Source organism: Trichosurus vulpecula, chromosome 5 (assembly GCF_011100635.1).
Source record: "Trichosurus vulpecula isolate mTriVul1 chromosome 5, mTriVul1.pri, whole genome shotgun sequence".
Taxonomy (NCBI): domain Eukaryota; kingdom Metazoa; phylum Chordata; class Mammalia; order Diprotodontia; family Phalangeridae; genus Trichosurus; species Trichosurus vulpecula.
This window is the reverse complement of record NC_050577.1, coordinates 27747928-27869823: the sequence shown is the minus strand read 5'-3', so window position 1 is coordinate 27869823 and position 121896 is coordinate 27747928. Positions and strand designations below refer to the sequence as shown.

At 38.7% G+C, this 121896-nt stretch overlaps 1 protein-coding gene across 2 annotated transcripts; it reads right to left on the bottom strand.

The window, feature by feature from the left end:
- Positions 1 to 526: 526 nt before the first annotated feature.
- Positions 527 to 78661, bottom strand: SLC4A7 (solute carrier family 4 member 7). Of its 2 annotated transcripts, XM_036759028.1 has the most exons (25): positions 78585 to 78661; positions 68245 to 68391; positions 64965 to 65103; positions 64271 to 64431; positions 60879 to 61067; positions 53445 to 53560; positions 51424 to 51581; positions 48999 to 49086; positions 47576 to 47722; positions 46427 to 46533; positions 43628 to 43802; positions 38691 to 38824; positions 38056 to 38301; positions 30916 to 31021; positions 28784 to 28945; positions 28289 to 28402; positions 25459 to 25620; positions 25040 to 25291; positions 22457 to 22525; positions 20406 to 20579; positions 16445 to 16576; positions 14496 to 14596; positions 6541 to 6648; positions 5593 to 5673; positions 527 to 4505 (listed from the first exon to the last, which is right to left on the bottom strand). In XM_036759028.1, exons 3-25 carry the CDS (start codon positions 65018 to 65020, stop codon positions 4424 to 4426), a joined length of 3120 nt encoding a protein of 1039 aa, XP_036614923.1. In that variant the 5' UTR covers positions 65021 to 65103; positions 68245 to 68391; positions 78585 to 78661; the 3' UTR covers positions 527 to 4423. The 2 variants fall into 2 exon arrangements, with proteins under 2 accessions (XP_036614923.1, XP_036614924.1); XM_036759029.1 differs by lacking the exon at positions 5593 to 5673.
- Between the last annotated feature and the right edge of the window lie 43235 nt (positions 78662 to 121896).

Sequence of the window (121896 nt, the reverse complement as noted above, 5' to 3'; positions counted from 1 at the left end):
AAAATCCAAATTCATTTTCCTTTACCAGCATTTTTCCTCAACCTCCAAATCCCATGCTCATAATGATTTCCTAAAGCCAGAATTAAAATACAAATTATGTAAAAACAACATTCAACAAAATAGTTCAGTAGATTTTTATTGCTTTTGTCAAATTCAGTAACATTTCAAAAATAGTTTTCTTCTAATAATTATAAAACAAATTTGAAAGGCAGGATCTTTCACATTATAGACATGTTGGAGAGACGTGTACTTCATACAAACAAATATCAGTCCTACATTTAGAGTAAGATTTACCTTGCATTGGATTTTATTACAAAAGAAAAAATGCTATTGTAATTATAAAAGTCATAAAAAAATTGGAACCATACTGTGTAATTACACTTTACCAAATAGTATATAAATGAACACTAAAATTCAATTTCTGTTCACTTAAATGTGCTGAACATTAGAAAACACACCACACACACACACACACACACACGCCCACCCCATATACAATGTATCAACAAAAGAAAACAGGTACAAATACCAAGTGAATCACTGTTTTAATAAATTTGATTTTAAAAAAAGGAAACAACTAGGTGTTTAACACATTACTCCAAGTCAGCTTAGAATGTCAGAATGCGCTAATTTAATAAAAGAATCTTTATTCCATTTAAACTAATGGTTTTCCTATAATTGACACTTATTTTAAAGGTTATCAAATAAAAGCACTTTATATTAAAATATCACTAGACAATTTTTGCATTTAGAACACTATTCCAGACTCCAAATGTCCCTGAAGTCTTAAATTTGCTTTCTAGAAAATAAATTATTGTTGGTATAAAACAAAAAATATCTTTCACATTTGTCCTGCATAAGATGTGATCTACATGACTAATTTAAAATGTTAAATTAACATAAAAAGAAAATTAGAATCATCCTGGTATTAATGGCCTAAATACGTGAAGTCTGTGCATTTAAAAACTTTCACCATTTAAATTGCTTAGCACATTTACAGAACTTATGTACACAATACAACCCCCTTTATAGAAGCAAGCTCTCGTATTACACCCTCAATTTCAGATAGATTTTTAAGAGAACTTTGAACCTGCCTCATGAAAGGGCAAATGCGTTTTGGAGCTTGAAGAAAGGTTTGGCTTATTGAATTGGCCGATATTTTTGACTGGTACAGAAATATACTTTTTAAAATACCTGCATTAGTGTATTTAAATGAAGTCTTACAAGTTTTGCAAAGACTTGGCAACTATGAACATCTTGAATGCCACTGCTTTTTTCTTCCTTAAAAACATACCAAAAAAAAAAAAACCCCAATAGTTTAGAAGATCACAACTATCTCACACCCCCCTCAAAAATTAGAGGGCAGGGCGGGGGGAGGGAAATGAATGTTTGACTTCAGCATATCTACTAAAACTAAAATACAGAATCATCCTTTTATTATGAGGAAGTTCGTATGGTTAATTAAGAATGAAAGACTGTTCAGAAGATAGCTAAACCTCAGTTGTTCAAAATCTGGTCTCAGCATATACTACATCCATAAATAAACAATCTAGGGAAGTGAGAGGAATGTCCTGAGGTGGCTAGAGCAGCCAAGTATATTCAGTGGCACAAAGCTCCAACCCTGGCAACTAATGGCATCAAGAAAGTGCTGCATTATTTCTTTGCATTTATTTTCAAAATGGACCATAGATTGGCTTGTTTTGCACCCTGAGGTAAATCAGTGCATAGTAATTACTACTGCTCCTTTACACCAATTAAGGCAACATTTTTATCTATACAAAGCAAGTCATGTCCTTCACTGTCTTATAATGCACATTCTTCTATCCATGATTTTTCTTTTTCAAACAGTGGAGGAAATAACATTTAAAATAAAGTAAATTAAGCAGTAAATTACTTAAACATGAGTTACCACTGGTCTTTTATGGAGTACTCCTATCAGGTCATATGATTTGTCAAAATAGTTTAGATGAAGCAGAAAATATCAACTACAAAGAACACAGAAAAATGATTTTGAATGTAAAGTGTTTTGAAATTCATGGTTTTTCTGGCACAAGGTAATTACTTTACATAATTAAACAAAATCACTAAAACACTATGATCCCAGGGTACTTTTCCCTTTAAATTTAAAAATTACCTCCAGTACAATGGCCTGGATTATGAACCCTTTAGTGTGCCATATCCAAGTTCAGAAGGCTATGAGGAAATCCTAGCACCCAACACAAGATGTTTAAAAAGTTTAAGATGAATAGCAAATATTTGGGTCTGTAAATGACTATACTGTTGAAAATAAAGAAGAATTAAATGGAAGCACAGTGAGTTACAAGCACCATGGATAATGTTCTGTAAATCAATTGCTGGTAGAGTAACAAACACTCTTCCCTTATTCAGGAGGAACAAAAAAGATATGAACTAATGCTGGCAATCCGGCTTTCTAAAAAAAAAAAAGAAGCTACATTCTTAACTTTTCATTTGACGTGGAAATTATCCTTCTTATGATTTTTCTGTATTAACTAAAAACAGCACAGAGAAGAAAATGCCTAAATCATGAAAGAGAAGCATTTTCGTTTGTGCATTAAACAGTAGTCAACCAATAAGCTTTGGATAGTCTGAAACATGCTTTTACTCTTGGTTCCAAAAATCATCTTGGGTTCCAATTCCTACAGCATGATTTCTGATGTGCTGCAAGTTCTAGCCTCCATACTACTCACTCCACCTTGCTTACAAAGAAATCTCAGATTATCTGATCGAGCTGATTTTTGTGTCACTGCCACCATTTTATATCTTTCACTGCTAACTTAAAAGATGTTTGGTTTTTGTGAATTATCCTCTTGCCAAATCAGTTGCGCAACCCCATTCATCCAGTCCTACAGGTTTAGTAACAACAATATTTATTCATTTCATGTTAGGAGTTAACTCCAAGAAAAGATTATATAAAAGATGACCAAGAAGATTTGCTAGCTTGGGTAAAAAGGAACTTAAAAGAAAAAGACAAACTTCAAAAAAAAAGAGTAGCAATCCAAATCATAAGTAGGCATATCATCAATAGTCTGAGCTTTACATAAAATGTTTAATTTCCTTGAAAAACACTAACATGGCAGTGTTTAATATAAAATCTGTGAAATTTGTCAACTGTATTCTTTCAGGGAATTAATCATAAATGTAAGAGAGCCCCAACTATTTACATTAACACATTTACTCTACTGTATATGCATTATGTTAAATTTTTGTACAGAATTTAATCTTTACACCAATTAAAATAAATAAAATGTTTAGAAACAAAACCAAGGTTAGCATTGCATTAAATATGTTCTGTACAGCGGAAAGAATGAGAATGTAAACAGAAAATCCAAGATAATTCTTAAGAGCCCATAAAGTAATACTGATCATAAACCCATTCCAGAATTCTGACTCCTGATTATTTAATCACACTTCTTTTTAAATGAAAAATAATCAAGAACTGAACCTGATACTAAACTAAAACATTCTAAGAAAATGAGAGCAAAAAACGCTTTATGGGATGAGATAACATGTCCTTTACACATGTTTTCCTAACTTTAACATATATGGAAGAAAACAGCTAACAGGCAGATAATGCTCTACTGTAATCACAAGGATTCATGAAAAAAAATAAAGACGGCAGGAAAGCCTAATATGTAAAATGATAACTATGAGCAGACAGAGTAGCTAACACTGGTATGGGGGTAAAAGTATATTTTAAAATCACCTACATTTTTACTTGAGTTATGCTGGAAAACAAGAGGATGGATTTTTGGTTGTTACTGTTCTTTCTAGATTTAAAAAAGTGAGGGTCATAAATACAAATCTTCTAATAAATATTTCACATTTACCTCTATGGCTAAAAATCCATCTCTGGGGAGTATCAACATGGCCACCTGCACACAGAACTCCATAAAACCAGAGGAAAACCAAGATGCTACTTGTCATCTAACAAACATGCTACCTTTTGTTTCATAAAAACCCAACAAAAAAGCTTCACTTTTTTCCATGAAACTCAAAACAGTAATTGGAGAAAAGGTGAAATTTTTAAATAACTCAGGTTAAAATTCAAAGAGAGCTCTCAATAATAAATATATGGACAAATATAAACTAAGGCTGATTAACTTTAGGTACACATACAGATTTTTAAGAAAAATATACACTTATGCTTTTCCCACATCTTCCTATTTTGAAAGTGAAAAACAATTTTTCTAACAGAATAAATATTCAAAGGATAATTAATAACTATGTACCTTACTCACAAGAGACCCACCTCATCATATATACAGTCACTACTGTGCTCATAAGCTCCAAGTCAAACACTTTCAAAAGCATGGGAGTCATACTTTGGTGGTATGGCAGCCAAAAACAGTCTATCCAAACACACAACACGCACATACATAACATAATTCTTCTTGGTTTAGTTCTATAATGAAGTTTCAGCATCCACATATTTCCTTGTAGGTTCATCTTCAAGATTTATTTTCACACTCAGTGGTTTTTCTGGGCTATTTAAAACAAAGAATAATAATGAAGGGTTTAAAAATAGAAATAGGTCAAAATTTTTAAATGGTAACTCTTAAGCTAGCAACAATCCTTCATAAAATGTAAAGTTATCTTTGGATATGAAACAATCAACAACTTGAGGCTGCCAATATCACTGTGAACTTTTGATTTTGGCTATTATTGTAGTACTGTTAATGAGGCTAATTTAATAACAGCAAATCTTAGTTGAAAAGAATATTATTAGGCTATTATTCCTGAATCTAAGATCTATTGTTGTGTATATTTGAACTGACCAGAATGAAGGAATTAATGGTTTATTATTTTTAAAGAGCAAAAAAGAAGTTTACAACTAAATTTTTTTATTTGCCTGGGAAGGAACCCCTCCAAAATCCTTCAATATACAAGCAAGACTTGATTAAATAATTTTTGTTGGATCTCTGTACTCAGTAATATTTAACTTTGACTGAATGTTGATCAATCTTTTAAAAATTCAATCTTTGTAGTAAACTTTCAAAAAGTTATCAATAAAAGGATTTAAAATATTACGTTACTAAAAAATCACAGTTGGAGGAATTCTGCAAATACAGTATAATAGTTACATAAAAAAGAAGAAGAATTTTCCCAAATTCATTCAACCTGGCAAGTACTGGGCACAATAAGTATATATATGCTATACTTTTAGGGAATAGAAAACTAAGTTTTGGAAATGTCAAAAGTACACCACCTTGTATAATATGGACTGAAGTAAAACACACATACAAAAATCCAGATAGTGCAGACATGTTGGGACACTGCTCTCACACACATGTAAGCAGTACAACACGTGTTTATAAGGTACCATGCTGGGTAAAATGACTTGCTGACCCTAATTTTAAGAATTAAAAAAAAAAACTGCAGACAATACTCTGTATGCTTTGTAACAAAAAAAATGCCCCACTCCTCAAAAAAGTAAAATGATGAGAGGCAGACCTGGATGTGATCAAAGGCAAATGTAGGATCTCAAATATTTAAAAATGTATAAAGGAAGACAAGAAAGAATTCCCCAGAACCAGGACTTGGTTATGTTTTAGAAGGTAAATGTGCACTTACCTAGGGGGTGTCCAAACAGGGCCAAAATGTTGACTGGAGGATGAGAGGAAAGGTGAAGAGGGAAGGATGAGCTGTAAAGAGCTAAGAGGCAAGTGAGTTCAGTGGGGGTTTCAGAAAAGGGCAGGGATGAGGGATGAGGTGAGACAAAGGGCCCCTACAAGAGATGGGAGCACAGACAGGAAAAGGGTGAAAACGAACACAACTGTGCAGCTAGAAGGAAAGAACTCAGGATGTGCCGGCGCAGGCAGGCCAGCCAAGGAAAAATGAGTAAAGAGGAAGAATCTCCAAAGGCTAGTAGCCAGCTACTTCCTGTGGGCAAAGCCAAGAAAGAAATCTACCAGGCTAACAGGTCAAAGGAGCTGCCATGAGGGCACTTGTGATCTCCCACGAAAGAGCACTTAAAAAAGCAAAGACTCTACTTCTCTGGGGCCCAAAGGACTGCAAATGAGAGTTCAGCCAAGAACTGCAAGTGGAGGGAGAGAGAGACCAGCAAGAACCATGACCCCAGGGACTGGAGAAGCCTCCTACTAGACAGGGAGAACATGGGGGATATTGTAACTAGGTGCCACTGAACAGCTGAGATCATACTCCTTGCACCTCAGCATTTTCTCAGTGAACTTAAAGCGCATATCAGACTAGAATGGACAAGGAGCTACTTCCAGAAAAGGAAATACCTTAAATTGAGTCACCAAGGCTCTAGAGACTCTCCCTTTCTTTGCCCCTGGGGTGGTAATAGCAGAAAGAAAATATCACAGAAAGTGATCCAAAGACAGCAGGAATGAATACATGGAAGAGTCAGAGAGAACTCACTATAGCACAATGGTTGTGTGTGTGTGTGTGTGTGTGTGTGTGTGTGTCCGTCCGTCCGTCCTTTCTCCTCACAACCATCACTGGAGTCTTGGGTCAAACACTACATCAGAACGCAGGCAAGGAGATAATTATAGCTACCTCATACTTGGCCTGGATGCTTTGGCGCTCTCGGTGCTCATGGCAAGGGCTCTCCACTGGGCAGTTTTGGCCATTTCATCTGATATGTTAACAACTGAAGGATCAACGCTGGAGAACAAACACACTTCTTGGTTAGCATATGGTACCTGGCAAAGGGCAAATGCTGTTACCCAGACTATCTATAATGCTTACTGCCATCAAATTCACAAGGAAAAAAGTCACCAATGCACTTAAAAGGCTTAAAATGTTATTCTAAAGCTATGCAAAAAAGCTCATATTAATTATCCTGTAGGATATCAAAGTCCAGGTAGATGTTTCTAAATGTGAAAAATAATTTCAGGCTACTTGTGTCATTGCATTCTCTCCTGCTTGGGCTACCCTTGAGGCAATCTGTTGAGCAGTGGGCACCACATTTAGGGAAGGACAGTAATAAGCCAGAATTGTGTCTAGGAGGACAGATGATCAAGGTGGTGAATCCAGGGCCTCAAGTCAATGCCATTTAAGTATCATTTGGAGGAAAGGGGGAAAAGAAAGGAGGAAAGAAGCATTACAGCCATCTCCAAGAATTTAGAAGTCATGTGGAAAGTTAACTACACTTGTTCTACCATCTCGAGAGGCAGAAATTAAAAAGGGGCTTGAATTCAGGCTTGACAGAGGAAATAATTTCCTAATATAACAATTCAAGCTATTCCAAACTGAAATGGGCAGCTTTGGGAGAGGGGGCATTTAAGCAGGTGGTCACTGTTGTCCTTTCCAATTCCAAAATTTTAGGAATCTATTAAAAGACAATGATAGACTGCACTATTCAAAAGCATTATCAAGTCTCAAATGTTCACCATCCCTCGTGGCTAAGATCAGCTTTGACGGAGGGAGCGTGGATACAAAATGACACCGCAGACTTGATTAAGTACTGAAGATCACAAGGACAACCCTTCGTGAGCTTGGGAGGAAGGATGGGGTATGCGATCAAAAAATGCACAGAGAGCTGGGGAAAATGTCCGTGCTTAACAATGTTATGAATGCTACCATTTGTTGACAGCCTTTTTAGGATCGTAATAACCTGTGTATGAATTTAAATTAATAAGCATCATAGCAAATATGAATACTACAGTATTATCCAAACAGTATTTTCAGAGAATGATTGTGAAATCTCCCACAGTACGTTTATTTGGAAAAATTATCTCAAGATGTTCAGTCCAATTTAAACATCACAGAGGATTCAGAAAATAGGGTACAGGATAGCTACAAATATACGGAGATGAAGTTGTCAAAATTTAACCATCAAGTTCACAAATGATGCATTTAATTATGCACATAACCAGAAGATGAAGATAACGTGTAACTTCAAGACAAAACAAGCCACAAAACAGATGCTGAAGAGTTCACCTGAAAATCCCCTTTTCTGAATTTAGTAGTAAAATGGCAGGCCAGTCATAGACACTACTGAGAAGTCATTTAGAAAGTTAAGCTTGTTTCTTACAACTTTACACGGTGGAAACAAGGTATCTATAGCTGCAAAGATCTGTTTTCACTATCACAGTCAACGAATACATTCACCGAATTTACAGCCCGACTCTACCTTTGAAAGATAAACACAAGCAGTGAAGAAAATTAAATCACCCTCCTTTATAAACTTCTCTTACTCTGAATGAGTGGCTATTTGTTTGAATGCCAGCAAACAGCTGAGAAAAATAACTAAAAAAGGTTCTCCCTTACAGGATCTGGTAACTTATAAGCTGAATTCAGTTCATGAAATGAAGCACGCAAAGGTCATTAAGGAAGTGTTGTCATAGAAAAGTTCCCCTTTGCACAGAAATGACTCTGATCATAAACATGAGACAAAATATAAAAAAAAAAAGAGAGCTGCTCAACAAAGATGCCTGCCCTCAGGATGGGGAAAATGCAGCACAGACCTTGCTGTAAAGGGCTTTCCTGGGGCTAGTGACACTGCACTGATTGCACCAAGCCAGAAGCTATCACAGTGCCTCGTGGAAGAGATCTGTAATAGTTCAGAGGAGTCTGGCCCGACCATTCACAGAGGAAAGATAAAGCGGACGACAAATGTTCACTGCCCAGATTACACTATACAGTTATATGGACACCTAGAGAACACGTCTATAAGGATGTTTATCTAGGACAGACAGTCCGGAGGGCAAAGCACAAAGGTGCTTTGAATAAGAGTTGAGCAAGAGGTGGAGAGAAGGCTCAACTGCCCTTCAGGAAGTTACAAAGCAAAATGACTTCAAGCTTCCCGTGAATTCAAAGTCCATCTTTAATACCAACATTCACTGTTTCTGGATACCAGCAAATCATGGATGAGAACAGTCTCCAAGGAACTAAAAATGAACATTAGAGGGCAATGGAAAGGTTCATGCACATGTGAGCAAACAGCACTGTATAACCAACCTCAAAGTACAAGAGTAAGATGCCATCAAGGAATTAAAGAATAGGAACAGCAAGCTATCAGGACAGCCAGAGTGCACAGTATCCAACTGTCTATTGGAGCTTTCCTGATGACTGGTCCCACTGGTATCTCAAACTCCACACATCCAAAACAGATGATAATCTCTCAGCCCAAATCCACCCCTCTTCCAAACTTTCCAATTTCTGACAAAGGTACAATCATCCATCCAATCACCCAGTTCTGTGACCTCATTCTCATCCTCAACTGTTCCCTTTCTCTGACCACCCACATCCAAGCAATGTTTCCCTTTCCCCCATCTCTCCGCACAGGCCCACATCCTAGATTACTTCAATAGCAGACTGAGCTGCTCCACTCTCCAGCCCATCCTCCAAATAGCAACCAAAGGGACTTTCCTAACACACAGGTCAAACCACGTCACTCTCCAGGTGCTCCTTACTGTTTACTGAGTAAAATCCTACCTCCTCTAGCCCCTAAAGCCTTTCACACTCTCACTCCAGCTTATCTTCCCAAGGCTTATTTTTTTTTGGAGGGGGGAAGACAGGGTAATTGGGGTTAAGTGACTTGCCCAAGGTCACACAGTTAGTACGTGTGTCAAGTGTCTGAGGCTGAATTTGAACTCAGGTCCTCCTCCCCAAGGCATATTACATGTCACCTTACCCTTCATAAACTCTGTTCTGGCAAAATTGGCCTACAGACCTTGCATCCCCCTTCATAACATCCTATCTCTCATCTCCAGGTTTTTGCAAAAGCTGTCTGTCCCCCAAGGCAAGAAAATGCCCCCCTCTTACCTCTCCCTTGTTTGATGCCAAGCTCTTTTTCAAAGCTCAGTTCAGGTGGCTTCTCCTACAAGGAGCCTTTCTTGATCTCCTTGGTTACCACTTGCTCCTTCTCTATCCTCCCCCACCAAATGTACTTGGCATTTATTTTTTATTTACTTATACTGAGATGTTGCCCACCTTGTCCACCCACCCCATTCCTCACACATACACACAGACCCACCCTTAAAATAATGGTAAGTCCAAAGGGCAAGGCAAAGGGTAAGGGCAACCATTTTGGTTTTGTTTTGGGGGTTTTTTTTTGCATGCTAGTGCCTGCCTCATAGTCAAATGGATCCATGATCTCATCATTTGCTAGTTCCCTCCAATTAATGCCCACTGAAACCCATCTGTGCCTGCCCATCCAGTGTGATTCATGAGTTTGACACATAGGAGCCATCCAACATGGCATGAACCTTCCTCAGTTCTCCTGAAAGGATACCAGCAGATCCTTCTGCCTACCAACTGGCCATATGAGCAGCCGGTGTCTTCCTTTCCTTCTCAGATGCAGCCTGCCTACACAGACCATGAACCTTCCCACTGCTTCTCAGGGGGAACTGACATTCAACACCAACAGAATGTTGGCTTTGAGAAGATGTGCCTTTATTTCCATGGGAAAAGGGGAGAATAGAGTACCTTTTCAATTCTCTGAATGCAATTCAGCTTGTACTCTTCTTCCTTTTCAACTATGGGGCCAAATCCCTCTCTAACAGCATTACATGTCTCATGTACACATAAGTGATGTATAAGTTCTAGAGACTGCCCTTTCCAAATGCATGTCCGTAATATGGGCAAAAGCCATTCTTTATCCACTTGGTATTGTCTGTTTGAATGGCCTAGGCAAACTGTTAATACATATCTATTCGAGAAGATTCTGCAACATTCAGGGGCTTGATGCTACTAGCACAGCGTCCATAAGCAGGTATTCCAAAAGATCTCACCCTTCATAGAGAGTTCCTCATCTACTTGTCCTTTGACCTGGATCTCCATCACATCTGTGATAGATATACATTGCCCTGTTTATAAGCTGCCTGATAATTATGATCACAAAGGATCACTGCATAGCATTGTTTCTTTGCTTTCATTGTAAATGATTCTGATGTTATCTATGGGATACAATTCATTAGAAAAGAGGCTTTAAGGAGGCTTTTTGTTTTATCAAAACAAATGCTTTTTCATGATCTCACAGTAAGACCAGTGAGATATTATATTCCCTAATCGTTCAGTAAATTCTGAAGGGGTGGAGATGTTTTCACTTGATTATCACTTGAAAAAGATCTCCCCTCTACTGACAAATTTCAAAGATATCCTCGATTTGTGTATAATGACTTTCACAGAAATTCTGTATAGGTCAGCAGTTGTTGAAGATCTCCATTAATCTTTCCTAAAAGTATTAATAAGGTCTGACTTTTTCCCATGCCTTTGTTATCTTCCCTCCTCCACATACCTTGAATATTAATCACTCAGTGCTTTCACAATTGTTTCTCTATCAACCAGATCTCCTATATAGCTCTTTATCAATCCTACTGATTTTCCCATGCCGTTTATCTTTAGTGATATTATCACTTCTACTATAAAAATATCCAAGAGAGTGATGTTAGGATCCAAGTATGTTGGCTACACTGATTTTAACTGTGAAAAACTGTTGCTAATTATCTTTACAAATCTTGTCCATTTTAATTCTATTTCTTATCCTTCCAGTTTTGTCCTTAAATGCCACTAGGATGATTCTGATTTAGTTGGGTCAATTGCCACTATTTTTAAAGCTGATATACCACTTGCTACGTTTTTATTTTTTACTGCTTTATGAAACAATACTGCTCATAAGCCTCGTCATCCTTCTCTTTAAGACTGTATAAATGAGTGTATATTCTAAATTGGTGCTGCCTTTGGCCCCCTTTTCTCTCTACTTGTTAAATAAGTCAAATGTTTGCTAAGGCACTTTCTGGGATCTTTCAGTCTTTCTGAGGCAAGAGATTTCCATCAGGTAGATGTCAGTATCAAGGTCATTTCTGTTGTCTATTTCTCTTTTTCATTGATAATTATTTGTTTTAATAGTGTAAGATTGTACGTCATATTCTTTTCTCATTATTCTTTCTGAATTTTATTAATTCTGATCTTTATCTTGAGAAGTCAGTATTCTGACTGAACAAACACAGAAAGCAGATTCAGGGATAACTTTTAAAACAATAACAAGTCTTTTCTTTCTGTTAAAACATACTTCATTTTCTTTACTGTTACTTAACTCTCACCATACCTAGGGCCTACCAATTATTTCCTCAAAGAAAGTGATCCTGATAGAAAACGTTTGAAGAATTCTGTACAGACCACAAATCTTAGAGCTGTCTCATTCCTTTTCTTGGAACAAGGCCTTTCCATATACTCTTTTGCCACCCTCCCCTTTTCCCACCTTTGCCCTGAAGTCAATGAATAGCAGAGTATATGATGACTTACTCTGGAAGGTTTTTATTAAGTTTCTCATACAATTTCTTTATCTTTTTGTCCTCAACAACCAATATTGGTACATAAGCTGCAATTTTTTTCATAATGATCTTTTTGCAAATACCTATCATCACTGCTGCAATACAAGATGACCAAATAAGTCATGAAATGTTGTTTTTTATTGATCTTGAATGTAATGACAAAATAAATAAATGTGCTATAAAATCTGATATGTGTGATGAATAAAGAGAAGTATGAAAGGAGCTGTGTTAGGTAAGCAGAGCCAAGAAAATAATACACACAGTCACTATAACAATGTAAATGAGAAGAACTACCACACAAACGAAAATTAAAAGGGAATGTTACCAAATTGTAAAGAACATCTCTTCCAAAGAAGAGCTATGAGAAGACACTCCAAGCCACTTCCCTCTGGAGAGGTAAGAGGTCCACAAGTATTGTCATGGCACATATTTTCCTAGTCTTTCAGTGTATTAATTAGCTAAGCTGACTTTTCCTCTTCTTTTTCTTTTTGTCTTAAAAAAAGTCTTACTTGTTATACAGGATGGCTGTCAGAAAGGAAGAGGAGGAGGGATACTGGGGAAAACTATAGTGACATAAAAATATATTAATAAAACTTATTTAAAAAATGAAGATGAGGTTGAATTTCGCAGATGATGAAAATGGAGCTACAACTTTTTAAAATAATAAGTTAACATAAGCACTTGTCTTTCTTTCATGGGGATTCCCAATAGCATCATTCACTGCTAATACAAAAAAGGGAATCCACTGACCCGCTAAAATGCAAAGATATACACTCTACATGATACGAATATTTTTGAAACTCCACATGAATTTAAAAAGAAGACCAAATAACTTGTTAAATATGAAATAATTCTCAAAGCTAGTCAGAGTAACAAAATTTATACCTACTCTGACAAGTTTCTCAGCTCTGAATGGCTCAAGAGCAGACTAGATCTACCCAGAGCAGACATACATAGTTAACGTGAAACTTTTAAGTTTTCACATAGAATATATGCTGGAAAGGACTAAAAGCCTTCCAGTCCAAATTGTAGCTGAACCAGAATGCCCTTCACATCATATCTAAACACTCAGCAAGCATTCATGAAGTGCTTCCCACGTACCGAGAACTGGATTAGACTCTAGGGATTCAAAGACAAAAGAGAAACAGTCCCAGTCCCCCAAGACGCTTATAGTCTGGCTATAGGCTAAATTATGTACGTGTGTGAGCATGCGCGCACTCACACACACACACACACACACATATTCAATGGTTTACATTAGAAAAATTTTACATGCAATTACTTAATTTTCAAGTTACAAACATAAATTATTAAATATCAAAACCAAACCTGTTAAACACTACCGGAAATCCCATTAATAATTTTTTCAAGTTCTTTGTGCCAGCAATTACTGATAACTTTTACTCCAAGGCTCCCAGGCAGTTACAGAGCCTTGAGGATTATAATCATTTTTTAAATATATTTATTTGTGTTCTAATCAGCCAAAATCTGCTTTCTCACCCTCCTATCCCAGCCCACCCTCCCCCACTGACAATGAAAACAAAGCAAAATCTACAAAATAAGTCTAGTCAATTAAACCTTTCCACATTGACAACATCAAAAAACACTTTATCTCATTTAGCATTCTGAGCCCTTCATCTCTCTATCAGGAGGTAGGCAGCATGTTTTCTCACTAGACGGACTATAGTCCTTGAGGAATGGAGCTATCTAAAGCTTTTCCAGGGAGACAGGCCAGTAGGAGAGGACAATTCTGCCACCTACGTCGAGAGTACAAAGCTACATGGAGTCTCCATAAGGAGACTAAGCATCCTCAAGACAAAAATTTGCACATCCTAGAAAAATACCAAAGGAATAACTGAGAAGCCTGGCCTGAGGCAGAGTGCATGCCCCAGTGAAAACTACTCTCTTCCCACCCCAACTCTAAACTTGGAAAGAGCTCTGCCAGGAGCTCCCTTCCAGGCTGCACGCATACCCCTCCAAGACACCACTGATTATTAGGATGACATGTTACATACCCCACCTGCAGCCATTCAATTTTATAGCACATCTGTTTTTTAAAATGTTTCATAGGTAACTAAAAGGTTAAATAACCTCCATTTGAAAGGAATATTAGAAAGCTGATTAAACAACCAATAAAAAAAGTATTTATTAAGCACTTACTACTGTGTGCCATGTACTGTTCTCAGGTTAGGGATAGGAAATGTATTATTTAAAAATAAAGTTCACTCCTACCTGTACTTGAGGGCCTTGACTGGAATCTGCAGTAGACTCCCCCCTTCAAAGGGAAGGTGCACGGTGTCACTGTCATCGGCGCGAAGCAGCCGCTCAGCCTCCTAGGTGGTACAGGAGCAAATGAAATCATTTTCCTCCTTCTCCCTTCCCCCCTAGAACACTATTAAAGATTAAGATGCTATACTAATGGTCTTTTCAGAAATTTACTACATATAACAGATTAACTAATTAGAAATCAAAAGTGCCTAACTATGCAAACAAAATATTAACATAGTTGTGACTTAAATACTTATTTCAACAAGAGCTTCATGAAAGGTATCAAACCCATGGGCCACATGCAGCTCAAAACATTCCAAGTACAGCTTGAATATTTAAAATGTACTTGGGAAATACTTAACAAAATTTTAAAAGTACAGTAAAATATAAATAATGTTACTATGTGGTTTTCTAAGTCAATATGCCGATGGGAGGGATTCTTACATATGGTTTAGTGGTCCCTGTTTCTAGTTGAATTTCATAGCACTAATCTACATTGCTATCTATAGCAAATAGCGAAAAAAAGTCCTTTTGAAAAATATATATTTTGTAAGTTAACTTTTTCTTCTACTAATAAATATAATACCAAGTTTTATGAAAAAAGTATCACTTAATTATGAATGCTTGTGTCCTATCAAATTTGTCACTTTCAAGGCTCTTCTCATTATTTTTGATATGATAAAATATGTTTTTGCAAATAAAATGTAGAGGTTGAGATGGTTTTTAAAAAATGCATTTTTGCCACCTAAAAAACAGACAAATAGGAAACCCCTTAATTTTTAAAAAATTCTCTTCTTACAGAAAACTCTGATCAGCAGAATTCAAACACACCACACACACATACATACATGTATATAGTGAAACTAAATGAAACCATTTAAATGTTCTACATATTTTATTCAGTTCCACCGAGGTTATGCATTGTCATGAACTTTAAATAATAAAAATAAGGTAAAGTAACATGACTCAAAGTCCAAATTAAAATGAACTGTTTTGATTCTTTAAAAGTTGTAGAGAAAACCTGCTGGTTATGAGAAAAAAGGATGAGAAGTAGAGAGTATCTTTTTGTTAACTTCCATAACCATGACCCTGATGAATCCAATAAAAATAAGATAAACTGTACACTACTGCGGAAAACCAGTTTAAATTATGATAAAGACACACCAATGTATGGTGCCTTTCAGAAGAAAAAAATAATCTTAACTTTTAAAAATGTTAAGACAAGAATTCAAGTTACCCCAGGGTACTATTTCCATTATAATTAGATATTTGTAAATACTACTGAAAAGAAAACATTATTTTTAAAGTCTCATGTCAATTGCAGAGGTATCAGCATTAATAATAATTAATAGCTTCAGTTTCCTATGATCAGCAAATGTGGTATTATACTAACACAATTATTAAAATTATCTGGTATGCTTTTCAAATGATAATCTTGAACTGATTATAAAACTGAAAATATTAAAAAAGAACAAGAGCTTAGTTTTTAAAACTTTATCATTCAAATATAATGCTAAATATGAAAATGAGGCTTTACACTTTTTAAAAGTTGAATTTCATGACATAAAAACACATGTATGGTCCATTTTTCTGTGTTCATCATCAAAATGTGATTGAAATTTAAAACATAAACAGTAGATATCTTTTTATTTTGTCAAAGACTCAAAATAAAGCTACAAATATCTTCAGAATGTGTCAATGACAGTAAATATATGTTGTTCCTAAATACAGAGTTCCCAAAAGCACTGTACGATGGCTACCCAAGACTGAGCTCAGGCCAGTCCTTCTGGCAGGAGCTCACACAGAGCTGCCTGGAAACTGCACCCGCTCTGGCAGCTGGAAAATCAGTGAACTGTGCCTTGACAGTTTTGCAGCAGATTTTAGGGTTTAAATTCTTCAATAGTTTCACATACCTCCTTTTCCTTCTTCTGTTTGTCATCTTCTTTCTTTTTTTTACTTTCCGGCATGAGATCATCAAGCCAGCTCAGTTCTCGTTTAGTAAAACACAAGTCCATTAGCTTGCGTATAAACACCAATGCAAGAACCTTAAAAAAAAATAACACAAACCCTAAACATCTTTTGAAGAGTCACAAACCGTCCCAAATACAACAAAATTAAGTAATCAGAAACTGGACTAAACAAGACCTATAAAAAAATTTTAAAAAAGCTAATCCAGAAAATAATATTTTTTAGCCTTTGCAAAGAAAAAGTATACAGTTCTTTAAAAAATGCAATTCTTAACTATCTGTTTGGAATAAATTAACAATGGCCTGTACAAGTACTTCGTTAAAAAGCATGCCATGTCAAATGGAAAGGTATTAAATTCAGGATAACCACGGATATTAAAAATTATCCCCTTCTCCTCTCTACTATACAACTGTCAAGGTACATAAAAATGGAATTAGAATAAGCTAGTCTAGATCTCCCTTTATTTTTTTAATGGCAAATGCATATAAAGAACTTTTTTCACCTTGTATAGGATAGTAACATTTACACTATAGGCAGGAATACTAATCGTGGATATTTATTTCCAAAACAGCTCTATTCCACAGATTTCAAATGCCTCTTCAAGGGTCACACTGCTCATAAGCAATGGAAAAAAGCACCAAACTTGGAGGCACTGGGCCTGGGTTCAAATTCTAGGTCTGCCACAGACTATCCGTGTGACAAAATCTTATCAAAAAGTCACACCTCTTATTTGGTTTTAGTTTCCTCTTCTATAAAGGAAATGAAATTTAATTGTCCCTAAGGTTTCTTCGCACTAATAATCTATGGTACTATGATTCTGCACAACCAGTAAGTTGTTAAGAGTTAATGCATTAGCAGCATCACAGTTATTTTAATCATTGTAATATCAGTCAATAAGTATTTTTAGGCTCCTACTATATGCCAGGCATTAGGCATACAAAGATATACAAAAACAGTCCCCCTTGTCTTCAAGGAGCTCACAGTCTAATGGGGAAGACAACCAACAAATATGTACAACTAAGCTATATACAGGATAAACAGGAAACAAGAGGGAAGGCCCTGGAATTAAGACAAGATAGCGAAGACGCCCAGTATAAGTTAGGGCTGGAGCTGAGGAAGGTGAATAGCTGGAGTGGAGGAGGGAGAAGACTGCAGGTATAAGGGAGAGCCAGAGAGAATGTCTGGAGCAAAGAGATGGAGGGTTTTCTTGTTCATGCAAAAAGCCAGGCCAGGGTCACTGCATCCAAGAATGTAAGTCACTGAGTAAGGTGTAAGAAAGCCCGAAAGGGAGGAAGGGGCTGGATGACAAAGGACCCTGAATGCTCCTGGAGGCGAGAGGGAGCCACTGGAGTTTACAGAGTAGGAGAAGATGACACGGTCAGATCTGAACTTTAGGAAAATCACGTTCGAGACTGAATGGATGACAGACTGGAGGAGGGAGAGACTTGCGGCAGGGAGACCCACAGGAGGCTATGATCCAGGTGTCAGTGTCAGAGGAGAAAAGGGAACTTATCTGAGAGAAGCTGTCAAGGTAGAATCTATGGGCCTGGAAGCAGCTACAATAAGGGGGCTGGGGGCAGGGGGGAAACAGTGGGGAGCCAAGACTGCCTCCTAGGCTGTGAGCCTAAGGGCCTAAGAGGGCAACATTATCCTCAAGAGTAACTGCAAAGGCAGAATGGCATAGCTGCTGAGATATCACTGGTCTCTGCTTCATTTAAATAAAGAAATGCTGAAGTGACAACAGGTTGGGATAGAGAGTTGTGTTCCAAGTCCCCAAAGCTCCAGCTCTCAGACACACTCAGACTGACCCATGACCTCTACAGAGAGAAGGCAATGCATCCCAACAATGTGACTCACCACCCATTCATGTCCTCCCCTAAGCTCACCATAGGCAATCCATCCAACCATCATGAGACTTCCTTGAGTTCTCCTGCCATCTTGAAGATTCCAAGAGTGTAGTGGACATGCATCCATTACCCCTTTCTCTTGTCACAATACTAGCCCATTTTCTACAACCATAAATTTCCTTGATGATATCCTTAATCTTGATTCTCCTTCATCATTTCTTGTTAGCTATAATTTTCAACTTGGTCACACTCACCATGTGCTTATCAGCCTTCTGAATGATCCTCATTTTCAAGTCTTTGGAGACTATAGTGTTCTAAGACTCACAGATATATATATGGCTGGAATAACTCAGGTATTGTAAAGATGGCCTTTTATCCCATCAAGTAACTTAAGATGAATAATAGAACTCTGCAATTTCCCACAGCTAATCCAGCAAGCATTCTCCTGTTTAAGTTTGGGCCTCACTCGCCGTCCATTTGCAGCACCTTTCCAAGACGCAAACACTAACAGAAAAGCTCTACAGAGTGTCCAGGCAATTCATTTTTTTCCCATACATATAGAAAGGCTAAACTTCTGAGTGATTATGGATCTCATTTAGGAGGCTCCACAAGGTTCCCAGGCTTGATGAAATGTCACCTGTACATAAGAGTACACGTGGAAGACCAGAAGCATCCTTTACCGAGAAACCGGCTTTGCCTTGGATTTTCCATGAGAACAGTGAACACCTGAGGCCAAATGCCTTTGGTGGCATACTTTGATTACCTCATTTACACATACCTTTACACTGAAGTCATCAAGGATCAAAGTACATACTGATTTAATGTGGAGTCTTATCTAGTTAATCCTAGAATTTCTCACCTTCTTCATCCTCTGTATCAAAGTTGACTTAAAAGCAGTTATAATCATTGATTAGAGAAATGCAAATCAAAACAACTCTTAGGTACCACATCTCTCCTGTCAGATTGGCTAACATGACAAAACAGGAAAATGATAAATGCTGGAGAGGATGTGGGGAAAATGGAACACTGTTACATTGTTGGTGAAGTTGTGAACTGATCCAGCCATTCTGGAGAGCAGTTTGGAACTATGCTCAAAGGGCTATAAAAATGTGCATACCCTTTGACCCAACAATACCACTTCTAGGGCTATAACTCAAAGAGATCACACAAGGGGGAAAGGGACCCGTATGTACAAAAATATTTATAGCAGCTCTTCTTGTGGTAGCAAAGAATTGGAAATCAAGGGGATGCCCGTCAATTGGGAAATGACTAAACAAGTTGTACTAAATGAATGTAATGGAATACCACTGTGCTATAAGAAATGGGGAAGATACGGACTTCATAATAACCTGGAAAGACCGACACGTTACGATGCTGAGGGAGTGGAGCAGAGCACTGTACACAACCACAGATATATAGATTCTGTGATGGCTAACTTTGAGAGACTTGGATCTTCTCAGCAATACAAAGTTCAGACAGCTCCAAAGGACTCATGATGGAAAAAGCTACGTACATCCAGAGAAAGAACTGTGGAGTTTGAATGCAGACTGAAGCAAACTATTTGCTCTCTTTTTTTCTCTTTTTTTTTTTTTGGTTTTGTTTCTTCTTTCTCATGATTCATTCTATTGGTCATAATCCTTCTTTACAATTTGACTATTGTGTAAATAAGTTTAATGTGACGGTATATGCAGAAGATATATTGAATTCCATGCTGTCTTGAGGGGAGGGAGGGAAAGAAAATATGGAATTCAAAAACACGGAGAAATGAGTGTTGTAAACTAAAAATAAAAAATCTTTTAAAAAGCAGCTATAATCATTTTCATGGTAGTCTTTTTGTTTTAAAGTCTCAGAAAATACCCTCAAAAATCTAGAATAAAAAATTACTACTTTAGAAGAAACAAAAACCAAAAACTAATAACTACATATTTCCAAATCACCCAAATAAAGTACTTAATGATTCTTTCCTCAAAATCAGTAACATACATAAAATAATATCAAAAGCAGAGGATCACTTGACAAACTGGTTTTAAAAAGGTCAAGAGGGAAAAGACTCTTTTACCATCATGGGGAAAACAACGGCGGCAGCTGAAGCTTTTATCACCCATAAGAGAACCAGACAGGTGAGCTGAACGACCGTAAAGATGTGGACCTTCCAGAGGGGCACGTAACGGAGATAGATCAGGTCCGGCTGGTGTTTAGCAGGCATTCCAAATAATTTGATGCGGTCAAAAAACTAGAAACAAAAAAAAAAGTAAAAAACATTAAGCCGAATTTCAGCTGATGCTCTTTTAAAAAAGGTCGCTTTAACATTTTAAAGCAGGGACACATTACGGACAAGGACGACGTCTGTGATTTCTCAACAACCTCCAGTATCACAGTTGCTCCAAACACTAAACCCTCGATGCTCAGTCATGCCCGGCGGCATCTGACAGGCACCGCCCTTGAGCACTCATCGTCTAATGGGAGAGACTATGCAAATATCCGCACGCCAATAAACTGCACTAGAATAAATTATAAATAATCACCAGTCGGCTGTGGGGTCTGAACTGGACCAGAGGGCAGCTCCCTACGGTACTGGACTACGGCTGGCAAGCATCGATTTTAAGCTGAAATTTCACTAGCATTCTTTCACACTATGTGAAAGTAGGATAGATCTAAGTTAGCATCTAGGTTCGGATGAGTTTTGTGAATAACGAATCCCACGTAATGTGGTGCATTACTTGAATTCCCACTGCATGTTTCCACTGGATAAAAAACAAAAAAAAACATTTTACATTTTATGTCACCATAAACTCAAATAGTGCAGATTCAAATAGATGTGACCACTTCAGGGATTCATTATTTGCATTAATTGGGATCTGGCTGTATTTCAGGGAAGTATTTTTAAATCTATGTAATACAAAGTAAGGAGGATAATCTGCAATTATTTAATTTACTGAAATAAACATGATCCACTGAACCAAAAAACATACATTATCGCTATCTACCCTTAGTCCACTTTAGTGAACACAATAGTTAAAGGATGTTCGTGAAAATACCAGTCATTTCACCCTCCTGATTTCCAGTTCATCATAAAAGAACAAAATTATACTAAATGAACTCTATGACCCCTTCTAGCTATAAACTTTTGTTTCATGAAATTAATCAGCTATAATTATTAATTCTTCACTTTACAATATATATGACCTAAAAGACCAAAAGAAGGGCCCAGAATAATAATTTCAAGCTAAAAACAACTCCTTCAAAAATGAAATTAATGCAAAGATCAGCATCTATATGAGCATAAATAGATCTACTTTTAAAACAAAACTAAACATTAAAACAGCTGATCAATACTTTCCCAAAGTTTAATCAACAACTTTCATGTATGAAAACTGTCAAGTATAGCTTTTTGTAAAGTAGTGAATGACAAGAATACCTAATAATCTAAATGCTCATTTCATAAATAAGAGATCATGCAATACTCAGAAAAGGTGCAAAATAAATGAAAGCTATAAACTCAATTCCATCACCACAAACCCTCACATGAAAAGCAGGCACCAAATGTCTGACTTTCCTCCTAACCTCCATGCCATAACAGCAGCCCATCCCATCCTGTCCCCTACCCAATCTGGTTTGAGAATGCCCCTCCTCCTCCTCAGCATCAACTCTGTTAAGAATGGAAAGATTCCCGGACTCTGAGCCAAGACAATCCTGGGTCTGATTCCTGTCTCTGACATGTATTTAGTAGCTTGGTGACACCTGGAAAGTCACTCAACCTTTTGGATCCTCCATGGCCTCATCTATAAAATGACGGTGAAAATAAACACACTATTTATTTACCTCATAAAGTTGTTGTGGGGAATCAAATGAAATCATTCAAGCATAGTGCTTTGTAAACTTTAAAGTACTGCATATATAGATGTAATTTTTGCTAGCTGTACACTAAAGGAGAGGTTCGTCTCGATGCCCGGGAAAATAAGTTTTAATAAAAGGTAACACTGGCTTTTCAAGCTACAACTTAAGGAAAAACAGACTTGCCCAAAGGGACACAGAATCACTACCATTTTAAAGACAATCTTTTAAAATAGAAAATATCACAATAAAAATGATTTTAAACTTTGAACTTGCCTGAATGCCTTTTAGTGAAGAAACTCCCATATAAAGAAAAACACCATAGAGAACTGGCATTGGAATAAACTGCAAGTCAAATGATCACAATCAGAATCCACACATGGAAACAGCAAAGCACAAAGTGATACGGTCACTGGATATCAATACACAAAAGAATAAGTAAATAGTCCTGGGCAAAAGACCAGGAGACCTAATGGTGTTTCAAAATATATTCTATAAGAGAAGCCAATTTTAACAAAGAATTGGCTCAGAAAATCTGAATTCTTAAATACTTTCAGTTCCCTTGATGCTGCTGGTGAAAGGTGACTCACTGACGTCTTTTGTGTTAAACTTTCACGCTTGGGGTGATCAGGCTTAAGGGTGTGCATGTGTAGACTGCCTCAGAACCAGCATACTCTGGGGTTTGGGTCTTGGCTGCGTAACCTTAGTAAGTTATTTAACTTTACTGAGAGACTCAGTATCTTCAACTCTACAATAAGGAGGGTGAAAAAGAATGATCTCTTTAGGCCCATCCCTCAATAAATCCTAAGGTTATATAATTAAATACAGGATATGACAAAACCATATTCTTTCTATGAAAACAATCAGCCATATAATCAATTATAACAGGGACAGACCTACAGAAGCAAATTAAAAATTATGTCATTTCATACTTGGTGATAAAAGGGCAATTACTGTATTTTTTCTCAACTCCAAATTATAGTCAATATTAAAATCTTAGATGAAATTAATATCTAAACATTCTCACAATATTTTAAATGTATTTTAGGAAATGAAAAAATTAGGTATAAATAAGTAAAGTAATTTATATTATTATAATGATATAGATAAAATTATTTGTGCCTTAGGAAGTTGCATAATCTTATTTTTATGGTTTCCCTACAATGGGAAGAAATATATGATTGAGGTGGGGGGAAACAGAGGTGGGAGAGAAGCTTAAAATGCAGATTTTTCCAGTATGAGATTAAATACTCATAAAAGTTAAAAAAAAAAGACTTGGGCATTTAAGATAGATGTGGTATTCTTTGCTATTAAAACTCATACATTATTCAAGAGTGGTAGATGCATTCAGGATAGGCTTTGATTTGCAGGAAGAGCAGCTTGTTCATGTGCATAGCCAGAACCGCCTGAGTCAAGGCCCAGTGCTCTATCTGCCTTGCCATTTGGCTGCCTCAGTAGCCCTGAGATTGTGGACCTATGTAACGAGGAGAAGGGGGCCTATGACATCCACTTTGGGATGTCCAAGAAGCAACCAGAGATGAGTGAGAGTAGCTCAACAGAGAGATTAGGATTGGAAATCTAGCTTTGCAAATTATCTGCATACAGAGGATTAGTGAATCCATGGGAGCTGAGGAGATTCCCAAATGAGACCCCATAGGGAGAAAAGAGAAGGCACCAAGAACCAGTCATACAAATGGGAGGAAGACCAAATGCAAACAGGTTTCTAGGAGAAAACCTAGAGAGGAATAGCTGTCCAAAAGGCAAACAACAAGCCTAAGAGAAGTAAAGGAGGGCCAGGACTGAGAAGGCCACTAAATTTGGCAATTAAGAGAACACTGGCAACTTTGGTGAGAGAAGTTTTATTTGAATTATGAGGCCAGAAACCAGATTACAAATGAGGTGAAGAAGAGAAGTGAGTAATTTTCTCAAGTCGTTTAGCAGAGGAGAGGAAACAGTCAAAATCTAGCAGGAATGGTCAGATCAAAAAGACATAAGCATGTTTGTAGGTAACAAGGAAGGAGCCAGCAGAATGAGAATGAAGATAAGGGAGAAACAGTAGGGATGAGAATGAGGCAATTTTCTAAAGAAGCTGGGAGGCTGTGGGATCAGATTTTGTCATACTCTTAGCTTTTTGCTATTAGCCCCAATAAATATATATTTTGTTAGACAAGTGTATAATAATTTAAGACTAAACAAAGCTTCATAACAGAACTGTTCTCCTATGTAGTCTCCTTAATAAAATAAAATTGTCCTATTTTATGACTTCTAATTATTCTTCACACCTTTTCATCATACTTTTTTTTCACTTGGCACTAGAGTGGGTGCTTTCATTCTCCATTATTATTATTTTTCACATAACCAAATTTGATTAAGCTTTGACTATTTTTATGCAATATTGTCAATATTTTTATAAAGTTCTCTGTGTTTCATGGGTAGCTCTTCAACAGGCAAGTTACAGGAGGACAGAGACAAAAGTCTCACTGGATAAGGTGTAGAGATGGTTGCAATGTGAACCAGGAGAGTTTAATTAATAGCAATGAGACCATGGATACATGGAATAACTTAAAGCATCTTTAGGTGGATTCTCCTCCACCTTTAGGCAAGCATACAAAGAAAATTATACAACAATTTCTAAGATCATATTCCAGATTTAACATGGAAACTCCTATATATTAAATGTCATCTTTGAAAACTCTATACCATTTCAAAGTTAATAACTCGCAATAAAATCTTTTGAAATTAAAGCGAATTTTGTTATTAAAAGCTTACTTATTTTAATTGGGCCATTTTTAAACCACTGAACATGAACTTCAACCTTAAAATATTGTTCTTAAGATTATTTAATGAAAATTATCTTACCTTTAATACAGAAGTCATGAACACAGACAGGCCCATCAGAACAAAAATTAGTAAGCCCGTAACTCGCTGTTCCCGGATTCCCAAAAACTTAGGTTGTTCACCTGGAGCAGAACATTCAGATTCAACTTTTAAGCTGTTTACATGACTTATGGACAGAACTGTTGCAGCCACAAACCATGGTAGACCCATAACTGAGCAAACGCCCAACATCACACCAACCATGAGCAAATCCAGATGATATCCAGCTCCTTTCTGCAAAGTCAAGCAAAGGTTTCTCATATTCTCAAGTGCCCACCCAGTTTAGGAAAATATTTTCAGTAACAAATCAAACAACTTATTTTTATGCCAGAACCATGCTGAAAATATTAACAAAATAACTCAGATCTCACTTACTAAAGTAGAAAGAAAATTAAAATTACCTTCAATTTATGTTCCTTTCGATTTATGATGACTGCTGTGATTTGCTGATCCATGAAAATGAGGATAGTACAAAGCAGTGCTGGAATAGCAGCTATTAATAATGTCCACCATGGGTTATCGCCCAGTGGGCTGATGATCCAACCCCTCTCTTTATGAGTAGGCTAGAGAGGGAAAAACATTTAAATAATAAAGTAAAAAAAAAAAGTTTATAGGTCTCCTCCCTCTAATCCATGGAAGTATTTCCATGTTTCACTAATGTTTGCTGAAAGAAAAGGCTAGAAGAGCTTTATTGTATCAGAGCATGAGGCACTGTCTGAGAGGGCTCTGGGTTAAAACAGAGAGCACTGTGCTGGGCCGAAAGCTGAACACAAACTGTCTAAATATCAGGACCCCGGCTCTCTGATGCCATTTATGTCTATTGTACCCTGGGCAAATCATTCAACAGGCCCAAGTCCACTTCCTCAAGTGAAAAATGAAAGGATTCAACTCCCCATCTCTGAGGTCTCCTCTAAAACTCTAGGGCCAACGTGAGAATGGTGAAAATCTGGGCAAGGTCTGACCTAGGACAGGACAACAAAGGGCGGGGGGCAGCATTTAGGGGCAAATCATCAGCTAACAAACCCTGTTATCTCAGGGGTAGGGAACCTGCTGCTTCCAGGCCACATGTGGCCCTCCAGGTCCTAGAGTGCAGCCTTTTGACTGAGTCCAAATTTGACAGAACAAATCCTTTTATAAAGGGGATTTGTTCTATGAAGTTTGGATTCAAAGGGCCACACTTAAGAACCTCAAGGAAGGCCTTGAGGCCACAGGTTCCCCACCCCTGCTCTTCCCTTACATATTGCAATATGATTTATTTAAAGCAATAATTTTTAACATTAACTATGTGTTCAGAGGAGCGCTATGCTCTAGTTCTGGCATTAAGGGATCTTGAGGGATGTACACACACATCTGTCTATATATGCTTTAATTTCCTAATAGTTTTTGTGGAAATCACTTTCCCTCCATGAAAATACCAGTGATTACAAATTGGAAAGTAAGTATTTTACTTATTTTTATGACTTCCAAATTCCTGAAATTTTCATGACCTCCAAAAAGATTTCCCTTACTAACCTAAACCCAATAATCAGCATGACAATGGGGATGTGCTTGCAAACATTTTATACTTTACAGTCTACAAATTACTTTTATTTTGGAGTTATTCCTTGTCTTTTCTCCCTAAATAGAATATAATCTCCTTGAGACCTTTAAACCCCCAAGGTAACACCCCAGTATCATAAAATCACAGCACGTTAGATCTAGAAGGATGTTCAGTAGAATGCAAAGAAAATGCCCTGGGCTCTGTCCTTCAACACATTTGTCATGTAAAGTCTTTATTTTAATGTTATTTATTAAGGTATTAGTAGACCCTTAACACGGCCATAGCTCCATAATGGCAGAGGCCGCATCTAATCTACACTCCTGCTCATAGAAGATACTCATGCTTTGCATATAACAGGTACTTAACTAAATGCACTCTCTCATTTTACAGATTAAAAAATAAAGTTAAATGGTGGTGTAGTCATTGAAAAGATGTAAAGTCTGAGGACCAGACATTAAGTCTGGGCTCTGTCTGCCACTTAAACAGAGGCCCAGAGAAGATTATCCGTGAAATGAAGCACTGGACTTGAGCTCCTTTCTAGTTCTAAATCTGTGACCCTACAGATTTATTTTTATAAAAGTCATGGCTATTAGCAGCCTTACGTATTTCAAACATATTATTAATAATAATTGCTAATATTTAGATAGATCTTTAAGGCTTAGGAAGCACTTCTAATATATACGGTTATATTGATTTTCAAAACAACCCTAATAAATAGGTGCTATTATTACCCCTATTTTACAAAGGAGGAAGCTGGGAGAGGTTAAATGACTTACCCAGCTTCACACCACTATTAAATGCCTTGAGTAGGATTTGAATGCAGGCCTTCCTGCCTCAAAGTCTGACACCCAATCTCCTACACAACTTGGCTGCCATAAATCTAGCTGGCAAATAGTATTGTCTTACCATGAATGAACAGATATCTATTTTAAGGCATTCTTTTTAAAGGTCATTTAGTATAATGAGATGCCAATTAAATACATGGAAATGCTATAAAGAAAAAAATTTTTAATTTAATTTCACTTTAAATTAACCTATGTTTCTTATAAACTAAGGAAATGTAGCTTAAAATAAATTACGAAAATATATCCAAATATGTCTGTCTGTCTGTCTGTCTGTCTCTCTCTTTACAAATTTACAATTTGTAAATGATCTTCACCATTCCACAAACAAAGATGAAGAGTCTGCTCTGCTCGCAGTGCCAGGGGGCCAGCAAAAGAATCACGCACAGTCCTTGCACTGCAGGAGCTAAAATTTTATTGCTGGGCACAGTGCAGATGGCCTAAAAAGTGAGTACTACAACGGGAACTTCTGAGTGCAGAACATTGAGGTGCCTGGTCAATAGGAAGGGTCATGAAAAGCTGAGAACACAGAAAAACCTGAGAGGTGCAGAGAAGGCATGAGAAGGCATTCTCCTTCAGATGTGCCTGTGCATGGCCCCACACCATCCACTGCCAGGCATGCTCCTAGGCATGCCTCCCCCTGCTTCCCCTCTCTGTGCCCTATTAGCTGGTCCCTCAGCCCCTTCTTAATCCCCCATAGGCCCTTCTATCCCTTTAGAAATACACTGTGTTTTAAAGCCCAAGAATAACAACAAAGGCCACAGTTCCTCTTGTGGCTTTTACACTGCTCATCGATAGCTATTTACACAAGGACAAATCCTCACGCATGTTTGTGTGCATGACTCTTACCTCAAATTTCTCAGGAACATGAAGTTTAGGAGAAGGAATACCTACAAGGTAGTCAATGGCAACCATAGTTACTATCGTGAGAAACACAGCAAAATCACTTATCGTTGATCGGACCTAAAGTAAAGGCACCAAATTAGTGTGTAAATGTAGTAGATACTATGCACTCTTCCCAATTAACTCATAGCAGTCACAAATCATAAAATGGGGAGGTGAAAAGCAAATTGGCTAGGAGTGAGGAAAATATTTGTGAACTAAATAGCAGACATCTAACTATATATGTAACTGAATTACCTTTTCTCATAGATTCTCCTGCTAATAAGTAAACTCAGAAATAGCCACAGACCACATATATTCACTATAAACACAACATTCCTGGTTCTCTTTTAATCTTTGACACAAAAATGATTAACCTCAATACTGGTTCTAATTTAAATACAAATTAATTTTTTTTTAACAACCGACATATATTAAACCCCTAAAGTTGTATTCAATTACCTTGGTAGGAAAATAACGCTTGGTCTTAAATTGCTTCAGGAATGATGAGAGAAAAAATGTTGTGAAGAATAAGATGACGCACCAGAAGAGCACATCAGGAATATAGGGCCCATGAAGACCACAGGCTGGGCCCAGGAAGACACCATGAAATTCTTGACATTTCTGGAAAAAAGGAAGAAATTCTGGCTCTTTTAGAGTCAACTAAACTTGGTATTTGCTCCTACCTTTTTCCAAACAGTGAAAGCATGACTGAATTACCCATCAAGCACAGTCAGCTGGAGCCGAGATGGTTATTCTGGAAGCAACTTGGCATTAACTGGATTTCTCACTAAGCTGTTTTTCACTAGAGGCAGGTACTCAGGATAAAAAAGCCAGGTCAAGCCCTCGCCGGCAGGAAGATTGAGGACAGGGAGACATGCCAGGAAGATGTCTTCCAATGGCAACACTCACATTAGAGGGCAACTGCCAGTCAGGTCACCCTTTCTTCTTTCTGCCTCACCACAACACGAGGGAGAATGAGCAAGAGAAAAACAACAAAGCGGAGGTTTCTGAGCTGCTCAGAAAAGCCAACTACAGGAGGAGCCTCTTCTGAACTACCCGTCGACAGAAGGGATGCACTGGCTGGGTTGTGAAGGAACAATGAGATAGAGATTCTAAAACGAGAGCCAAGCCAAGGGCCCTGACTCAGCTTTCTTATGTCTCTCACCACCACAGGGTAGAAATGGTGAGCTGGCATTACTCATTGTCCACTGTCACTCTCTACCAGCTCAATTCCACTCCATTCTATAGTTATTCACATGCTTTGTATTACACAAACTTGGCTGTTTCAAAATACTTTGAGCTGCTTTTAGGATCAGTAAAGCTGCCCCAACATCGGCAAGAAAGATGTCTGGTACACCCTGCCACCAAAATTTCTTCAAAAAGTAAACTGCATTAGCTGAAACTTTTTTTTAAAAAGACTACTAACTTTACTACACTAAAAACTGGCTTTAAAAAATGGAATGCCGGGGGCAGCTAGGTGGCACAGTGAGTAGAGCACTGGCCCTGGAGTCAGGAGGACCTGAGTTCAAATCTGACCTCAGACACTTGACACACTTGCTAGCTGTGTGACCTTAGGCAAGTCACTTAACCCCAATTGTCCTGCCCTCCCCTTCCAAAAAAAAATGGAATGCTGATTTCAAAAGTAATGATTTCAATAAATAATTAAGGGCCAATGCTTCATTCCAAAGTAGACGAAATATACTAGACCCACCCACATTCTGCCGGAGCTGTACCATAATCCTTTTAACGTCTGACCCATCCTTCTCTGAGGAATTTCTGACAAAGGCTGATCTCAAGTAAGGACTAGAAAGAACTCACTCCTATGACTATGAGTTTCTATAGCAGGGCCTTTACCAGAAAACCTAGAACAGTCTAAAAGAAATGAAAGTGGTGGTGTTCATGCCTGGGAATCTCCCTAGTACATCAGGAAAACCATAAACAAGTTCCCTAATGAAAGGTCAATGAGCAAGATGTAAGCAATGAGTGGTAGGGGCCAGTGCCATGGCCCAATCCAGTGGAAGTGGATTTTTGGTCAAAAGACCATTTTAATCATTATTACATTCTATTTTTGTGGTGCTTTATAGTCTACAAGCTGCTTCCTTCACAATATCCCTATGATACAAGTGGTCCAAGTATTATTATCATCATCCTGATTTCAAACAGGAGGAATCTGAGTCTTAAGGCAAGGTGAAGTGGCTTGTCCAAAGTCAGGAGGGCTGGAGCTTGAGCCCAGCCCCAAATAGAGACCAGTAGGGCAGCCCTCTGTCCGCTGCTCTTCAGTCCCTCAGTTGAGCTACAAAGTGAGACCATTCTTCTCGTCGGTAATACTTTCATTAGCTGTCTGCCTGAGGCTCATCTAGTTACTGCTTTTTTCTCCCTTTACACTTAAGTGGTTTGTAAGAAGATGATAAACTTTATTTGACTCTACAGCAGGTTCAGAATCAATTCCAAACCCTTTGGCTACTACATCTTCTAGTTTTCTAAAACCATTTCCACACAAATTAGAAAAGCCAATGGAGGTTAATGAGAATCAAGCTGTCATGAAGTCAGAACTAACTTGCCAAAGGAATAGTCTTTTTCAAGGTACTCACTTTAACAGTGAGGTTGCCCCATGGAATCGTCTGTGCTGACTGATTCATCTCTCTCCATTTCTTGAGCGTTTCATTGCTAGGATTTGGAGGCTCAGTACACAAGCATCTAAGAAACCATTAAAGGAAATGCTTTCAGTTCACATGTTTAATTTTGAAATTTAATTAAATTAAGAAGACAACATGGCAATATTCAATATCTTAATATTTTTACCACAAACAAATCCAAGGGGAAAATATATCTTACACTACTATTAAAAGATAACAGAGAACATGGTCTTCATTATATATAATTTAACATAACAAACACAAACACTGACTCAAAATATATACATAATAGAGAAAGGATAGTTACAGAAGCCTCTAAAGAGGATTGTTTTCTAAAAAGAATCCAGAAAATAACTGAGACCTAAAGCAGACGATCTACAAATGCAGCCCAATCACAGACTAAATAAATGCAAATCCAGACAGAGGAGTTAGTGCTGGGAGGAGAGACTATATCCTAAAGGGCAGAGGCAGAGGGGGAGGGGGAGGTCAGAAAGGAGTAGATGCCAAGCGCGCAGGCGGACGGTGAGTACAAAGGCACGGGGAGAAGAGACCAGGAGCACCAGGAATAAGGAAGAGAGAAGGACAATGACAATCTCCCAAGGGTGAGCAGGGAAGCAGTATCCAAGAGAGCTGAAAAGATGCATGGAGACAGCCATACATGACTTTAAAAGCTAAACAAAGGAATTTCATTGGACCCTCGAGGCAACAGGGAAACACTAGAGTTGACTGAGAAGGAGCCAAAGGCTGAACTTGAAGCAAACTTACTTTGGCGGTAAGTGTCCGGAGGTGGGAAGAGACCTGAGGCAAGAAGAGCAATCAGGAGGCTGTCCCAATCACACAAGAGAGAAATGGGGGCCTTACGTAGGCAGAGAGATGCGAGAGTGGGTAAGGAGTGAGAAAGAGCAAAACGGGCAACTGATCGTGGATGAGGGAGAGTGAAGAGGTCAGGACAATGCTGAAGTGAAAAACCTGAAAGACTGGGACAATGCTGGTGGTGCCTCCAACAGAAACCAGGAAATCTGGAAGAGGAGAGGATTTAAGGAGGACGATCGTGCTGGACTAAAGGCAGATCACCCGATTCCCACCTACCTAATGATGGCTGACTCTGCCCAGTAATAGGGGGCTCCATCTGCTGACAAGAAGCCTTGTTACATTTTCTGTGTATACGACTAACCCCTAATGTTTGTACCCATGTCTTTGACTGTTGCAGATTAAGTTCCCTGCTTTGTGACCACACCCTGAACTGTTTTGTAAAATGCCCAACGCACCTGTGTCTCTCCTGCCTCCCCTTACACACCTGCTCACCCTTTCCTAACATCCTTCCTTGTGGTTAACAGCCCACTTAGGAGCATAACCCCATCCCTAGCTGAGTACCCAAAACTTGGGTACAGAAGTAAGCCTCTGTCTTATCTGACATGGCTAGTGCTCTCTTGTCTAGGAGAACCTCTGCCGCCTGAATTCTTTCCAGACAACCCATCTCCGAACATCATCTACCTTTCCACTTAACTCCAGCAAAAACTTGAGATTTGTAATATTGAAAAGACTTTTAAGTGACCAGAATTTCTTCCACACCAGAACTGCACAAAAAGTCAGGCATAAGCCCAGGGACAAAAGGAAAGTGAACAGCTACAAAGACTGTGGTGTCACAGGCAAACAAGGCAGCAGCCTCCCAGCACAACCACAGGCATGTGTAGCCTAAAGGCTATGGATCCTGAGACTACTATGGAGGCCCCTGGGAGTGGCAGTGACCAGAGTGGCACCAAAGCACTCAGAACTGAGACAGCTCAACTAAGGGACTCCAAAGTTCCCAGCATTCTGCCCTGAGAAGGCACAAAAAGCAATACAGATACAGCGTGACCAACCTCAAAGATCTAGGGGAAAAAAGGAAAGAAAAGATAACAAAAATATGTATGACTGGAGATGACCACTGTGTAGATTCATTTTCTCTGATCAGGCTTATTCACTGTAAGGAAAAGATGTTTTATTAGTGGTGGTGGTGTTGCTGCTGCTGCCTTTATTAAATAAGAAGGGGTTAAGAGAAAAGGGATACACGGTAGCAACAGAAAAGGAAATAACTGTACACATATGGGAATATAAGAAAGTTGAGAAGGAAGCACAGACAAGGAGAGATGTGAAGGGAGCATGTGGAATCATACTTCTTTAAAAGGACATCAAGTAGATATAAAATGGAGACTCATGATTTAAAATATAATTCTCCTATTTGTGTTCTGCTGTATACAAGGAACTACTTTCGTTTTTGGCGTTTAAAGGCAAAATAAAAAATATATAATTAAATTTTAAAATGGAGGGAAAGGAGGGCAGGAGTGGAGACGGAATGTCACTGGGACATTTATTTTGCAATGTCCAGTAGACAAATGGTAATACAGAACTAAAGTTCAGGAGACATATGGGGACTATATATATTCTGGGAGTCCTCTGCATAGAGATGGTAATTAAACCCATAGGAACTGCTCAGGTTACTAAGAAAGAAAATAAAGAGGAAAAGATGGCCTAGGCAGGACCTTGAGGAACACCCACAGTTGGGGAGAAAAAAATGATGTAGATGATGAGCCAGCAAAGGAGCCATAGAAAGAATGATCAGACAAGTTAAAGATGTGGAGGCAGTAACTGTAGATAGCTTTTGCTATCTACTGACTGAGAAAGAAGGAATAATGCTTAAAAGGACAGTAGGGCAGGGTTGGTTTTGTTTTTGTAAAGGACAAAGGATATCTAGGCATATTTAAAGGCAATAGGGAACCAGCACATAGGGAGAATATGAAAATTGGGAGTCGGGTTAGTGAGACCGTAATCACTGGGCATTATGGGTGAGGTGGAGAGGAGTGGTAAAGAAGTTCACCTTATCAGGTGTCACCTCTTTCTCAGAGATTGGGGGAAAGGAAGCATGACGAGAAGATGGTATCAAGAGGTTCTGAGAGTAAGAGAGGGGGAGAAAAGGTACTCACTTTGAATGGCCTCGATTTTTTCAGCAAAGTAGGAGGTGAGGTCTGTGTTGGGGAAATGTAGGTTAGGTTTGGCTGAATGAACATAAGGGGGCAAAAAAGAAATTAATGGGAGAAATTTGTAATGGGAATTCCAAGTAGCAATGAGGTCAGTGAAAAGCAACAGCCAAGAAAGATGACCACAGAAGAAGTAAGTCAACAGTTAGAACGCTAGGAGGCAATGAGCCAAAACAAAAACTAGGTCACATATACGTTGATAATCTTTAAGGGTATTGCTCCCAGGACAGAGAAAATGAAAAATAAATTAGAACATTATTATACCCCGGAAAAAATCAATTTAAGGACAAATAACCCTATGTATTTCAATAATCCCTGAAGGCATCACTATATTAAAACATGGAAAAATAATTTACATCAGAGTGGTCATCAGAAGTCATTAACACAAGTTTACATTTCATTCAAGGGGGTGGGGCCAAGACAGCAGCTGGAAAACAGAGACTTGCGTGAGTTCCCACCCAGGTCCCTCCAAACACCTATAAAAATGGCTCTGAACAAATTCTGGAACTGCAGAACCCACAAAATAGCAGAGGGAAGCACGGCTCCAGCCTAGGACAGCCTGGATGGTCGCGGGTTAAGGTCTATCACACAGACCTGGGAGCAGAGCCCAGCATGGGCCACACAGACCAACCAGCCCAGGAGCCAGGCACCCTGAATCAGTGAGCTGTGGCAATTACCAGACTTCTCAACCCACAAACACCAAAGACCACAGAGAATGTTAGTGGGAAAAGCTTCTGGGACAGAATGAAAAGAGTTCCCAGTTCAGCCACCACCAAGGGGGGCGGGGGGCAGCAGAGATGGTGCAGCTACAGAGCTACAACTGCAGTTGCTTCAGGTCCAAGGCCCACCTGGTGGGAGGAATTAAGTGGTGGATCAGAGCAGGAGTGCACAGCCTCCTTAGATCTGAGTCTGGTCCATGTTGGCAGTTCTTGGGGGAGGAGGAAAGGAGGAACGCTGGTGTGGCAGTGCTTATTGTGTAGCTCTAAAAACAACAGCGTGGCCCCTCAAACTTGGGACAAAGTACTCTATACTCTACAAGCAGTCATACCCCGACGAAAAACCCAAGGGTCAAGTAAGTTGGTTGGCAACATGGCCAGGCAGCGAAAACAGACTCAGATTCAGACTCAGACTTTGGAATCTTTCTTTGGTAACAAAGAAGATCAAAACATACAGCCAGAAGAAGTCAACAAAGTCAAACAGCCTACATCAAACGCCTCCAAGAAAAAACATGAACTGGTCTCAGGCCACGGAAGAGCTCAAAAAGGATTTGGAAAAGCAAGTTAGAGAAGTAGAGGAAAAATTGGGAAGAGAAATGAGAGTGATGCGAGAAAACCATGAAAAACAAGTCAATGACTTGCTAAAGGAAACCCAAAAAAATACTGAAGAAAATAACACCTTAAAAAATGGACTAACTCAAATGGCAAAAAAGCTCCAAAAAGCCAATGAGGAGAAGAACACTTTGAAAGGCAAAATTAGCCAAATGGAAAAGGAGGTCCAAAAGACCACTGAAGAAAATACTACCTTAAACTTTAGACTGGAGCAAGTGGAAGCTAGTGACTTTAGGAGAAATCAAGATATTATAAAACAGAACCAAAGGAATGAAAAAGTGGAAGACAATGTGAAATATCTCATTGGAAAAACCACTGACCTGGAAAATAGACGCAGGAGCGATAATTTAAAAATTACTGGACTACTTGAAAACCATGATTAAAAAAATTGCCTAGACATCATCTTTCAAGAAATTATCAAGGAGAACTGCCCTGATATTCTAGAGCCAGAGGGTAAAATAGAAATTGAAAAAATCCACAGATCTCCTCCTCAAATAGATCCCAAAAAGAAAACTCCTAGGAACATTGTTGCCAAATTCCAGAGCTCCCAGATCAAGGAGAAAATACTGCAAGCAGCCAGAAAGAAACAATTTGAGTATTGTGGAAACACAATCAGGATAACAAAAGCAGCGTCTACATTAAGGGATCGAAGGGCTTAGAATACGATATTCCGGAGGTCAATGGAGCTAGGATTAAAACCAAGAATCACCTACCCAGCAAAACTGAGTATCATGCTCCAAGGCAAAATATGGACTTTCAATAAAATAGAGGACTTTCAACCTTTCTCAGTGAAAAGACCAGAGCTGAATAGAAAATCTGACTTTTAAACACAAGAATCAAGAGAAGCATGAAAAGGTAAACAAGAAAGAGAAATCATAAGGGACTTACTAAAGTTGAACTGTTTTGTTTACATTCCTACATAGAAAGATGATGTGTATAATTCATAAGACCGCAGTATTAGGGTAGCTGAAGGGAATATACATATATAGAGAGACAGAGTGCACAGGGTGAGTTGAATATGAAGGGATGATATCTAAAAAAATAAAATCAAATTAAGGGATGAGAGAAGAATGTATTGAGAGAGGGAGAAACGGAGAGATACAATGGGGTAAATTATCTCACATAAAAGTGGCAAAAAAAAGCAGTTCTGTAGGAAGGGAAGGGGAGCAGGTGATGCGGGAATGAGTGAATCTTGCTCTCACCAGATGTGACTTGAGGAGGGAATAATATGCACACTCAATTGGGTATCTTACCCCACAGGAAAGAAGGAGGAAGGAGATAAAAAAGGGGAGACGATAGAAGGGAGGGCAGATGGGGGAGGAGGTAATCAAAAACAAACACTTTGGAAAAGGGACAGGGTCAAGGGAGAAACGTGAATAAAGGGGGATAGGATAGGAAGGAGCAAAATACAGTTAGTCTTTCACAACATGAGTATTGTGGAAGGGCTTTACATAATGACACGCATGTGGCCTATATTGAATTGCTTGCCTTCTTAGGGAGGGCGGGTAGGGAGGGAAGAGGGGAGAGAATTTGGAACTCAAAGTTTTAAAAACAGATGTTCAAAAAGAAAGTTTTTGCATGTAACTAGGAAGTAAGATATACAGGCAATGGGGCATAGAAATCTATCTTGCCCTACAAGAAAGTAAGGGAAAAGGGGATGGGGGAGGGGTGTGGGGTGACAGACAGGAGGACTGACTGGGGAACAGGGCAAAGAGATTACATGCCATCTTGGAGTGGGGGAGAGGGTAGAAATGGTGAGAAAATTTGTAATTCAAACTCTTGTGAAAATCAATGCCGAAAACTAAAAATATTAAATAAATAAATGAATGAATGAATAGATGAATAGATGATCCAAAAAGAAATTTTCATTCAAGATACTGTTGACTAAGGCTGGGAATGACATAAAACACTTTAGGGAAACCTTAAAATGTTAAATCTGTCAAATTTAACTATCCAAGAAAGCTTAATAACTAGAAAGCTTTTTAACTTTTTAAATAACACAAATAAAAGTATCTCTTTCCAGTAATAGGCTAGTAGGTTATATGAAATAGAATTACTGCTTTACCTATGCATAAAACTCAATGTAGTTCAAAGTCACATGATTCTAATTCTAGTTTAAAACTTAAAGTAATTTTTCTCCATGAAATATACAGGTAGTTGTTGCCTTTGGTCTAACAAATACCCCCTCCCAAAAAAAAAGTTAACTCTCCTATCATATTTATTATATCAAGAGGTCTGAACTTCTCCCATTTCACCAATATTCTAGTTTAACCTTAAATAGAGATTATCACAAATTCCAAAGGTGATAATGATGCCCTTGGGGTTACAATACACACACTGCACAGCCAAGATTGATTGATGGAGAAATCAACAAGACAGCAGGAATGAAAGTGAATGCCTCTGGGCTCTTGGACTTTACCAAGACATAGCCATAACTATATGTAATGTTTTTGCAGCGTTTAGGAAAATACAAAAATAAGTGTAATACTTATGTTACAATACACTATATGTTTAGAAATACAGTTTTGCAATCAACTGTATTTAATTTTAATAGTTTAGAAAAAACATAGCTAACAAAATTCTTGCAGATCACAGAAGGTCCACAGCAGATCAATTTGGCAATAAATTCTTTTGTCCTATATCCCCATTTTGTATATTACATCTTGTTAGTAGCAAAGCCAGGTCTCTTAACTTTGAATTAAAATTAAACATGAGATCTAATAAATAAACAAATTAAGAGAAACACTTACGAATAAGATGTCAGTTTGTCTAGGTCGTTGTGCATATTAAAAGCATAGACTTCTCCTAAATGAAAGAGCTTTTCCAATGCTTCATAGATAAATATGATGCAAATAAGAGCTGCAAAGGCCTCTTCGGTAAACCGAGTGATGTAACACACAAGGCTGCTTGCATCTGTTGCTACCAAGACAATGCACAAGAAGGCAGTCCAGAGACCAATGCTGGTCCGTAATGATAGATAGGAAAGACTGTAATCTCTGTTTAAAGAGAAACATGCACACATGCAGCGCAAGTCAAAACCAGCACTTTCTCTCATATTCTTAAAAATATGTGACCAAAAAGGCACAACATCAAATTAAACATCCTAAGAGACATTGAATAGGCAACAAATGGAAATAAGGAAATGAAATCTTTTCCTCATTTTGAGGCTGTCTTCCTTCCATTAACAAACTTAAGATTTATTTTTGCATAAACATTCATACAAAAAATTGACAAGGAGTATATGTATAAACTGTAGATGCTTCAAAGAATATTAAATTTAAACATTTAACAAATCCTAGTTTTCAGAGTTTGAAAATAATCCATGAAATCTATGTCCTCTTAATTTTAGAAAACATTACATAAAGCTAAAAGAACTAACACTTACTTGCAGAATTTAAATAATATTTTTTCAAATACAAGAACTGGTCCTGTACTTCCTAAGATTGTAAGTGGCTGCCCAGAAAACAATGAATAGGCGATCCCAGTTAACGATGCTCCAAAGAGAGACTCTATTGCACTCTGGTTTTGGGGAGAAAGCCATAAAAACAAATGCATCATAGATATTCCATTAATCTGCTATAAGCATAAAGGCATCTGGAAAGAAAATCTGAATAAAAATATTAATCAAACAAATGATACCATCATTTATAGTAGTACAAGGTACAGTCAATATGAAAAAAACCTAAAATATTTATTCAATAGAACATGCCAGATCAAAAGAAAAAACTGTAAAAAAAAAAACTATAGAATATTAACACATGTAGGGAAATGTGCCTTTCCTCCTACATATTACAAATGATCATTCTTCCACACACCTGAATTAAAACTTAATATAATGTCCTATACCAAACGTGACACCATTCAAAAGTTTTTAGCAAAAACACTGACTGCTACACTAAGGCATTTTTTATCTAATAGACAAGCAAAAAAACAATCTAGAACCTAACTCTTCTTTGTTACTTGAAGTTTATGATTTTTCAATGAAGAGCTATGCTGAAACTAAAATCCTCAGTATAAACTAATCAGGGAAAAGTCAGGGAAAAGAAAATTTTAATAATTTTCTAATAATTTTTCAAGATTTTTTAAAATTTTAAAACAATAAGTTATCTTTTATTATTAAAGTTTGTAAAAAGAGAATAAGCCATAAAAAGTAGCCAACCTGCCTTAAAATGAAAGCATGCTAACTTAGGGCCACTATCAAAGTATAACTGGGGAAGTGACAAACAACTACTCAATAGGAAAATATAAGAAAAGACTGGAGTTAATTGCTCACCAACACCCCAATCCGTCATTAAATTGGCCTAACAACAGTATGAGAAGACTAGAATTAGGAAGGAAAATAACTGTAAGAAAAGTAAATTTGGCTCAAATTGGATGTCCCATGCAACTGCAATACAACCTCTTTCAAAACTTAAAAGTGATCTTATGCTATGGAAGCAAAATTAAACTATTAACTCACACCTGGATTGTGTCCACAGGCAAAACTGTCTCAGGGAGTAAGCATCATATGAACAATAACAATTTTAACTGTACAGTGTGTAAATGTTTCACATTATGAAATAGAACAATATATTTTGAATTTGTCCTTGAGTTCTAGATTAATACTGAACTGTCTTAAATTCTGCTGAAATGCACATTTGTTAGAACCAACTTATGCAGTAGTACATGTGATAAGAGAAATACAAGCAAAATGGCACCTGAGAAGAGAAAGCAAAGACAGTACAGTGATGGAGTAGTAAGATGGTAGCAAACAGAAGGAGTCAGGCACCAACTCCTGAACTCTTCTGTGAGGGTCAACATATAAAACTCCACATATCCCATTCACATGAATGTTTTCCCCCTTTGGAGATGTATGCATGAATGTATCTGTTTATTTTGGCATCCTTCTGCCCACAAATCTCACCTTGCCCTCAGGAGGGCTGGGTCCTCAGTTTGAGTCTGCTCCATGTGCTATGCCACTGGGTTTCCTATTCTCTCTCCCCTAGGTCTCCTACTTACTTACTTCGATTCAAATCAACCAGACATACACATCAGTCATGCCAATGTCAATTATACTCTCATATACACAATACTCATTTCTTTCCATTCCAAGCCAGATCTGTGCTCACTTCTCTCTCCCTACAACTACCTTCCACTCCACCACTCTACAAAACCTACCAGCACTGGAGGCAAAAGTCCCTTCAACCAACAACGATTTTTTTCATCCTCTATGTCCTTGACCTAAATGAACCTGGTTCTTCCTGGAAATAATTTATACTATACTTCCTCTTCCCATTGATAAGGCAATTTTATCCAATCCCCCCAAAGAGAAAAGAAATCTGCTCTGAATTATCTGTATGCCTTTCAAAGTAAAATATGACGCTCTCTCTCTTTTCATCATTTCAAGTCCACAACATATTTCTGTCTGTGTTCTTCAGATCAAATCTGTTGTCAATGCTGTCTCCTGAGTCATTTCCTAACACCTTTCCCAGAAGACTTCAGCATCATGTCCACATGGCTCCTTTTTCCTTTGTCCACAGCAGTCAACACTGGAGTGATTTCAGTATTTAGGCTAATGAGCCTTAACAACTCATGGTTCCTGAACCTCCTTACTTTGCAGACCTCCCAAAGTACTCTACAACAACTAGTCCAACTCTCTGAACTTTCTCAATTGTAAAAGACTGCTTCCACATCTCCAAGACCTCCAATTCTCCATGCTTATCTATCCTCTCTTCAACCTATAAGCACTATGCTAGATGCAGAACACAAAGAAAAAGTGAAATGGAAAAAAAAACCCTTCTCAAGGATTTAACAGGAGAAACATATATAGATTAGAACAGTACTGAGCACATAGTAAGTGCTTAATAAATGCTTGCTGATGACCATATATACAGAAAAAAACATAAACAGAATAAATAAGAAGTAGGTAAATACATGGTAGTTTGAGAGAGAGGGTACCAGTCAATAAAGGGGGGCTGAGGGGAGGAGAGATCAGGAATTGCTTCACAAAGGATTTCACTGGCTCACACGGATTTAATGGTCATCTTATTAGGCTGCTGATTCTCAAATCTACCTCTCCTGCTCCTACCTCTCTAGTGACTTCCAATCTGCCACCTCCAGCTGCCTTTCAGAAGTTTCGAACTGGATGTCCAGGAGACATCTGAACTAAATATGTCGAAGACAAAACTCATTATCTTTGCACTATACCAGGGATGGGGAACCTACAGCCTCGAGATCACATGTGGCCTTCTAGGTCCTTTAGTACTGCCTTTTGACTGAGTCCAAGTTTTACAGAATAAATCCCTTTATGGATTTGTGGATTCAGTCCCCACCTCCCCACCCCTACCCTATACAATCCTCACCAACACCTTCCCTATTACTATAGAGAACACCATCATCTTCCCAGACCATATCATCCTGGACTCCTCACTCTCTCTGCCAAGGCCTGCAAAATACACCTCTGCAACATCTCTGAATATAACCCTTTCTCTCCTCTGACACAGCCTCCACTCTGGTGCAGACCCTCATCATCTCATTACTGGACTATTTCAATAGCTGCTGGAGGAGGGGGGGTTGTGCCTGCCTCAAATCTCTCCCCACTCCAGTCATTCTAACTGGTCTCCCCTGCCTTTGGAACAAGGGTTACCTGGGTTTAATTCTGAATATTTTGATAACTGTATTTCACTATAATTGGTGTCCACTGTAATTCTAGCAGTACTACTTAATACACCTAGAAACATTATTCTGAGAAGGGGCACATAGGTTTCCCCAGACTGATAGAGGGGTCCATGACACAACAAAGGTGGCTCTGAACAATCCTCTCTCTCAGCTTCTCTACCAGGTTAATCTTTTTAAAAGCACAAACACAACTTACACTTTTTTGCTCTGATGTCTTCATTCACGCTATTTCGTCTAGAATGAACTCTCTTGCCACAACTACCTATCCAAATCTTACCCCAAGGCCTAGCTCAAATACTATAAAAGGATTCGCTATCACAGAAGTCTGACATTATGTGTCTTTCCTCTGGATTCCTACCAATCATCACCTACTTCCCCATGGTGTGCTTATATGTGTACACGTCTTAAGTCTTTGACTAGAACATAAGATCCTTTAAAAACATGGGACTAAATTACTGAATAAAGATGAGGAAAAGCAGCAATAAGGAAGCCTTGTATATTTCGAGATAATACCCAAAAGAAATATATACATCTTAGTCAACATTTACTTCCTCTTTTGGAATGTAAGCCCTTTGTAAGTAGGGATTGTTTCATTTTATTGCGTTTGTATCCCCAATACCTAGTCCAGTACCTCCCGCAAAATTAGAACCTAATAAATTTCCGTTGATTGACTGAATACCAACTATCCGAAAAAATGTAGCTTTTTAAACAATTAAGGCAAAACAAATGAGATGTTATGATATTCTAAAACAACTGTTTAAAAATTGATATTTCAAAGAAAAAATTTGTCATTAGGTTTATTTTCATAAGTCTATGTAGTACTACACTTAAAAATTACTTATAAAACCATCTTTTTTTAAGGAATCAAATTTTTAGCTTTTGTTACATTTCAGAATTTCATCAAAAATAAAAATAAGTTTTATACCAACGGTAGATTTAACAGTAGAAGAAACAATAACTCACAGTTCACAATTACAAACCCTCACATTCAATCAAGTGCCAAAAATAATCAAGATTTCCAAGGCATTAGATATAGATTAAAAGATACAGTAGAGTACACAATAATCAGCTATAGTATTACCAACAAAAGAAAAAACATATCCATTTCTTTTTGTCATATCAAAAGAAGTTTTTAGTAAACCGTTCTTCCCTTGGATTAGCTTTTTTACATTTAGATTAAATAGCAATATAGTTTAAGAAAGCACCATTGCAGGACCCAGTGTTTCCACAAAATAGGCCAAGGCCAACTAACCAGGTCAAGCTTATCCTACTTCAGAAGGCCTCAGAAGATGGAACACCACTCTTACATTTCTCCACCCACCTCCCACCACGGCTCTCCCCAGCCCCCCACCCCCACCCCACCTTACCCCACCACCACCCCAAACAAAGATAATATAAGCCCTTTCTCAATTTATAAAGAAAGCCATTCAACCAGCAAGCTAGGACAAACATTTGATTTTACCTCCACTGTGCATCTTCTCCTGTTCACATATGTTCCCCACATTTTCCACAGCAATTACCTTTAGGGGAGGTCTGCTTTGGGGCAGGTTAATCAAATGCTGTGGGTAAACTCTTCAAATACAAGTGTGAATAGATGAGACAAATGCACAGAGACACTTGCCTCTGAGATCTAGAAGCCTGGCCACTACCATTCTTTGTACTCACTATTCTGCCTTCTGTAGCTTCTCCAAGGAGCCCTCCAAAAGTGATTACAGGAGACATACAGGCACAGTATAGGAAAAGAATCGAGGCCAGGCACTGCAGGCTTAATGCATCCTTGAAGTCACTCAAGAAAAAAGGTGCTTTCCTTTTGATGTCAAGTATCAAACCACCAAAAAGCCTAAATAGGTGAGATGAAACTCGTCAAACTGTACACTGAAGGATTCTAGCTAGTTTCAACTCATAGTATGGACTACACAAGATGGCCAGTGCCCATTGCTTGTCAATAGACTTTAAAATCATGATATACATGGAAGAAAATACAATAATTTAGTCTAGTTTGAGGATGACAAGGGTTTTTAGAACGCTGGTTACATTATATTTGACCCAAAAAAGAGACACATGAGAAGTTACAATATCTATTATGGGCTACATACTAAAAGATTGCAGTCACATCACTTAATAATTGATGAAATCCTAGACACAAACGTATATGAGAAGTAGATGTACAATGCCAACTTGAATATGCAGGGCTCACTCCCACCGACTATATTCTATAAATACCCTTTTTAGACACTTAGAAACATTATTTTGAGGAACAGCCTCAGAATTAATCTGAAAGGAATTTTAATCTCATTCCTCGGTATTAAATACACTATATCACTGTGTACGCAGCGAGGCATGGAAGATGCTGAGCTGTCTCTGGAGCCTGGAATACCTGGGTTCAAACTCTACTGACACACAGTGGTATGTGGGACCCTTCCGTGCTCTGGTCAGGCTCTAAGACTGTAAAGTGCTGACAAGGTGCCTCCCTCCTCCTGACTGAGGCTCCTCCACCGGGAGTGAAATCTAGAGCAATAATATCTCAGGTACAGTTTCTTCCCCTATCCCTGTTTATAAAGGTCTAAGTAGGTATTCTGCAGCATGTTAGGGGGAATTTGAGAAAAGTAATTGAATATTTTAGCCAGTATAATGAATTAATATACATTTTAAATACATGAAGAAAAGCACTGCAGTATGTTGCCACATAAAATTATAAGCACTGGGATACGTTTAAATAATTCACTCTATATTCAAAATAGTTCCTAATTTCTCTGTATATAATAAAATGAAATAAACATGGGAGAAAGATTTTGGTTGGTAAATGCAACATTAACACTTACATACCAAAGTCATGTCATTTAAAATGTTGATGTCACTCTTAAGCCTTTAGGAAACACACCCCTTGATACTGAATAAAATTTTGTGACTAAAGAAGCTTGTCCATAAAAGTTTACTATAACATTTTCAAAGGATATGTCATTACTTCAATTATTGACAGTGATAATACCAAAGGAAAGAAATGCATTAATAGACCAGATTTTCAGGTATGTGTAGTTTTTTAGCACCTTATGTGATTTTCTCCTTCCCCAGCAATTTTTCCTTTGTTGACTGTCTTTTCCTTAAACTAATACTAATACTGGGTCACAGTCTCTGAGCAAACACTGACCAACTACAAAGGTATTATACAAAGGTAATATACTTCAGGATATTACAAAGTAAACCTGCCAAAGATTAAAATTCACATAGATAGGGCAAAAGTAATTTACATAGAGATAATTTTAAAACTGACTACATCATAAAGTTGGCTAAAGTAAGGCTCTAAAGCCACTTGGGTCTACGTGTCTGGCCATCATTGCGTCCTCTGTGGCCACTATTCAAAGAGCCAAAAACTTGTGATATGCCTTGGCCAACTCCTGGAAAATGGTTCCAAGAACTCCTTGGGGAAAAAAAAACTTTCCAAGTTTTAGTGAAAAAGGAGTATCTATCTAACTATCTATATGTGTCTGTCTGTCTATCTGTCTATCTTTCTGTCTATTTGTCTTTCTGCCTGTCTATCTATCTACGTACCTATCTACCTTTCTATCTATTTACAGCACTTCAGGCCATTTACCAAAATCTCTAACAGCTGCTCTATGGAAAATGCTTTACTAAACAGATTTTGAGGATTCAGAATCTACGGGCAAAAAAACAACTGTTTTTGAATGCCATCCTAGTAAAATGGAATTAATGCATTTATCTCCATCCAAGGAGAATCAGAAAGTATTTGAAACTATGTTCCTGAACAACTATGTTTCTATTCTCGGAATGTTCTTTGTTCCAACGACAAAAATCCCAAAATTATTTTCAAATTTCAGAAATGGCTTATTTCTAATTTTATCCTTACGGGCATTTCAATAAGACTGACTATGCTGGACCATTACTGCGGCAACAACAACAAACGATACGCTGCAAAATCAGTAGTTACTCAGATTCCCATTCCGGGTTACAAATAAGTCTTTAGCTGATACTCTTCTTCCTCCCTAAACTTTAATGTTCCTTTGATGTGTACCATTAAAATACTATACTCTCTTCAAGCATAGCCTGGGTTGGGCCTGGAAGATATGGTATGATAGCATAAAATGACAGCATATGACAGCTGGAAAAAAATGAGAGCAAAAGTCATGCAATGTTTTGAATATCTAGCCCATTGTTATAAGTGGCCATCATTATTTAATAAATTCACATTCATAACATTAAAACTATCTTTAAAGTTATAGGTAGGGTAAATAAATATGTAAGATGGTGAAATTATTACCATATTTTAAAATGCCAAATATCAAACACGCAGGAGAAAAAATATTCAAATACACATGCACGCGCGTGCGCGCGCACACACACACACTCCCTCCCTACAGATACATAAACACTTCCACATAATAATCTACATTCAAAGAAGCTTTAACATGATCCCTCTGAAATTCACATGTGAGCCACTAAACATACCTGCCAGTCCTCTGCAGTTCTGGTCCGGCATGATGGCCCTCCTCTTTCTGCATCTCACCTGATGAAGGTGTAGAACCATTTGGAAATATAGGGATCTTCCTCTTTTCCTGCATCCAAAAAAGCATAACAAAGTTACATTATTTATATATGTGTATATGCATGCCTCTGTATATGCAAACATCTGTGAACACACATCTACACACACACACACACACACACATATATATGCGCATATATATATGTATGTATGTATGTATGTATGTAATTTTTTTGCAGGGGGGAAGGCAGGGCAATTTGGGGTTAAGTGACTTGCCCAAGGTCACACAGCTAGTAAGCGTGTCAAGTGTCTGAGGCCGCATTTGAATTCAGGTCTTCCTGACTCCACGGCCAGTGCTCTACTCACTGCACCACCCAGCTGCCCCTAGGTATATATTTTTAAAAGCAGTTCATATGCTGAACTGCTCTCTTCAAAATAAGTCAGATTAAAATGTTTATCAATTTTGGCACTGATTGTCTCTCATAAGAGTAAAGGTGCTGGGGCAGAGTTTCCACTTTAGCTTTTGTTCAAGCCTTCATTTTAAACATTCCTTATTAGAGCACTAATATTTCGGTACTCAAGATCATTCTTTTATGTGTTGTCAAAAAAATGCTATGAAACATGTTATCTTTAAAATCCAAGCAGTTTTAAAAGAGAATGAAATCATAACTAATTTTACGACAAATATCCCCAAAAGGAAGATGAAACCAATATCTAGAGCAAAAGCGGTTACATGGGCACCACGTACGTAAGTCTTTGTTAAACTTTGGTTTGTAATAACCAAGTGAGTCACTTAGCCATTAACTTTCTATGGGTCAGTGAAGTCCCTTCCTTTTCAAGCAGTCCTCATCATGACCCCTCTGTAGTTATCAGGCCTCAGTGAGATACAACAGAAGATCAGACGTGAACCCAACCCAAGTGACCACCCCAAAGGAGGGCCACTATGGTTCTGTTTGGAAAACAGATCAATTATCTTACTGATAAAACTGACTTTTTATACAATTGTTTTGGCGCATACCACAAACCAATTCTTTACATTATTACTCACATAAATATTAAATGAAAACATTTACAATAAACATAAAGCAAAAAATAATCCTAAGGAACCTGACCTGAGAAGGCACACTCTTTGGTGGCTCAATGCGTATAGAAGGGTCCCACTCTCCTGGAGGCAGAACAGTTACTTGGTCTAAAAATTCATCAATTCCAGAAAGGAGGTCATTTCTATCTTTTGCTTTATATGCAACATCATGGAAAATCTTAAGAAGAGAAAAAGTATAATTTCCTATAATGATTTTCTATTTGATAGATTCAGTATATTAAAAAATACATATTCTAAAGAATCACAAATAAATCTATAACAACAGTGACAACAAAAGGATCCATACACCATATCATGATGCCTCCCTATTGGAATTATTAAAGCATCTCAAGTGCCACCACACAACAAAAGAGTGATGCTTCCTTCCAGCCACACTGGTGAAGTACTCCCTGAACAATTAGACCATGCTACTTCATCCCACTAGAATCAAACAAACTTTTCTTTAAAAATTCATTTGAAGCTACTTGTTACAAAGATATCCCATTAAAGTGTGTATTCTTAAAGCGTGTTTCCACCAGGAATAAATTAAGTTGCTAGCCTCAGTCTTCCTAACATCGATATATTGTTTAAAAAAACCTTCAATGTTTCACATTCCATAGAAAGGAGGGTGAAGAGAAAAACAAGGGAAAAAAAGGAAGGAGGGAAGGAGAAAGAAAGAAGAGAAAGATAAGAGGTAAGAATGAAAGAGGGGAGACATAAAATGACTTTATGATATTTTCCCTCTAAATTAAATAAAAATACTGAATGCAAATCCTATCTTAGTCTGATGTATCTGCCTGATATAGAATTGTGGAGAGATGATTAAGAAAAATATGTCTACAAAGCATACTGACTTCAAAACAAGACATCCAAATTGTGGTACTATGGATGACTAAAGAATTTAATTTTTATTAGTGCTATTTTACCCAAAATAGACCTAAATGAAATAGATTGTAAGGAAGGTAAGACAATAAAAATGTTCCATTTCCTAGACATTTTAAAAATTCAATATACTGAAAACAAAAGAAAATGCAATTAGTGATTGAACTGCTGGACATTATCTAAGATCATAGATTCAGGGGAAAAGGAAGGTAGGAAAATGATAGAGCCTAAAGCCTTAGTGTTCTGGCCATCAGGGTCCCTCAGTGTCCAAAGAGAACAAGAAGGAACCTTGAAGGACCAAGGCAATCAAATCCAACCATTCATTTTACAGATGAGAAAACTGAAGCCCATAAAGGTTAAATCACCTGCCCAGGGTCACACAGGTATTAAGTGGCAAAGCAAGGATTTGAACTCATGTCCTTTAAATGCAGGATTCTCCCCAGTGAGTCACTATGCTATGAAAGGGAATTATATACGTTGGGACTTCAGTAACATTTAACTAACTTATCGTGATTTGTTTGTTTGCAATATACAGCTCTAATTCACCAAAACTTAAGCATGTTTTCCCTTACCTCATCTGTCATGAGGGTAGCTATTGATCTCCCGATTTCATGATACTGTGGCGCCTTGCCTGCAGGGCCCAGTAACAGAAACAAAAACCTAGAAAAGGTTTAAGACAGGGAGAAACAGAATTCAAGGTAAACCAAAAATTAGGAACAAGTTATTAAAAATAATTCTAAACAACTGACACATGATTAGCAAAATGAGAAGTCACAGAACTTCATGTAGAGAAGGACTGCACAGGAAGGCCTTCAATTCTTGCTGATCTGCACAAACCAAGGGATACATGGCATAAATAACAAAAAAAAAATTATTTAATTTTTGTGTTTCGTATATTAATGTGAAGGTAACTACTAGTTTTGGAAATCATCTTATGGAATCTATATAATGAAGACACAACGGAGAGGTGAGCACCTCACAATGGCCTCATGTGATAACCATAGCCAGGTGCTTTCCCATCCTTATCGTCCCACCAGGTTACAGAGGAGCTGGGACAAGAGAAGGGGCTTGCCCAGAGTGGCTGACACGGAATCAGAATTTGCCTTTTTATTTAAAACAACTAAAATTCATACAATGCTTTAAGGTTGGCAAAACATTTTCCTCAAAATTATCATTCCCCCACCCTCACACCTTGTCCCTTACTCTCAGAAAAGTGACATTACTTGCCCAAGCTCCCACAGCTGATAGAACCAAAGAATCTTAAGAATGGAAAAAAAGACCTCCTCTTCCTTCTCCTCTTGCCCTTCCTCTCCACTCCTCTTCTCCCTTCCTCCTCCCTCCTTCTCGGTCCTCTTCCCCCTCCTGTTCCGCTTTCCCCCTCATCTTCCCCTTCCCCTTCCTTCCCCCTCCTCCTCTTCCTCCCTCCCCAAAGTGATCAAATGCAACATGCTTCTTGACACATAAAATCATCTGCACCATCGCTGACAAGGAGTCAGTGGGTCACCAAGCCTCTGCTTGCAGAATCCCAGTGACACTAACTCACCAAGCCATCCATTCCATTGATGGAAAGTTCCAATTGTTGGACAGTTTGTCCAACTACAATCTGCCTTCCTATGTGGAGCTTTACTCTCCAGACAGCTACAACCTCTCTTGAACATGCTGATAATAACAATGAAAATACTACCTCATTTAACTTATGGAATTAAGAGCTATGCCAGTGAAATTGTGGAGGAAATAAGTTTTGACAATCAGAACAAATAATAACAAAAGGTCTACCATTTTTAAAGGAAATAATGAGAAGCATGAATGAGGAGGCAGCCTAATTGGCATAAAATACACCTCCTCATTTACAGCACAAAGGGAGGAGACTACTTAGGACCAAACAGAGTATACCTACTCAGATACAGCCACTAGACTAGATGTTTTTGCTTAATTGTCTTTCTTTGTCACAAAGGGGTCAATAGGAAATGATTGGGATGAGAGACAAAAGGCATCAATAAAACTTTTTTAAACAGTTTGATTAAAAGTAAATTCATTTTTTTCAGCCATGAAAACTTAAGAGAGATATTCTACTAAGGCATGAGGAGGGTTGATATCAGCAGAGTCAAGAGTTCTCACCCTGTCAAAACACAGATTTCTGAAATACTGAAGAAGGATGCAGGAAATTTAATCACTTGCAGGAATTAGTTTTTCTCAAAAATCTTGTTCTGCCTCAAATCTCACATAGCACTTTTTTTAGTTTGTATCTCTCTCATGGATATATTGGGTACTATTACAATACATAATTAATCTGTGTTTTAACCTTATACTAGACCATAAGCTCCATGAAGACAGGACCAGGACTTTATTTATAAATTTTGTATCTCTACAGTGTTTAGCACAGCCTCTGCACACGGGAGACATCTGGATGGATGAATGAATGGAAACACTGGATATCAGTGGGAATACACCGAGAATCTGGGACTGCCAGAAATTATCAGATGTTAGCCATGATACAATTGAATGCTACAGTACTATCTGCAAGGACGCAGAAGGTAATACAGAGTGCTATGCAAAATTTGTAGCAAATATATTGAATAGATATAAAAACAAAAATATGACGAGAGTCACAACTCCCACATAAGGTAGCAAATACATTTCATCCAGTGTCAAGTGTCAACAATAAGACACATTTCTTAAGTTACCAGGACACAGCGAAAGTTCTAAAAGGCATTGTCTCCGGGGCTGAGGGGATGGGTTAGGATGAAGAGAAGGCTACTCCTTCCAGCTATGTCACTGCTACAGGGACCTCATGTAAAGTCACAGAGCCAGTCTGAGGCAAGGGCAGGATTTGAACTCAGGTCTTCCTGACTAAAGCCTCTTTTCCACCCCAAGAGACAGAAAGTTTTCACTATACAGTAATGTTTTCCTGCACAAGATGACTGAAATATTTAGATTTGTTAACTTTAATATACGCTGAATTCTGGGAACTATAACAGTAACTGACTAATTCCTTACCTGGTGGGCACTGGCACCTCAGTCAAGCCAGAGAGGAGGACAGCTGGGGACAGCCTCACAAATGCAATGATGGGCCTTTCCAAAAAATCCACTTCTCCAACCAAAACATTGGATGCTTCAGCTCCTGTGGGAATTTTCCTCATGAAATTCATGTCAACCTATTAGAAAACAGACAAATAACAATCAAACCCCAGTTATTTTCATACCAACACTAAGAGATAATAGCGAGGAAGAGATGGGGGAAAAGAAGAAGAATCTTTCATGAAAGACTACTGAAGATGATTTTATGGGAGCATAAACCAAGAGCAGATTTTTTCATACATCTACAGAATTAAAAAGACAAAATATAATAATATAAACAAGAAGCCTGCTAAGCAAACTTTTAATGTAATTATACTTGAGTTTTTATTACTTCTATACCTAAATTATTGTGCATTTTCACTAGAGAAAATTTTCAATGAATATAACAACATTCATTCAAAACTCTAAGGACAGATATTTTTCACAAACAACTAAGAGTTCATGAAATTATACACAGTTCTAGAAGCCATTTATTTACCATGATTGAATAAAGAACTAAGTTACACTCAAGAAAATTTAGTGCTTTTGCTTTTTACAAGTTCAAAAGCTTATGCAGAATCGTCATGCAGGAAAGGCCACACCTTAAATTCCCATGGCTATTGTGTTCTATAATCCAATGAAACATAGCCATCTGTGTATAATCCCAAAGAACGGTTACAGAATGACAGCGCACTAGGTGAACTTCATGTGTCTAACTCACAGGAGGCACTACACAACCGCTCACTAGCTACAAAAAACAAACCAGACACTTACGGCGGGCCTCTTGACTCCTACACCCAGTGTGCCACAACTACAGTGCCAGGAGGCTGGCTCCTGTCCAACAGGAGACAAGGAAGTGTACACAACAATAGGCCAAAGAAAAAAATTAAAACTGACAGAGGAACAAAGAAAATCAATGGCATCTGCCAAGGCCAGAGGAGCACTACAACACAGGTCACCCTGCAGTCCTGTCAGCTGTTTCTTTATATTTAACAAGGGTAACCTGCAGTTGGTTCATAACCACTTTTCCTTTAGAACTATACACTGAACTAAATCTGAAATAACTAGACAGGAAAAGTCATATTGATGAAATCGAGCCAGTTCCAAAAAGAAGAGCGGTCAGCTCCACAAGTGCTGCTGGGCCAGAGCTCTCTGCAGTCTTTGTGCAGCAAGGAAAGCAACATCAAAACCTGTAAAGCTCTCTTTTTGCAGGAACACAGTTTTAGGGCAAATTTCATTGACAGAAAACTGTCAAAAGTTACATTCGAAATTTAAGAAATTTTATCTTTAAACTATACAATGCAATATTATAAAAATTTATAGTAGAAATGTTATTTAAATAGCCAATCAGAATCAACTTTTCAAAACTAATATATCAAGCGGGCTCCATAGACATTAATTTAATATTTAGTAATAGCTTTTAACCCTGTAAAACTAGAATTAATATTTTTTCTGCTTTCTCCAGAAAATTCATTTACCCCAAGTGACATAATTTTTAGTTCTGATCTGAAGTCAGTATTTTGAGATCTATGCTTTTCTCTACCCATGGTGAAGAGCTGATACGCTACCTGGTATCTAATACAAATCCCACAAGATACAGCTACATTCAAAAGGCTAATTCATTAGGGCTGTCCCATCATTCTGGCCTTGATCTTTCTAGTGCTGGTAGTGCCCGAACATATCACTGACATCCAAAAGGTACTAGAGGCGTGAGATTGATGGACAGGTATCAATGGAAATCCTTTGGTTATTCAAACCCTCTAATACAGCTATTTTAAATGTTAGTTAATCACCTTTTCTTAGGCTTTCATGTTAAGAGAATCACATGCATCAATAAAGTTTAGAATGACTTCTATGAAAAATGACTTCTCAAATTATCATCAAGGAAGCATGACTGTTAGAACCCTGGATTGGAGCATAAGTGTGAGACTGTGGACAATTACCTTCAATGACAGAATTACCTTGCTGAAGTCAACAGTACTATTCTCTCTGCTTCCTCCAGTTCCATTACCTTTAGCTTCTCCACTTTTGCTACTGTCCAAGTTTCCAGGTGCTGACTGTGGAGATGCCAAAATGCCTATATTTTAAAAATGCACAAATCCAAAATAAATATATAAAAAATAGATTGCATAATCTAACTTTGCTCTTAACTCAGACAGTGATGGTTTGCCAAAAGCAAATGTGCAAATAAGCCAATGTGCAGCATATTAGTACTTTACATAAAAGCCAATCAGTAGCTTGCCTCCCAAATGTAAATGGTGCCATTAGAAGTTGCCTCAATGATGGCCCCTCCCTCCAAAAGAGAAGAATGACTTAGTGAGGAAAGAAGGAAGAAGACTAGAATAACATATTCAAATGGATTCCAACCACAAATATTTTGTAACTGAGCCCTCAAAAATTTTATATACATATGAATTTTATGGGCCATGATGACACAAGGTACAGAAACCAACCTGTACTTCATTCATGTGCTCCAACCAGGAGAAATTAAAACAACATTCCCCGGCAACAAACTCTGCACAAAAGAAGTTAGATGCTAACTGAAAAGAGACTTACTGCCATAGCCTCTCATGGTCATCCCAACAAGCACTGGGAGGATCACAGAACTAGAGCTAGAATAAACCCCAGCAGTCATTTAGGCCAGTCCCCTCATTCTACCAATGAGGAAACTGAGGCCCAGAAAGGCAAAGAGACTTACTGTTACACACATCAAAAAAGGGGAAAATTCCTTGAGACCAGCCTATTAATACATACGCTATAAAGATCTAGGGAAATCTTTGGAAAAAGTAGTTCCTTACTTCTTGGTAGACTAAGAAGTCAAAACGCTAAAATGTAGAGGAAATATAAAAGCACTTGTCTATATCCACTTTTGTGGCACAAATTCAAACCCTCAATGAGAACAAACTAGCAGTTTATCCATACTAGCCAAAATTCAATGGAAAAAAAAGGCAACTCTAGAACAATGAGTATTTCTCAAAACCTTCAGTTACCATTTCACAATTTTTTTAAGAGAGAGAAAGCAATTTAGCTCATGAGGCACTCAGTCCTCAGAATTTGTTTCCTTTGGCCTTTGTTCTCTTAAAATAAATACATATTAAGAACATCAGTTACTTTTAATAATCTATTTTGTTTAGTCCTCTTGTCAAAAAAAAACCCTCTTAAGAATATTCTGGACTAGGTTTACAAATATGGTGGGCTAATTTAAAATTCTGGCCATGAAGTGAAGCAAGGAGCTGATACCATGGGTAAAATGAAGCAAGAACAACGAGTGATATTCTCCTCAACTTCTATCATAGGACTGTTTGGGAAATAACAGAACCAGGGACCTCTATGGGCTCCCCTCCCACCCTTTGTCCTTATCTTCAAGTTCCATTGTTTTCCAGGGCACAAAAGCTCTTTTCTTTTCCCAAGGCTATGTCAAGGAAGTAGATGGATTTAAGACACTTTTGCCACACTACCTATAAGTTTAATTCAAATATGGTTTAGTGAAAGGAACAGTTTTCAGTTAGAATCTTGGCTCTGCTCCTTTCTGTAAGATTGAATTTGGACAAGTCATTTGAAATCTCTGGGCCTTAGTTTGCTCATCTATAACAGGAGGTCATTAGACTACATGATCTAGGTTACCGTCAAGCTCCAAAACTGTGGTCCTATGGATACACAATTCACACAAAAATATTACGGTAGTGAATGTTAATAACATTCTATAAATTTAGTCAAACAAGTCAGATAATTTTCCCTGTTTTTTTCTTTCACTAAACTGTGAAATCTTTGAGGACAGGGACCTAGCACACGAGTAGATATGTGATAAGTGTTTGCTGAATTGACTTCAATTTGTGCATCCCTCAGCATTTACCAAAATAACTTAACAAACGTTTGTTGAGCTAATTATAACCCAGAAGCCTTTGAGGTGACTCTTACAGTAAGTCAATGTGAAAGAGAGCCTTGAGGTAACTTCTCTATAAGCAAAATGTCAAATTTCCAAAGCTATACATACAGCTTATTTTTAAAAGGCAGGACCTCTCCTAGGTGTCCCCATATTTCCTTTCCAAAGTTACACAATTTCAGATAAGGGGTCTCTGAAAGAGAAATTAAATCAGGATCTTCCCAAAGTCACAAGTATTTTCTTTCATCTTTGTTAGCAGCTTTTCTGGCTACCACTGCTAAGTGGATTTTATTTTCAGAAAAGCAGGTATAATGAGATTAATACTAGTAAATATGAAAACGGACCTGTTCTACAGTATGCACAAGAAATAGCTTTACTTTTTTCCCCTGGGGAGGAAGGAAGGCATTCACATTAAAGCATCTTACTTTTACTTAACACACAAAAATACAACTACATAAGGTGTCCTGGGATGCTTCCTGTGTGAAGTCTTTTCTTAGTATAATTTCCAACAGAAAATGATGTAACAAGAGATTTTCACCACAGCTGACAAATGGGATGCACCCAGAAAAGTAGGGTATTAAGAATTCAAGGAAAAATATTAGTGAACCTTAATGAAATACACTATCATTACTATAAAAAGTAAAAAGGAAGATGGTAGTTTGACCATCATTTGTTAATTGTCAGTAGCTGTAAGTAATTATATAAAGGACTCTTCCTTAACCAAATGCCATTATCATTAATATGACCATATTCTTTTCTAACAAATCAAAATTAAATTTGCTACTTGGGAAGCCTCCTATATTCTGATCTAATAAAACCCATTAAAATGGGGAATAAAGAGCATCTCAATGTTATCACATTCTTCTCTGTATTTGTAACTGTTACATTACACTAAGAGGCAGCAGGGCAAGGCAGATAGAGAGGCAGCCAGGAGGGTCAGAAGCTCGGGGTTCAAGGACTCCTGCCTCTGACACATACTGGCACAGGGCCCTGGGAGCTCTCAGCCACTGGCTCAGAATAGACGATACTGGCCTACATCAGTGGAAGGGGGGTTTCCTCCAAAAATGAGGCCACAGGGCTAGTTCCTAGCATTTAATTTATATGAGTATACATATATGTGTATATATATATATACACACACATAAATATATGATTATATAACTAACAAGTATTAGTGATGTCATAACAAATGACTTGAATAATGAGCAAAAACACACAGACTGTCAGAAAAGCACACCTTTTTCCCCTATTTTTAATTCTATAGGGAGAAATGTATATGTAAATAATTTTCCAGAGTAATTCTAACTTGCCATAATCTAAACGCTGAGTCCCATACCAAAGACCAAGAGAAACGTTTCAGCGAAATTTCTAATTTATATGCATAGCCATAATTTTGGCAACAACTAAACAAGCTTTAGTCATTCAAATTTTAATGTAAATTTGTCTTGGAAAAAAAATCAGGCCCAAATGCATAAAAACCTAGTCTGTATTCTAGGCTCTAACACTGTCCTACCATTAATGTTGATCAGGCATGATCATAAATGTCACAGACGTCCTGGATAAAATCTGGAGAAAGAAATTCAATCTGGTCTTCTCAGAGAAGTCAAAATGATTACTATAAATTATGGATAAAATGCTCTCATTAAGTAGATTGGACTATGAATTAATCCTCCAAATATGAGCAGCCACCATTTTTTATATCACCATAAATAATACATTCACCTTAAGATGGAAAAACTTTTTCTAACAAGTCCTTTTAAATCATTTAAGTGCTCTACTAGCTAAAAAAGCTCCACTGCAAATCCAAAAGGGACTTTTAAATGTGTGGGCTAAATTGCATTTTAAAAACTAAAAAGTTTTTTAATAAACATAGTACAATTACTGCAGAAGAAAAAACATGCACCAGTCAAAATAAATGGTAAGCACTACTCATACACTGCTCAAGCTATGTGCCAAAAAAGCATTCCAATGCAAGTGAGGCAGGTCCAGAAAGCACCACACAGAACTGTGGATAGTTGCCTGGGCTTATGTCAATATTTTCCTCCTCCTTCTGCTCCTGGCATTCCAGTGCTTCTAATTCTTCCTCAGGTGGATGAATTACTACTGTGGGGATATCATCACTGGCAGATGAAATCACAAGTTCTGGGACCTGAAGCTGACTCTGCTGAGAGCTTCTGAAATCCAGTCGACTGATTTTAGGACTGGAGGGTGGACTGTTTGGAGGGGTGGGTACTGGGGTTGTACACCTTGAAGCTGCCGGAGTCCCAGCTCTTGAAGAAGGAAGAAGATGACTGAGAAGGGACAGAGGTGATTCTCCTCTCAGTGAAAGATTTGAAGCAGATAGACCTGTTCGTAAAGAGTGGCGGGAGGCTGAAAGGCCTTCCCCTGAGATAAAAAATAAATGAAAAATTAGGAGGTTCACAGGAGGAATGCAAAAAGAGGCACAAAAACGTATCATTTCTGACATAAATTATAAGCTTTCAAAAGTCAAAAATCCAATTTCATGCAGGTGTGGAGGAAGCACAGCAATTAGGCTTTAGAGGTATTAGAAAATTGGTACAGACTCTACTGATCAGTTAGTTCACTGAAGTAATCCAAGAAAAAGAATGTTAATGATGAAAGATGAAAAGAAAACCGTCAGCATTTAACATAAAACAAGAGGGCAATTATACTCATCAACTCACTGGATTTTCGAAAAAAAAGCAACAAACCAGAATAAAATTGTCACCTAAGTCAGACAGCGTATGTCGCACTCATTACCGTGCAAAGAGAGTCTGAACAAAGGGGTCTGAGCACCAACTTACCAGCACAGCAGAGACTCACTGTACTTTGATCCCACATTGCATAGTCTCTATTACTGCTTCCTTCTAAGAGCCTCAAACTAAAAGATGACACTCGTATACCCTGCCTAATGGAGATGTTCTCCAAGCAAAACCACTGAGCATAATTTAAAAGTGCTCAACTATAGAAAGCTTTATCAAGGTCATTTAGAGGCTGCAAAATATTTTTAAAAATATTTAACACTAAAGATGATGAAGCTGGGTTCTATTAACAGAGAAGAGAAAAAAACTATATAGCATTAACTGAAAACTCATGACTGCCTCCTTTCCAAGAAAACTACTAGGTGCTTATGATTAAAAGAAAGCCACTTTATAGTATTTCAAAGGGTTAATCTGTGCTCAGATGTCAAACAGGAAAATCTCATACTCCCAATGACAAATGCTCGAAAAAATCCAACAGTTCATGTCGCAGAGCTTCAGAACTGCATCCCAAGAGCACCCATAATCCTGGAGACACCCATGATCCCCATTTTAGGCCATCTAGTTTAGGGAACTTATTCTCTTGGTGAGGAGACCCAGGCCAAGAAAAACACCTCGCCTAAAGCCACAGGAGCAGTGGGCAGCTGAGGAGACCCTGAAGCCCATGCCCCAGGATTCTTTCCAGCATATCATGTGGTAACTCTTGTTTTTACAGTATCCTCGTACCCTCCATTAAATTCAGTTTCTCACAAAAATAACATGTGTAAACTGTTTTGAAGAGTGTGAAAGACTACAAAATTTAGCACTAAAATAGGTACAGTAAGTATTTTTAGAGTACTTTATGATTAACAATGAACTCTGTATATATATTACCTCAATCAATTCTCACACAAACCCTGTTAGGCAGGCAGTGCCAATAAAATACCTGGCACATACCTGGCATTTAATAAGTGCTTGTTTCCCTCCACCCCCACCCCCTTTTACAGATGAGGAAGCAGAGGGTCTGAAAGACTGAGTAACTCTCCTTCCTCTCAAGATCAGACAGTTGCCAAGTGGCAGAGCCAGGATATAAACCCCAAGCCTCCCAACTTGACAACCAATGTTCTTTCTACAATTCTACAGCTGCCCCAACAAAAAAAGGCCATCAGAACTACAAAGAATCAATAACGGAATTACTGTGAAACCATTCATGTGTAAATCAGCATTTTTAAAAGTATGTGATCTATCAATAACAAATAGAATGTGTCCTGGAATAATTTGAAACCATTTTTTAAACGAAGAACACAGATTTTTAAAGGACTCCTATATTCAACTAACTTGCCAACTATTGTTTTCAGCAGTTATTACACAGAACACATTAACTTGGGAAACTCTGTGAGAAGGGAAAGGTCAAAAGGAAGAATAAAGGAAGAGTACACAGGGTGCCTCAGTTCTGGAAACTTCCTTCTGAAACTTAAACTGGGCTCCTAAGCAATGTTTTTACTTTCCAAGAGATACTTGCTAATAGATTAAAACAATAAAGGTTTTTAAGGACCTACTTACAGCTAGTTCTGATGGAAGGACTACATACTGAACGCAATAAATGATTAACATGAATGCTTCCTAGAAATTTATTTAAAAAGTAAAGAAAAACAGTTTTTTAAAAATCTCACTGTACTTGTCCATTTTAGGTGCATTTAACCATTTAAGAGAGACCTTACTTGAGGCCTCTTAAAGAAGATCTGACCACATTATCATTCTTTCCGCATTCTACAATATCAAATGGTTAAAAGGGGACCAATCATCACAAGCCTGTCCTTTACTCTCTCTCTGCAAAAGAATAAAGGAAATGACCATGCTTACCAGCCTTCTCAACCATCCAACCTCACCAGCACTGAGAAGACCTAAAACCACTGTCACAGGCGCTCAGCGAAGGTCAAGATGGCAATGGCTCTCCCTGCTCCACACTGAGCAATGGCCAGAAGGAAGACTCAAAGGCTGTTAGAGAGATGGAAGAGCCCTTGGAGATCATCCACCCAAATCTCACTCTGGATTTTAAGTGTCACTGGCTTTTCTCTTTCAGGCAGGATCCTTACCTTATATTTATCTTGTATGTATTTTATATCTAATTATTTATTTATGTGTTGTTTCCATCTAGTAGAATATAAGCTCCTTAGAGGCAGGTACTATTTTATTTGTCTTTTTATTTCTCACTGCCTAACACATAACCTGGTTCACAGAAGATAATTTCTGTATGTTCACTTAATTTAACTGGAGAATAATTACTTCCCAACTCAAAATTCTGATTCTGGAGTTGAAAGTGACAACAGTGCTGGGTCTCCAATGCAGCATCCCAACAATTCATTGCTTAGATTCCCCAAGCAATCCCTTAGGAATAGCAAACACTGCCATTGTGGCCCTCAGGGAGGGGAACTTTACCCAGCTCAAACTCCTTAGGTACTCCAAAAGGGGAAGTTCCTCCAGACAGGCTGGTTGTTGCACTTTCAGTCTGAGAATGTGACCAACCATGTTTTCCAACATAAGAGACATTTTAAAATCCACGACCAGACTCCTCCACGTGTGAAGAAATAGCAGTAAAACAATTTACATGCAACAGATAATAGAAAACGCAGGGGAGGGATTATAAAACCCTCAAATTCACAAATAATTATATACTGATGACTTCTTCTTTACAGAAATTTCATTCCTTAACATGCTGGGATGCTGTTAGGATAAACATATTAGTAAAAACTGGATGCTACAACTTATCTCACCATTCCGTTCAAGCAAGTGAGGATCAGAATGTTTCTTGCCTATATCTGCAAAAGACCGCACAAGGGGAATCCGGCTGGTGAACCTTTTCTCATTTTGATGATGATGTCTCTTCAGAAGAGCCTCCCTGACATTCTCTCTTATTGAATCATCCAACTGGCCAGAGGCGATCATGTTGTCCAGCACCATATCTATTACATCAAAAGAAAGGGCAACAGGAATTATTTCTGAAGAAATAAATAAGAGCAGTACCTGTTAATAAAAATAATATACAGCTCTTCAGGCATTAAGATCATAGACCTAGAGCTGGAAAAAACCATAGGACACCCTCATTGTACAGATGAGAAACAAGAGGCCAAGGGATGCCAAGTGACTTGCCCAAAGTCACGAATGCCAGAGGCAGAATTAAAACCCAGGCTCCCTGCCTCCTGAGTCAGTGGTCTCTCTTGCCCACACACCTAAGCTCTAGCATCATCTCACAGAGATCCCTTAAGTTAAAGTTAGAATTGCATTTTCAAAAAAAAAATAGAATTGCATTTTCATCAATGACATGAAAATTCCATTTTTTATATGAAGCCATTGTTTATCCTGTCCAAAAACACATATTAACAGTTGTTTGTTTTTTCCTGGAATAGTTATGAGTTCTGCTAACCAAAGGAATTAATATTTGGGTCTTCCTAAGATACGACAACACTTCGTCATTTCACACAACTTTTAGAATCTGACGCCACCAAAAGGCTTCAAAGTGAGAAAATTAAGATAAAAATATTGCTACTGATCTCACTAAATAAGTCTACAGCCCCAAAGTAATAAACTGAAATGTTTCTTAAGTCGTATGCAAATAAGCTGTGGTTGGCAAGATTCAACCTAAATAAAAAGATAATAAAAAGGTAGCGGTATGAGGTTTAATTTCTTTCTAAGCTTTCTAAAGCTCCAGTTTCAAATGTGGTTTTCATATTATTAATTTGAGGGGAAATTTTATTACTATCATTATTAATTAGCAATAATTAATAATAGCGAGCACCTTAAGGTTTGCAGAGCACCTTACAATAGGATCTCACTTGGCCAACACCACAGCCCTGGAATGTGTTATTAACATCCTCATGTACAGATGAAGAAAATGAGGCAGACCAAAGTTACAGGATTTGCCCAGTGTTACCCAGCTACCAAGCATCTCAACCTGGATTTGAACACGGCTTCCTGACTTCACACCCAGTGGCCTAGCCAATGCACCACCTAGCTACCTAATATTTTACATACTATTTTTAGTATTTTATAATTTTATACTACTAATAGTATTTTACATACTATTATGCATGCAACAGTATTTTACATACTATTATGTAAATTAAATATGTTCTTGAAAATTCAAAAAATTAAATAAGAATTTGAACCCAGTAATAAAAAAGAGAACAAAATGTTTGTCTTAGGATTTTTCCATATTAGCTTTGTATATTAAACTCTTGGAATTGATCTCATATTTTCTAAAGTTAGTCAAACTAATACATAGGCATATTATTCAATAAAAAATTATTAAGCACTTATTGTGTGCAAATCAACATGTTAGAAGTTGAAAATGATGCAAAGTTAAGATAAATCAGTTCCTGCCCTCAAAGAGGGAAAAGCCACCAATAAAGACAACTTCCACAGTGTTCTGAAATGCCTTGTGGCTCTGAGGGGAAAGGTCCTCCTCTAACCTAACCCACTGATCAAAAGGATCAGGGAAAGACTTCCTTGAAGAAGCGGCACTTAAGGCCTGGGCTGTCAAATAAGGGTAGGCATCAAAACAGGCAAAGATCCCTAAACAGCTCTCACAGCAGCACAGAGACTTAAGAGTACAGAGCATGTTCTTGCTGCAATTAACCTATTGGTCTGGTGCACAGATAAAATAAATGGAGGGGAGTTACCAAGGAAAAAAGCTGAAAACCAAATGTGGCCAAAGTTTGCTGAAGACATTACGTGCTGGACAAAAGGAGTCTGGAGGAGGCAGGAGAAGCCACTTACCACTTTTAAGCAGAAGAGAAGCAAGACCAGAGCATGCTTGAAAAAGAATGTTAGGAAAGATGGACTGGAGAAGGGATAATGTGTAGGTGGAAATCCTAATAACAATTAATCTAGGCAGGGGGATGCTGGAAGCCTGTCAAGGTTGTATTGCTGGAACTAGGAAGAGATGTGTTTATATGCATTTATTTACTTTGGCAAAATGAACTATATCTAAAATGTAAATATTTCCTTTCAAGAGCCTCTGATTCTGTTACCCAAAAGGTCCCAGTTATTTTCAAAAGATCCTAATATCTTTTCACAGAAACCATTATCTTCTTCTCCAGATAAGATGAAGATGTTCATCTTCTAGCTCAGCACAGATAGGGGTGTCTACCTTGGCTAAATAATAATGTATAGGATGCTACTTCCATTTCTGAAGAGTAATGAAAAAATGCACATAATAATGTTTATGTTCTTTATAACTTTGCTGTTTATTGGTCTGGTATCTATTGTCAGAGGAATTGCTTTATACGCTTGAGGCTGTTACATTCTCACTGTCGGTGGTTTAGACTATTGACTACTAGAAGGAAAAGAGGACTCTCTTTTTTATATTTTCTTTGTAATGCACATTTGAAAGTGAGCTGAAGCTGCCTCAGACAGGGTCACGTGACCCTGGAGTACTAGAATAATGATAGCTGCCATTTAGATATCACTTCAAGTTTCGCAAAGTACCTAACAGTGAGTATTATTTCAACCTCACACCTCTGGAACACAAGTAGTATTTTACAGGAGGAAAGTAAGGCAGTTTGTATGCCCAGGGTCACACAGCTAGTAAAAATACTGCCTATTTTTCATGCATTAAATTGTGTGTGCACAACATTCCTTGATGCGGATAATAGCAAAAGTGAAATGAAACCTCAGTCTCCAGATTTCCCATTCAATAGCCTAACCCACACTGGTTACATCCCAGGTCACAGGGAAAGCATTCACAATAAAGCCTTGATTTTTTTCCAGTCATCTGATACAGAGCTGGGAATTCAAACCAACTAGGATTTTTAAAGTAAACAGTCAAGCCTACCCATTTGTTGACATAAATAGCAGTGATAATTGATTTCTGCTCCGAAGATTCCAACACATTTCTGGCTCTCTAAGATTCAATGCTAATTTGAATAATACCAACGGATCATCTGGTTGCAAAGGCTACACTCTTGTCAGATCCATTATGACCACCAATCATGGGAATTTTCATTTCGTTTTATTTGTTAAAAGCTACCAATCTTGCCATAAAACGAAAATGGAATTTACAAATAGACACACATATGCTATAAAATCACTTCACTTGCTTTAATATAAATGACTAATGAATGCTTCCAACATGATTCACACAGAACAACTCTATACGCTCTACGACCTGCTATCTCGTCCAGAGTGCTCGCTCTCATGTCCAGCATAACTGTTCCATTCAGGATGCAGCTTCTCAGCTCAAACAAACTGTGCAAAGACAAGGTCGCCACGTAAGGCTTGCTCCATCGGTCCCCACCATCTTCAACATCCTCTTCAAATTTTAGCCACCTGAAAAGCATCATGTACACTGTGATCCTGTGCACCGTCTTTTACAGAGACAGATGACAAATACCAAAGTAGGCCTATGCCTTTCCACTCAGAAATAATAAACTAAAGCAAGCTTCACATTCATCCATTATTTCTCTATGCTAGTAAAACACCTATCATATAAACAGGGTCTACATGAACATTCAAGCAAGGAGGTCAATATATGTCCAAAATAAAAAAGGTGAGCCCCCAAAATGATCATGGTAGCTCATATTTGTATAGTATTTTTAAGATTTGCAAAGTACTTTACATATATCATCTTGTTAATTAGTATGCTTCTCTTTCTCAGATTCATTTTGCTCAACTATAAAATTTTAGGAATGCAACAATGAATTCTATAATCTCTTCATGCTCTATTGGTGTATGGAGACACAGGCATAAAAACAAAAACTGGAAAAGAATCTAAAGTTAAAAAAACAATTATCAGAGATGAGTTAATGCCCTGCTAAGGAGCCAAAAGGAGAATGACAAGAGAATTGTTCGAGTAGAATTACCTAGCAGTTTCTTTCCACTCATATTCTTCACCATCCCTATAACAAAGTTCATCCATTTCAGTAAAGAGATCGTGGGGAATGTGTTCTTCATCATCGTCTTCAGTACCAAGGATAAACTGGACACGCTGGGATGGTGTGTCTGAACATAAGAATTTGAAAACAGTAAACAAAAACTTTCTCCAAATTGTTGAAAGATAGTTACTTCAAAATTTCTTAGTTTTTTTAAATATATTCCATATTTAAATTATTTTAAATTACTATACATTTTAAAGCAAATGCTAGAGAAGAATCCTAGCATGGAAAAAATAACATTATTAAATGAGAAAAAAAAGAATAAATCATAAGGCATACTGCTATTTTTAAAAAGAAAAACTTTAAGGTTTTCTCTTCTTTGATAAGTCAAAGGGAGCTTAAAAAGCCACTACCTGTAAAAGAAATGGCTCAATTTTTTCTCTTTTGTACACAGATGCCAGAGATAGTTCCTGGGACCCTGCTGTTTATTCTGAGCCCTCCACCCAGTAATCACACACCACCACTACGAAAAAGTCGGAAGCAAAAGGGCTAAAAGTCAAGGTAAAACAAAGACAATGGCTTCTCCCCAAAGCAGAAAGAAGGCAGTGAAGATGAGACCATGCCAGCTAGAGAAGAGGGTGTGGTTCTTCAGAAGACAAGCAAGAAGGCTGTGGCTACACCAGAAAAGAAGGTTCCACCAGCCAAAAAAGCTACTGTTGCCACCACAACTGCCAAGAAAGCAGTCATGACTCCCTGGGAAGAAAGTGGTTTCCCCAGCCAAAGCTGTCATCACACCAAGCGAGAAGAGGGCTACTCCTGCCTAAAGCAGCAGAACTCTGAGAATAAATGGGAAAAGTGCCAAGAACTCTAACAATGGCAAAGGAGATGAGGATGGTGAAGCACCTGAGCCACCCAAAGAGTCCAAAAATAGAAGCAAATACAGGCAAAAAAGACTGAGGAGAGTGAGAAGGAGGAAGAGAATGAAGATAACTCTAAAGAGAAAGCTATGAATAACAACCTGCCAAAGGAAAGACCGCTCCTGCACAACCCAGCCACCCGAGTACCACAATGAGGGGGAACAGAGAGGGATGTCCTGTCAAAGAGACACCCGAAAAGAGGAAAGAGAAGAGGCCAACAGAAAGCCACCGATGCCAAGAAAAAGAAACTGGAAGAGATGACATAGAGAAATTTCTAATCTCTCTACTGGTAAATCTGAACTTCCAAAAAACTGCTTCTGAACTAAAAACTGGTGTCACTGATTCTTCAAAAACAATCTTGCTGTTGTGGAGCCCCTACCAGGAAGCTGAGTTGTGTGGAATTTAAATCTGCTAAATACACGGGAAAAACTGTGGAACTCAATGGGTCAGACATCCCTGACTCTGAAATGAAACTGGAAGGAGCAAAGGAAAACAAGTCAAATCCAGATGTATAGACACCCTTCATCAAGAACCTGCCTTACCAAGTGTGAAGATGCTACTGAGGGTAGATTATAGTCTGTATCCAGGATGGGATCCCCAGAGGAACTGCCTAAATTGGATTTAAGATGGGCTGAAGAGCACAAGGCCTTATGAGAGAGACTATTGTCAGGCTCTTGCTCTGGACCACAACAGAAGGAAGAAAAATTATAGGCAAGAGAATTCTACAGGTGAAAAAAATAATTCCTGAAGTGAGAGTGACAAGTCAGCCAGCTCAGAGATTCAAAGAGCCTTGTACTGAATAACCCAGCCTAGAGCGCCCAGAGTCTGAGAAGACAAGCCTCTCAGGCTGCCCTAGATGACCACAGAAGAACCAAAGGGTTTGCATTCCTCAGACACTCCTCCACTCAAGAGGCAAAAGCAGCTCCGGATTTTAACAACATGGGAAGAGAGGACGGAGCTAGAGGGGCGTAGATCAACTAGTTCATAGCCAGTCATGCAAAACTTCATCAAAGGCCTGTACAAAGACACCACAGAACAAACACTGAAAAGTTGTTTTATAGCCCTGCTCGCACAAGAACAGAGAGGAAAGGTCACCTAAAGGGCCTGGCTTTATGAATTTCACTACGGAACAAAATGCTAAAGCTGGCAAAGAAGTCATGGCAGATGAGGAAATGGCAGAAAAGCAGGCAGGTGGTTTGGAGGCCATGGTGGAGGATTTGGTGGCAAAGGGAGCAGTCAAGGAGGGAAGAAAAGAGGCCTCAGGAGCTTTGATGGCCAAGGCTGAGGAGAAGCCCCTGAGGAGGCTTCCAAGGCCAGCGGAGAAGGAAAAGACTACAAGTCAAAGTGAAGGAAAATGAAGTGTGAATAGCTTCCCCACCCATTTTCTTTTCCCTAGATATTACAATGGATTCTGGGGAGTTTTATCTATTTCTCTCTAATTGTTTACAGAGCCTTCTCAGGACATTCCCAGAAAAAAGTCATTCTTGTTAAAACCTGGATGACATTTCAACGGAGAAAAGCACATGGACTTTAACTGGATGGATGTTGCATACAAACTTTTTAAAGAGATAGGTGAAAATGTGAGAATTAACCTATTTTTCTATGTTTTGAATGTGTTATATATGGCATATATGAAACCATTTTTCCTACAAACATGTGGCTTTTTGTTTTCATTTTTCTCCCTTCTCTTTTTGGCTATAAAGAAAAAAGTAAAATGTTTTTTTCATGATTTTTGCTTCAATAACCTGTCTTACAATACATTAGAAGGGCCTTAACCCCATGAAAAACTTTTTAAATGATGAAACATCGTTAATATTTTCTGTTTCTAATTTTACTGATCCTAATGTCCTTCCTTAGTAATTTGTTTCTTCCTTAGGAAAAAAAATTAAGGAATGACAATCTACTTAGCTTATTCAATCATAACAACAAAAACATATAGAATATATTAAAAACTTTTGATCCAAAAAATGGTATTTACAGATGGCTTCCAGCATTCACTTAAAATATATCTAAGGCACCTGTGCATAACAGCTGATAGAAAAAAAACTACTGGCTTTAAAAAGAACATGAAGACCAACAAAAAGACAATATAATTGTCATAGGATAATTATTTTCTGTCTCTTAACAACATCAAATAGAAACATTAAGCAACACTAGCCTTTGTCTAATATTTTTACTCAAATTTATTCTAGGAAACCCATCCCCCTATCCCCCTTTCACTCGTCCCTAGTAAATTCATCTGGTCTACAATAACCAAGGCACAAATTCCTTCATTCTCCTATTTCAACCCCTACCCTCACCTCTTTCCATCTTAAAAGTAACCCTCCTCAAGTGTATTCCCACCTTCTTACCATAAGAAGGGGACTCACGGCCATCTTCCTTATCTGATTCTTTATCTTTTCTTCTTCGATGATGATGCTTGTGCCCACGATGTCTATGACGTCGACGACTTTCTTTACTAAATGGGACATGTACACCAATATACACAGCTCGATGGCCTGTTTTAAAAAAGCACCAAAGACATAGTAAAGGTTTCATAACAGCAAATACATACAAGGATATAGTGGAATCTGTTCCAAATGTAAACTATTCAGTTGCCGCAAAACATAAACCAAAGTGCAAAATGCTTGCTTCATTCACTCCTTTCCTCTCTGTGGTTCAAACAGAATGATATACTTAATGAAAAAAAAGTCACTAAAAAAGGAAACAAAGGGTTGTAAGCATAAATTTTCAAGCTTAATAAAAATAAAGACAGAGCAGATGGCTCATTCAGTCTGCCCCGGCTTTCTCTGCCAAGGAGAAAAATCTTTAGGATCCATCAACACTCATAGACTGAGTACCTACTAAGTGTCAGATTTCCTGGTAAACCCTGAAGATAGAAAGACAAAAGTGAAAGTCACTGCCTTCTAAGAGTCCTCATTCAAAGGGTGAAGACAATATGTACACATCGAAGCATCGAGGAAACACACACAAAATAAGGACAAGGTAATCTGGCTTGGGCAGACACTAGCAGCCTAGGGAATCAGCAAAGGTCTTGAGTGGAAGGCAACATCTGACTTACGCATTTAAAAAAAGGAGGGATTCCAAGACAGGGAAGAGAGGACAAAGGCATAGAGACATCACTTAGGAGGCTGGCAAGAAGGCCAGTCTCTCGGAGGCAAAGGGTGAAAAAGGGAGTAATGTGTAACAGGGCTGACAAGGAAGCCTGGGCCAGGTTATAAAGGGCTTTAAGAGCCAAAGAGAAGTTTATATTTGAACCTCAAGGCAATGGGGAGTAACTGGAGTTTATTGGTAGCACCTGTGCTTTTGGACAGTTCTGTGGAAGGGAAGAACCTGAGGCAGTCAGACAAATTAGGAGGCTATTTTGAAATGACAGATTAGAGGTGATAAGGGCTAAGCTAGAGTGCTTATCATGTGACTAGACAGAAGACTACAGACACAAGAGCAGGCAGGGAAGCAGAAACGACAAACTGTAGCATCTGACTGAACTGCTGAGGGAGTAGGGAGAGTCCAGGATAACATCAAGGTTGTGAACCTGGGTGGATGGTGGTGGCCCTCCTCAGAAAGAGAAAAGTTTGGAAGAAAGGTAGGCTTGGGAGTTCGGTTTCAAATACGTTTATTTTGAGATGTCAATCCAGATAGATAGATATGGAAGTTATCAACACAGAAAAAAGTAAACTTATGGGAGTCAAAGAGTTCACCAAGTGAGAAAATGTAAGGAGAGAAGGGGAAAAAAAAGGCCAAGAGTCTTGGGGTAGTCCCATAGTTAGAGGTATTATGTGAAGGACCAGAAAAAAAGAATGACCAAGAGCAATTACACAGGTAGGAGGACCAAGAAGCAATATACGAAAAGCCAGAAAGGAGAGAGAATGTGGGAGATCACCTACTGAGCGCCAAGAGGTCTGCTGAATGCTGAGGACACAAATACAAAAAGGAAACAATCCCTTGGCAAGGATGTCTTCTCCTGCATCACTTCCTTTACTCCTATTTCTGATGCTGATGAACTCTTCTTGCCAATGCAAACCCTTCCACATACATACACGCTTGATGGCATCTCCCCCCATTTTTTCCAACAGAGTGCCCGTATCCTTCAAATCTTCCCTATTCACTGGCTCCTTCTCTGCTGACTACAAACATGTCTCATCCATCCTTAAAAAAAACTCTTGCTTGATCTTATAACCATTGGCCATGATCTAACAGCTCTCCTCCACTTCTCAGCTAAATTCAAGAAAGTCTAGTTATTTCCACTTCTCCTCTCACTCATTTCTAGAACACCTATGATCTGGCTTCTGACCTCATAAACCAACTGAAAATTTTCTTGTCTTAAATTACTTCTCAATTCTTAAACTTCTTGACCTCTCCAAGTACTGGACACTGATGAGAACACTCCTAGAAATTCTCTCCCCTGTAGGTTTTGGTAGCACTGTTCTCTCTTGGTTCTCTCCTGTCCAATGGCCCCTTTTCGGTCTCGATTGCTGGATCCCGCCCCGGGGTTAAGTGACTTGCCCAAGGTCACACAGCTAGTAAGCGTGTCAAGTGTCTGAGGTCTGATTTGAATTCAGGTCCTCCTGACTCCAGGGCCGGTGCTCTACTCACTGTGCCATCTAGCTGCCCCTGTACAAAAACTTTTTAACTTAATATAATTAAATTATCCACTTTACCTCTCACAGTGCTCTCTCTCTCTCATTTATTCATAAATTCTCCTATCCCTAAGTCTGACAAGTAATATGTTCCATGTTCTTCTAAGTTTTTTTTTATATCTCCCTTTATATCTAGGCCATGTATCCATTTTGATCTTATCTTGATAAATTTGGCCTATACTCAATTTCTGCCAGACTGCTTTCCAGTTTTCCCAACAATTTTTACCAAATAGTTAATTTTTATCCCCAAAGTTTAAATCTTGACATCTATCAAATACAAAGTTGCTGTAATCATTTACTACTGTTTATTGTATGTCTATTCTGTTCCACTGATCCACCTTTCTATTTCTCAGTCAGTACCAGGCAGTTTTGATAATTACTGCCTTATAATATAGTTTAAGATGTGATACTATTAAAATCTCCTTCTTTTACATTTTTTCATTATTTCCTTTGATATCTTTGTTATTGTTTTTTCTAGCTCAATAAAATTAATTTTTTTGGTAATCTAATTGGAACAGCCTGAAAAAAGCCCAACTTTCAAAAACATTTTTCTGGGGCGGCCACATAGTTCATTGAAGAGCACAGTCTAGGAAGAATCAACGTCACAAGTTAATTACAGTATTACAACACTAGAGAGAAACATTAATGGCTATAGAAAAGATGAGACGGCTGGCTGGCTTGAAACGGGGGAGGCAGACGCCGACGCAGTAAGAACACCTGATGCTCACGTTCCAAGGAGAAGGGAATGCGCTACCTCAGGCCTGCTCTGCTGCTAACAAGCTCTACATCATTCTGCCCTTCAGAGCCAAACAGAACAAAACTAATCCTAGAAGTCCTTCAAAGAGTCCAAGGATTTAAAATCTCAGCTTCCAAGTTTTCTCTTCTACAGACTAAAAAACCCCAGGTCCTTCCACCAATCTTCACATCACATGGACTTGATGCCCTTCACCACACTGACTGCCTCGCTCTGAGCTCCCTCTAGCTTGTTAACGTCCTTCTTCAGTTGTGGTACCCAGAACAGAGCATGACATTCCGCATAGAGACTGAGGGTAGTATAACACCGCCTCTCCCTTCCTGGAAACTCTACTCCCCTCAGCGCAGCCCAACATCTCAGGGGCTTTTTTGGCTGCTGTATCTCACTGCTCATACTGAGCTTGTGGTCCTCTATAACACTCAGATCTTTTTTTCAGAATTGTTAGATGTCCAAGCTTCCTCCACCTAATAGTTATGAAGTTGACTTTTTAAAATGCTCAAACATAAGCCTTTACCTTACCCATACTGAATTTCATCTTATTAGATTCATCCCAATTCTCTGAGCTGTCAAGGTCCTTCTGGACCAGGAACTATCATCAGTCAGTTAATAAATATTTATTAAGTGCTTACTATGTACAAGACACTATGCTAAGCAAGGAAGACACAAACAAATATACACAAACAAGCTATGTACAAAATGGGAAATAAGTAAGAGAGGAAAGTAACTAGGAGTACGAAGGCTTCCTGCAGAAGGTGGGATTTTAGCTGGGGCTTAAAAGAAGACAGGGAGGTCAGAAATTGGAGAGGAGGGAGAGCGCTAACATCCAGTGCCAAGCGAGGGATGGAGTGTCCTGATCATGCAACAGCCAAGAGGTATCACTGGACTGAAAAGTACATGTAGGAGAGTAGGGTATAACAAGACCAGAAAGGCAGGAGAGGGCTAGTTTCGGAAGGGCTTTGAATGACAAGGATAACATTTTGTATTTGACCCTGGTGGCAGAAGGAAGCCGCTGGAGTTTACTGAGAAGGAAGAGTGATATGATCAGACTTATTCTTTAGGAAAATCACTCTGGAGGCTGAATGGGGAGAGAATTGAGAGGGACCCACCAGGACCTATTGAGATAGTCCAGGTATGAGGTGATGAGGCTGCACCAGGATGGCAGCAGTGTCAGAGGAGAAAATGAGGTGAACTTGAGAGATGTCGCAGAGGTGAAATCCACAGGCCCTGGCAACAGCTTGGATATGAGGGATGACAGTAAGGAGAGGATGACTCCTAGGTGGTGAGCCAGAAGGACTATAAGAATAGTGGTGCTGCCTACAGTAACAGGGAAGGTAGGAGGTAGGGAAAGTCTAAGGGCAAAGATAGTACGATCTGTTTCAGACAGGGTGAGTTTAAGATGTCTCCTGGACATCCAGTTTGAGATGTCTGAAAAGCAGCTAAAGTAAAGATGTGAGACTGGAAGTCAGCAGAGAGAATGGAACAGCAGAAGGAGCTTTGAGAGTCATCAGCATGGAGATGATAAATCCATGGGAGCTGATGAGATCACCTAGTGAAGTAGTATACAGGGAAGAGAAGAGGGCCCAGGACTGAATCCTGAGGGACACCTAAGGTTAGAGGGTGTGACCTGGAGGAGGATCCAGCCAACAAGTCAGAGAAGGAGTGGTCAGATATGCAGGAAGAGTGCCCCAAACGCAGAGAAAAGAAAGTGTGGAGAAGAGTGATCGACAGCGTCCAAGGCTGTCATCCTGTGCTTTCACTACGCCTCTCAGCTTTGTGTCAGTTGCAGATCTGATGGACATGCCACATATATTCTATCCCAGCCACCGATGAAGATGTTAGCCAGCCCGGGGCAAAGCCCAGATCCTTGACTCTCTAGCAAAGCCACTGAAGGCCTCCTACCCTTCTGTCAGTGAATTACTCAGGTCTGAAATCTTCCTGCTGATCCCTGGAATTTTGGACCATGGCATCCTACAATCTCCTCTTTGAACCCTCTGACATCTGCTCTCCCAACTCCCAGGATGCCTCTAACATTATTCCCCCTTCCCTCTCCTTGGTCATGGATTCGGGCCACAGGTTACTAATCTAGAGAGAGGCCATCATTTTCACCCTAATTACCTTCTTGCTTATGAGAGGCAGCCACATGGGCCTGCTGTTCCTCGTATAACACTCCTATCTCCTCTCTCCAGGCCTTTGTACAAACTTCCCTGGAACATATTCCATCTGCACCTCTACCTCTCAGAAGGCCTGGTGTCCTCCCAAGTCTGGCTATTCTGCAGGATTCCCCCATTTCTGAGAACCTGCTCCACAAAAGTGACTTTCTATTGATTTTGCACATAGTTATGCAATACAGATAATAGAAGCATCTGAAGCATTCCCACATCACCTACCATGAAGGGAGCAGCATGAGGGACAGCAAGGATCTGCTCCTGGGAGAGGACATTCTACACTCCTTTACCACACGGGTGGAAAGAGCCTTTTTTGACTGGCTTTTTAGCTGCAACAGGCTAGGACTCTCTCACTCTCTTTCCTCATGGTGCCCATGGAGAGTAAAGGTCATGTTCATCCACAGCATGGGTGCCATGAGCTAGCAACGTGTGGGGAAATGGCTACTTTCCCTCTTCCCCCTTTTCTACCCTGTGGCCCCAAGGTTGGGTTCTGTTTGGTCTATTTTGTTTGTCCTTTTTTCAGTTCTGAGTGTAGGCACTGGAATCACAGCAATCCTGAAGTAAAGATGCCAGGCTAGATGTTACAGCCAGCCGCAGCAGGAAAACTGTGGGAAGACAGGGTGCCTAGGACTCGAGCCCAATGCAAGTTTTGGATTTGCAACTTGGTAGGACAATGCTATGCTGTAAAACATAAATCTCTTCCCCCCTCCAGAGACTAAGGTGATACATGGGGAATTCTTCCCTCTCCAACCCCCTACTTCCAGGAGAAACTTGTATATTTGTTCTTGCTAAAGCTTTGGAGTATATTCCTTTGTAAAAATGCTAACTGACTGTTAAGTGGTTAAATGGAACCAGGATATAGGGGCTTCTAAAACTGAGAGCAATACCATTGGCAGGGCTGAAGCCAGTAGCAGAGAGTCTAGACACCCTCCCAGCCCTCTTCAGGGGAGCGGAGAACCTTGGGGGAGAGCTGTAATGAAGCATACTGGGAGGCCTGGCAGGGGAGGCCAGAGTAGACCCTCTTCTATTTGCATTTATGGATATTATTTACGCCCAATAAAACAGAAGCTCCTTAAGGGCAAAAATGGTTTCATTTTAATCTTTTTATTCCCAGTGCCTTGCACATAGTTGGTACTTAATAAATACCTGCTGAATAATTAATTGAACTGAGTCCACAATAAGAAGTTTCCCTCTTTGGCTCCTCTGACTTTTTAAGTATGAAATTATCAGTGAGTCCAGAAAGATGAACTGCTCTGCATTAGCCAGCTGCCAGGTAATGAAGGCCCTGTCCTGACTAGCAGTGTGCCTCTGAAGCCTGCCTTCCATCTCCATTTCCTCTTCCTGTCCACACAGGCAAGTTTACTCCAATGACATGCTTTTCATTCTGCCACAATTTTTATGTCTCCAAGTGCTCTTGTAGTCACAATTTTCAAAGACCCTTTCACACTCTTAAAAATGACTGATGACTCCCCAAAAAGCTTATGTGCGTCCTTGCTTTCAATATTTACAGTGTTAGAAATTAAAACATTCTCGTATGATCATGAAAACAATTTTAACCTTGAGGACTCCCTTAGAGAGTCTTGGGGACCCTAATAAGTGCACACTCACACTCCTCATTGCTCTATCACACTCCTCCTCTGTCTTGTTCTTCAATTTCTTCACAAATTCTCTTCTGAATATTAATGCTACCTATGTCCCTCCCTCTCGTTTTTTATACCTAGTATTTTCATATGGCCTGGCCAGCCTTCCAAGGCTGTATTCCACATCCCACCAAAGCTCAGAGAAACCCAGGGGTCACATTCACCTCTGTGGCTTGGTTTCTCTCATTCACCCGACTTACTCCCGATAACTCTGTAAACTTGCTGTTCAGCACAGACACTTTACTTCTGGCTGGTTGCTTCAATTCTGCCTCAGAATCCAGCTCTTCTCCTTTCCCCACTGCATATCTAGCTTAGAGGATCTATGTCAGCAGCTTTCTCCCTCCCTCTTCCCATTAGGTTTAAAGTTCTCCTGATTAGATCTGAGGTGACATCAGGCAAACACATCGCCATTCCTTGTTAGGCATGAGCCATCACTCTCTTTTTAAATCAAATGCCATCTTCTAGCTCTTTTCTTTCCGGATCTATCTTCTAATGCCCATCATTTCCACCATTAGCAATATTAAAACACTATCTGATTATCTAATGGCTTCATTTTCTAGCCCAAAACTTGTAACAACACTTTCTGGGCACCTTCTGACAGGACTTTGGTGTTTCAATATAAATTCTAATGCTTTCAATATTTATAAATCTAAAATAATTTTAAAAGAAACCATGTGAATTAATCATCAACGAAAATTATAGAACACAAAGTCAACTATTGGAAATTCACCCTTTTTTTACCCCTGACTTTTCTTTGTTTTTCAACCTGAGAGAAATGATTATTAGTAACCAATGATTTAGGGAGACTCAGAGTTTTCTAAAGTCCTAATTTCAAAAGTTCAGTCTCTTGAAGGAAGTTACTGATAATGAGAATGGATTAACCTTCTTAACAATCTTGTTCAGACCCCGGTCAGGTGGGGAAGCCATACTGTACTCTTATCAAGTTTCAGTGAGGATAAATTCTTTGAACAGAATGTCCAAGGCTGGGAGGTGGTCTGGGTAAAGGGATAGTCTCTCTTTTGACATGATCTCACTCCAAGACCCTCACTGAAATATAGCTCAGCTTCTCACTGTAATATTCATTTTCTCATTAACTGTTAACCAGCCAGAGTTGATTGCCACCCTCAAGAACACCTACTCTTCCAAGAGCATATAAACTGGGAACCCACAGCCACGAGGAGTCTTTGGTCTCAGAGAGAGGGGGCCAAATGACCATCCTTGTATTGATAAACATACTGGCATTGTTAATAAAATGATTAAATTACCCAGAAATCCTATCTTTAGAACTTTTTAAATGTCACAAACCACAGGATCACAGGGTTTAAAACTGAAAGAGGTCTTAGAGATCATATGGTCCAAACCTTTTATTTTACAGATGAGAAACTTAGCCCAGAGAAGATGAAGCCCCATGTACATCTACATCTACAACAGGGGGCAGCAGTACTTGTCCTGGCTGTTCTTTTGTTTTCTCTCGAGTCTCCCAGACACTCCTCTTTCACCTTTCAATCACAGCACCATGTTTAATTTGACCAATGTAGACGTGCAAAGCTAAAGAACCACCAGGTACCAAGCTCAGTCAAGAAAGGACTCCCAATTTCTGCTCCTGTCCTTCCCCAAAAATCAAATCTCTTTTTGGAAGTGACAGCTCTACAGCCCTGCACTCAATGGTGAAAGAATAATCTTTATGGAGTGAATAAAGTACAACATGTCATGGCTATGAAAACTCAAATTCTTACCAAGAAAATTTAATTCCTATGACTCTGGGGATTTAGGACCTAAACTAAAACACATGCTTCTCAGATGCAGGTAAGGTTCATACCAGTCACTCGAATATACCAACAATTTTTTGAGCTATTGCTGAGGATCACAATTAATAATAACAAAAGCTGACATTTATCTAGCACCTACCACATACCACATACCAGGCACTGCGCTAAGCGCTATACCATATGATCCTTAAAACAACTCTGACATGCGGGTGCTATCATTATCCCTGCTTCCCAGCTGAGGAAACTAAGGCAGAGAGACACTCAATGACACGCCTGGGGTCACAGAGCTAGCAAGTGCCTAATGCTGGATTGGAACTCCAGGCCCAGCTCTGCACTCACTGCACCACCTAGCTGGTCATTCACAATGACATCAGTGGTCATCCTTTTCCTTACAGTCACTCCACTTTCTCACATTTCTGAGAACTAAACTGTGAGAACCCTTCAGGACACAAGGAGCAAAGAGCTAAGTCTTTACAAACAGAACGAGTGGCTCATTTCAGGTATTCTCCAGGGGCTCCAGAAAGGACTCCCACAGTCCTTTTGGCATACCAACCCACAAACACCCCTGTGACAAGACTGAAAGAGAACCTCACCATTCAATCCTCAAGTGGAAGCCTTAAACAAAAAAACTAAGCCAGAAAAAAAACAGCAGGAGGAAGAAATAAGTTTCATTATGCCAAGCGATGTTTCAATATTTACAGTAAGAGGAACAGACAAGACAAGACATTATCTAGTCAGTTCCAATAAAAAAATTTTCTTTAAATCTCTGGAAAAACAGAGGACATGGTTTCAAATCCTTGCTCTGTCCACTGGTCTTCAGTAAACCACTTAGCCTGTCTGGGTCTCAGTTTCTTTATCTGTAAAGTGAGATTGGATTAGATTACTTCTCATGCCCCTCCTAGCTCTCAATCTATGATCCTTACTTAAGCATCTAAGTTATTAAAGAATTTGAAGGATAACATGGCTACAAGTTGATTGCTTAATGATAACTTACTGCTTCACATAGTATGTAATCTGATCCTATGCCTCTAAATTATAGCTAATTTCTTCATAAACCCCTAGTCCTATTTTAGAATACAAGTGACACTGGCTTCTTGAAGGTCATACTAAGCAGAAAATGCTTTAAGAACAGCCTCCATCCATGACTGTTAATGAGTTCAAAGAGGCTCATTGCCACAGGACTGACCATCTGTCTAAGACATGTTTTTAGCCACAGCAACAAAGGCTACTAAGACCCAGAAGCAGCTGCAGCCTTTCCTGGAGAAGAGCATACCCACACTAAGGAAACCAAGGGTCTCTGGAGTGAAATCCATGGATAAGGAGCATAACAGGCAGGCTTCAGTTGCCTGATCTACTGGACAACCTCTGTGCTCCCTTCACTTTCCCCTTCACACTCTAAACTTATGATCTTATTTTTTATCAGAAGTAAGAAATGGGAAAAGTGCCTGTTCCTGACTTCTTTTACTCTGACTTTAAGCTCAGCCCCCCAATTTTGTAAATCCAAGACTCTAAAACTGCTATATGTCTGTGACATCTGAAAGATAACCTGAAATCTCTTCAGTCATCAATATTTTAAAATGGAATTTCATATAGAGAAGTGAGAATACTGATGTACAGGCCATATCCTCTAATAAATATATAAATTGAAAAAGTCATATTTATCAGGAGTAATCAGATATAGGTTTATACTCCACTATAGACTTAATTATGTTCAAGTACTTACTTTCTAGTTCTTCCCTTTCAAATTTGGTATTGATGGTCGAACTGGTTTTTCCAAGATCCACAACTGCTTCTTCATCAGGACCCTAAAAACATAAAGCAAATTATAGTCATTCATTCATTCATCTACGTCAGCATCGAGAGCGGGGGGAGAGTGCAAGTGTGTGGGTGGGTATGTATAGGGGAGGAGTAAGGAGGGACTGACTATCCCAATGTCCAAGGAATTGGATATCCTGGGTTGCTTAATTAAAATAGGAAGTGGGATTCTCCTTATGGACAATCACATGAAGAATTAGGTATTATACACATGTGGCATGCAATTCTGAAAATCCACGTCAGAAAACTATTTCTTTCACTACAAGATTCTCCAAAGCTAAGACAGTGAAATAAAAACTACCTGGTCCTACTAAGGTGAAAAACTTCAGGGATAGGCCTCAGTCAGCTAAAGCCCAGCTTAGCTAAATTCAGTTCCAAGGAGCTCATTATCAGAAGGTTGGTTGCCAGGTAAAATTTTTGGAGGGTACAAGAGTTATATTAACTTATGAAACCACTAAGACATAAAGCAGTTCAATCATGATCTCTATAGACAGAAAAAGTATCCAAAACAGCCAAAGAAAAGCATTAGGACAGAATTCTTCACTTTTGCCAAGAAGCCGGGTCTTAAGGTAACCGAATGGGAACCTGGACCTAACCCCATGTTAACTGGGGGAAAAGAGTATAACTTGATTGAGAAGGGAAGAGAACTAGGAAAGCACAGTAAGGGGAGAAAGCTGGGGTGGATATATGTTCATGGGTAATTAGGCCTGCTCACAAGAGAACAGGTTATAAAAGGGCGGGGGGGGGGGGGGGGTGGAGAGCTGAGGTAGCCCATGAGAGGGCATGCACAAGTATTTGTGGGAGGTGCCTGATCATGATATTCCCACCAGTACCAAAAAAGGTGATTTCCCTTAGGGCACCTTTGATCTCCTCCTCCTATAGCCCAAACACCAAAGCAGAGACCTTAGCCAAACTAAATTCTTGAACAGTACACTGGATGAGTCATGAAGGACGAGCAGACATGGATGGTGAACCACCTCTACCACTGAAGGGACCTTCTAGACCAATGAGATCACAGATCCATTTGACAGAATCAAATGCTTGGATCATGAAGTGTCCCAAATTATGCTGCAATCATACGCCACAACTGCAGGGATAGACAAGATTTTAAAATGTACCAGTTGTCTTGCTCAAATACTTTTTTTCCCAACTTTTACTTCCTACAAGTCTCAAGTCCTGGCTAGAGAGTAATGCATCTGAAAAAGATCCTCAGAGCTTTAGTTGACTTTTACTCAAAAGGAGTGAACAGAGTGACACTAAAACCAAAAAAATTAGCTAACCTGGCCTTAGGCTAAATTAGGAGAAGCAGAGGGTTCTAGGAGTAGGAAAGTGCTGTTCCCCCAACCCTCCAGCTGTACCCTGGCCAAACATCTGGCGTACTAGATGTAGCTCTCACAAACGTTCTCCTTGGCCCCGGAGGGCAAAACTACAAGCAACTTATTAAAGTTAGAAAGAAGCAACTACAGGCCTCGCCATCAGCACTACCTACAAAGAGAAGGAGCCCCCAGGAGGGTGAGCTCCTTGGCGCTAGAGGTCTTTAGATGTACACTGGGTTATTGCTCAGACAGGAGATGGGGATTAGATGGATTTTGAGGGCCCTTTAGTGGTGTCCTGTACATTAATAAGTACATTATTACTTGTCACACTTAGCCCCCACTCTCAGGGCCCAGCAAAAAAAGATACCGAAGAAGAAAGAGTTTCTTGACTTTGTATCCCCAAAACCTAGGACTATCACAGAGTGGTTAATAAATGGTTGCTTAACTGAACAACTGCATAGTTCTACACTTTTTTACCTTTTTTAAAAAATCATTTTTACTTATTTCATTAAATATTTCTCAATTCCATGTAAAATAATTTAATTTTTGAATTAAAAATTCTCTTCCTCCACCTTCAGAAGGCAATTTGATATTGATTATACATGTGAAGTCATTCAAAACGCATGTCCTTATTAGCCACATTCCACAAGAAAACAACAAAAATAAAGAATTTTTTAAAAGTATGCTTCATCCTGCTTTCAGAGTTCATCAATTTTTTCTCTGGAGGTCGATAAAATCTTTCATCATGAGTCCTTTGGAACTATCTTGGATCATTATCTCGATCAGAGTAGCTAAGTCTTTCACAGCTGATCATCCTTACAATACTACTGTTACTGTGTATGATGTTCTCCTTGTTCTGCTCACTTTACTTTCAATTAGTTCATGTAAGAATTCTCAGGTTTTTCTGAAAGCATCCTGTTTGTCATGTCTTATACCGTAATAGTATTCTACCATAATCACCTTAACTTTGGGTTTACTGGCTAGATTTCTTTCTCAAAAACCAAGCTTAAACCCAGTTCACTCTGGAGCTCCACAAATTGGACAATCAGTCCCTGCCCTACCCGCACACAGTGAATGTAAATACCAAACAGTAACTGTTTCTCTTTTGGCCCAGAACCCTGAGGGTCTTCCCCTCCCAGTTTGATTTTTTTTTAAATTTTAATTAAACGGGCCATCCCTTTGGACATAGTTCCAAATTGTTCTCCAGAACAGTTGGACTAGTTCACATACAGCGCATTAGTGTCAAAATTCTTATACATGCCCTTCAGCATTTGTCATTTTTCTGTAGGGTTAATTCAACACTTTTAAGGCAGTATCTCAGAATTGTTTTAATTTGCATTTCTCTAAATCAGTAGTGATTTAGAGCATTTTTATGTGACTACTGATAACTCTGATTTCTTCTTCTGAAAACTGCCTGTTCATATACTTTGACCATTTATCAAGTGGGAAATAGCTCTTATGTTTATAAATTTGTCTCAGTTCCCTATGTATTTGAGAACTGAAGCCTTTATCAAAGGAACTTGCTGTAAAATTTTTTCCTTATTTTGTTTTTCTTCTAATTTTGGCTGGATTAACTTTATTTATTTTATTCATCTATTTTACAACCTGTGACACTCTCTCTCGTTTGTTTATAAACTATTCCCTCCATAGATCTGACGGGTAAAATACTGCAGGCTCCCCTAACTGCTTATGGTATCACCCTTTATATCTAAATCATGTACCCATTTTTACTTTATCTTGGTACATGCAAGATGTTGGCCATTGCCTAGTTCTGCCAAATTGCTTTCCAGTTTTCCCAGCCTTTTTCTCAAATGCTGAATTCTTGCTCCAAAAGCTTGGCTCTTTGGACTTATAAAACACTAGGGTACTATGGTAATTTACTACGATTACTACCATAGTAATTTACTACTACTATTATGCATCTAAACAATTCCAGTGATCCACAACCCTATTTCTCAGCCAGTACCACTGGTTTTGATGATTACCACTTTGTAATATAGTCCGAAATCTGGAACTGGTAAGGCTACCTCCTTTACATTTTTTTCATTGATTCTTTCAATATTCTTGACCTTCTGTTCTTTTGAATGAATTTCTTTACAATTTTTTTACCTGTATAAAATAATTATTTGCTAATTTAACTGATATCCATATACTTCTATTCATAATGAGAGAAGGTACTTTTCTAAGTCCCACTTGGTTGGTGGAAAATAAAAGTCAATTTTAGAGGAAATAAATGGGTATGCTATCCTCTGACCCTGAGATCCTGGGTACTGGGTTGTTAGATGTTTTTAACTTGAGGGGATCCAATTTAGTCCTATCAAAAGGGGAAAAAAACACACCAGAAGTTGGTTTTGGATTTGCTTAATAATATTCTATAGTAAGAAATTAACTTTTTTCTAGAATCAACTCTTCTCATTTATTCATACATGAAAAGATTTTTTAGCACAGCAAAATAACTACATAATTATTTTTCAACATTGAAATAAAACATTCATGACTAATAGCTACACTGATGAGGTGACTGTTGGATGCCACACTACAAAAGGTCAAGCAGTTAGGTATTATGTTAATTATCAGGGCAAAACTCAGCTGTTAAGTGACTGCCAACTTCTTCCAAAGAGGAAAAAAAACCCTGCAGAGTATAAATTTTTAAATATAGCTCCTTCCCAACAGAAATAACACCATAATAATATTAGCTGCTATAGGTTTACCTTTATAAAAGCTAAATCAAATGCCTCATATTTGGATATTTGGCAATTTTTTTAAGTTCCCCAGATGCTAAGGGAAATATAATCCATGGTGCTGAAAGTCCCAGGTGAACAAGCCACAAATATCTTTCTCCTTCCTTGAATCCCTGCAGATCATTGCTGGCACATTTGTTAAACAGGTGTGAATGAGTTAAGCTGACATATCACCTTCCAAACAGGAATAATGCCAACTTCAGGAATAGGTATGAATACGCATTAGCCATAGGGCTATAAATAAATAACTGAATGTTCTAATGGCTAAAGGCTTAGCAAAGAATTCCAAAATGGCTTCTTTTCAAGCACATTCATCCAAATTAAAGCTACAGTATCTTGTACACTATCATTAACAAAAGCACGGGGACGAAATAAACCTTTAAAAGATGATGATTGCCCTATGGTGGGTAACAAAAGACTAAAATGACAGCAAATAATCCTACCTCCTCATCCTCTGGTAAGAAATACCTGCATAGAAAGACTTAGAACTATATACAGGCAAAAAAAAAATAATGAAAAGCAATATAAAATATCACACACCACCAGGTAAAATCATGAATTAAGAGGGCAGAGACTGTGCTTCCACAATTTTAGCAAGGGAAAGCCAATGAATGCCGCAGACCTCATTGGCTTCTAATGCTCGATTTATTAAAATTGCCCAAACCATTTAATCACTTAGCATCACTGTCCTTATTATTCTGACCTACCACGCGCTTATCTGTCAGCATATTAACTAGATGACATTTCTAGCAGAGACCTAAAACACTGGCCAAGCAATTATTAAGAGGAAGGGGAGAAGAGAGTAATAGATTAGTCATCCTTAAAGCTAGGCCCCAAACTTGCAATGATTGCAAACTTGCAAACTTCAATGCCAGACCTCTTCAGTACCTCTTCAGAATGGTATAAATTACCTTGGATACATGAAATAAAAAGAGGATAAACTGCTGCCGTCAAACGCATTCTATGATGAAGTGACACAATATGTGGCTACTTTTTGTCTTTAGAAAGGAAGTTTTTAATCTGAGGTTTATGAATTTTCAAAATATTTTGATAACTGTATTTCAGCATAATTGACTTCTCTTGTAATCCTATATATTTTATGCATTTAAAAACATTATTCTGAGAGGAAGCCCATGACACAAAAAAGGTTAGGGTCCCCTGCTTTAGAAGGACAATCTTTTAACATTTTCATTGGAACTTTTTCAATTGCACTGCATCATGCTTCCAGCATGCCCTTTAATCAATGTTTGTTTTATTTTATTAAAGGCAAATGAAAAGCAGACATACAGAGTAATAATTTGTGTAGCATTTTATAAATGATTACTAATGCCCTTTGTTATCCTAATCTAATTCTAGTAATGTGTTTACAAACAGAAGATAATGATTTTCTAACTGTATACAAAGATATAGACTGAGAAATAAAGCAGCCTTATCCTAAAGACAAATTCTATTCACACATTCAAATTTATCATTCTACCCCTTACTGAAAAAAAAACTACACGGAATTCAAATTACAGTGAAGATTAATATCAAAAATTGTGATTCAAGATTAGAGCATTGTCAACTTAGGAATTCTGAAAAGCTTTCCTATTATGATATAGACATCACCAATTTTTTTAATGATAACCTTTGCAGTTAAACCTTCAGGTCTGAGGCACCAACTTCTGCCCCAAAGCACAAGAGAAAGTGGTACTAAATAAAGGATCTGAAAGACTCACTCCTCTTTGATTTCTCAGGTTTTCCAGATAGGTGGGTGGGAATAGGGAAGGCCCCAGCATTATACATTTCCCCAAGGAAATCATGTAGTATGAAAGAACAAGCTCCTTCTTAAGGGTCAATAAGCGCCAAATGTTATTCGTAACAGATCAAATCTACTAAATAAATGGAAAAACATGGTCCTTATCAAAAAGATTATAAATATACACTTTTATCAGCACAGATGGAGATATATGTTCATCATCTCTGCAGATGAAAGTTGAGCGACCGCGACAGAGAGAAAGCACTAACACACTAGAAAGCAAAGTCAGACTCCAAAAAGGAGTCTGACAGTCTGAAGCATTAAACAAAATCATGTGTGACCCTGGGCAAGTCACTTAGCCCTGTTTTCCTCAGTTTCCTCATCTGTAGAATGAGCACAAGGAAATGGCAGACCACTCCAGGTTTCCTTTGCCAAGAAAACCCAAATGGAGTCACAAAGAATCAAACACAACTGAAATGACTAAATAACAACAAAAATTTAGATGAAATTCAATGGGCACAAAAAGTCTTACAATTAGGTACAAAAATTACCTTCCTCGCAAGTATACACCTGGGGAGACAGGAATAGACAACAGTGCTTCTGAACAAAAGCATGGGATTTTTAATGAACTGCAATTTTAACTGAGTGAGCAGTGTTAGAACATCCAAAAAAGCCAATGGGGTTTTGAGCTGTGTTACAAGGATCCTAACTTCCAGAAAGGGGAAAGCGGTAATCCCATGGTACCCTGTGCTTTCAGAAAGCAGGCCTACTGTGGAGAGTTGTGTTCATTTCAGTACCACTATCTAAGGAAGCTATTGATAAGCTAGAAAATGGCCAGAAGAGGCAATCAGGAAGATCAGCGGAAAGAACCAAGGATATCTACCCTAAGGGAAGGATTCAGGAGACACCCAACTGTTTCCTTCAAGTACCTGAAGGGCTATCAGGTGGAGGAAGGATTCAATTTGCTCTGCTGGGGTCTACAGGGCAGAACAAGGGGAGTAAGCAATTGGAATACAGCAAAGTTAGACTGGATGTCAAGAAAAGCTTGCCAACAAATAGAGTAACTCAAAAGTTGAATGGGCTGCCTCGAAAGGCTCTAGGCTGCCCTTCCCTAAAGCTCTTCCAGAACAGGACGAATGATCACTGGTGGGTTGAGTGATATGAGGATTCCTTCCAAGGATGGGTTGGGCAAGATGGCTGCTGACATCCTCTCTAACTCCCAAATAGGTAAGGGTGGCACTCAACTGATTATCTTCATTCCCTCAAACGTAAGGACTTTCATTATATGACAATGTTTCTCTGTTCCTAACTGTTCAGGAATATGGTCCTACTCCTCCTTGAATTAATGCATACCTGTCACATCCTAAAGAATTTGTATAAAAATGTGGAGCCATCTCAGAATACTATACAGAGGGGAGCCAAGACCCAGCAGCTCACAGAAAGGAAAAGAGAGTAAAACTGAGAGACTGAAGAAGGATATCAACTTTAGAAGCACCTCAGAGCAGAAAACTGGTGCCAGTAGTGGAGTCACCTACCTAAAAACTGAGGAAGTACCAAGAAAAAGTCTGCTGTTTCCTCAACTTTCCTTTCCAGTGCACCTCTATCCACAGACAACATAATATAATCTGCTATTTTATCACCCAAACATTTCCAGTATATCTAAATTCTGCCTTAGCCACAAAGAGGCCAAGGAATATAAGAAGAGACAGATAGAAATGTAAATTTAGGCACAGAGTACAACCTCTGCCTAAACATTAGGATTTTTCCTAACTGGAACTACTGTGTCTGAACTCATAACCTTCTGTCTAAAATTAACTCCCTAAAGCTAAAGAAAAAAATGTGGATCTCAAGGGCCATTATAATACCTCTAGGATTAAAATGAGCCTAATTGTTTTAACAGTGTCATATATAAGTCCCAATCTTAAGAAAACATATAAGAAAAGCATGACCTTTCTGAAAAAAAGAGACTTAAGTCAGATCATGGCTCCTGAATGCTAGATTAAGGAGTCCAGATTTTACTCTGCAAAGGAAAAGAGAGCTATGAAAAACTTTTAGGCAAGGTGGTTAAGGCGAGCAGTGTTAATCAGAACAGTGCTTTAGGAAGGTTAATCTGGTAGCAGTGCATAAGACAGTCTATATTTATTAATCTACCATGTGCTAGGCACTGCTAAGAGCTGGGGATTCAAAAAAAGACAAAAAACAAAAGCCTCCTCCCCCCAATAAAAGGAGTCTTTTCTCTTCAGGAATTCTCAGTCCAGCAGGGGAGACATGAACACAACTATGTACTGGATAAATTAGAGAAAATTAAGAGAAGGAAGGCGTGGGTGATAAGGAGGATTGGGAAGTGCTTCTTGTAGAAGACTCTATTTTAGCTGGAACTTGAGGGAAGTCCAAGAGTCTAGGACACAGGTGTGGAAAACACACAGTGACAGCACAGACAGTCAGGAGACTGAGGGTCTTGTGAGAGAACAGCTAGGAGGCCAGGGTCACTGGGTCACAGAGTATTATGGGTGAGATATAAGAAGGCTGGAAAGATAGGAAGGAGCCAGGCTTTAAAGCCAAACAGGATTTTGTATTTGATCCTAGAGGTGATGGAGTCTCAGTCCCCCACCCCAATGTAAATCTGCAACTATGCTACAACTTACAGTCCGTCAAAAGCCCACAGCAAAGACTGTGCTATAGCACTAAGGACAGGAGAAATTCACATTAGAACAATTGAGACCTCAACCTTTTGCCAGCAAATTCACAAAAGTCAGAAACAGCGAATGTCAGAAGCTCTGTGGGAAGTCAAGAATACTAATAATACGGCTGATGATGGTATAAATTGGTCCAACCAATTCTGGAAAAAAAGTTGGAATTATGAGTGACCTAACTGTTCAGATCTTGACCCCAAGATGCTACTACTGGGCATATATCTCCAAGGAGATCAAACACATTCATAGCAGCACTTTTGGTGGTAACAAAAAAAAAAAGAATTTTCTTCTATTTGCACTGCCACTTATATTCAATATATCAATCATATAGAAATATACCATTTCTTCTGATCTCTCAAGAGGCCACTACATGGCATAGAGGTGAAAGTACTGGACTTAAGATCAGGAAGACCTGAATTTGAGTCCTGCTTCAAACACTGCCTCACTGTGTGACCCTGGGCAAATCATCTAACCTTTTCCAGACCAGTTTCCTGATCTGTAAAACGGGGGTGATAATAGCATCTACCTTTCAGGAGAGCTGAGAGAATCCAATGAGGTAACATGGAAAGCACTTCTATATAAATGCTAGCTGCTAAAGAAATTTGGAACAAGAAAAATCAATGCCTATACACTGGCTACAAAATACTATCTGCAATTATCAATCTCACACCTATTTCAGGACTTTCTCATTTACCCTCTCAAAGTCCGTCCAAATATCTTAAGTGAAAAAATAACCATTTACGTATTCCCCCAATTTCTACCAAAAACAGTCCTAATTTCGGATTTCTTACCTCACAGGAATGATATTACCTATTAAAAGTCACCCCTACAATTCAATGCAGCTAAAATGCAAAGCTTTTTCAAGAGGTCACTGATTCTTCCTGAACTAATAACCAAGATGAGATGATAAACTTTCAGCTCTTGTTTTTGAGTTAGCCAACCAACTGCCTTAAGAAGCAAGGCCTCCCATTAAGGGAAGCATTAGGCAGAGGCAAAATGATCACTCATTAGGTCCGCCGCAGAGCGGTGGTGCCAAACAAATAGAAACAGATCCCAGGTGACTTAGAAAACCACAAATTAACATTACCTATGTTGTGTTTCTAGTCTGTTAAAAACATTTCCTAGTGACATTTTAATCCGGTTCCTAGTGACACTCCGGAACTCTGCCAACATGTACCCTGAGGCAAAGTTTGTCAAATAGAAGAGGGGCCACTAAACTCTCTGGCTACATATTGACAGAAAACCACATATCATCTGTATTCTAATGTATTTTTATTTATTTTGTTCCACCCGTTTTGAGACATCTGCTGTAGAAGATTTTACTCTGTATTTCCAAATTTCTAAGTTGTCCTGCCAATTCAGCATTCTATAATTCCTTCAGAAATAGCTAACAATGTTTAGCTTTTATCTCCTGATATGAAAGACAGCATGCAAAAAGTTAATAAAAGAAAAATGCATAGTTAGGAATTGAGGTCAACACACCTGATGGCATTCCTAATTCTGTAGCTGTTTCTTTTTTAAGTCACAAGCACCATCTTAGGACTATTAAACCAGAATAATCAGATAATATTATGGCTTGTACAACTGCCACAAAACGTCAAACGAAAAAAAATTCCACACAGAACTAGCTGATTTTGCTCATCATAGATGTACAGCTATAATTTCAAAAAGTATACAGTTAATATGCCGTTTAAGTTCTAATTGGAAAAAGAAAATTGCCAAAACATAACCACCTTGATTAACTATATCATAACTCTCCAAAAGCTTTTAATTTTTTGTCTAACAATTTCATATCATTTAATCCCTGTGCACGCACAGGCAGGAATAAGGAGGAAGCTTTATAACAAGAAGACAGAAGAGTTCTCTGAAATAGTACATTATCCACTTTAAGAATTAACCATTCCTACTATTGGACTCATCTTAGCCTATGTCAAGAATAAAAAGGAAATTTAAAAACTTAAGTTACGTAAACAAAAATATTTTCCACTTTTTACAGTAATACAGACTAACTATAGTGATTCTATTTCATACATAAAGCAGAAAATAATATAAGCGAAGAAGTAATCTTTCAAAATAAATTCCCACCCATCACGTTGAACAAATTCAAAGTCACCTACATTTCTCCCTAATTGATAACCATGACATCTTCAAAAATCAGTTTTAAAAGTCATCTTTGATTCAAACCCATTCCAACCTTATGAAATCAGCTGTCTTTTTCCTTTCCCTAATACCACAGCTATTAAAATTAGCTCTGATTTATCCACATGGCCACTATCCTCCTTCAGTCCCTCATCTCCTCTGCTGTACACTATTAATTTCCTAGTTAGTCTGCCGGCATCCAATTTCTCCCCCTCTCAGATCTCATCTCTCACACAACTGCTAAAATAATCTTCCTAAGGCACACATGTGACATCATGCCCTTGTTGAAACATCTCCATTGATTTTCCTAGTCATGGAACCCTTTGGCAATCTAGGGAGGCCTATGGACAACTTTATTTTTTTAATTCACAATTGAAGGAAATGTTAAAATTCAATTAGATATTAGTAAAAGTAAAGATGCAAATTTATTTCTCATCCAAGTTCCTGGTCCCCCTTTAATCTATGCACCCTTGGGAGTCCATGGATTCCAGGTTAAGAACTGTTGTGCAAACTCCCAAACCTGGTATTGAAAGCTCTCTAGAACACAGCTCCCACCTATACTTCCATACCTTTCTTTCTTCACCCATGCTATGCTCCAGTCAAACGGGCCCACTCTTGGCTCTTTGCCCAGTTTGGCCTTTCATCTCCATTTCTTCAGACTGTTCTTCCTCCCACCCTACGCTTCTGTCCAAAGCTGAGGATTCCCATCTCTATTCAAGGTTCAGTTCATGTCCCCTCATAAAAGGAAGTCTTTCCCGATTCTTCCAGTTATTAGGGCTCTCTTCCTTCTATAAATGTTCATCTGTTTTTCAAATCTGTGTCCATGTTTTAGAGGGTACGATATTTTAAGAAAGGAACTATTTTGTTTGTGCCTCTCAAAGTTCAACATCTATCTTTATGCCTTGGTATGTAGTAGATGCATAATATCTGTCAGACCGAAATTTGAGGAAAACAAATCTCACCTCAAGAGAAAACCTTCCTGAAAATTAAAGCTACTAAAAAAATCACTACCACTGAAATTTAAGCAGAGACTACATAACCAGTTGATAGTGGCAGTCTAGGAAATTCATGCTTCAGGTAAGGGCTATAGCAGATGCTTGACACACAAGATCCCTTCCAATTTCATGATACTAGTAATTCAACAGGCATTTACTATGTGCCTACTATGAGCAAAGCATTATGCTAGGAGCTGGGGAAAATACAGGAAGCTGATGTCACCACCAGTCAAACATGGAAGAAGACAGCAGTTCAGGGCTAGCCCAGCAGTTACTCTTTGGACAATTTAGCAACACAACCTGAGCCCTGACTTTCAAACTCCAAGGAGATGCCAAGAGCCCAAACTGTAAATGGAATGATGTCATTCTTCCAAAAGAAATATTCAACAGCTTCCTTTCACCCACAGGACAAAATAGAGATGCCTCTGCCTGGCATGAGAGGGCTTCCGAAAGAGGGATCCTGCCGGCCTCCCTTTCCTTCACATGCTGCTTCACTCCCGCTCCCCGAGGGAAAGATTTCAACCCCCCCAAAAGACACCTTAAGGGCAGGTGGCTCAGTATGTCTAGAATGTTGCCCCTCCTCATTTCTACCTTATAAAAATCCCCAGACTCCATCAGGTATCATTTCTGGCAAGTAGCAGACACAGTACAAGATATTTTCCGACAGTGGCTTCCCCTAATTGTTAGTCTTCCTTGAAATTACTTTGATTTATTAGATACCTTATTGTATATTGGCACATAGCTTATTATTTATCCATAGCCATAGTTTTTGAGAGACAGTGTGTTGTAGTGGATGTAGAGCCAACCTCTGAATCAGGAAGCCTTCCGTTCAATAACCACTTCTGACACAGAAGAAAATAAAATGACCCAGTGACCCCAAGCACCTCACTTAGGTTCCAAGTTCTAGAGCAGGTGCAGCTTTCTTTCATAGGCATTTCTGCATTAAGAGTTCCTGATAACACTCCCCCCCCAAAAGAAGTATTTTCCCCCTATAAGAACTATGTCATGCAGCTTAAAAAGACACTGAACTTGTGTACTTCAAAGGAAGAGGAAGCTGTATATACTTAAGATTCATGGTTTCACATACAATTCTCTTTTTCTCTTCCATTTTATATATCTATCAATTTATCTGGTAAGTTTAGAATAAAAAAAACAAATTTTTAAAAACTGTCATAATAGAGAAGTGCATTTCTAAATGAAGAATTGACCTTAAACTAGTTTTTAAAATTTCACAAATATAAATACAGCATTTATGAACTAAAAAAATAATTTTAAATTATTCATCAAATCCTACCAAATGGGCAAAAATATACCATACATTGATTGTCCATTAGCTTAATGTAGTATAATTGTACATCAACATCGCAGTGTAGTGGAGAGAACATTGAAATTGGGAATTAAAAGTCCTGGGCTCTTGCCCAAATTCTACTGGTCAGTGTAACTTGGGCGAAGTCAAAATCTCTTCTGATTTCTTCCACTGAACTTGAAGGTAGGCAGTCTTATTTTTATAACTATATCCTTAATACCTAGCACAAGACTTGGGACACAGAAAGGGCAACAAAAAAAGACATGAGAAAAATGCACAACTGGGGAAAAAAACAGGCCAATCATGTATAGTCTGCAAGAACACAAGAAGGACCCCCGACAGCAAATGTATGGGAAGATATGAGTACGTTACGCAGGATGGAGAGGCATAGATGGGATGCAATACTCACACTCATAGTAATAGTGAGCACTCATTCATAGGGGCAACTAGGAAGCACAGTGGATGGAGCACTGGGCCTGGAGTCAGGAAGACTCAGCTTCCAGAGTTCAAATCTGGCCTCAGACATTTACGAGCTGTGTGACCCTGGGCGAGTCACTTCACTGTTTGCCTCAGTTTCCTCATCTGTAAAATGAGCTGGAGAAGGAAATGGCAAATCACTCCAGTATCTTTGCTGAGATAACCCCAAATGGGGTCATGAAGAATCGGACGACTGAAAAATGACTGACCAGCACTTAGGCAGTTCTTTAAGGTTTGCAGATATTTGTTTTGTTATGGCATTCAATCCTCACGTCAATCATAGAGAAAGAACCTGAGACCAGAGGTTGTGTCAGGACACAACTAATAAGTATCTGGGGCAGGATTTATACTGAAGTCTTCAGGACTCCAGAGCTCAGCACTCTTACCTAGGGTACCCCTTAGCTATACTTCAGCTAATATAAAAATAAAGCAATAATCATACATGGGTGAAGCATTAGACACATGGCTATACTACAAAACATTTAACTTAAAATGGAAAAGAATGGAAGGAACTTGAGCAGAGCAAATTACTTTGTATTCCTAGTCCTACCAAAAAGAAATCTCCATGTGTCCTTTATTAATTATAATGTAATTAATTTCTCTTTTTTAAAAAAGGCTATTTAGAAACAATACAGGAATAGTTCATGGTCCTGAATTTTAAACTGCATTACTTAAGGATAAGTTCACATTTCAATCTGTTAACAGTATGTTATGGTTATTTTTAAACTTGGAACTAGAGAAGGTGCTTTTCTTTTTCATTCTTATAGCACTAGGCATATAAACAGAATACTAAAAATAGCTAGAAGAAATCTCCATACCTGACAGCTAAACACTTTTGTGGTTAACCTCAAACAAGTAACCAACAGGGCAGTATGAGACTAATAAAAATGAGGGAAAAAAGCAAGTCTCTTAAGTATATGCCTTACTTTAAAAAAATAAAATTCTACAGTTATTATTTTCACCAAAACAAGTCAATTAAGGTTAATACATCAAATTCTGTGCTGTCAGCATCTTAAAGATCACAAAACTCAGTTTAACAAAATAGTTCAAAAAATCATCCATGTTACAAATTCCTTTTTTGAATTACATGAAACTAGCAGGTGAAGTCTACAGTCAAAAAAAAAACCTGAACTTCGGGGCCACATGGCTTGGCAAAGATCAAATAAAACTCTTAGGATTTCTTTTCTGTACCATTTTGGCCAAAGAAATAAGAACAATTGTCATCTAAGTTGTAATTATTCATTACTAATTTTACAGTCTAATAAAAATGCTACAAACTGTGTTCACTAGAGCACTAGATACAAGATTTATTCATTTTTCTGGACATTACTTACACAGCCAAGGCCACAAAGCATGATACTATCCTGGGTCAGTACTGATAGCCCTGGCTTTTTCTTCGCTTTTTACTACTAAGCATTCAAAGATACGTTTAGAAAAGAGAATCAAGACATGTCCTACACACACACACACACACACACACACACACACCCCTCCCCCCCAAGCTATGTACATACAGGTTGCTTCTTCTCCATAGTAAGATAAAAAGACTGTCCTTGTTTTTAATACTGTAATGTAGTGAGTCTCCAGGGCCTCCGAGTACATGTCTGATTGAGGTCACTGGGCTTTACAGAGATGAACACTACTAAGTTGCTCTTTATTCTACAGCCAATCACTTTCTTCTAAGGCTCCTTAATCTTCCAAGCCAATAACTACAACACAGGCAGGGTCAGAGAATAGCAGATATGGAAAACACTTGCCTTTCTTCAATTCCAACTCAAAATACCAAAGAAGGCCTTTGACAATGCAGTTTCTGTCTAAACCTTTCTAAAATATTAGCAGAAAACTGAATTGTAAGATTAAATAATTCTAAGGGAATAGTTTTCTACATCAAGTCAGTGTAGTCTAGCTTTTCTTCTTCTAAAAATGAACCAACTCTATTTATGCTATTCAACACTGGAGTCAACAGTATGAAAAACTGACCGTGCTTTTATTTGAACAGTTTATGCTAATTCAATTTGTTAAATTTCCATTAACAATCACTGCAGTATTAAGAATTATCTTTCTATTCCAGGACCTTGCAAAAGCAACTGAGTATACTTAAGTCTAAAAAAGGAAGTATCACTCTAACAACTTGTTAAAGAGTAGGCAAAAACAAACACCAAGCAAAATTCACAGAAAATGCAAATATTAAAGCAAGTTTGTATAAATTCCTACTGTTAATATCACATCCTTATGGAAACTACAAAACACTGCACTCTTTATTTTTTAATAAAGCAAATATTTTTTAATTATACAAATTAACTACTTCTTCTTCCTAGTTAATCTTTTAGTAATATTCACCAATGAAATGCATTCAGTGAAGAAAAACAGAAATGCTGCTTTAAAATACATTTTAATTGGCAGAAAGTAGAATTCGTTGTTTATTTTAGCCTTCAGTACTCTACTTAACAATCCTGACAACTTTGGCAAGAGACAAATACCCACAACCTTCATGTACAAAGCATAAACAACTACAGCTTCACCTCCTCCAAGAATCAAAGAGCCTAAAAAATCCTTTTTTTTTTCATTTTTTTTAAACTGATCTTTATTATCTTCAACCCTTCCACGCTGTGTTATTTTTAAAAGGTCACATGCTACAATCATGATAGAAAAGGCATGACTGAACATGAAGCACTGAAGACTTTAAATTCAGAATCAATATTCACATAACAGCAGTTGCAACTGTACTAATCCACTTCTATTACAGCCTAATAGTATTCCTTAGAAAACTTTGCCAAGCTCCTCTTTCAGGCGATGATTTCACATTTCCCTTTGCATGTCAGCATAGGAGCTTGGGAAGCCCAAGAGGCCTTCAGGTGGGCTCTTTAATGGCTTAGAAGAGGTTCTTTCGTAGAAATTCCACATGAACTTATAAAGGCTTACAAGTTCTATGAATTGTATCCTTTGATTGAAAAAAAATGTAAAAACCAACTTAAATACCAATTACCTTCCATTTAAATGTCATTTGATTCACTATAAAAAAAGATCTATTACCATTACATTTTAATAGCATAGAAAAAAGTCTAAGAACATGTATTTAAATTCTCATTAGTACTTTACAACTATGTATTTTCCATCAATGAAAGATAAATATAAATTATCTGTTTAAACACAATGAAACCAAAACTTGAATAATAAAGTAGCCCAAGCATTTGCTTTGTTTTTGGTTTTGAAGCTCCACAATGTATTTTAATAATAAAGAATTTACAACTGGTTTTTAATGAAAAATCACAATAGTGACAAAAGAGGGGGGGGGGGAAACTTAAGGCATGTAAGAGTTAACCCAACTACCAATGTCATCCAAGATAGTTGTTTTCTTGCCTGTGATAAAGAAAAATGATTGTTCTGACTATTATGGAAATGTTTTTGCTTGCTTTGGGGAGGGGGCGGGGAGAAAGGGAAGGAAGAAAGAGAATTGTAACTCAAAGTTTTAAAAATGCATGTTAAAAATTGTCTTTACATGTAATTGGGGAAACAAAATACTAAATAATATTAAAAAACAAAAATGATTGTTCAAAGTCCCTTCACCCCCTAAGCATCACTTGTCTACAAAATATACACAAAACCCATTTAAAGTAGCTTCAGAGGATAAGAGACTTGATGTTCAAGGCTAGTCCTTAAACTTTATGCTAAGAAGCCTACAATTATTTTTAATAAGTCATTACATACATATTAAAGGCCACTGTTTTACATCCTCAAATTTCATAAACAAATATTTTCCATACTTAAATTTTGCCAGGATGTAATTTTTAATTGCTTAAAATAAACTCATTTACACAGTCAGTTGTGTAAACTTGCAACTGGGGTGAAAAAAACCAACTGGTTAGGCTTAAACAGCATTCTTCATACAATATGGAAACACCTCTAACCTCGAATACATTTTTTAAATAAAAGCTTTCCTTCCAGTATAAGGATAACAGTACTCTTTTTTTTATTTTAAATTCCAAATTTTTTCCCTCCCTCCAGCTTCTCCTCCCATCCATCGAGCAGGCAAGCAATATCATACAACTCATATATTGTGAAATCACACAAAACATTTCCATATTAGCCACGACACTATTGATTCTTGATTGGAATGGCATGCTCTTCTTTCACTCCTTCCTAACCCTCCACCCCAAACTGTGGTGATAGAACACACTAAAACAATTATATATCCTTACTTAGGCACCTCACAAGATCCACTTACCTTGTGATCCACAGGAATGTACTATAAGATAACCAGAGAAAAGGGTGACGTATATGGTTATGAAGCTGAAAGCTAAGCACTCATATATGGAGAACTTTTGGATTCTCAGCACCCCCACTCAACTGAGCTAACCACATATACTGAATTACTAAATTAAAAAAATCATTAAGCACTTCCTACATGCTAGGTAATGTGCTGAGGAACACAGATACAAAAAGGGAGGCAAACAGTCCTTGCCCTCCATCACCTTACATTCTGACAGAGGGAGCCAGCCCAGAAGTGCTGGTGAGGATGTAGAGTCACAGGCACACAGTCAACAAACTGTGGTATGAACTGGTCTGGTGACTGCATCCAGAGGAATAGCTACAAAATGAGGGAAGAGAAAACAAGTGTTTGGTCTGGGGCCAGCTAGATCTAAGTGTGCTAGCCAAGTTTACACTCAAGATATCCTCGTCTCTGGAGACGCCTCTCCTCAGGGAGAGTGTTCCAAAGATGAGCAGACCAATCTTCCCACCTAAGGGTGTGGATTCTGGAACTCCAGGATGTAGGGTTCTGGTCCAGGTGGGGAAAAACAAAGCAGATGTGGTAGCAAGGCACACGGCAAGGTAGCCTGGGGTGGATGGTTGACTAGTGGACTTGCCTTTTTATTCAAAATGAACTAGTCCCACAGGCATCTAATCTCAACAGGTCCAAAGGAGCCTGTTATCTTTTTCCACAACCTTAGCCTCTTACATTCCTCTCTCAACATGCTCTCAATTTCTCTCGCACTCATCACATTTTCAATCTGTGGCTAAGCCTTGTCATGTCTAACATTTCTACATCCCCACCTCTGACTGACAGTCACCTTCCCCGGGTGCAATCCCTTACTCATCTCATACCTAGACTATTTCAACATTCTTCTGACAGGGCTCCCTGCTTGCAGTCTCTCCCCCTTCAAACCATTCTCCACTCAGCTTGCAAATTTTTCTCAAGAGGTCTGACTATGCCACCCCTCCCTAACTCCATAAACTCCAGTAACTCCCTGTTACCTCCAGGATCAAATATAAGATCCTCTCTTGGCATTTAAAGTCCTCCACAATCTGGCCTTTCCTTCCTACTTTTCCAGTTTCTTATTCTTTAGTCCCCTCCACGTTCTCAACTATCAAACAACAACAGCTTCCCTGCTTATGGCACTCTGGAGTGCCACAGGAGTCTCCAGACTCCTAGGATTTTCTCTAGCTGTAGCCCAAAATGCTCTCCCTCCTCATCTGCACGAAAGTCAAGAAGCATTTATTAAGTGCCTACCATGTGCCAGGCCCCATGCTAAGGGCTCCCTCTTGGCTTCCTTCAAGACTCAGCTAAAATTCCACCTTCTGGAATTTGAACCTTTCCTGGTCTCTCCTACTACTACTACCTTCACTTCAGTGGCACAATGTATATAACCTGAATGTACAATTTTTAGCAAGCTATCTCCCCCATTAGAATGGGACCTTCTTAAGAGAAGGGACTGTTTTTGTCTGTCTTTGTACCCCCAACTCTTCTCAAAGCGCCTGGCATGCAGCAAGTGCTTAATAAATGCTTGCTGACCACTCAGAAAAGATAACAAGACCAGATGTGGTCTCACCAGTTGCTCTGGAGAATAGAATTAATTCAGGTTAAATTTATTATTATTATTTTGGTTTGCCATATATTACTGATTTATAATCAAATTAAGAATAAATTTAGTCATCTTCATATGAATTGCTGGTAAGCCAGGTTTCTTCTACCCTGTGCCTATATTTTGATGGTCTGAAACTTAAGTACAGGATTTTCCACTTATTCTTTAGTTTTCACCATAGTTTTGGCTGGCTTCAAAGATGAACCAGTATCTTGAATCTTTATTCTGTCACCTATTTCTGCATCTTGTCCACCAGTTTATTTCAGATGCTTCCTTAAAATCCAAACTTCCTCATCATCTTGCAAGAGCCCATCAGCACCCCATGACCCTCTGATTGGAGTGTGCCCGCCAAGCCCCAAACCTCCACTTAAAGAAGACACCTAGGTCAGACTTTTCCACCACGCTCCCATGTTGCACCCTCCCCCCTCCTTCTACCTGCTTTTCAGTTCCTTTTGTGTGTTGCCTTTCCACATTAGACTGTAAGATTTTTGAGGGCAAGTATTCTCTTTTTCCTTCTTTCTTGTATTCCCCGGGCTTAGCCCATTGCCTACCATATAGCAGGTACTTAATAAATGTCTACTATTTAAGACATTCTCCTTGCATCTACAATCTAATCACCCAAGCAAAAAAATTAAATTAGTATAGGATGATGTGTCTTTAATAAATCCACAATGGCTCCTAGTGATTACTACTTTCCTTTCTAATCATACAAAAAAAAATCCTGTGTTTTAGAATTTTCCAGGATATCAACATCAAACTCAGTCTATAGTTTCTAGGATTTTCTTCTTATTTAAAATCAAATCTTTGACTATTTCTCATCTTTGGAGCTCTTCTTTTCTCAAGGATTTATCAAAGAACAGTGGCTGTGGTTCTATACTATCTCACATTTTAAGTTCATTGAATACTCTGAAAAGTATTTCCTTTAAATCCTAGAGGACTTTGACTAACTTAAAGGTGTTAAGTAATATCAAACTAATTCCTCTGCTATTACTTCCTATTAGGATCCCATTTAGACTTTTATTTCCCTTTTAACTACACAAATTCTAACTTTCCATTTGGGTATAAAAAAAATCCCTGTCCTGGATTCCTCTGTACTATAATATATAATTTACTAGGTTTTTAAAAATTCTCTCCCACACAACTGTGATTGGGTACGCATTTACATAAAACATACATACATACAGTAAAACAAACTATTTCTTCACCTAAATTCTAAGTACCAAAGACAGAAAATAGAAAATCATAAATCAAATTTGCCTTACAAATTCAATTTGTTTTTCCCCCAAAACACTATTAATATAGGTCTACTTCCTAAAGAGATCAAAGAAAGAGGAAAAGGATCCACATGTACAAAACCATTTATAGCAGCTCTTTATATACTGACAAAGAATCATAAACTAAAGGTATGCCAATCAAATGGGGAATCACTGAACAAATTATGGTTTACGAACGTAATGGAATCTTATTGTGCCATAAGAAATGATGAAAAGCACTGTTTCACAGAAACTTGAGAAGACTTGTATGAACTGATGCAGTGAAGTCAGGAGAACAATTTACAACACGCCTTTGGAACTCTGATCAATGCAATCATCAGTGATAATTCCAGATGATCAGTGATAACCCATACTACTCACATCCTGAAAGTTGTAATAGACTCAAGATGAACAGTAAAATATATTTTTTTGACATGGCCAATAAAGGAATTTGTTTTGATTATGCATATTTGTTACAAGATGGGGGTGTTTTTTTTTCCCTTTTTGGTACAGAGAGGCAGAAAGGGAACTAAATTTGTGTCAGTTAAAAAAAACACTAATAACATCTGAACTTATAACACTTATCAAAAAATTAAATTTGATTAATGTTTATATTTTATATTTTTATAACTTTACAAAGTATCTAACTCAAAAGTAAATTCCCTATTCAGTTATTTTCCAAGAGGAACACAAAACTCTTATGGCTAAAATTAGAAAAGGCATCACTTTTGCAGTCACAATATGATAGTTTAAAAGGAAAGTCATTGTCATCTTCCTATTTACTACGACAAAAACAAACATTTACCTAAAACAGCGATGACAAAAAAATGATGAGGGGACCAGGAAAGAAGCAGCATTTACTAAACATAATTACCAAATTCATTCCCAAAAATGTAATGCTGCAAACATACTTTACCAAGACTTAAGCAAAACATATGATAAATCATCTCATACTACTGTTGTCAAAAAAATAGTGAGGTAATGCCAAGTGATGGGGACCAGAACTGGTTGGCTGGCCAGAAGCAAAGACTAGGTGTTAATGGTTCAGTGTAAAGGTAGCAGGAAGTTTGAACTTGGGTTTGAAGAATCTCTTTTAAGTACAGGATACAAATGGCATGTTTAGACAGCAATATGTCTAAAAATGATCTGGACATTTTAGTGGACTATAAAATCAATCAGAGTTAAGTAGCGTGATGTGGAATGTGGCAGCCAAAAGCTAACATGATTTTGAGATGCAGTGAATTCTGGAAGTAAACAGGTGAGAGCTAGGGCAGGAGCCAAAATGACAGAGTAAAGCCAGCATTTTTGCCAAGTTCCTGCAACATAACCCCTCCACAACAACCTAAAAACTGTGCCAAACCAAATTCTAGGCAGGAAAGCAAAGGAAAAAAATCACAGTGAGTCATTTTTCCAGCTTGGGAAGACAGAAAAAGAGGCCTGCAGACACTGGGGTGGAGGGTGGCCACAGGCAGCCCCAGTCCCAAAGTCTGTAAGAGGACTGAAAACCTGGTAAAAAAAAAAAAAAGAAAGGATTCCAGGGGACCCTTGTATTAACACTGGGTGCCAGATGAGGTGCTATATGACAATTCTGTCACCCATTACCCAATTCTAGGTCAGAGTACCAGAAAAGAGAGGAGAGTTAGTGTTCTCAAGGGAGCAGGAACAATACCTGTGTAAGGACCAGAACATAAAACAGGAGGGCAGTGATCAGACCTCTCTTCTCTCCACATCGTATCACCGTGGAAGCACCAAAAACTCAAAGGCACTCACTGAGTTATGGAAATAGCAGAACGACATAAAAGACAGAATTTAGATATTCCCCCAACCCCCAGAGGTGATAGAGCCCAACTGTAATATAAAGTCCAAAGTCAAGAAATAGGCTTGAAAAATGAGCAAACAGAAAAAGAATCTGACCGTAAAAAGCTACTATGGTGGCAAGGAAGCTCAAGATTCAAACTCAGAAAATACTGACTTTAAAACATCTACAAGCAAAACTTCAAAGAAAAATGAAGATTGGACACAAAATCACAAAATTCCTTGAAGAGCTAAAGAAAGAGATTATATTTTAAAGAACAAAGAAATTATTTTAAAAATCAAATAAGAGAGGGAGAGGAAAAACTGGGAAAAGAAATGAGGGCAATGTGAGAAAATTATGAAAAATGCATCAAAAGCCTAGCAAAAAAGCACAAAAAGTACTGAAAATAACTCCTTAAAAATTAGGGAGTGGAAACTAATAACAGAAACAATAACACAAAATCAAAAAGACAGAAAAATTGGAAGAAAATAAAATCTTATAAGAAAAACAACTGGCCAGAAAACAAATCAAGAAAAGATAATTTAAAAATAAATGGATTATTTAAAAGCCATGATCAAAAAAAAAAAGATTCAAAACAGCATATTTCAAGAAATTATAAAAGAAAACTGCCCCAATATCTTAGAAACAGAGGATAAAGTAGAAATTGAAAAATAAAATCAACCAGTCACTTCCAGAAAGAAATCCGAAAATGAAAACTCCCACGAATATACTCAAATTCCAGATCTCTCAGGTCAAGGAGAAAAAACTACAAGCAGCCAGAAATAATTCAAATACCAGGAAGCCACAATCAGAAACACAAAGATTTAGCAGCTACCACTATAAAGGAGGAGAGGGCTGGGAATATGATATTCCAAATGGCAAAGGAGTTAGGATTACAACCAAGAATAACCTACTTAGCAAATCGAAGTATAATACTACAGGAGATAAAAAAAAATGAACATTTAATAAACTGAAGACCAGAGCTAAACAGAAAATTTGACATTCAAATACAAGACTCAAGAGAAGCATTAGAAGAGAAACATGAGAAGCAATCATAAGGGAATGAAAAAGGTTAAACAGTTCATATCTCTATGTGGGAGGATGAAGCAGAATTTTATAACTAGAGCTATTAGAAGGTGTCTACTTAAACAGAGGGCATGGGTATGAATCTAATATGTTGGGATGATCTCAGAAGAACAGAAAAGTGAGAAAGAAGGATGCACTGGTAGAAGGGATGTGGGAGTGAAAGAATGGAGAAAATCATCTTACGTGAGACATAAGGGAGTTTATACAATGGAGGTAGATATGGGGGAGGGAAAGAGGAGAAAACACTTGAACCTCATTCTCACCTGAATTGGTGCAAGGAAGAAAGAATAAGTATAACACATAACCAGTTAAAGTAATTCATTTCACCCAATAGGGAAGTAGGAAGAAAAAGGGCTATGGGAAAAGGGTGAGGAGGGACAATAAGAGGGAAGGCAGATTAAGGGGGATGGGGGTGCGGGTGGGGGTGGTGGTGGTGGTGGTGGTCAGAAGCAAAAGACTCTTGAAAAAGTGACAGGATAAAAAAAGATAAATAAAAGAGAATAGGATAGAAATATACCATTGGCAATCATAACTGAATGTGAGTGGGATAAACTCACCCATAAAATGGAAGAGGATAGCAAAATGAATTAGAACCCAGGACCCAACAATATATTGTTTATATGGATATAATATATTGTTTATAAGGATAAAAAGATGTGAAAAAGATACACATAATGTTTAAAAAAGGATGTGAGCGACTAGGGAACAGAGCAGAATCTAAAGTAAAAAAGACAGGAGCAACAACTGTGACCTCAAAGCAAAAGCAAAAATAGACCTAATTAAAAGAGAAAATCAAGGAAAGCTACATTTTGCTAGAAAGTACCATAGATGATGAATTACTATCAATATTGAACATATATGCACTAAACAGCATAGATCCTAATTCTTAAAGAAAAAGTTAAACAAGTTACAGGAGGAAACAGACAATAGAGTTTTAGAAAAATTATATATGATGGACCTCAAGGTAAAACTGAATGGAAATAAATAGGCAACATGCTTAATCTCCACTATGCATGGAACCGTCACAAAAACTGACCATGTATTAGATTATAAAAATCTTAACAATATTTCTGCAGAAAAACAGAAATATTAAATGAATCTTTTTCTGACCAAAATGCAATAAAAATTACACTCAATAAAGGGCATTGGAAGCATATGTTAAAAAATGATTGAATAATAAATAATCTAATACTAAAGAATAAGCAGGTTAAAAAATAATCATAGAAACAATCAATAACATTATTAGAGATAATGACATCAATGAGACAACATACCAAAATTTGTAGGATGCAACCAAAGCAGTGCTAAGGGGGAAAAAGTATATCCCTACATGCTTACATGAATAAAAGAATAAATCAACAAATTAGACATGCAACTTAAAAAAATAGAAAAAGAACAATTTAAAAACCCTCAGTTAAGAGCAAAAAAATAGAAATCCTGAAAATCAAAGGAAAGCTTGATAAAACTGAAAGGAAAAAAAAAGATCGAACTAAAAAAACTAGGATAGTTTTGGTTCTATGAAAAAATTAAAATAAAATAAACTATTGGCTAATTTGGTCTTTAAAAAAAGAACACCAAATTACCAATATCATAAACAAAAAGGGTGAATACATGAACAATGAAGATAAAATTAAAACAATTATTATGAGGTAGTTGGTCCAATTATGTCAATAAAACTGACAATCTAAATGAAAAGCTGAGTTTACAAAAATATTAATTGCCCAAATTAAGAGAAGAGGAAACAAAATGCTTAAATATCTTAGAAAAATATAGTAAGTCATAAATAAGCTCCCTAAGAAAAAATCCCTAGGATCATATAGTTTTATAAGCAAATCCTATCAAACGTTTAAAGAATAATTAATCCCAATGCTACATAAACAATCTGAAAACTACCTGAAGGAGTCCTACCAGATGCCTTTTACAACACAGATATGGTTTCGATATTTAAACAAGGTAAAACAAAAACCAAGCAGGAAAACTGTAGACCACGTTCACTAATGAATATTAATGCAAAATTTTTCAATAAAATATTAGAAAGGAGATTACAACAACATATCACAAAGATGATACACTATAACCAGGCTGGATTTATACTAGGAATGTAAGGCTGGTTCAATATTGGGAAAACTATAAACATAATTGATCACTATCAAATAACAAAAATTATATTTCGATAGATGCAGAAAAAGCTTATGAGAAAATATAATTCCCATCCCTATTAAAAACACTAGAAAGCACAGGAATAAATGGAGTTTTTCTTAAAATGTTAAGTAGCAAAAATGTAATGGGAATAAACTAGAAGCTTTTCCAATCAGATCAGAGGTGAAGCCAAGATGTCCACTGTTCCTATTATCATTCAAAATTATAGTAAAAATGCTAGCTGTAACACAAGAAAAAGAAAATGAAGGAATAAACATAGGCAGTGAGGAAACAAAACTATCACTCTTTGCAGATAATATGATGATATTTCTAGAGAACCCACTCAGAGAAGTCAACTGGGCAGCTAGGTGGTACTACAGTGGATAGAATGCTGGGCCTGGAGTCAGGAGAATCTGAGTTCAAATCCAGTCTCAGATACTCATTAGCTGTGTGACCTTGGGCAAGTCACTTAGCCCTGTTTGCCTCAGTTTCCTCATCTGTAAAATGAGATGAGGGAGGAAATGGCAAAACACTACAGTATCTTTGCCAAGACAATCCCCAATGGAGTCACCAAGAGTCAGGTGCTACTGAAACAACTGAACAAAAAGAGAGTCAACTAAAATGCTATTTGAAACAATTAACAACTTCAGCAAAGCTGCAGATATAAAATAAGCCCACAAAAATCATTAATATTTCTATATATTACCAACAAAACCCAGCAGGAAGAAATAGAGAAATCTCATTTAAAATAACTTCAGACAATATAGAATACTTGGCCAAGCATTGGCCAAGTACAATGGTCAATGTACTTGGCCAAGTACAATGTTTGGCAAAATATTTGCCAAGATGCACACAGGAACTCTATAAATACAATTACAAAACACTCTTCACATAAAGACAGATCTCAATAATTAGAGAAATGTTAATTGTTCCTGGATAGGCCATGCCAATATAATAAAAATGACAATATAATCTAAATGAATTTACTTATTCAATGCCATACCAAGCTACCATGGTAACAAAATTCATCTGGAGGAATAAAAGATCAAGACTATCAAGGAAATCAGTGGAAAAAAAAATGAAAAGGAAGGGAGTCTAACAATACAAGATCTCAAACTATACTACAAAGTAGTAATCATCAAAACAATCTTGTGCTGGATAAAAAAATAGAGTGGTTGATCAATGGAACATATAAGGTACACAATAACCAGAAGCAAATGAGCACACAAATCTAGTGTCTGACAAACCCAAAGATCCCAGTTATTGTGGCAAGAACACACTAACAAAAACTGCTTGAAAAACTGGAAAGCAATCTGTCAGAAACTAGGCATAAACCAATATCTCCCACCACATAACAAGATAAGCTCAAAACAGGTACATGACTTAGACATGGGAGATAACATAAGCAAATCAGAGAAACATGGAAAAAAATTACCTGTCAGATCTATTGATGGGGAAGAGTTCATGACAAAACAAGACATAGAAAGGTTCAAAGGAGTGGAAAACGGATAACTTTGTGAGCACATAAAATTAAATTTTTTTGGCAGATAAAACCAATGCAGCTAAAATTACAGAAGCAGGAAACTGGGGGTAAGAAAGAAATTTGCAGCAGATTTCTCTGACAAAGGTCTCATTTCTCAAATATATAGGGAACTATGCTAAATTTATAAAAAAAAAAATAAAGGCCATTCCCCAGGTGATAAATGGTCAAAGGATATGAACAGGCAGTTTTCAGAAGCAGGGCATGACTAATTAAAAAATGTGTTTTCCATGCCTTCATATGTATAATGGATACTGCAGGCCTTGCTTTCTCATTAGGGGAGAGAGTGAAGGGAGAGAGAATTCAGAAGTGAGAATAAAAATTAAACTGAATTTTTTAAAAAGTTAGCTACTTGAATAATAAGAGGCGATAGTCACTCTGTGCCTTAGTCAGACCATATCTGGACTATTATGTTCGGTTCTGGGTACCACAGTTCAAAAAGAACACTGATAAGCTGTGAAACATACAGTGGAGGGCAACTTAGATGGTGAAGGGTTTGGAGTAGATATCATATACTATGAAGACCAGATGAATTATGAATTATTATAAACCAGATTATTTTTAGCCGACAGAAGCAAAGATTCAGAGGGAACTCAATTCGACTCAGCGATGTGATGTATGTAACAGCCAAAAAAAGCTAAAGCAGCCTCGGGATGGATCCATTAAGCTTCTAGGATTAAGGAGGTAACAGTCTCTCTATACTCTGCCATCATCAGATCTCAAATGTAGTTCCGTGTTCAGTTCTGGGAACCTCAGTTCCAGAAGGTCATTAATAACTGGAGACTGTCCAGGGAAGGCATGAAGTCTGAATTATAAGAGGATCAGCCGAAAAAAACTGGAGATACTCTAAACCCGAAGAAAACTAATAAGAGACATAATAGCCATCTTCAAGTATGTGAAGGGCTGTCACACGGAAGAGGAACTAAAGGTGCTCTTCTTGGTCAAAGCACAGAACCAGGATCAACAGACAGAAGTTATAACAAGGGAAATTGAGGCTTAATGTCAGTTAAAATTTCCTAATAGCCAATGGCATGGATTGACTAGGAAGTGGTAGGTTCCCCTTCACTGGAGGTTTTTAAGAAGGGACAAGGGTACCTACGAGTTAGATCTAAGATTGCTTTTCAGGTATGAGTTGAAATAAATCATAGCTGAGGTCCATTACACAACTCTAAATTCCATCATTTCTTGAGCAAGCATTAGAGAGACCTTGATAAAACCACTGGGCTAGTGACTTGAGCACAGCACCACCTGGTGGACAAATTACAAATCTTACCTTGTCCCATTTAATAAGGTAGTATTTTGGGGTTTTTAATTTAAACATACCACATTTTCTCATTTGTAAATATGAGGTATGCCTCCAATAGAATGTATAATCCTAGGGAAGTCTTACTTTTGCATTTTTATTACCCGTACTTAAAACACTGAGAAGGGCTAATTAATAGTAGACGTCTTATCCTCTGTAAGCTTAAGGAAGGTGCCAGTGTGGGCTTCTTGCACTACAGCAGTGCTGAGCACCACACAGGATATCTATAAGGTATCACATGAAGCCTATACTTGAGTCACATTTATATCCCCAACACCTAACATTTTGAACACTGGGATAGAGAACGGAACCCCCAGACAAGAAAAACCCTTTTTCCAAATTCAGCTGGATGTCTTTTCTTCAATATATAAGCTTTGAGACTAGGGCTTAGTGCACGGAGAGGTTAAGTGACCTACCCAGGATGGTCACAAAGCCATCGGGTGTCAAGGCCGAAACATGGAACTCAGGTCTTTCTAACTCCAAGGCCAGTCAGCTACAACGTGTTGCCTCTGCACAAAGCAGTTACTTAATATAATGGTCGATTTCAAACTGAAATGAGTCTTTAGTCACACTGATATATGTACTAATATCCAAACTAATGCAGAATTGAAATTACAAATTTAGTCAAGAAATACAATTAAGTCTCCTATAATAAACTGCATAAGAACAAAGTGAAACAACAAACGTAATCTGAAGGGCAATAGCTTATCAATTAATCCAGAAAACCAGCAAAGTCTTCCAATAACTAAATAAGATAATTCCAACAAACAAATACTTCTAGATTCCAAGAGTAGAATCCTATATCCTTAGAGAAGGTGAGACGTGAAGAGGGAACAGTGTGATGTGAAGAAGGAAGAGTGAAACATGAAGAGGTGGGGAGGACATCTAGCCAAGATAGCTGCTGGAACATACAGGCGCCCAGCTCCCACACATCTACTCAAGTAAAAACCTAAAAATAGCACCAAAATATCCAATGAGAAACTACAATTAAGTTACTTCATGCACCCCAGAACTGTACAACAAAACAGACCTTATTTCTTATGGGCAATGGGGGAAAGGAGCCAGCTAAAAAAGCCAATACAAGCAAACAAGACAGAAGTCTCCCAGTACGCCAAACAAGAAACACCTGTAACCTGCAAGGCTATGTTTCCAGAGGCAGCAAGCCCAGAGTGCTCCCCCAAGAAAGAAGCAGGATGGTGGGAAACCCACAGAATGGATCTCAGAAATCACTGGCAGAAACAGGGCTCAGACTAGGAAAACTCAGGCCTAGGAGTTGCCATTTCCCTGTACTTTGTCCTGAGATACAAGTGAAGGCCCCAAGATCTAGTGCTCTGAACCTCAAAGACCCCATGGGTATGAATCTAAACCTGGGGTGGAGCCTGACCTTGACACAGAACCCCAATTCAGGAACTAAGGCTAAAGTTAGCAGTAGAACCAAGATAAAGAATTACTACAGATCCAGAGATACCCGGAAATCCAAATTGGAAGAAGAAAATAACTCTATAACAACTACGGAGTCAAAGGGAAAAAAAAAATTTCCCATTCCATTCCATTGATGAATTAAAAAGAAATTTTAATAATGAAATAAAAGTTCTGAATAAAAAAAATGGAAATATGATAGCTTAACACAGAAAATGGCAAACCAATCTTTCCCAAGTAATAGACTCCCTGAAAATTCTAACATACCAAACAAAAATCAATGAGTGCATGAAACAAATTTTAAAACGAATTTGAAAGACTTTTTCAAAAATCAAAATTAGAAAAGAAGCAGAAAACTGGGGGGAAATCTTTGCAGCAAATTTCTCTATAATAGTCTCATTTCTAAGATATATAAGAAACTGAGCCCATAAATTGGTGAATGTTTGAACCTATGGCAATATAAACATGATGGAATAACTGTTACTGTGCTATAAGAAATAATGAAGGGAATAGCTTCAGATAAACCTAGAAAGGTTTATATGAACTGACGCAGAGTAAAGTGAGCAAAAACTAAGAGAATAATTTGTACAATAAAATCCCACCTTCTACAGGAAGCCTTTCCCTGGTGTATGCCATATATCTTGTTTACACATAGTTATTTACATCTTATGCTGACAGTTAATACAGTTTAATCACATATTCTTTATCTGTTCTCAAATCTTTTCCCCCTTTGTCTCAATTCTGCTCATGCCTTACCAAATCTTAAACCTTTGCTACCCTCAATTACTATATATTAATGCTGCTATTGGAAGGCAAAAGTCACACAGTAGTGCCAGCTGAGTCCACTGTAAATTAATGTTAACCCAATCTCAATGGGCCTTCGCCCCTCCAGAGCAATCCTGACTATTCGTTATTTGACTCTGGCACTGCCTACAGTCACTGTTCCAAACCTCTTTACCCAAGGCCACCTTAGCACCCTCTCCCTATGGACAAAGTACCTTACTTTTTACTTGAGAGGAAAAATAGAGGTCATCCTCCAAATTCCCTCTTCTTCCCTATTTAATACCTCAAAACCCCTATGTCAGCCCCCTTGTCTTCTCTAAGCCCAAGCCCTCTACTTAAACCCTTCATCTTTTTACCTGGTACTTTCTCTCTGAGGTTACCCTCCCATCTCCCCCTCTCTTATCTTCCAGATATCTCGGGAGACCTCTCCTGCTGCCAGCCAACATGCTCAAATCATCCCAATCCAGACTTTTTTATTCAACACACGTAACAAACTTTCACTTGACCCCGCCTTCCCAAACCATCCTCCTGAACATTTCTTCGTTTTCACATCCAAACTCCTAGGATATACTACGTATACGCTGCGCCTTACCCTTCCTCATAGCCAACTCACTGCAATCCCTTACGATCTGGCTGCCAACAACCTCTAAATTGCAGAATCCACTTCATCCTTCTTGATCTCACTGAAGCATGAGCACACCCTCAACAGAAATAAGGCAATCTGGAGAAATGAATTCAGAAGCAGAGCAATAAGGCTGAGTTTGAGATGCCTACATGGTCCAGGTGGAGATGTCCACCAGGAAGTTGGCAATATGAGTCTGAAGCTTAGGAAGAAAGCCAGGGCCTTTGGGTTTACGAATCTGAGCACAAACAAGAGATGTTATCTTATATCTCTGAACCACCTTTGCTTTGGCTGATTCCCACACCTAGAGTGTCTCTCCCCCTCATGACCACCTCTTAGTATCCCTGGCTTCCTTTCAAACTTAGCTCAAATACCAGTTTCTGTGGGCTTTTCCCAATCTCTCCAACAGTTAGAACCTTCCTCTCTAGAGCTGACTTTCCACTGTCTCCCCATTAGAAATAGAAAGCAAGCTCCTTGAGAACAAGGCCTGTTTTGGGCTCACTGTATATATGGTAAATGCTTAATAAACGCTTGCTAATTGACCACTCTCTCCTGTCTTCTTTAGGACTTCGCTTTCTCCCAGTTCTCCTCTTACTTGACTAACCCTTTCCCTTCTCAAATTCCTTGGCTAGATCATCAGTCATGACTCAATCCCCTAATTAGGATATTTATTAAGTTTTTACTATGTGTCAGGCAGTGTGTTAAGTGCTGGGGATATGAAGGTTTAAAAAAAAAGGCCTTGCCCTCAAAGAGGTCATCCCTGCCCCCCAATCCTGACCTGGACCTCCTCTCTTCTCTATTTTTTCCTGTGACCTCATTTATCTCTATACTGTTTACTCTCAGACACATAAACCCAGAAGCCCTGGCTTTCTTCCTAAGCTTCAGACCCACATTACCAACTGGTGGACATCTCCATCTTGGCATCTCAAACTTGACATGACCAAAAGAAAACCTATTGCCTTCTTCCTGGATTCAGTCCTCCTCCAAAGTACCTTCATTCTCAAGGGCATCCCCATTATTTCAGGTAAATGGAATCTTGAAGTCATCCTCCTCTTGCCAGCACCCTCCAAATCGAATTAGCTTCAACTTTTTTTGATTCTATCATCACAGCTTCTCTCCCAGTCACTACCTTAGTTCAAGGCCTTCTTTACCAGATTTTTACCATAACTTCCTCATTAGACTCCTGGTTTCTAGACTCCTGTCCTCCCCAACTGATCTTCCAAAGGGCCAACTCTAACCATGTCCTCATCCTGCTCCAGAAACATCAAGAGCTCCTATTTCTGGGATAAAATACAAACTCCTCTGCCCAGCATCAAAATGGTGTAACTCCAGCCAACCTTCCTAGACTCATTTCGCAATACTCCCCTTCACATATTCTATGTTGTAGCAAAACCAGCCCACCAACAAAACACTAAGAGTCAAATTTGATTCCTGAACCAATTTCTTACTCCTGACAAACGACAGACCGATTCGTCCAGAGACTCAGAGATCATAACTGAGCCCTGTCCTGACATTCAATTGAGAGCACCATGAGGGAAAGGGAACAGAATGTTCTTGGTAGTCACACTACTGTGGGCAAACACCGCCCCCTCCCCCAAAAAAGAGTTAACAGGCAAACAAATGGATGTGCATTGCTGTACTGGCCAGTTACACTGCCTGCTTAATACCCACTTCCTCAAGGAGGGAGAAGAGGAGACAAGAAAATAAAGAAGGCCCTAAACTACTGAATCAGAGCTTTGAAAGCCATTTCATACCCAGGGATGAATCTTCATCCAACACAAGGCCGTATCAACACATGGCCAGCTCTCCATGGAGGACAAACCCTCATTTCTGGAGGAAGTCTCTGCTGTTCTTGGACTGCTAAAATGGTGAGTTTTTTTCCTGGTGTCAAACCTGAATACTTCCAGTCACTGCTCCTGTCCTGGGTCAGCTCTCTGGGTCCAAAAAGAACAAGCCTAAGTCATCCCTCCACTGCAATACAAACCTCGAAACACAACTATCACATGCTCCCCTCCCCCCAACCTTCTCTTCTCTAAGCTAAACATACCTTGTTCTCTTCAACCAATCTTCATATTTCTTAAAGTATGAAGATACAAATATTAAAACAACAAAAAATACAAATGCATGAGCAGGAAACCATACCAAAAATCTAATACCAAAGCACTTTTTATTTCTTAAAAGGAAACAGCACCATCTATTGGACACAAATGTTTCATTTATACTATAATGATAACATACACAAAATGTAAGACATTCTCCAACTCTTGTCATTTTCACTTGTTCTGCCATGATATTTAAGAGACTCTCTGTGACAACACAGTTTCAGGAGGTTACAATTACACAAATGTTAAAATTCAACAACTGCACACACTGTTACATTAATCCTCATATATCTGACATCAAAAACAATGCAATCGGTACGGTCATTTTCAGTGTGTCCGGTTGGGTAAAATTTCATGTTACTGCTAGAAGATTTCACATTCACTGCCCTTCTTGGCCATTAAGAAAGCACAGGGAGGTGAAATTCATTCTTCCCATAACTGACATAGAGAGGGAGACATACTATATGTCTTTGGAGAAAATAGCTTTGATAGCGGAGCTAGCTCAGAAGTAAGAGGTTATATTATTTACTAAGTTGACAAGATAACAGATTCATCAATTCATTAATAGCCTATTAGAATTAAAAGGTTATTTAAAACATTACCTTGGGGTAACAACTTAAAGCTTCCTCCATTCAAAAGCTGATGGAAGGTAAGTTTTTTCAGTTAATGTACCCAGCCAGGCACAAATTAAGCTCCCCCAAGTATCTCAGAAGTAAACCAGGCCTTAGAAATGAGAGAAAAGACATTCTTTAGAATACTAACCTTACATTGATAAAGCAACCTGCCACCCTCCCAAAACAGCCTCGAGGTTTCACAGCACAAATACTCCTCCAGTAAAAAAAAAAACAAAACCACACTCAATGAGGAAGCAGCCCTTGGGGCACCAGACAAGTGAAGGGTGACACTGCTGGCAGTCCAAAAGAAAGCCGGCCCGAACAGGGGAAGCTGAGGCATACAGAACAGGTCCAGAGAGCCCAAGTGAGCAATCGGCCAAGCAAATCCATTTTGCTGGGGGAGCGCCAGCCAGAAGGGAGGAGAAAGGACAACGTATACAACCGTAGGTGAATAAGCCTCATGTTTGCGGTGGGAAATTTTTTGTAGCTACGGTTCTAACAATGCCATCTTAGTAAAGGCCTTAGTTTTAAGCTACTTGTGTCTCCTGGCTAATTATTAAAGGCCAATCCACCGGATAGGGCTGTGAGCGATGGTTTTAAGAGAGCGGAGGGACATAGTACACTGAAGCAGGGAAGGGAATCCCCACTGGGAGCACCCCAGAATAGTCCTTGCACAGGAAGCCTCCATCCAGACTAGGTCCACAAGAAGCAAGACAACAGAACAAGCAAGGCAAATGAGATAATCTAGGCACCTTTTTAATTCTGTATAATGTTAGCTATTAACATCTGAACAGTGGGAAAAGATGACAAGTGTGGTGGCCCACCAACCCCAATACCCAAATCAATAAAAATGCCCCTAGTATTTCATTAGTCTCTGCCCCACCCACCAACACAGGGAGTCAAAATTACCCAGGCCAGTAACTATTACTACCCACACACACCTCAGCAATGCTGGAAAGAAAGCAGTCCCCAAGAAAGACTGAGGCAAAACTCTTGGTCAAACGTGAACACTGGGGAACCAGCCTACTACTTTCGAGCCACAGAATTAACAATGACCCAAACCAGGATCTGGAATGCAAGGAAACCCCGGAAGGAAAAAAATGCCCTACCCACTGAGGTGGCCATAGTGGCCACGGCTGTGGTCATTAATGAGACCTGGGAGTGCTCTTCTGACAAAGGGAATCCACAAGAAGTTGAAGCAGAGGACCCAACTACCTTCCAGCTTTTAGGGTGTACATCTATGAACCCATAAAATCACAACCTGGAATTCTGTTTTTAGCTAAACACTGATTGGGCTCTTAGGTTTCACATAGCTTCCTCTGGGCACCATCACTGCCCTTAGCTTCACAAATCAGCACCCTAGGGAACCAGCTTTGGTTTCCAATTCAGGTACCCCCACTTTTCTGTCCTTGAAGTTCAAAGGCTGTTGGCCATCGGCTTCTGCTTGGTTTGTACGGGGCCTCGGCTCCCCAGCCTCCCTCTTCAAAACAAGAAGGTCTGGGGCACTAGAGGAGATCATAGTGATGTAAATTTGAAGACTTCCAAAGAACGGTCAGCATTAATTCACAAATCAAATGAAGCAATATACACATGAAACCACTAGCATTATTATTCTAATACCTAGTCTTACTTTTATTGTAAATTTTTTTAAAAGAAGAAAGCAAAGGCTAAATAAATGTATAAGGACAATAAAACAGGTTACACTGCAAAAGTACAATGTTTAAAATACTTCTTTAACTAAACCTTCTGACTCACCTTTACACAAATATTTCTTAATCTAGGCAAAATTTTTTCGCATATTTAGAATTCAAGAACTCTGATAAACTTTTTTAAAGGTAAATGAGAGTTTAGATGTTAAAAATCAATAAAAATAAACACCTGTTTCAAAATACCTGAAATACTCACTCATAAATATCATCCTCAATCTCCCACCCAATACTCCTTTACTCTATACCCCACCCCACCCGTCTAAACCCCTGGATAGAAAGTGACTCAAAACAAGAGGTAGGTCAGCACATTAGTAATCTGCAAACTCATAATTTCCAAAGGTCGAATGCACTCAAAGCTCCAAGTTAAGCACATTATGTGATTCAGATGTTCACTCTACTGATACACGTGTATCAGCAACTTTTGTCTTGATGTGGTGCCTTTATGACATAACAGATTAGTAGGAGATTCGCACTATCAGAGTATCTTTTAGTAGCCATCTGTGCTAATCACCCCTGAAACACCAACCAAATATTGAGAGTCTGCCTGTCACTGAAAGAAGATGGAGCATTTTCTTAACAAGTTTTCTAAATAACTTTTAAATTATAAAAAATTAAGCAAATCGCACCAGTAAATTTGAACATTATACAAGAAGAAGAAAGACTCCACACTAGTAATAGTTCATGGGCCAGATCAACAAATCATTCTTTGTGGGTCTTTAACATCAAACAACACGGATCACTCATTAGAACCACCAACCAGTTTCACCAAGTTAGCTTTCTGCCCTATTGTTTTCTATATATGATAAAGTTTAAAGGAAGAAAAGGAAAAATCACTACAGCCTGAGCAAAGAGTACTAACCATAACTTTGAACCTTCAAGCAAACTGCAAGGACAAAGTAACCACTTTTTAACAAAAAGTAACTTCTAATTACACAGTGGGATCCTCAAAAAAAAAAAAAACCATCATCATTTCAAATGTTACGATGTGGCCAGGAAAACAGTTTCAAAGCATCAACAGAGAGCTGGTAAGAAAGAAAAACTGCTAACAAGCAAGACAAAATTCAATAGATAATGTAATTATTTCAAGCAAAATATCGGAAATGCAATTATGGGGAATCTACTGATTTTTATACACAATGTAAGAACTGACCTAAGGAACATCAAATATATAAACAAAAAAGGTCAACCATTTAGCTAGAGTAAAAGAGGTGGAGAGAAGGCCTTAGCGCTACACTGGTACTCACAACTATTTTTTAAAAAGAGAGAAGAAAGATTCCAGTATACTGGTAGATCTTGTTGGGGGGATTTACAGAGAGACATGGTCAAGAATCACACAGAATGAGAAGGCACGAAGAGTTAACTTTGCAGCTAACTAGGAAACAAAGAGTCCCCATGCCCGTAGATCAAGGATTCAGAGTATCCTTTACTCAATTCAACAAACATCTATTAAGTACCAACTAACCACAAGGTCCAGCACTGGATCTCCCACCCCCAAAAGGCCCTTCCCTCAAGGAACTTAATAAAATTAGACTAGTTTTATAATTATTTCTAACTTACAGAATGAATGATGTAGACTACATTAATTCACCTTATAAGATAAGAAACAAAGAATTCAAAGAATTTTCAAAATAGAACACAACCCACCTCAGATAAAATCAACTAGGGAGTAGTTATTTCCAGCATACCTCTATGCGAACAAAAGAAGAGAAGAGCAAGGTTCTTGAAGCTGTAAGTGTAGATCAGGAGACCATCAAACATGGGAGAAATTCTTATGGTCTGAAGTTGAAAAGGGCTGCATTAGAAGGAGAGAAGAACTCAAAACCAAGAAAGTACCACAAAGTGCTTTAAAAAAAAAAAAAACTTGAGTAAATGTTAAGTGAATACAATCAGGATCCAGACATCTGACAACACCCAATAATCAACATGTTACTTCTATAATATATCATATAGACTATGAATCTAAAATGAAATCCCTTTGAGAGGAGAAAGATATATATACACATAGGTATACACTAAAAAATAACACTAATGATCATATATGTGAATTACATACAAGGTCAGATTTAGAGAAAAAGTGTATAGCCTACACTGCAAACTAATAAAGAAATCTTAAAACTCTTCGCCAAAATTTTTCCACTAAAAACCAAATCAACAAGCATTTATTAAGTGCCTACTATATGTGAGACAATGGAAATACAAAGACAAAAGGGGGCAGTTGGTTTTTAATGCAACATTTTTCTACCATTGGCATGAAAAATCAATTTCCTTTATATATAAATGCCCTCTGCTACCAACTTTTTGGAGGAATATACCGTTTCCACAAAGTAGAAATTCTTGTACATCATCTAGTCATTTTTCCTCAACTGAAAAATTTTTCGGACAAATAATGACCTAGTAAAAAGTATGTCATTATATCTCTCTTACTAGGCTACTTCAAAGCAAATAACCAGAGAAAACATATTATTAATTTTTCTTTTCTTTATAGTCTCACAGAAGGCATCCCATCACACAACTGTAAAGCGAAAGAGTATGGGCCTCTCACAAGGAATCTGAATTTTCAAAAATATTTTCGTTTTTCAAAGTCCCCATGCAGAGATTATATCCAATGCAGAGATTCGATCTGATCTAAAAGTTTGGATCACCCCATCTTAGAAGAGATCACCTGCCTTACTAGCCCATAAATTCCTTGAGAAGAGCAACAGTGCTCTTTTCTTTTAAACTTTGTATTCCAATTCCTTGTATATGGCAGGCACTGAAGAAATGTTTGAATTGAAATATGACAGGAGAATTAATGAACAATGACATTCCTAGAGTCAAAAAAAAGAGAGAAGAAAATTACAACGCTGAGCCTGAAACCTAAAGCAATTCAAGAATAAAGTAGTCTAAAAGACTCATGAGAAAGACCAAAAATTCTTAAAAATTAAAGGAAGTAGTTTATATAATTCTTAAAATTTAAAGGAAATAGTTTGTTAGAAAACACTTGGTGAATTGATTAATTTTCCAGTAATATCTGTTGTCACTTTCCAGATTTGGGTTTCACACTTCCCTTTGGCACTTTTGAAAAAAGATTTCTAAACGGAGTAACTGCAGAACCAAGAACATCAAGTTGGCTCTGTGTCTACATTAACTGGTGACCTGAACGAACTACTTCATCAAGAAAAGGGATTAACATCTTCACTCTAGAATATACGGTAATTATAATCAACCTACTAAAACCCAAACTCTAACCTAAAGAACAGAATACCCAGTCATCCTTATTGGAGGAAATGGGCATCTGTTTCGAATTCAATATCCAAGTTAGACCTTATCTACACCAGCACACTAGCTCTAGAATAAATGTAAAATCCAAGACTAACCTTGGTTGCAACTTGATAAAAGTACCAGAAACATTGGCTTTCTGGGAAATGAACTATGACTGAACAAAGTTATGGTTCTGGCCTAGTCTAATCTTGGCTCTTTCTTTCGGTTAATATCCTTTTTCTTTATTGGTTAACAACATGACCATCTGCTATTAAGAATGAGAACTTATTAACAATAAGCAGAATTCCAAACACAGCCTCATACTGAGGCCTCAATAAATCCTTTTTAAAAAGGGTTTGATATAGTCAATATACTCCTAAAATATCTCCCCCCAAATTGTAAGCCTCAAGTAATCCTTCAATAAAATAAAATCACTACACAACAGGTGAAAGTTTCATTGCTACCTCCTTTTATATAGGAAAATATTCCTACTTTATCCCAAGATTTAAAAAAAAACTCATTCAAAAAGTGAACTATTTGTCCTTGTACATACTTATAAAGCTCTATCTTTGATCCTTCTGAAATTTAAAGTACCAAAAAGAAAATCAGCAGCTACAAAAAATGCAGTTAAATGAATAAGTAAAAGAGAGACACTAAATCAGAAGTCACTTTCTGCTAAAGGAAACAACAATAACTGAAACACCTGGTTTTCTTTTTATTTTGCCAGTTGTATATCCTATTTAAATACCACATTTGGGGCAAAACATAAGACAGGGGACAGGAAAGAGGAAGCAGGCCACCTCATTACAGGATGTTGACAAACACATCTGTGGCTAAGCACCCTGACTAGTACTCAAATACTTTTCCTTGGAACAGCCCTAAGATGTAGGCAACACTTTATACGAATTATTCCCCTTTTACAGATGAGGACATTAATGTTAGGAGGGGCTGAATAACATTCTCATCAGCTAGTAAAACTGGAAGCTGGGGCATGACTCATGTTTCCACCTTGCTACAGAATTCTCCAAAGCCACAGAATTTTAACAAACTACAAGAATGAGAAACAAAATACCTGAATTTTCATAACCTACCCTTTCTTGAAAGAAAATCCCCGTATACTATAAACACTTCTACCGCACCAATTAGTTCTTCAATCTGAAGATTCTCTTTCTCTCCCTTCATTGTATTATAGCCTACTAAGACAAGCAAGGATAAGCATAATTAGCAGAACTAAATACCATCCTGCTATATTTGTCTTGCCACACTACCTATATAGTCATTTGTGAAACATCAAATAGAAAGTTGTTTTGTTTTTTTTTAAAAAGACCAGGAAGCCAATTCATTTTTGGCAATGCACCATCTAACACAAAGAAAAAAATTATTTTTCTAAGGTGATTTCTCCCTACTCTGAATTCCTACAGCAATTATTTTCTGCATAATGAGTCTAGCAATTAATCATACACTGCCTTGACATCTTCTACAGATGTGTTTTGCTATTTAATTTTGTGCCTATGTATGCTTTGTCTCCATGAGATTGTCAATTCCTTGGGGACAGGAACATCTTCTGTACCCCCAGTAATTCTGTGGACATAGCAGGTGTCCAAAAAGATGCTAGCTTGATTTGGTCAGTGAAAAAGAAAAAGAATTCAGAAAATAAAAATTCATTTAAAAATTCATAAAAATAAAAAGAATTTATAATTTTTCTCTTACTTTCTCTTATCTTACTATCATTTCTAAAAATATAAATATCAGCATCTATTTTCATCCATCAGACAAATCTAACTAAAACTTCAATTTTTTTGGTTGTTGTACTGGCAATTGTTTTTGCATTGAAATAAATCAGTCACAGCATTCAGTTTGAGACTCCTTTTTTTTTTTTTTGGTTGTTCTACAGAGAGTTTTTGTGATACAGGCTTTAACCAGCACCAGAGAAGCTTGAGAATCTGTTATCTGACTACAATGATGGCTTTTTGGTACCTAAACAAAACAAGTAATATTCCTAAGATAAATGACTCCTACACACCAATAATCAGCTAGAGTCAAAGCATTTTGGAAGAGACCAAATTATGGTATGAAACTGGGAGCTCAGATTACCCACCAATATTGTACACAGACTGACTTTTTTTTTTCCATATTAGATGACAACTGCCAGCATGCAGGGAACATCAAAGCGCACAACTATTTTTATACCACTTCTGACTATATTAGCCTTACTCTACTAAGTCAAAGAGAAACAAAGTGAGGATTGATGAAGAGTTTCACTGAAATCAGTAATCTCTTAGAGTGATCTGAGAGATCCGGGGAAGAATGATCTTCCTGGCAGCCAAGGAAATCCTCATTAGGCACACACACACTCATCTCTCTCTTCTCTCTGACCTCCCATAGCAATCCCTGGCTGTATCCTTATTTCTGGCTATATATTTTCTTGTGTTGTTTTATGCTCTTCCCAAGGAGATGGTCAAGTCCTTGAGGGCAAGCAGCCTCAGTACGGTCACTTCTTACGTCTATCTCCTTCCCGGGCCCCCCCTTGCCGGATTCTGCTCCGGAATACACCCCCAAGTTTCTCATCTTACGATAACCCAGATGTACTTTCCACAGCCTGATGACGTTCGCCCAACACTCTTTCTTCCTAATGCACTGGTCAATAAAAAGCTTTGACATTACCCAATTCAATACGCTACAAAGGACGAAGCGCTTCGGATGGGGCAGCTAATTTCCTGGTCTGTCACCCGGCCAGTCCTGCTAGCTGATTTCACTTCCCCATGACTCCGTTTCCCCTAGGTGTTTTCAGGCTGTTTAATCCCGGGCGTCCGGGGGCTGGGTGACAGCCCGGGCGGACACCAGCACAGTTACAGAGAACAGTGAAGATGCCCGGAGGAAGGCGAGGAGAGAGGAGGAGGAGGAGGGTCTAGGCTCAAAGTCCGGCCAAAGGGTCCGCTCCGCAGCGGCCGGAGCCCGGGAAACCCCGATTTCCTGAGTCCCGGCGGGGGTGGGAGCAGAGACAACTCGGGGGTCCCTGGTCCCGCGGTCTCCCCGGGAGCAGGAAGTCGGGGTCAGAGGCGGCCCCTTCGGGCTGCCGGGGGCCACGAGGAGCCCACCTGAGGGCGGGTCCCGGGGAGGAGGAGGGGACTTGGGCGCAGACCCGGGGGACCGAGACACTAGCGCCCCGCGCCCCCCGCTCACGCGCACGTGTCCGGCCCACAAAGGCCCCCGACCCCCGGGCAGGGGCACGTGCGGGCGCTGCCGCGGCCGCCCCGGACACACTCGCGGGCACACTCGCGCCCCCCCGGGGCGCGGGACAGGTGGCGCCGCGGCCGGACAACCGCGCCGGCCGGGGAGGGGCTCGGGGCCGGGGGCCGCCGAGCCGGGGAGGGGGCCGGGATACAGATGCGGGCCCGCCCCGCCCCGCCACGCCGCGCCGGCCGGCCCGGCCGCCCCACACAAAGGGGCCAGGGCGGGCGGCGGCGGCCGAGCCTTTGTATGGCTGGCTGCGGGCGGCCAGCGGCCCGGGGCCCGGGGCGGGGGTCGGGGGGAGGGGGCTGTCGGGGTGGGGGGGTCGTTACCCGGGTCAGCAGCGGCCGCATCTGCTCCCCGGCCCCGTCCGCCTCCATGGCCGGCCCGCCCGCCCGCGCGCCGCCTCGCCTCGCTCTCGCCGCCGCCGCTGCCGCTGACGAGACCGCGGGGGACGCGGACGAACGTTCGTGCGGGCGCGGGGGCGCGGGGGGCGGGGGCGCGCGCGAGGGCGGCGGCGGGCGGCGGGCTCCCCGCGGCGGCGGCGGCTGCGGCAGCGGCGGAGGTCTCGAGGATGGCTCAGGGAGGGGAGGAGGGAGGCCACGGACTGGGGCTAACGTGTGCGGAGCTCGAGGGATGAAGACTGGGGCCGCCTCCAGGGGGCGGGGCCGGTCCGGGGCGGGGCTTGCCGGCGATGACGCGGACGCCCGCCCCGCCCCCGCCGCGCCTCCGGCCCGTTGGGGCTCCGGGCTAGGGAGCCCAAGACAGACCCTGCGGCCCCGAGCCGAGCGCCGAGGAGCGGAACGGACGCGCGAGCCAGCCAATGGCAGCCGCCGGCGAGGACCAAGCCGCTCCGCCCCCGGTCCCGCCCCCTCTCAAGATTGCAATTGACTTTGGGACCAGGTGTCCGAGTCGGAGTTTAGGAGGCGACTGGGCCGGGGGCTGCACGCTGTCGCCCTCGCGCACGCCACCCCGCCCCCTTCCTCCGTCTGCACCCTCCCCCCCAACACCCGGGAAAGTGAGGGAATGGGGGAGCTCCGCGAGCTGGCCGGCCGACTGGCCCCGGGTGTGCACGCGGAGGCAGGGACCACCGAGCCGGAGCCTCCCCCGGTGGCCTA

Excerpts from the sequence above, each read along its gene's own strand:
- SLC4A7 (XM_036759028.1), bottom strand. The coding sequence starts at position 65,020 with ATGGATGAACTTTGTTATAGGGATGGTGAAGAATATGAGTGGAAAGAA. Across the intron at positions 61,068-64,270 it reads CACTCTGGACGAGATAGCAG|ATATGGTGCTGGACAACATG; the intron begins GTCGTAGAGCGT and ends TTGATGTAATAG. Across the intron at positions 28,403-28,783 it reads AGCGTTATTTTCCTACCAAG|GTCCGATCAACGATAAGTGA; the intron begins GTAATTGAATAC and ends CCTTTACTTTAG.